The sequence below is a fragment of the Mchenga conophoros genome, linkage group LG19, assembly GCF_057382185.1.
Source record: "Mchenga conophoros isolate Kocher_MC1m ecotype Shallow Benthic linkage group LG19, M_conophoros_male_GT1.1, whole genome shotgun sequence".
Lineage (NCBI taxonomy): Eukaryota > Metazoa > Chordata > Actinopteri > Cichliformes > Cichlidae > Mchenga > Mchenga conophoros.
In genome coordinates, this window is record NC_140544.1 from 6,147,471 (window position 1) to 6,281,734 (window position 134,264).

General features: G+C 41.1%; 6 protein-coding genes across 17 annotated transcripts; 2 read left to right on the forward strand and 4 right to left on the reverse strand.

Moving 5' to 3' along the window:
- Positions 1-284: 284 nt before the first annotated feature.
- Positions 285-12,474, reverse strand: zfyve21 (zinc finger, FYVE domain containing 21). 3 transcript variants are annotated; one of them, XM_085257556.1, is made up of 9 exons: positions 12,359-12,466; positions 11,377-11,577; positions 9,618-9,668; positions 8,096-8,264; positions 7,542-7,617; positions 5,666-5,757; positions 5,405-5,458; positions 4,019-4,146; positions 285-3,019 (listed from the first exon to the last, which is right to left on the reverse strand). In XM_085257556.1, the coding sequence occupies exons 2-9, from the start codon at positions 11,500-11,502 to the stop codon at positions 2,984-2,986; spliced, it is 732 nt and encodes a 243-aa protein (XP_085113682.1). In that variant the 5' UTR covers positions 11,503-11,577; positions 12,359-12,466; the 3' UTR covers positions 285-2,983. The 3 variants fall into 3 exon arrangements, with proteins under 3 accessions (XP_085113682.1, XP_085113683.1, XP_085113684.1); XM_085257557.1 differs by lacking the exon at positions 5,405-5,458 and having other exon boundaries at positions 12,359-12,376; XM_085257558.1 differs by lacking the exons at positions 285-3,019; positions 4,019-4,146 and adding an exon at positions 4,156-5,303 and having other exon boundaries at positions 12,359-12,474.
- Positions 12,475-13,173: 699 nt separating this feature from the next.
- klc1a (kinesin light chain 1a) lies at positions 13,174-56,995 on the reverse strand. 6 transcript variants are annotated; one of them, XM_085257549.1, is made up of 17 exons: positions 49,850-49,997; positions 48,961-49,048; positions 48,144-48,411; positions 46,897-47,127; positions 46,476-46,554; positions 40,429-40,657; positions 39,576-39,663; positions 36,837-36,938; positions 32,682-32,855; positions 32,306-32,405; positions 31,992-32,044; positions 31,456-31,523; positions 31,127-31,235; positions 29,612-29,773; positions 21,116-21,249; positions 17,357-17,423; positions 13,174-16,435 (listed from the first exon to the last, which is right to left on the reverse strand). In XM_085257549.1, the coding sequence occupies exons 2-17, from the start codon at positions 48,987-48,989 to the stop codon at positions 16,370-16,372; spliced, it is 1,959 nt and encodes a 652-aa protein (XP_085113675.1). In that variant the 5' UTR covers positions 48,990-49,048; positions 49,850-49,997; the 3' UTR covers positions 13,174-16,369. The 6 variants fall into 6 exon arrangements, with proteins under 6 accessions (XP_085113675.1, XP_085113676.1, XP_085113677.1 ...); XM_085257550.1 differs by lacking the exons at positions 48,961-49,048; positions 49,850-49,997 and adding an exon at positions 56,507-56,995; XM_085257551.1 differs by lacking the exon at positions 48,961-49,048 and having other exon boundaries at positions 49,850-50,004.
- Positions 56,996-57,234: 239 nt separating this feature from the next.
- On the reverse strand, positions 57,235-63,814 carry coa8 (cytochrome c oxidase assembly factor 8). Of its 2 annotated transcripts, none has more exons than XM_085256329.1 (5): positions 63,511-63,814; positions 62,268-62,465; positions 59,722-59,785; positions 58,529-58,619; positions 57,235-58,095 (listed from the first exon to the last, which is right to left on the reverse strand). In XM_085256329.1, the coding sequence occupies exons 1-5, from the start codon at positions 63,637-63,639 to the stop codon at positions 57,975-57,977; spliced, it is 603 nt and encodes a 200-aa protein (XP_085112455.1). In that variant the 5' UTR covers positions 63,640-63,814; the 3' UTR covers positions 57,235-57,974. The 2 variants fall into 2 exon arrangements, with proteins under 2 accessions (XP_085112455.1, XP_085112454.1); XM_085256328.1 differs by having other exon boundaries at positions 63,505-63,812.
- bag5 (BCL2 associated athanogene 5) lies at positions 62,871-80,247 on the forward strand. Of its 3 annotated transcripts, none has more exons than XM_085256324.1 (3): positions 62,871-62,932; positions 70,188-71,084; positions 73,115-80,247. In XM_085256324.1, the coding sequence occupies exons 1-3, from the start codon at positions 62,877-62,879 to the stop codon at positions 73,653-73,655; spliced, it is 1,494 nt and encodes a 497-aa protein (XP_085112450.1). In that variant the 5' UTR covers positions 62,871-62,876; the 3' UTR covers positions 73,656-80,247. The 3 variants fall into 3 exon arrangements, with proteins under 3 accessions (XP_085112450.1, XP_085112453.1, XP_085112452.1); XM_085256327.1 differs by lacking the exon at positions 62,871-62,932 and adding an exon at positions 64,835-65,091; XM_085256326.1 differs by lacking the exon at positions 62,871-62,932 and adding an exon at positions 65,330-65,568.
- Positions 80,248-114,611: 34,364 nt separating this feature from the next.
- On the reverse strand, positions 114,612-129,815 carry trmt61a (tRNA methyltransferase 61A). The gene is made up of 4 exons (XM_085256578.1): positions 129,644-129,815; positions 127,956-128,299; positions 120,254-120,520; positions 114,612-115,289 (listed from the first exon to the last, which is right to left on the reverse strand). Exons 2-4 carry the CDS (start codon positions 128,281-128,283, stop codon positions 114,994-114,996), a joined length of 891 nt encoding a protein of 296 aa, XP_085112704.1. The 5' UTR covers positions 128,284-128,299; positions 129,644-129,815; the 3' UTR covers positions 114,612-114,993.
- On the forward strand, positions 128,986-133,918 carry ckba (creatine kinase, brain a). 2 transcript variants are annotated; one of them, XM_085256576.1, is made up of 8 exons: positions 128,986-129,144; positions 131,556-131,743; positions 131,861-132,015; positions 132,099-132,231; positions 132,703-132,874; positions 132,967-133,090; positions 133,186-133,375; positions 133,583-133,918. In XM_085256576.1, exons 1-8 carry the CDS (start codon positions 129,134-129,136, stop codon positions 133,759-133,761), a joined length of 1,152 nt encoding a protein of 383 aa, XP_085112702.1. In that variant the 5' UTR covers positions 128,986-129,133; the 3' UTR covers positions 133,762-133,918. The 2 variants fall into 2 exon arrangements, with proteins under 2 accessions (XP_085112702.1, XP_085112703.1); XM_085256577.1 differs by lacking the exons at positions 128,986-129,144; positions 131,556-131,743 and adding exons at positions 130,354-130,511; positions 130,884-131,085.
- Positions 133,919-134,264: the final 346 nt, after the last annotated feature.

A 134,264-nucleotide genomic window follows, 5' to 3' on the forward strand; every position in this document is an offset into this window, starting at 1 on the left:
TTATACACCTGTGGCCATGGAAGTGATTGGAACACCTGAATTCAATGTTTCAGATGGGTGAGCGAATACTTCTGGCAATGCAGCATTAACGGAGGAAAAATAATAATCCCAGTATCTACCTCCAGGGATTAAGCAGGTAAACCAAACGTATGAATTTTACGAAGATTGGAAACTATTTTGAATGTTGGGTCAATGTAGAATGATGGCCTTGAAATCTTCTACCAGGTCAGCATTTCTTCGCCTCATACAGGAATCCCATTTTCAAATAACAACAGCACAGCAGATTTAAAAACACTGGACTTTATTAAAAGAAAAATCCATCGAAGGGATGCAGTTTAGCATTTTGAGCAAAATAAAAGATTTGATAGGGAAAAAGTGGCCATAAAGTGCAGATACAAACACTGGCTGACTTGGTGATTTTAAATGTAGTGCGAACTTAAAATAAAATCATTACATTTTAAAAGAAAGAGCTGCACACTGAGCCAACGATACAAAAGTCTGTAGCTGTGCATCTGTTTTCAACTGATTAAACTTGAACCAATTAGTTTCAGTTCAGAGTTACTGAGATTTAAAAAAAATAAAATAAAATTAACACAGGAGTAAAAATAATATCCCATTAGTGTGCAACATGCGGTACTGGGGGGGAATGCATGACTAAAGATCATTTTTGTTGTAGACTGTGCAGTCATTAACACCCGTTTTCATCACCAGCAACTGTTGAATGGGAAAACTTTACACCCTGTCAATGTACAACAATACTTCAAAGCAGGAACACACAAATGTCTCAAACAAACACTTCACTATCGTCTCTTCGAAGAACATGAAACCAAATAACAGCAACATTAATTCTCAGGTGAGTATAAAAATAACCTTTGTCACAAAGGGGTGTGTGTTGGGGTGGAGAACATTTTTTTTCACTGCGATTTTCACAAGCGGTAAAGTGGGGGGGGGGGGGGGGGAGTCAGACATTTCACCAAATGTTAGCCCATTCTGTGCTCTATTAAACCATTAATTTCTTTCCTCAAGCTTGGGGAAAAAGGAAGACACGCAGATGCCTGTAAAACTGCACCAAACTGTACTACAACATTAACAGCTGACGAGCTGCTGTGCGTTTAACGGACACGTTAACTCAGATGTAGAATGAAGTACACAGTTTATTTAAAAAAAGAGAACCTAAAAGTTAATTTTACTGACTATTTCCAGGGTTTTCCTCCTGACAGGAAGTTCATTTATTTGCCATCCGGTATATACGCCGCCTACAGTATGACGACCTGTTATTATTATATGCTCAAAGTTTGACAGTAAGTATCTGCCGCTGTGCTGAAGACCATGACATACACCTGAAAATGTGACTTTGTGTCACAATGCTCACGCTTATTACTTAATAAATGTTTTTAAGACAATGATTTTTATACAGCTTCATCCAAAGTTCCCCAAACTACCCCCATTTTAAACTGTTTTAACAGTAAAAACTGGGCTTCTATGAACACTAAAGCCACATACTAAACAGCCTTTAGTTTCACCTTCTTTCAGTTTCTTCTTCTTTAAAAATAGAGTACTTTAGCATATAAATTTGTCTGCAAAGCAAATGAAAATTATAGTTTTCTTGTGCTCAACACTTTAACCATCATGTCTTTGATTAGAATAACTAAGTAACAACCTGCTAACTGAAAGACCCGTCAATTCAACATGGCTGATGGATAGCTGAGATCTGACATCCTGTTTGTTGGTCTGCACAATAATGACAAAAATAAAGATTAAAAAAATGTTTGGGGGCTTTAGAGTAATGGCAAAAAGGAATATACAAGTATTACAAAAACTAGAGTCATATGTTCAGCTTTAAAAATTATGCAAATACATACACAGCTTGTGCTAAAGTAGGAGTATTCAGCAATATATTTTGTACAAAACTTTAATGCATGAAACTATATTTAAAGCATTTATGTATTTGTGTGTATACTTCACTAGAATCAGTGAAAAGTTGAAGTTTTTAGACAAAAAGGCCTAAAGATGTACGACTGTGAATATTTGAAGCAGCTAATAACTGAAAAAGAAAATTTCACCTAAACTTTCAACATTTAAACGGAACTGTCACTGAAGGAAAAATCCACCATGTAATGTTACTTTCATATAAATTGGATGCAAGTCTGTGATGTTATTGGCATTTCAGGAACAACTGTGTTTGTTCACACCTTTTCTTATTATGAGATTACCAGAAATGCAGCACAGCTGAATCCTGAAGTGCCGGTAGCATCACAGAAAGCTGCTTTTCTGTCTGCGATAAAGGATTTCAGGGTGGATTTGTCCTTCAAACTACTTGTGATGACGCTCTGTGTGGAAGATCTGGCTACTGCGGACAGTTCAATGACCAAGTCCCTGCTTGGCTCTGTTAAGGTGACCTAGTAAACCTGCAAGGACACACTTCATCACTTCTCCTGTAGCAGCATAACAAAGTTATAATGTCACCATAATTCAACCATGGAAGATGGTTTATAAAAAAGGTGCGATGCCTCATTTTGTGACATGTTTAATGTTTTAAAAAATTTAATTAAAATCTAATGAATTCTATAAATAATTTTAAATTGGCAAAAAAGAACAAACCTTCTTCTTCTTGTTATATTTTTTGAGTCGAAACATTAATGCTGCATGCCCTGATTTATGAATTAAAACAAAAGAGGATTAAATGAAGTCAACGTCAAATAAATTCTTTTAAAAAAAAATTAAAGTTTAAAAATAGGTCCAAGCAGCGTACTTGTGGTAAACATTATGTACAAAGTACTGGTTATAGAGGTAATAAAAGTCATTTTTCATACAAACATTTGCAAAAATTACCATGAATGGAACTGGTATCAAGAACCAATGAGGAATCGGACAGATAAGCAGAAGAGGAAGTGGCGTTAATAATATCCAAAGGGTACCAAACCCGACCGAGATGGGTACAAAACACTTGGGTGTGTGCTGCCTGGAGCTTCGCTTCTGGTCCTCACTGGTCTCGAGCTTCGTACAGCAGTTTGGCTGCCTGTTGGAAAGAACAAGCAGAGAAAAAGTTAGTTTCATAGTTTTGGAAATAAAAACGCTCTTGATTTCTTATTGCTTTGTCTCAACAAGCACGCTACAGACCACATTCAGCTACAGTGCTGTGTGAGACTGATGGCTTTTTTAGCCAAAAAATAAAATAAAATGTAAAAACATGTAAAATAAATAAAAGTGCAAGCTCTGGCCTGATGGGGGCGCCACTGGACAGGTTATGATACTACATCCACCTTTCCAGACTTTGCTCCACAGCACTATAATCAGCCTGAGCTGTCCTTTGTTCTGCCTTTTGATCTGTTATTTAGCACGCCACCATGTTTTTATCAAATGTTTGCAATAAGGCTGACTGACCATATTAATGAGAAGCATTTCAATGACACCATGAAACAGAAAAACATCAAGAAAACATGAAGAGGTGCTTATTCAGAGCCATATTATTCTCTGCAACCCAAAAATGTAGAAAAATGTGTAACTAATTAAACTCATAGCTGAATATTAGATGCAGAAACTTCTCTGCATGACTGACAAACCAAAACATTCAGCTTACAGTAATACATTCAAAACTTCACTTCTGATAAGCTTACATTTGAGGCGATTATCTGTGGGACTACAACTTGATGCATGAATCAAAACTCTGTTTTGATTGTTTTACTTATTATTTAGATGGTAAATGGCCTGTATTTGTATAGCGCTTTACTAGTCCTTAAGGACCCCAAAGCGCGTTAGACATTCAGTCATCCACCCATTCACACACTGGTGATGGCAAGGACCAGTGTGTGAATAAAGGACATAAAGCAGTGTCTGTTGTAGGGAGGGACTCTTTTGTGTCCCTGACCTGATTTTATGCTAGCACAATTCTTTATTTCCAGCATAATAAATCATTTTCACTCCTCTCCAACCATTTTTAGGCACTTTAAGTGGGCTGGGCAACTGTTACCTATCTGCACTGCATGGACCGTCTTAGGTGTGCTGCTTATTTTTTTACCTTGTGCATTGCAGACAACCATAATGAAGCCACCTTCTTATCATCTGCTGCCTCCATGCGGAGCTGCTGGACATCCTGAGAGCCCATCGGCTTGTAATGGAGTAGCATTCCACTGGCTCTTGACCCTCCTACACACACACGCACGCACGCACGCACGCACGCACGCACACATATATATATATATTTAAAAAATGACTGAAAGACATCCTCTGTCTGTTAAGTAAACTGTATTCTTTGAGTCAAACAACAAAAAAAGCAACTTTAAAAGAGGTCATTTTAGTTTTTTTTCATGCAAACATCAAGTTGTACACATAGTCTGACACACAAATTAAGTCACTACATATCCCTTTTCCCCATGAAATCACAGTTCTACTGAGCCTTGGACCCTTTCAAATGAGATTTAACATATGTCAGAAACTAGAAGAGTGTAAACTCAGGACAGAAACAGACGACGGTTTTAAAACAATATAAGGCAAACACTAATGGAAATGCACGTGACGACACTGATGATGAAATGATTTCATGCTCCAGTCAGGAAACATGCAACAGTCGAGGTTCAGTGTCCCAAAAGCATCGAACTCATCTCTCTAATGGAAATCATGTTTATGAGCATTGTAGCATTCATCAACTCATTCAGCTGAGGGGATTTTTCTATTAATGAGTGAAAACTCAAATTCTCTGGGTGCTTTCATAGTATGTTTTGGGCTGCTGTGCACCTGTTCTGTTAAGAGCTGTTAGGACACCAAGTCAAGCTATACACTTCCTATACCTCACAGGCCTTTATCAATGCATTTTTACAGTCTTTCTAATTGGCTTGCACCTTCTGCTGAAACTTTGCCCACATGATTTGTCCTTGTAATACACTTGAATCCTGACATGCCCATTGACCATTTGATGGAGCATTATGCAAAAGTTTCTTTACCATGGAAACGATCCTGTGATCATTCGCCGCTCACCAGTGTGTGGATTTGTTTTGCAGCATGAAATCAACTCGGAAGCTTTTCCTGCCCAGTTTGTAAAGAAATGATAAAGAAATAGCCCACATGTATCCCTGAAAGACCTTCAGAGTGAACCGTCTGATTATTTTGGCGACTGATGAATGACTACTCATCAACTGAATTTCTGCCAAATGAATCGGTTAATCAGGCTGCTTAGGATATTAATCATGATCAGAGTAACAAACTGAAATGTTTGGCATTTCAGTTTCCTCTGAGATGCTTCGGGGACCCAGTGATAAAAAAAAGGAACCGCAGATGTATCAGACGCTCCATTTTCAGGCAGCTTCCTTGAAAAGAAAGAAAGCTGATGTGGGAAACATGCAGAAATGCAGCGACATCGATGAGGAACTGTTGACAGACGGACACTGTAAAGCAAATGAAAGCTAACCTTCAGAGATAAAGTGACTGTCCAGTAGACTGGTGTAAGTGTGAATGTCATTCTCTGAGCCCGGAGGAAGAAGCACCGGGCGGCCAAAGCAGCAGAGAAAAGAACGTTTGTTAGTTTAGAAAAAACAGAAATTTATCAGTTAGTGACAACATCTCGAGGAGGAAACGGGAGAAAGAAACAGAGAGAAAGGTGCTCAAAAAATTAAACACACACACGCATATATATGCTTACTTGTAACACAATTTTATTTCACACACTCACCTCCTGGACTTGTCCCATCTGTCAAAATCTGCATGCTGGAGATCCGAGACAGCTCAACCTCAAAGTGGCTTTCACCATCGAGGAACAGATATCTGACGTTCAGGTCAGAGACAGACAGCTTACCAAAAACTGGTGCAAATAAAACTGTTTGTTTTTTTTAATATTAATTATAAGTATTCTCGTTATTTTATGAGCTAATGTAAGATCTGAATCTATGCTATCCACTCTTTATAACAAAAACATTCAAATGCATTCCCCTTTCCCCCCCTCGAGGACAACTGTTAAAACTGAAGTACTTATTTGTTGTGTACAGATTAGAGATGGACCGATCCGATATTACGTATCGGTCCGATACTGACCTAAATTACTGGATCGGATATCGGAGAAAAATAAAAAATGTAATCCGATCCATTAAATATCACGAAAGCACCTCACAAAACTTGCAACACGCCGTAACTCGCCTCAGAACGTCGGAGCAGTATGCATCACGTGATAGAGCGGCTGTGGCATGCGGGACCTGTCGGTGGTCTGGATAGCATGTGGAGCTTCGCTAGCAACCTGGCATTTCATCTCCGACAAAGTTATCCCCGAGAGAAGTAAAGCAAGTGTGTAAGTCCATCTCTGAATGTTTGTAAAGCATTCCTGCGTTAAGCTTAACAAGCGACTGCCTCTCGCTCTCCGGCTGCTACTTCAATCATGAAACTGCTTAAATGATCAGCTGATCGGCTTTTCTGTCGCGAGTCTCTCTTGTTTGTTTTTGGCCCACTTTGCACCAGAAAGAGGAAACCAGCGGCTGAACAACAGCAGCACGTTTAAGCTTGATAAGCTGTTGTTACAATTTATTTAATATTACTTTCTACTCGAGGATCTTTTTCTTCGTAGCTGACGGCTGGTAACTGTGCAGGGGCGGATCTAGCAAAGTTTAGTCAGGGGGGCCGATAGGGCATTAACAGGGAAAAGGGGGCACAAAGACATACTTTTCTTTCTTATTCTCATTTAAAATGTCTAGCTTTTAATAAATAATTATTTGACACCCAAAGTTTTAATTTGATGTAAAATGAATAGAAGTCCATTACTGTATATAGTGACTATTAAGTCTAATATATACACCCTAGTAAGCTATAGTACTTTTTCCTTTGGGAAGGTACCATCTGTGCAGTCTGCAATTTTGTTGAAGAAAGATGTTGAATCTATTTAATATTTCTTGAAAAATAATTGATTTCTGTGCATTTTTTTTCACACTGCATCAAATTAAGGTTGATTACGTTGATTAAGCATCATGAGGTGGAGTGTGAGGGGTGGTTCCCTATTTTTTATTTATTTATTTTTGTTGTTGCTGGGAGTTGGAACCCTATTAGTTAGGTTGCTTAATATTTACGCTAAGTACTCTTTAAAATACCAGAATAGGGAGGATGGTGTAGGTCTAAGTTTATTAGATTGATCAGTATTGCTGAACTATGAAATATTTTTTTTGTATACAGGTATAACAGAATAGCTTTAGTGTAGTTGTTGTTTTAAACTTGAGTATGAACTTATACAAAATGCAGCAAGATATTTAAAAAACAGTTTTGTTGATTAAAAAACATTATATCGGATTCATATCGGTATCGGCAGATATCCAAATTTATGATATCGGTATCGGTATCGGACATAAAAAAGTGGTATCGTGCCATCTCTAGTACAGATGTTATTTATGTTTCCTAAGACTGCAGCGGACATATTTGATCCTGTTCAGCTGGCAGCCTAATTTGCAGACGGAGACATTTCATAGAAGGGAAAAAAACAACATGGCCAGATGTGACAGGTAGCTTTTTGTAATTCAGGTAAAGTAAATATTTGGTATGTCAAGTATGTGCGGACTTAAAGAAGAGCTAACCTGTGATTGTTGGAGAGGCGACACGTCATGGTTTCAGACTTCTCCGACGTTCCCAAAGTGACAACAAAGGTGCCTCCTGTTACGGCGGACATAAACACATTTCAGACACTAACAAAGGCATCACGAGAGTGGAGAGTGAAAACCTGAGGACTGTTTCCAAGTCAGTGGCTCATTTGTCAAACAGGAGGAGAAAACAAAGTATGGCAGTGTTTGCTGCTCGAGCTCTTCATCTTTATTTCTTTCTTTCCTTCATACTGAGCCTTTGATACAAACACACACAAACTCCAAACATGCAGCCGGCTGTTCCTCTACACTCCAGGCTGCTGATGGATTCTTGATAAGGAGCCACACTGTTGCTGTGTATTTATAGCTGCACACTGTCCCACAATCAACAGGATTACCAGGAAGGGACTGATAAGATTAATTCAGAAATTACTTTGATCATATTCCGGCTTTCTGCATGGAGTCAATGTGTCGAAGCATGATTACAGGAAAACAAAACCCAGGCAGACGCTCTGGATCTAAGCCTTTTTTTAAAGTATGAGAGTCCTCACCTCCCAGAAGCACTTTGAGCTGCTTGTCGTAAAACTCCATCTCTTTCTGGGAGACCAGGCTGCACTCGGCGCACTGCCGCACCGGATCAACAAAACACATGCGTTGCAGCGGCACTTTCTTACTGCAGCATTTATCACAGAAACACCGGCCGCACCGCCGGCAGTGGTGCTGTGGGAGACAACACAAGACAGTCTGATTGCCTGGCCAATTGTCAGGGTTAGGATGTCTGTGTTAGGCACTTCAGACGTTCTCAGGAAATCTCAAAACAATCTGGCTGAGATACAGCACCGTTTCCAACCAATCAGAACTCCTATTACACCCCCAACTGTGTGCCTGACTCACTCTCAGTCACAGTATGTCCTACAGCTTACAGTAGAGTATACAATTTAAACAAAACAAGTAGATATGATTTCATTTCTGATGAGGACACAGCACTTCTCCTACTTTTTTATATGGAAACAAAAGACATTATCTGCAAATTACTAAACATGATAATAGGGACAACTTCTTTTATGTAACGTTAAACAACTATGGAGGATATCCTTATACTCTAAAGTTTTTAGCATAAAATGTGTTTAATGGTTTCAAATAACAGTTTCTAAACAATATAGAAGAGTCCACTTTCCTTGTTTTATTCCAGTTTGACTGCAGTCGAACACATTCGCTCCTGTATTAATTTGTACGGTAACAGATCCCACTACTAATTAATAAAGTTTATTATAACATGTATAATGGATATTGTGCAGACTTTGGAGGTACAAAGTTGTTACGTCTATTTTTTTCTATTATCAGAGCAATTTCCAGTAAATTTCCACATCACTGATTTTGGTGAGTCATGAGTTACATTAGTTCCCAAATTTTTTGGCTTGCCTACATCGAATGTTGAGACCTCTGAGGCCTGGATAACAAATAAATAGAAGCCCTTGATTTCCTGGGGGATCCACCTCTGTGCTGGTGGGTTTCTGTTGCACTCTGATTGAGTAAGTGTGTCAGTTTTGGACAGAATGTGTTTTTTAATCAGAGACTTTGAGCTGATGAAGAAACACTTCTCAACAAGAGTACAAGAGACTGAGGCAAAGCAAAACCACATCTGCTTCACTGCACTTTTAAAGAATCGGGAAGCTTAAAAATATCAAAACTGTGCTAAAACCTCAAGATAACCAAGACCTAGAAACTGACTTCAGTCAGCAGTCTAGAGCTGGCTCTGATAATGGCAAAAGAGGCAAATATTGAAGACACTTGTAAGGGTGATTATTTTAACTCGACAGATGTAAAATGAAATGGTGGCAGGAGGCTTACAGCGTTATGTCGGTGGACACTGGCAGGAAATATCAACACACGGCTCTGACTAAATGATCCAAGAAGGAGTAACTCATCTAAGCATTCGCAACACAAACGAAAGCCTCGAATTTTTTAACAAAACATTTATACTAAACGCTGGTTTGTCCACCATATGTTTGTCCAGTCTGACAGGAAGTCGAGATTTTCTGCAGAGTTCGCATTGTCAGAAACAAAACAGACCTTTCTTTTGATGAAGTCGAACTTGGTGTCGCACTGCATACATCTGGGGCACTGAAAGACGGGAAGAGTGGAAAAAACAGGACGTTACACAACATGCTGAGCTGGACAGCTTTCAGTTAAAGTACTGCTTTAAAGTTTTGCACAAGTATCAGCAGCTAGCCAAGCCACAATAGATCTGCAGCTGTATGTGTAAATAATAACGGTATAAAAATAGTATGTGTCAATGGCTCTTGTGTCTTATGGTCATTACTGACAAGTGGTAACTGTTCATTAAACCATCAAACTTATGATTTATCACTGGCAGATCAGAAGATATGGGTTTGTAATTAGTGCCAGGCTTGTTTTTAATTCCTGCTCCTCTTATTAAAGAACTGAAGGCTGAGGTCAGCAAATAGTAAATGATTAACTTTGCCAGTCTGGTCAAAGTGTCCCTGTGTGCAGCCAGAGTTTACATTTTCACAGCCAGACAGTCTTTGTGTGTCCTGCTGTAGTTTTACTGCACTGTAAAACTACAGCCTTCGAGGCACGAAGGGCTAGCTCCTACTGCTGGTTAGCTAACCTACGTGCTGGTAGTCAAACACGCACACAACCAGAGGGGTCTCGTCACTGTGACGCGGACAAACGCTACAATTAAGTTTGCCGCTAGTTGTAGCTGTTAACTAGCTAACAAGCTCCGTTTGCTGCCAGGCTGGCCGTGACAGCCTGCAACGCCCAGTCCAGCGGCCAACTGCGATGTCCGGAGCGCCGTCAAGCTCGCCGCAGTCAGCAGGATGTAAGCCGGATGTAGAGCCGTTTCACTACAAAAAATAAAAGCCTATCACAGCGCACGACCGAAAGACTAGAGTTTGAATTTAGAGTCGAGCTGTAGTTTTTAGGTGTGATAGTATAACCCACCCAGTCACGACTTTTAAACCAAACAATTAACCAATGGCTGAGCAAAGAAACATTTAGAAATATTACAGCAACAGATAAGAAGATGTGTTGTTTTTAATAATTTAATAGACATATTTAGACCTACTGTTCTAAAAACTGACTTATTAAAGTTAACAACATTAAAGGATCGGATAGATGCATCTTAGATTATTATCATCAACTGTGCATTTATTATTTTTAAATATTTCTATTTTGAATCTGTCATTATACTGTTACTGTATTTTTCAAGATGGATAGGATCATCATATAGTGACCATCTGTACTGGATGTACTCAGAATAAATACGCAAATTAATCTGAAAAGCACTGATTGTATGAAATAACAATAAAAAACAAATTAAAAAGAAATATTTACTACGCCCACACGCTTTGATAAATATATCTGGTCCTTGAACTATCGTTCAAATAAAAGCAGCTATTTAAACACCATGTGATTATCACTGATAAGTTGAAACAGGGTCTTACATTTTAAAGGCCCAAACAATCACTATTCTAATGTAAAATGTAAATATTTGTTAATTTTGAATGTTTCCTTGTATTTTCCTTTTGAAAATAGTCCAGTGACTTTTGCTGTCAGGATTATAAAAACAAAAAACAGCGCACAAATTTTTTTTCTCAAGTTGTACTACAATGAATAAAATACAACATCATCAAAACTACAGCTAAAGCTACCACTAGACTCTTACTTTACAATTTTATTCCCACTAGTTTAACAGAGAGGTGATTTTATTTTGGAAACTACAACCGGAAAGCCTTAGTTAAGCTTCTCGTGTTTGCACGGCTGTGATCGCTTGTCGCTGTCAAACCAAATCCGACGCTTGTCTCACCTCTTTGTCCGGGACCCACTGCGGCTCGTCCAGCGAGAAAGGACTGCTAAAGGCGCCGTTTTCCGGAACCATGCGAAGGCCGCTGGGACTACGGATGAGTTTCTTCCCGTCAGGAACTGAAGACATTTTTCCTTCAGCGTGTGTTTCTCCTCTGTGTTCAGCGGAGTCTCCTTCGACCACAAAACTCTCATCTGGACACACCTTTCAGGATGATTGACAGGCTGTTTAGCGAATCAGAGCACAGATATGAGATCACGTGTTTCTCGGCAAAGTTGAGTGTTTTGGTTTCTGCAGCCCCTCCCATTAAAAATAAAGTAAACACATTAGCTGGTCATGGAAGAAGAAGTAAACATGCGGGGTTGTTAAAACTAGCACTAAATTTAGTACATGAAAGGTAGATAATGATTTGTGAAAAAAATTATAGATACGTATAGTTTACTTTGGACAACCATAATTTGAGCGGACATAAAAGACGATCTGGCAGATCTAAAAAGTAAAAAACACCAACAGGTTTCTGCATAACTTGGTGAGCTGTGCTGAACAACAGTACCCGTTCCCTCATCAGTTTCTGTTCTGTTACACATTATTACTCTCTAACGATACTGTAATTAAGATGATTACCAGCTTAGCAGAAGACTACAGGTAAGCTTTGGTTACAGGAGCATTTACTTACTTTATACAGAAGACACAGAGCACAGTAGTTTTTCAAATTAAACAACGACCTGGGCAGAGTTTACAGAGCTATTATGTGTGCTTAAAATAATTTCATGCTCCATTTAAAAACATGTGTTTTTAAGTCTTGTGATTTAGAAAAGGGACTACACTTTGGATGCACTTTGTTGTGGACTGGTGCAGGAAGATGGGGCTACATCCATTATATCACCGACATTATTTAGCTCACGATGTGTCAATGTACAAGCGATGTGCACACTTTCCTCCCTCAGTTTATGTTTCAGTAGTCTTAAAATATATTAGTCCTTACTTGTGTTTTCACAGCAGTCCTTTCTCTAGCAGTTGTCCGTTTTTCTCCCCAAACTCCCTGTTCTTGATCACAGTTTTCAGTTACTTCACTCTGGGCAAAGTCATCTACCTAAAACAAGCCGCCATGACTCTTCTACTGATTGGCTGCCCCTTGCAAATAGAAGGTTTGAACAGCAGGTGGGTGGGGCTCCTGTGCTCACAGCGAGATATCGCTCTTATACTACACCAAGCGAAGAGGGGGGGCTGGCCTCATTATATGAACCTTTTGCTTGATGTTTAATATTAGCATCCACTATTATAACTGTATGTTACCAAATAAGGTTTCAGTTTCCTATACTGACATTTTAATATGAACTCAAAGAAATGATCAAATGATGATATAAAATTTTAAGTTGCTTGAATTTAAAGTAATTTTGAAAATAAAACCACATCTTGCACAAAGCTTAATGCCCGACTTTTAACGAAAGTGACTTGATTGCACAACAAATTCCAGTGGGTTGATCTTTACTGTTTTAATTGAGCATAGCCAAAGTATAATAAAAAATCAGGTCGCATTTATTTTTAAATTGCTGAATTTAAAATGTTAAAATATTAAAATAAGTCAAATAATTTCAATAACTCCACATTCTGAGATTTTCACAATTATTGTATTTAGTTCAAGTTATTCTTGAACCTCTGTATTCAACATCTTTGCATTGTATCTGTGTACACTCCATTCAAAACGTTTTTCTTTGTGTTGCATATTTCATCAAAACCACTGAAGATTCATTTGGGAAATTGGAACAAATAATTAAAAAAAAAGGCAAATACAGTATAATGGTTTGAGACACCTTCATGTGAATGAATTCGTCAGGTGTCGATTTTTATTGAAGTTAAAGGTCTGATCTGTGAGATGTAAAGAGGGCTTCCCCCCCAACAAATTAGAGAAATGAAAACAGAACCATATTGCACAACCCTGCCAAAAAAAAAAAAGTAAGATTCAGGAAACACAACAGAGACAACGCACAATGCAGCAAATGCATGAGTCACACATCAGTACAATAATCAATGCAGCTTAAGATTTACAAATGTGCTAGGGTTGTTTGGAGATGGACGGTTAAACCTGATTATGGTTGATCTGTGGAGACTTCTCTATCATTAGTGCATTTATTAAACAGACCACTGTGGTCATTCCTAGGCTGATATGGAGGCTTTATTCTATTTTTTTGTGCTGTTTCATCTGTTTGAGCTTTTCTCATCAATCCTTTGTGTGCGCATCTTTGTATATATGTTACTGTAACGCCTTCGTCTAGATCACATTGTACTGAATTTTCAATGTGAAGTTCACTGCGTTTAATTTCATCTTAAATGTTAATGTTAAAAGCTGGCTCAGGATCTCTCACCAAATTTCTAATCTTCTAATCTAGTCTGTATAATCTTTGCTCGAATCTAATTTAAAGACTTTAAATTCAAAGACATGCACACAAAGGTCGTGCAGTTGGTAAGGCTGTTTAGGTGCGTTTAGACAAAATTCTAACATTTCAGAACAGGCTTCTGTGTTCCTGTGAAAATATACATCTATAATGTATCTATATGCCTGAGGCAGTATAAACAAAAGGACTCAGCTGCAGACTACCATTGCATGTGCACTCTAATAATTTTTGATTTTCATTATTTCTATAACTTCAATCTATATAGAAAATATATTTTGTAGCAGCGTACTTCTCCATAAATGGACATCATGTGCATTCATGTGTGTCTGAAATGAAAAGAAATGTAAATACACAGCCCAGCTCAAACAGAAGAAACTCTCCACACGAAATATCCCATCTCTGGGATTTCTTAAACAAGGCACCTCATCATCATTTAACCTGTTGTATGTTCTTTCAGTTCAAGCTTGCCACCAGTAAAGGACATTAAATATGTTAAATATTATGTAGCTTCCTTTTAAAGAAGTGAGCATGTACACATAGTTACCTTCATTTAACATAAAGTTATCAAAAGGGCAGTAAAAGGAAAAGTTTAATCTCGAGATGAACTCTTAGAACAATGACAAATCAACTCGTACATTTAGAAACAGAAATTGTTTAAATGTTTTTTAATGATAAGTCCTTTAGTATTCATACCAGGATTATGTTGGATATCTCTATATTTAACTGGAAATTTAAACCACTTCAAAAAATGTACATTAAAAATCGTTAAAAACTTTTCCACTTTTTGGTTCAACTTCACTCACATGGCAAAGTTTTGTCTCGTCATTGAAAGTCCTGCAAACATTTCTCGTCATTACTTAAAAAGTCTGGAGTGACATTAAGTTTGTAGTCAGTGTGGAAGTACAGCCTCAGTCCTGAGAGTGTGCGGGCCAGCCTTCGTGTGCTAGTCAATTCACGGATCCTGCTCTCAAGGCTTATTACAGAACGATATAAAAAGAAACAGCGCAAAGACAGAAACAAATAAAAACATAATTTACAAACCCCAAATCATGTAAACATGGAACTTCATACATCAAAAGCTAAATATTCAATCAATCAACACAGGACGGATCATTTTTAGGAAGAGGCAGCTGAAAGATCCCTGGACAGGTTTCCATGTTTTTGTGAACTACAGCTGCTGAGATTCATACACATCAGGAGATTTTCTCAACTAATCTACACCCTGTGCACAACTTCATTTGGAAATCTGCAGAACAAAGAGTGAAGAGTCTTAGGAAGTAGAACTGTTCTTATTGGCAGAGTTAGAATTCAGCACACAACCAAATATAAAGAAAATGGTGTCAAATCATCAACACTGGCCAAAAACTGTGATTCATGAGCTAAATCGTAGGTCTTTGTCGTTTTAATGATCGGTACCAGTGAAGACAAACATGGTTTCTTTAGCCATGTTTCAGCAGAGCAGCAAATTAATGAAGCATCTGAAAGCTTTTAGCAAAATAAAGTGAAATTCAGTGCAGCTTTATCTAAAAGATGAACATAGCGATAGTGATTTAAACGACTGGTTTGCTGACTATGGCTGTGAAGCCTCGGGTTCAGCATTCTGTCCTTCACAATCTTCTATTTTCCTTTTTCAAAACATACTTGGATGAAAAACGGCACACCTGGAAAATGATCAGATAAAGCTAGAGAGCTGGCTAGTGGTCACTTCAAAAGAGATGCTAGCAAAAACAGGCTCAAACAAAACAACTTTAAATAAGATTCAATTGTATCCACTTTTAAATCTTTTTGGGGTTTTTTTTTGCTATGCATAGGTTTAAAGCTTAGAAAGAGTGAACAGGTAACTTTTATATATATAGAAAACATGCACTCTTTGAAGCTGCATGCAGATAGAGATGATCTATAAAGACCAAAACACGCTTGTCTCTGCTGTGAAGCTGGGCTTTTCATAAAATGGGCGGTTATGGAGATTTACTTGATTTGGATGATGAATTGTGGGTTTTTGGTCCCTCACTGACCCTTTCCAGGTCCAGAGGTTGCAGTTTACTCCTACCATAGCAGCAAATTTAGCAGTAGCGATATTTAAATCACTGTTATAGTTATTGTTAGGGTATAGCTAAAGAATGACTGAGCTCCTCTCTGTCATTTAAGACTGCCTACTGGCTTCATCCACTGCAGTTTTTAGCCTCACATTAGAAGTGATTTTAAAATTAAAACTCCACTCTGCGCCTGCTTTTACCACCACTAGTATAGGAAAAACCAAAAAAAATTAAACTGTAATCTGAGAGAGTAGCCACTCACAACAGCACACACTTACATACAGTACATGCACATAGAATTAGACTGGAACAAGGAAACATACAGCAGCCCACCCCCTCCTGATATGTACTGATATAATTACATACCACAAATTACCATCTGAGATCATAAACCTTCAAGAGTGCAATGAAAGACTAAAATCTGTATAGTTAGCACATGATGGGATGATGCTGAAGTAGAATACGGGAGATGTCAAGCTTTCACAAACAGCTATTTACATCGAGGATGGTCAGAAGTTCAGTTCAGTTCTCTGTGACCTTTCACCTCCTCAGAGTGAAAAACCTTCAACGCGCCAGGTTAGTGTGGCTGGCACTCAGGTCACGGCTTTTTCTCAGACAATTATTTCGTTCCTAGAGGAAATTAAACAAGCAGAAATCAGATGGAGAACACAGGAAAGTGAATGTTTTCCATTATAGTTAGAGCAAAAAATTGGGTCCCGTACATTTTTTTTTTTTTTTTGATATAATCAAAAACTTTCAGAAATACATAAAGCTTTCAACAGATCATAAAACAACAAGAGTTATTATCTGAAATTATAATAGGGCAAGGCTGTACTTTCTTATGATACTAAGTAATTAAAAACACATTCCTTCTTACAATTGCAGTCTAAAGGAAATTATGGATACAATGTACCACTTTTTCACTGTTAAAATAAAGAATTGAAGTTGTAAAAACAATGTGTAAAAAAATAACAAACTTACTAAAAATTTGATTGAACATCAAACACTGTTAGTGAAACAGACAATGATGTTAGCCATGTCAGATTTATCACTATTTACAGTGAATGATAAGAGCCTTGGGGAGGGTTTGATAATAACAGTTTATAAAGACATGACAAATCAGAATATGAAATAAAAGACTTGAGTCAAAAAGTATCTGCCAATGGTTCTGATCATTTAAGAGACTGGTTTTTCCTACAACATAATAACATAAATCTGTGGTCACATCTTTGGATATTTGTTCATTTACTGTCATCTGTGGGCTTATTTTGTCTTGAAATAGTAATGCACAATTTCCAAATGAGGGAAGATTGATGAAATTTTAAAAAGTCAAATATGTATTAAAATTACTCCCTGGAAGACCGAAAGCAGATTAACCGAACCCAGATTAACTGTTTTCTAAAGAAAAAGCCTCCTTGAGATATTTCTTATCATTTCTAAGAATTTGTTTAGGGATCCAGCTGCAGTCCTTTGATTGCGGTTTTGCCCCTGGCCTGCAGCAGGACTAAAAACCCTCTGCAGATACTTTTGCACTCGTGTCTTGTTGCTTACTTGGTAGTGGTCATTCGCAGCCTTGTCCGCCACGTTAAGTATCCCCATAGAGCTGGCTCGCTTCATGCTGCACCCACATGCAGGGAGGTGGGGTTAAGGGTCAGAAGTGAGGGGGAGGGGGTGGAGATTCAGTTGTGAGGATTTGAGCTCAGTGTATGTGTTGGTTAATGACATTTGTAGTATTTTCACACTCTGATTAGTTTCACAGAAACGTTCATGTCACATGTATCGTGTTTTCTCTTCCCGTTCATGAATGTTAGAAGGCTGAGTGTAAAATCTGTTACCACTTTCTCCAAAGTTCACCTGAGTAATGTTACAGCTAATTTGCTGTTCATTTGTTACAGTAATAGTAATTAGTAACATTCTTAAATGTTATTGCATGCTTTATCGAAATATAACTTATTTATTAACTTTAATTTATGCTTCAACCTCAACTTAAAAATACATTATGAAGTTTGATGGCTGGATAAACTCTGCTGTCAGAGAAGTCTTTAAATCTGGCAACTGAAACTTAAATTCAATATTTCTTTATATGTGATCTACACCGTACAAATTCTTTAGACAGACTTCCCCTATAAGAAACTGGTAACATATTTTAAGGATATAGTCTAACAGTCTTTTAATTGATGAGTGGTGTAGACTGAAATTTACACTCAATAAAGTCCGTGCACACACACACACACACACACACAGAACCTGGTTTCAGTACAGTGACACTGCAGAAAAGAATCCATCCTGATGAGAAATGTAATAAGATCAGCACATGGTTGATCATAAAACAGTGAGATACTGGATCCATAAACTAGTTAATGGGAATTTATGGGAAATGGAAGGCGGGAAATAAAAAATGTAGTCAGCGCAGAAGCTTTTAAATAAGTAAAATTGCCAGAACACTAAAACAAGCTCAGACAAAGTGTGTGTAAAGTGTGGGTTGTTGTGTGTGCGTATGTGTGCCAGTGGGTGCTGAATGTATTTTGCCTATTATTTCTATGCAATATCCTTAACTCACCAGTATGAGCTCCTTCACTTTGTTGCCAGTCATACCAATTTCTCCCACCCCTTGTTTCCGGTCTTTATTTAAGCTGCCATTGTCAAAACTTCGTTTAGGTCAAAATACACAAAATGTGTTACTCTCAAGATCTTCTACACCTCTACAGTAGGACTGGCAGAGAGAAAACTTCACTTTTATGAGAAATATACTGGGAATGAACAGAATACTGGTCAAAGCATCTATGAAGCACTTGAGTTCTGATAACCTTCATTTTGTCTGAATACACTGATGATGTGCATTTAATGCTAATACATCTGTTTTCTGACTGTATGCTAGTGCTGGTTCTGAGCACAGCTGTACCTGCTTTGCCTGACTGACTGGAGCTCGCTGTGTTGCAGGGTGACGGTGCTGCAGAAACGCTCGGCTGTAAGTCTGTCTGAATTTGCAACACTTCTATGACAGATGTGTAACAGCTGGAATTGTGAGAACCAAAGCACAGCCATAACTACTGCTGCAGTGTAACATGTGTCATCTCAAGTCAGCAGTCATTGTATGTTTCAACAGATAGCTATACATCTAGTCTAGTCTAGCTTTCCTGCACTAGTATGGACAGAGCCCGAGGAGCAGCTGACCTTCATAAAGATATGACCAGCTGCAGGCATAACACATTATACTGTTTCTCAAGGTTTCCCTATGCAAGGTAGCAAGTCATAGCACAACAGAAAATACCCCACTGTGAACCTGCAGATACTCTCTCGATGAATATCATGAAATTGCAACATCCTCAGTTTTGTCTTTTGCTCCATTTTTTTGTACAAACTAAAAACTTGCAATTGTTTTTAAATAATTTAGTTAAACACTGTACAGCAGTTAGCATGGACATTTCTGCAGTGATTTACTGAGAACCTATCAGTCATAGTGATGATGGACATGACGGTTGTCATGTCCATCATCCTCATGAGCCACAGAGAAGAGCAGCACCAAAAGAAAAAAAAGGAAAAAAAGAGCACACAGATGAAGCATGCAAGTAGGCATTCGAATGGAAGGAAAAAACATTTATTCATAAATAAAATAAAATCAACATGGTACTCTACACAGGAAGAGCCATGCAGACAGGTTGCTTTTCAAAATAAAATTCAAAGAAAGTGAAGAAAATAAAATTCCAAAGCTACATGAAACTCAAACGTATTTCAGTTGAGAAAAAAAAGAAAACAATCCAGAGCCACAAAATGCAATAAATAGGTGTAACTATTAGTGGTTAAAACAAACAAACAAACAAACAAACAAACAAACAAACAAACAAACAAATCCCACCAGCATAACAAGCATAAAGGCAGTTCAAAAGCAGACATTAGTAGTTTCATTGCAAATGCTCTTTCACATGTCCTGTCATAGCATGTGAATGCCAGTATTATTTTCCCATTTCATCAGTTAGTTCCCTTTGGTTCTCTCGTTTAACAAAGTTCAGGTTTGGTCAGGACAACAGAGGTGTTCTAAAAGCATCATTCAGAGATTCAAATTCAGAAAGAAAAAGTGCAACTTTTATACTCTGTTATACATTCGACATTTAAATGTCTGAAGTTATTCATGTCATCACCTTGTTGTTCTGAATGCAGTAATAAAATATACGTAAACCCATTCTGACCTTCACCTCCAGTCGCTTTCAAATTCCACATAATTTTGAAGTTTCCTGTCACGTGAAGTAAACAGACCGTAAACTCCACTTTTCAGTGGGGGAGTAAATAAGCGGTGGTGGTTTTTGCAAGCTAGTGTTGAACTAAGTTGATGTTTGAAAGTAAAATCACTTCCTGACAGTGGAAGTCGTTCAGATGAAGAACTGTTTATGTGAAGGTTTAACAGAATACATTTTAACCCCAGCAGCAAGTACACATGTGAATAACTGTGGTCCACAGCCAGACTTTAGACTCCACTGTGCCAGACAACAGTCAGGTGTGTGTATTCCAACTCCTTCCGCCAAAAATGGAAGCCGTTGTTTACACCTGTGCAAGTACGCAAATATTCAGTTGTCATGAAGCCTGCGTGAGATGTCAGGCACAAATCACCAATGTAAATGTTTGGCTGGATTGTATTTGGACATGTGGCGAGTATAAAAACATGTATGTTGTTGTAACTATTTGTTGTAAATATTAGACCATTTTATGACATAAATTTTTTTCTTAACATATTAATACTTTTCCTGTATCTCTTAACGCAGAACATTAAAACTTTTTTTTTTATAAAAATACATTTTTCACAAGATATATTTTTTCCTCTTAATATTAAATTTTTTTTTTAAATACATACCTTTTCCGTAATTTGGATTTCTCCCCATGAAATAACACTTGTGTTTTAAAATTTTAAAAATATAAATCATACACTTACTATAATTCTGCATTTTCTTAAAATACTGTCTCTTTTTTATGTAATATTTCCTTACATAAAGGAAACAAAGCGCCTACTGTTGCCAATGACCAAACCATGAACTGTAAAGAAAAGGTTGAATGCATCGCAGTGCAAACAAATGCAATGGGAAAAAAAGCTGATGCGTATGTGCCAGAAAAAGCTCCTCCATCGCTCCATGTGCAAACACAGCTTTCCACCACTTCACCACCAGCAAAGTACAGTGAATCCCTTCTTTGTTTTTGGTTAGTACACCAACTGCCGTGCTGCATGATGGAGGGCCGGCTTGATCCTCCAGGCCTCCAGTGCAAAGGGTGAGTCAACCTGTAGCGGGGTGGGGCAGGTGTCTGGGTGGAGTTGATAGTTACCCGGGGTTTTTGGGCTCGCTGTCTCGGGACGAGCCGCCGCCTTTCAGCTTGCGAACGAGTTTCTCGCTGCTGCGGCGGATTGACGCTCGTAGTTTACTGAAGGATCCGCTCCTCTTCAGAGAGCCGGAGCCATCCTGGTGGGACACGTCACAGAGTCACTCATACACACCGCTATCCAACATATTTAGAAGAGTGCAGACACAGAATGTAGATTAGCATCAAACCAGCGTACACTCTCATTACTGCTTCAAACACATTTTCTGCTACTGTGCTTTAATCGAGAGAAGTCTGTGCATCTTACTACTGACATGACTTAATAATTAAAACTGTCCAAATCTAGGCTACACATACTCACACCCTATCTGCACACTGGTATATGCTAATATATTCACACAAACACTCAGTAGATCACTGTGTGATTAAAGGAGTCCAATAGAACAGCTCTGCTACATTTAGTTTTACACACCTTGTAATCATTAGTCTGTTTGTATTACAATTAGCATCTTGAGCTGCTGTACTGGACTGCATTTGCTTGTCTCGTGCAAAATTTCATGTGCTTACATGATGCAGTAAAGCAGCACACTCATTACAAACCAGCAGAGATGCTTAATGCGTCATGTGTGGCTTGTACTTCAAAAATAATGCTCCGTGCACTAAACAAGACTGTATTTATTTTGTTACACTGCATCTCATTCTGAGAGACTTCTACCCCTAAACTGTGGCACCATCAGCTGGTGTATTCTGTTATACATTATTCTCATCTTTTCAAATGTGAAAGGCTACACAGAGTGGCTCTGGAGAAGTCACACTGCATAATTTAGTGGCACCATTTTTAAGGTGTCAGCTATGGCTGTAGATGGCCCCAAAATCAAAAATGACATTACATGAAGAGATCTTTAGTGTGAGAAATATAACACCTCTGACATTTCATCTTCATTTAGTCCAGGGGTGGGCAAGTCCAGGCCTCGAGGGCCAGTGTCCTGCAGGTTTTAGATCTCACCTTGGGTCAACACACCTGAATCACATGATTAGTTTGTTACCAGGCCTCTGGAGAACTTCAGGACATGTTGAGGAGCTAATTTAGCCATTTAAATCAGCTGTTGGATCAAGGACACATCTAAAACCTGCAGGGACACCGGCCCTCGAGGCCTGGACTTGCCCACCCCTGATTTAGTCTCAGCACAGCTTTGATCTCTGACTGTTAAACTCGATGCACTTTATTGGACCTGCTAGTTTCTCACCTGCACCACTTCCTTTCAACATGTGTTGTTGAATAATAATAATGAATCAGAAGTTTGACTGAGGAATAGGGCAGCGTCTTGTGTGGGAGAGAGCGACTCAAAAGGCTATACATAGATTTTTAAAAAAAAACAAAACATAATTTCATATTTTTTCCAACTTGGATGCCTTAAATGTTTCCATTAACCATTGTCATCATATCCAGCAACATGGTAGGATCAGAGTGGTGAAGCCAAAACAGGTCAGTTACTTCCTAGTCCTGGCAGAACTCCATTTATTTTTGTAAAAATGTAGAAATAAATTACAATAATAATTGAAAAACTGATCCAAAATATGAATTAACTAGTTCCAATGATTTTTAATGTTTGCTTAAACTTTTGATCGGTTGGTTTTTTTTATTAAAGAAAAGTATGTCAAAGTTTAAAAGCTGTTACTGCCATGAGTTGTCAAAGTAGTCATGGAGAACCAATTCATACTCCAAATAAACTGAATTTTTCACATCAACGTGACTTTTACCTTTAAAAACTAGAGCACACCTAAAATATGGGGGAAAAAAGTTGATCTGTAACTAGCTAGAGAGACAGTTAAGCATCACCCAAACATACCTCAGAAATCAAATGAAGAATATAATATGCTATTGATTTCTGACATAAACCTACCCTCTGAGCTTCTGGGAGATTAAATTTAAATATGCATTTTTTCAGAATTGAGTTTTCAAATCTGCAGAACATCCATTATCTGATTTAAACAGTGACATAAAAGATTCAATTTACTGGACTGCGGATATGGTGATTGTTCTTCCTTCCACTGCTGCTGTATCTGAGCAGGACAGGTTTAGAGCTCACTCAGTTATGATGACACACACACGGAAAAGAGAAGGAACACACAAAGAGGCGACAGGCACAGGTTCAGGTGAGCAAAGAGTTTAAGTTTTATTAGAAGTTAAGAAAGATGCACAAACAGGACAGCACACGCAGAAGATTAGTAGCAGGAGGTGAGATCAGACTGAAAAGGAGACTAATTAAATTCCTAAACTTTCAGCAAATGCAACAATAATGCTTTTATACAGCAAATTCTCTGTAACCCCCCCCTCACACCAAACCCTGACAACTATATACACAGATATACAGAAGGTAAACAGAGAGAACACACAAGGTTTAGGCTCTGTATCAGCCAAAAGCTTCACTTTTTTCAAGACCCAACCTGACAAGTGGAAAACTTGAACTGTTGCAGCGTTTCTCCCCGAGACTTAACCATGTAAGCCCACTGCACATTAACTCCAATCACCTTTATGTGTCCTCTTATTGACATCACAACATGTTTTTGTCTGATATCAGTGCAAATGATGAGACAGCAGAGTGACACAGCAAAGACTAAACTCTAAACAGGAGCACAAACCTACAGAGCCACAATCAGCGGTGCTCCTGATCATGCTGACGAGTAAAGTCGATGTTTTTTACAGCGTGTTACGTGACTACAACATGAGACGTTTTCAGTTATCACTACGGATTCTAAAAGCTAATGTTGAATTAAATTGCGCGGATGATAAAAGAGAGATGAGAAGCTTCTAACCTCTACAGAGGGAGAGAGAGAGAGGAGGAAGGAGGCTTTAACATGGACCTCAAGCCTTCTCAGACCTTTTTTGTTGTTGTTTTTGGCTCATCTGACCACGACATCAACAAAATGTCATCACTTTTGCTCCTGTGAATGCCTTTGCCAGTATTGTAGTGCTGAAATGTTTTAATTTTTTTATGAAGTTTGAGGTTTAAATCAATCATTTGCACCTGGGTTGAACACAGGATGTCATGTTCACACAGCAGGAAGTTGTTGTTTTTCCTGTGTTTTTTAAACCACAATCTGTCATTTTTAGACCTCAAACACAGTTTACAATTTGTTGCACAGCGGCACTGCTACTGCTTTTTCCCCTGTTTTGCTGTTTAGTTTGGTTCACTGTTTAAGATAAAGATCCACTGGATACAAACACGCACATTCTTGTTGCATTTTGCAGTCATTCTGCGTGACCCTGGCCTTTAAAATCGATGGACCTGTTCAGCAACACTTCACTGATCTCTTTTTAATCACAAAGAAAAGTTCTGACCAAAATTTTGCTCCACTTTAAAACTAAATATAGCACATATTTGGTCATCTCTTTTGGTCATCCACTTTTTGCTTTGATTTTAATGACATGAAATTTTAATGATGAAACTTTAATTGATCTTGTGGTCAGATTTGTACCAAATAAGAAAGTTCATAATTTTAGTTAAAGAAGAGTTCAGTTCAGGAACTTTGTGTCAAACACCCCTCAAAGTTCCTCCAAAAACAAGTCTACAAGCAAAACGAAAGCACATTTTAAAGATAGGAGAGTGACAGAAAGAGAGGAAGCAGAGGAGCAGAGTTAAAGGACAAGGAGAAATATCAAGGTATGAAGCACAAGTTTACTGTTGCCATAAAGAAAAATCACCCCAGTCCTCTCCCACCCGCAGCAGATACACATTCTAGCGCAGTGCTTTAGCACAAGTAGAAAGCAGAGGGTTGGATTCGGACACACAAGCTGTCTCCGTATTTCTGCCAGAACCATTTTCACACAGTTCCTGTTCCCAAAAACAACTGAGATTGGGGTGTAAAAGCAACATTATCGCTGTGGTTGAACCCGGTGTGAAGAATCCCGCCACAGAAAAGAGCTGAAGGAAAACTGCAAAGCTGAAGGGGCTGAGGCGAGGTGAGGCGAGGCATCCGTCATGCAGAAGACAATTTTTAGAACCACTACAAGGCATCTGGAGTTACGCCTGCCGGTCAGACAGAGCAGATTGAAGAGAGAAAGACGCAAATGCAAACAGTAAAAGAGAGGGGAAAAGACAGTAAGATGAGATATGGATACAGAGGAGCAATTAAAGAAGGGTGAAGAAAGGAGGGAAGCATACAGGACAAAGACTGAGAGGTTAACAGACAAACCAGACACAGCGTCTCTCCACCCGCCAGTGCAACACATGGAAGACAGAGATCAATAAATGATTATACAACAAAACCCAACACTGTACTGGACAGCCAACACAGTATGGGTGGGCTTTAAGTTACAGTCATTACAGTGACATAATTTGATCAGAAGCAATTATTTTAATATTCTGATTTGGGAAAAGAGCTCAAAAAGCCTGTTAAAAACATCTTCAGGAGATCTGTGTCTCACATGAGCGTGATTGGTAACCACTAGTGTTTGCGTCACTAACCTCTGTGTTATAGAGATTCTCATAAAAGCAGCAATAAAAAAAATTTTATGTGCAGTTTTATTTTCACAACAATCCAACTTTACATGGGGAAATCCTGGGAAACCCTGGATGTTGTCTATTGCTCTAAGTAGCTATTTTCAAATGAAATCTGTTCTTTCCAAATCACAGGACTCACAGCAGGAGATAAAAATTAAGAGATAAATAATAATACTTCTGTATTTTCACAAATATGAGGTAGGATAAGATCATTTTAACAGAATAATGGTTGTGCAGTCGGGGGACTGAACTACAATAACACTTCTGTTCCAGCCTCCTCTAGTTTGTGGGAGAACAAAACCATCCAGACCGCATTATATTCCTTCTCCAAGGCCATCGGCCATTTTCCACAGCTTGTTCCAGATGGCCTCGGGTCTCGTCCACTCTCAGGCCCAAACCTCTAAAACTCAACAAACTAAACTAAATTAAGGCAGCAGACAGATAATGTCAGGGTGGACTCTTAAATGCCTGAATGCTCTGTGTGGTTATTAGGATGATTTATAATTTTACCATGAAATTACCTGTTTGTAAATGTAACTCACAACTGTGTAACCATTTGGTAGCGCCCCTGGCCTTTTCTTTTGGCAGCTATTTTGAAGAATTATGTAAATTAACTTTAATGTCAGCAGTCACATGGCATAAAAAAAAAAAACCTACATTTATAAAACAGGAATATTCACACGTCTGGTTTCAGGAGGTGAGCTGCAGAGGCCACACCACCAGGTTCAATTATATTTTTAATTTAAAAAAAAAATCGAATTATATGCGCTAAAGGCAGGCTGAAACATCGAGCTTGTGCGAGAATCTGAAGAAAAGAAAAAAAAGAAAGCAGAGAGGCCAAGCTTCAAACTTTCTAAGGTTTGTGTTTTGTGTGAATTTACACGAAGAAACAAACAAACAAACAAAAACACGGTTGTGGAATCATATCTCATGTATTCCAGAAGTATTATGAATGGACACCTAAACCTATCACAGCTGTGAGAGTGCAGGACAACTGGCAGGCTCTGCCACTAGGTGGAGCACTTACACAGCTCAATCAGGTGGAGAGAGACGCTGTGTCTGAGTCTGGAACATAGCTCATCAATACATATCAGTAAAGTTAAACCTTGTTAGGTGACCACAAAATAAACAGAGGGGTGCAGGTAAAGAGACATGTGAGAGTAGCCAGAAAGATCAACTTTTTTGTAACAGAACTAAATGTTTAGTTTTGTGTTTTTTATCTTCATCCCAGAAAATGAACTAAAATAGCTGGGAGCAGCAACACAAGTCAACCTAATGATAATCAGAATTGATCATTTATTCGGTCTGAACTCTCCCATCTTCTCTGGCAGCTAACAAGGAACAAATGGAAAAGAACAAAAGGCTGGGAAAGTCACACTTTACATTCTCTGGCAGCAGATCACCACACGTATGCAACGATCAGAAACATAAACAAGTACACACATGCAGATCACCAACATCAACAAAGAAGGAGTACAGTACAGAGCCCATGTTGAGTCGTCACAGACTCATTTGTATTAAGTGAGAAGAGAGAGGTTTTCACAGCTGCCTGTGGAGAGAGCTGAAGTGGAAGTGATGATTTGTTTGACAGGATGAAAAACAAAATGTACTCTGACAACTGCAGGGAAGCAGTGGAGGATAAACATCCCCAGACATATCTGTTTTTATCCATCTAATATTAGAAATATGAGCCAATTGCAACTGATAGTATACAAGTGCAATACAAAATTACAGAATTTTAAAGATTGATATTTTCAGTATGCTGCAGAATGATGTTGCTATTGTAGAGATTTGAAAAGAAGATAAGTGCATGCTAATAATACACAAATAGTGTATGAAAATAACTGGATACACCCAGTATTTCCAAAATAATACTTCTACTGGAATTTTGCATAGTGCTTTTGCAAATTCTAGTTCTTTATATATTTAAGTTCCATTTACTTTTGTAAATCCTCTCTAACTCGTAGGCTGTGGAATTGTGCTGGTGTAGAAGCTGTGAAAGCTCCCTCTTGGGATCAATAAAGTGTGTCTTCAAATCCAATTAAAGGCCGATAGTTGATTGACTGATTGATCGTTGTATTTATACTGACTTCATTTACTGTTTGATCAAAGAAGATTTAAGGACAAAACAAAAGCTCCTTGTCAGATTTTCCTTCCAGCTAAAGTTCTTTCCAGATGAGTCCGGCTCCTTTCCTGATATAAATAGGTCCAGAGATCTGCAGGCGATTGTCTGCTGTGTGCTAATAATCCATTGACAGGCTACAGTTTATAGGCACAGCTATGTGTCACACCATACCGCCTGCAAGGACTACAACTAGAGGTGCAATAGGAGATGCTGATTGGTTGTTCTGGGCTCTATGACTACTGTTGCTATGCGAGCAGGCCAGCTCTAAGCAACAGCAGGAGCAGCATTTTAGAAATAAGGTGGTGAGCAGCCTACAGCGACCCTATAACTACATATTCTGCCATTGCAGTGAGGACAGGCTGAGAAAATTCTGCATATTCTGAAATGTACCAGCTGATTGAGAACAGTCGGTCTGCAGCTGAGGCAGCGAGGTGGCATCAATGTGTGTGACCAGAGGGGTTTTTAAAGCTTTTTAGACATTAGTTGGAAAAGCTGTACAATAAAAGAGAGTTTAGTGAAAAATACTGTACTATACTAAACTATACAAAGAGCTACGACTCAATGACTGCCAACGACTTAAGCTCCAGCCAAGTGAATGCTCCAGCAGAGCATTTTTTCACTTGATCTCATTAATCAAAGTCAGGGTAACAGCGACGCACAAGCAGGAAGAAGAAGCGGGAGAGCAGAGTAACTGCGACTGTCAGTCAGGATTATCAGTGTAGCATTGTACAGTTTGATCCTTTTGAGCTAGTCGGACAAGATTTAAGTCCTCATTCAAACATTTTAGTCATAGATGAAGAAACAACCTCACTGTATCTTTCATGACCGAAGCCACTAAGGCTACGTTCACACTGCAGGCGAAAGCGCATCAAATCCGATTTTTTGACCCTATGTGCGATTATGGTGCGACAGTGTGAACGGCACAAATCCGATATTTTCAAATCCGATCTGGGTCACTTTCGAATGTGGTACTGAATCCGATACATATCCGATGTCTCAGAAAGCGACTGCTGTTTGAACGGTCAAGTCGCATTAAATCCGTCTTTTACGTCACTGACACAAGACAGACGCCAATTATCCGCGCCAGAGAAGACATCGCGAACGCTTCCTGGCCATCCGGTGAAACTGCTGGGAAGACAACGTTGGAGAAACGTTAACATTTTATTTGTACTGCATAACCTGCAGGTTCTGACAGAAATCTGCAACTATCCTTTGAAGCACCTCTCCTCTAAAACAGCAATAGCCTAAGGATCATTATTAGGTTATCTACATTATTATGTAAATAACAAAATAACTTAAAGCAAAAAATCGGGAAACATGAAGTCCGAAGTCTTTATATTAAGGCCATCAGTCAAACAATATAGTTTGTTCTGGGTCTAAACAGAGCGCGTTGTGTATGACGTCTTCTTTTGCGTATGCGGGCCACTTTGAGCGTTCACACTAGAGCGCGTTTGCTGTCACACTTTATTTGTAGTGTGAACGAGCAGACAAAAAAAAACGGATTTGATCAAAAAAATCGGAATTGAGCATTAAGACCTGCAGTGTGAACGTAGCCTAATTGAAGAGATAATCCCCTCACTGGCCTCCAGTGGCCCCTCATTCTCACTATAACTTTATAGGGAACCATCAGTTGGCTTGATTGACAGCAAATAAAATAATCCAATCCAAGCCAGCTCAATGTGACCAAACTTTAGCATTTACATTAACAACTGTGTTTATTATAGTTTCTGTGCTGAGGAAACTTTAACAAGTAAAATGACTTTGTGGATGACGTCAGTCCAGAAAGATAGAGGAGTTATTTCAAGTCGACATGTCTGTGTCCCTGGTTTGAGAACTCTCAGTAATGTGCCGAGGGCTGTGTACTGTACTTACCCCGTTCCATTCCACGCTCATACTCACTTCCTCGCCACCGTCTGGCCCGCTCTCATACTTCACCGTGTCAGAATTCAGGCTCTCGCGGCTTCGCTGCTTCTCTCGGGCCTCCGGCTCGCTCAGCACCTCAGCCACGCGCTGCTTGTGCACATTGTCCAGACCCTGATGTGTGCACACAACAATAAATAAATGCCAGTTCAACAAATCCAATTAAGCATAAGCTAAACCCATGTACTAGTCGGACCTCCAGCACAGCCTCACCTACACAGATACACTGTACAGCTGTCAGCAACAAGTGCTAATTCATCCAATCCAATTAATACTAAATCTATAGACTTCTACTGCCTGCTGCTCTAAACCCAGCACCTGGGATTTGCTGATTAGCAGTCAGAATAAACCTGGCAGAGGACAGAAAATGAAAAAAAAAAATCCAACTAATTATTGGTAAATTAGCTTGCTGACCACTAGAAATTCAGTTAAACCATTTTTGAAAAAGCACACTTTCAATATGGAGCTAGAGGAAAGCACCTACCTAAGAAGTCACTGCCCATTCTAAAATTTAAAAATATCACTTTTGACTATCTTTACTGCTGTTTTGATATTTACAGAAATCTTAAAGACTTTTTTAAACGTTCAGTTTGGTGGAAAAAACAATTTTGCAACCATGTGATTAAAAGAACATACATGTAAGCATCTAATATAGTGAAACTTGAACAGCAAACCCATGGTGCCAGTGCAGCTAAATTAGCTTTTCTGTTAGCTGGTGACTTCCAGTGCTACCTTGCGTAATTAAAGCTGGCCAACAATACGGTTACACCACAGTACAAAGTACTTTCTGTGACTCTGCCTGAGCGTTTAATTATTCAAGGAGGGAAAAACAAACACGGGACGTTACACTGCCAAACAATCATGCTGGCAGAGTCTGGTCGCTTATTTTATTTCTACTAAAACCTTCTCCACTTGTATTATCTAAATGCTGATTAAAGGTTACATTCATATCGGGATCGAATCTTTCCTCAAGCAAAAAATGACAACGCTCCAAATATATCAAAGGAAGTTTGTGGTGTTAAAACGAGGCCCCAAAGCAGATCCGACTAGTTATAATGGAATTATTGTAATAATTACCAAAATGTTATTTTAGTTTCTACAGCTGTAATTTCAGCAAGACAATGGGGAATTTTATCTTAATAACATGTGTGTCTGTTACTGAATAACTCAATGTTTACATGTTGATGGAAAACCTAATTCAGGATAAAAGCTGCAGGACTTAGACTCCATTAAGTCTCATAAGTAACACCATCAGGGGCAGCTAAAAACAACACCAAAGAAACCAAACTACGCTCCAGGATTCTGAGTGCATTGCATTTTTCCAATTTCACAGCAGCTCACACATTTTCTGCCTTTTAATGTGACGCAAATGCTCAACGGACCCGTTTCATCTGAGCACCGATAACAAGTCATCTGCTTCTATATCTACAGTCCTGTGTTGTTAGTCACATTATCCAGAGGCCACACCTGCTTTCTGGAACGCATCGCAGCTTCCTCCAGGGTCCCAGCTGCCTCTAGCTTGCCCTGCCGCCTGTAGAGGGCACCAAGGTTTTTCAGGGTGGTGGTAACCGTGGGGCTGAAACGACAACCGGTGGAAATTTAATGTCACAGAAAATCGTTTTGGCGAAAGACAATAAAACAACAAGAACAACACGACTGTCTTATAGATGGTTGGCCACAGCTGGTTTAATTGCTTACTACATTTTGTTATGTGTAAACATTTATATATATCATGTATCAGTTTGCTTCCTGTGCTGAGAGTATCACCCATATTTACTCCGTGGAAAAACACTGACCTGTCGACTTTACAGGCTTTGTACCAGCCTCCATACTCTCCAAATGGTGAACCGTCTTTCTGCTTCCCCTGTGAAACACCAATTTGGTTTAGATTTAAGAAATCTGCATATATGATATAATAAATCAGACATTTAAGGATGGAAACCAACCCGCTTACATTGTATGTAGTCAGTTTACATGGAGAAGTGTTAGCAGTGGGATTATAATTGGATCAGTACTTCTTCCCCAGAACATCTAAACCTATTAAACCATGAAATGAACTCTTAGATGGGAGAGTGAAGGACTCGGACCATCATCATCAGTTTTTACTGAGACTTAATATCCTAATCCAATCTTTGTAAAGTCAGTCTTTCTTATTTCATGTTAAATAAGGTAAAAGAATTCAGAGAAGTTTAATGCAGAAGTTTTTTTTTTAAAACTTGGTGTGTTTTGATCCTGTGCAATTATAAGGTTTTGTCTTTAACACTGAAACCCAAAATTAAGAAAGCACAACAGAAATTACAATTATACTTGTATATATGTTTCAGGCTCTCACCTTGCTTTGCTCCTCTCTCTCCTCAGCATGCATCCAGATTGGTTTGTTCTCATCTGCAAAGAAACATACACACAATCAGTCCTGACAAACTCAGATAAGCAGCTAGAGACACCTTTGAAAAGTCACTCTGACTCTGAAGTGCTGTTTTCTGTTTCTTTTCGGCTCCATCCTTCACTAAAATAACAGCAGCCTGAACATATTAACCTTTACTTCAAAGGAGAGACTTATAAAGTTGTTCATGCATGCAAGTTACTCTAAGTTTAAGCTACTATCTGCAATGTCTGAAATATAAAAAGTGTGTGAGCACTTTGTACCATCAACAGAGCCAAACTCCCGTTCATGAGCGCGGGTTAGGATTTCTTTATACAGGGTCTCTGCCTGCTTGAACTTGCCCTGCTTCAGGTAACAGGATGCCTGAAAAACACAAACAATAAGAACAACATGACACTGCGAATGAGCAAAGTCAGAGCTCGCTCTTCAGCAGTTAGCAGTAAGGTCCAGCAATGGGATGTCAGCAACACACAAGAAGCTTCACAGGACTGGGAGAAGCTGAATTAGTTTTTTCTTCTTCCTTTTTTTTTTTTTTTTTAAATAAAATAATTTAAAAAGAGTTGTCATTTTCATGCCACTTGTCATCTGCAGATATTGATTTTTATTCCGCAAATTGACAAATACTTCCATCCTTCTCACCAAGTTGTTCTTGGTCTTGGCCACGTTGGGGTCATCTGGGCCCAGTTTGGTCTGGTAGATCTCCAGGGCTCTCATGTAGTAGTACTCCACCTCCTCATACTTGCCCTGGTTCTGACACAGCAGGGCCAGGTTGTTTAGTTGCTTGGCCACATCTGGGTGGTCCTTGCCCAACACCTGGGACAAAAGAGGAAGAGATATGAACTTTAAACAACCCATTTCTGCCATGTGCTATTTGGTCAGTAACACTTAGCCAACATGAGAAATGCTGGTCAGACGGATTTAGCGCCTTCTACTGAGTTTCACTAGTGTAAACATTCAAATGTGCAACCTAGTTTAAATCCTCAGGTCCAATGTTGTAAATTTGGATTTCCAGGAAGACCAGAAGGGTGTTTGTCAATACGTTGGAAATGTTTGTTTCATCTCCTGCCAAGCTGCTTTGACTTGCTGCACTCTGTTTGTAGTGCGGCTGATTACACTACACGTATGTTTGGAGCAGTGTGCACAGAAGATGTCACATGTGTAAATTTGGTCTAGAGTACTGGGGATCAAGCCTGTAGCCTTTGCTACATACAGTACATGCCTCCGTAGGAATTTTGGCCTTTTGTGGATTAATAGGCTACTAACCTGCTTTAATAAATAAAAAAATAAATAAAGCTGTAAAACAAAACAAAAACAACACCCAAACCCCCCCCCCCCCCAAAAAAAACCCCACTTCTGGATTAAGAAACAGCCTTTAAGCACTGCAACCTCTTCCTGTGAGCTAAGAAGAGTAAAGGTCATTAGAGTAGAGTGCAGCAAGACTAAAAGACATGTATTGGGGCTAGATGCTAAATCACACACACACACACACACACACACACACACACACACACACACACACACACACACACACACACACACACACACACACACACACACACACACACACACTAATATTTTTTCTTATTATATGATTCTAACTGCCCAGTAAAGATGTAGCAATCATAGGTGGATGAAAGGAAAGAAAACAGAGAAGAAAATGAAAAGGATGTGCACGGGTGGAATCAGTGAACACACATGGGTGGCTGGTGTTGTTGGGAAAGGGATCTGATCAGTTAAAAAGAAACCACCCTGAGTGTCACGTTTATGGTTGTAAATGAAAACAAGTGAACAATTAGTTTGTTTTGATTTCTAGTTTCAGTTTACTGCTCGGTAAGTTTGTGTGAGGTCTTAGAACTGCAGGATGATCCCCCCCTCCCTCCCTCCCTCCCTCCCCGCTGGAGACCGACAGCGTCTTTGATCCACAGGATGGTGCAGAGCTGTGTGAGCGGAGATACCTACAGTATTCACTCAGGCCTGGCCTCAATCGCCTCCTCCTGCACCACATAACACATCTGAACGCTTTCCTGTAAACAGCATTAGCTAGAAAACAGATTGCCATCAGCACCACAAAACTGCTGAGGATCTGATCATGCCTACTGATGCCTTCAACCACCAAATGTTCTGCAAAAATTCTGTGGCTTATTGAAAGCTTTCAGGCAAAGTAAACACACTACATACATGTTCTGGTCGCCCTTTTCTAATTAAAAATTAGTTACTTAAACCTTGGAATTTGAACCTTAAAATTCTGGTTTGGTACTGAAAATGTCAGATATGAGGAAAAGAGGAAAGGCTGCAAGTTCTTGCAGGTAGCAGATCTGCTAAGTTATCTATAATTGCAGATATTCGAGTACTGGAGTAACTATAGCATAGACTAAATGTTTGAAAAAACACAATCAAGCAAAAAAGATTTCATCACTGTTTTCATTTTTGCAATCACCGTCTTTGTGTTTTGAAACCAGATGTGATGTATGCATGACTGAGAAACCAACACACTGCGTGCTCATGTGGTAGCAACTAGGTGATTACAAGGCAGACCCAGCCTAAAGCATATCCTCCTTTATACTTGTTGTTTTACCATAATGGGGACCAATTTTCAAAATGAATATAATGGTATATACACTAAAATTGAAACTAGTGATCAGCTTATAAACTTGTCAGGTAAAGTGTTTCCTTACTCACTTATGAAGGAGGCCAAGGACACTTTTCTCATAGACTAGAATTTTTTATGCAACCAGAGGATTCATACTGCTGACCATTACAAAGACAACATATTTAAGACACTTGTATACTGGCTTCACTTTACATAGCAGACCCTACATCCATTGTTTAAATGCAGTCTGTCATCTGCAAGTTTCTATTATCTTGAATCTTTTACAAGAATAACGCTGCTGGCATTCCACATTTTTGCTGTTGCCATGAACTCAAATAATTCTAAAGGCTAAAAGCAAGAAGTATTAACACTTTCTCAATACTTCACAAGGGAAACTTTAAGATGAGTCATATTTCCTTTTTCTCAACAACTTTCTTCAACAGATACAGATACTTTGCCCTGACAGATTAGTGAGGGCAAAGTGAAAAGGATATCACACACACACACACACACACACACACTTCCAGAGTTTCTACAAAAAGGCGGAATGACGAGAGGGGGAAAAAAACATCCTTCTGATTCAGCAGTTCTGCTGCAGTCACTTTGCAATGCCCTGGATGTGCAAAACCACTCCGGCTTAAGCAAGTGCATTATCATCTCAGTTTAAGAAGCATGAAGAAAAAAAAAAAAATTAAATGCCTCGGCTTAACCAAAGCTGATGTTGCATTCTCAAGGAGACGAAGGAGAAGTGGGTTTGTTCAAAGGCAAGAGCTGAGCATAAACAACAGAAAGTGTCTCCTGCGGCTCGTTTGTAAGTATCAAATTAATACAGGCAAAACAGTAGCGTTCGCTCAGGATAAAGAGCCTGCCCTGTGACGAAGGCTGAATACTGATAAAAAAAAATTTAAAAAAAAGAGGAGAAATTACATAAAGGAGGTTGACTACAGTTTATTTCTTATGCAAGCAGTGAGGAAAAAACAAAACAAAAAAAACAGACTTTATGACTTTATGAGTTTTATGTAGTTTTTGTAGATGTGTGATTGTGTGTGTGAATGGGTGAATGACTGAATGTAGTGTGAAGCGCTTTGGGGTCCTTAGGGACTAGAAAAGCGCTATACAAATGCAGGCCATTTACCATTTACCATGTACTTTCTAATATATATATATATATATATATATATATATATATATATATATTAAAACACTTTTTGGAAAGAACAAAGACTCACTGCTGCTTTTCTTTTTTTAATTCCAGATTTTGGCCAACTGCTGTTTTACTCTGAGGCCTCAGTCGTTGGTGATACCCCAACCTGAAATCTATTATATCACAACATATCAATTTTGTTTTTTTTTAATCCTTCTTAACAAGTATAGTTGACTTTTTTTTTTTTGGGGGGGGGGGGGGGGGGGGGGGGGGGGGAGACACACATGCCAACTCAAACAGCCGTAGCCGATCACTGTGTGCAAGGCCCGACTTCTGCCAGCTACAGCTGAACTACAAATTAGCTGTCCAAGAAGTTTATGTTCAGTTTTATATGAGTATAATCAAGTATTTATTGCACTCATCAAGCAAGTTATCTGTGTATGTTAAACACGGTTAAATGCAGCTTGCTAACCAAGCTTGCTAGTGTTAGCTAATAACATAAATGGTAAATGGCCTGTATTTGTATAGCGCTTTACTTAGTCCCTAAGGACCCCAAAGCGCTTTACACTACATTCAGTCATTCACCCATTCACACACACATTCACACACTTAGCACTTCACCATCTCATAAACATGGTCACCACCCCCAAATAAAACACAGTGGTATCTAAAAACTAATGATGAGGCCTCGAAATGTGTCACATAGTGTCCATAGTTTGTTAAATCCAACAATAAACACAAGTGACTGCCACTAGACATGAAAAGCTAATACTGTTGTTAATTATGTGCAAAACTTAAAATTTAGATATTCTAAACAAGTTAATCTGTTGCAGTTATAGTAAATATCTGCTGTGTTGAAATGAAAAGCTGAAGGGACAAGTGGTCAGTTGCTGAGGGCTGTCTGAATATTTTAATTCCTACTATTCATTCTGCTGCCTCCAAATGAAATATTCTGAGTGAAGTCTGAAGTGTTTCAGTACAGGGGCACAAAGTCTGTCTATAAGTGAAAGTACTCGCTAGTGCATCGACTCATCACAGTGTTTGATGACCTCGTACCCACCTTTTCTCTGATCTCCAGCGCTCTCTTGCACAGAGGCTCTGCTTCCTTGTACTTCCCTCTCTTCCCATACAGGACAGCCAGGTTATTGAGAGTTGCAGCAACCTGATAGGGACACAAACACATTTATTATCCCACAATGCTCTATTCTTCCTGGCCTCATAGACATGTTCACTCATTTGCACAATGTGTGGAACCGCAAGAGTCTACAACAGCAGAGTGGTGTCATTGGTCTGATGAGTGAGAAATTGACAAGGAATAAGAGGATGTGGGGAAACAGGAAGTGATTATGCCGGGCTGTAATTTGATCCAAATCAGCTGAGTGATGAATCTCCAACATGTGCACACAGGACGAGTGAGGGGAGACTGCAGAGGGGACCTGAGGTGAGCACTGATCTCTGATTCACACCAAGTTCTGGCAGCCATGTGAGCAGAGTGGGAGGAAACGAGAGGAAGGGCAGAGGGTTGAAGTGATGGGAGGAACGGGAGCTTATTCAGGAAGATGGGAGGAAGAGAGGGACAAAACTCCTACAGTTTGAGAACACTTTTTTCTGCTCTTTAAGACTTAATTTGTCCTCATGTCACAATCTCAAAAATGGTGAAAATATAAAAAAGAACATTTAGAGAACTTTTTTTTTTTAAAGCAAAGGAGCTACAGATTATATAGTCTGATCACAAACCTGTCGATGATTAACCTAAAGCCTTCAAATCTTACAGACAAATTCACAGTTTCACATCCATGTTTTTTAAATCTTGTGTTTGTATTAAGAGTCATAAAGTCAGACACATACTTACATAATTATTTTAATTATAATTAGATTCAGAAAGCATTACGACACACAGACTTGACGACTAAATTTAGCATTATATCCACAGAAAGCAGAACACTACTGCGATTCAGATCATAGTGCTCATGTCTCCTGAACATCCCTGTCAGACTCAGCCAGATCCATGTAGAGCCAAAGTAGCAGCGTCAACGGGAATCTCAGGGACTGGACACTTCAGTTGGTGGGGTTTTGACCTCAAAATCAAGGTGTTTGTGTCTCTTTACAGTCGAAACCACAACTCCGCCTTTTTCAATTACCTCAGCAGATTGTCGCCTTTCTTTTTAGTGGCAAACCAAGAGCCAGTTTTCATAGTCCAAGTCCACTTTGACCTATGTATGTGTGTCGGTACATGATTTACCCAGAAGTTCACGACTGATTAGGAAAGAGAACATGACCTCAACATATTGTTTGCCCGTCAGGCTAAAGTTAGAAGTGGCTTACAATACCGCACATTGAAAACAGAAAGAAGAGAAAAGAAATTCTATAAAAATGATATGATTAAGAGGAAGAAAAATCACTATACTTAATCACATATCAGGTAATGTGTCAGATTTCGTCTGGGTGATGGATCACTGGGGTGAAAAAAATAAATTAAAAAAAAAATCACTTTCTTCTTTGGAAAAAAGGGGAAGACGTGGAGAGGGCTAACCTCTGTTTCACACAGTGAAGAGAGACGAAGGTCCGAACAGTGGAGACACAGGCCTGCTGGGGTTAACCTGCTGCATGCGTACAGTCACGTTGACAGAGAGAGGTTAAAGAATCTGAGAACAGGCCGGGGTAAATTATTAATGACACCCACGCTGCTTGTCACAGCCTTGGACAAACACATGCTACGGTATCATTTTAAATGTATGAGGTAGGTTGCTATGCTTTTTGTGAGATATTTGTGTGATATGAAGTAAACAGATGTGCTCTACAATAAATAATATAAAGACTGTAATAAAGTGCACTGGGCCAACCATATTTTCTATGAACCAGAAAAACGGTCTGAAGCTCCACAGTATAGTAGTTAACATATTCACCTAACGCAAAAAAAATCTTGGTTTAAGACTGTGAGGATACACAGCTTCTTGGGTTTCATCAGGAAGGGCCTCCAGGATTTATGGCTGCATGTGCTGAAGGGAAACTCATCAACTGGCCCAGATCACATTAAAGTACTGCAATAGAATAAACTCTATAGTGCTGTTTATATATTTTCCCCCAAATGCAAGTAAAATGTCTGCAAAGTTACAAAACCTGAAATCCATAGGGAGTTTTTCTCTCCAACAGAAAGTAATGCTCCTGAACTGCCCACAGTCCTGTGACTCATCTGTCACAATGTAACATTTGCATAATTGTTCCAAGCACCTAGTCTGGCACATACTCAAAATTTTCAGAAGATAATTTTTATAGCTAGAGCTAAAGCAGCTTCTCTGAGCTAAGCTAAGTGCAAAGACGAGAGTATTCCTGAATTCTGAAGAACCAAAGACCTAGCAAATTTGTCTTGTTGTTGACAGCAACCACTTACTTGGTGGAGAACTTGATGGTCCTAAGCAGTTTCAGAAATGATAATGCCATTGCATGAAAGCACTGAGCTCTTTCTACAGCAGAGAATGCTACCCTGTGTGGTTTTCCAACCTGTTGGTCCAATTACCTTTCACTCATGGTGCTAAGCTCTCAAAGAAGGGAAATCAATACATCCAACTATACCTACAATACTGTTGATGTGGCCTGAATGTCTTAACAAATGACTATATTTGTCTTCATGTTTCACCACCGCTGACTGTAAGAACAACCTCCATTTGGAAATAATTCATGCTGTGAAACAGTGCAACACATCTATCCCCATTAATATCAACGGGATTACACCGAAACAACAAAGAAATACAGAGCACAACAGAAGACCTACATGCAATGTATCAACAAATACACTCACAGCTGGATGGTCCCTGCCAAGTGTCTTCTCCCTGATGGCCAGAGCGTCATTCAGCAGGTTGGCAGCCTCCTTATATTTGTTCTGATCCCTGAGAGACCAAAGCAGACAGAGTTAGACTGAAATACAGACACAGAGATGGGCAGAATAACAGACAAGCACACATGAACACAAACATAAACTATGCTGACAAGTTCAACTAATGGGCCACCATCTTCAGTGGTTCCCACAGCCAGTGCACAAGAGTACTGACAACAAGTCAACTCATTGTTTTAGGTAACTAAATCAAAAGCCCAAGCTGATTGTTCAGTGGCTTAGATTTATGTAAATGGAAAAACATGGCAACAATCCTGTGCGACATTTGTCCAGGTTTTAGGCGTCATTCCTTTGCTCCTGTCTAGTTGGGCTGGAAAATTAACTTCCGTTACTGTCCTATAAATCTTTGTCAGGCTACGTTTGGCTTGTTCTGACGAAAGCATCCAGCTCTGATTAAGAAGCCAGTCACACAACACTTAAAGAATCCCTGCCAAAGGTTTCAAGAGACATGTCACAGTGTTGTGAGGGTGACAAAGTGTGCTGTTATTATCTCAATGTTAAAATCTTAGCTTTTTATGATATCTTCCAAACACAAGAATTCATTAAAAGCTGTTTAAGTCTAAGAGGATTTTGGAGTTTATGAAACAATGCAGACTACAAACAAAACTTTTTTTGAGCATGAAATTCATTCATTATATAGACCACCTCGCTTCAGTTAGCAACATGATCTCTTTAAAAACAGGACATCACCGGCTTTCATTAGAAAAAGATAAATACATAAAAATGCATGTGCATATTATTAGATGTTGCAGGAGTTTACCTGTAAACAAGGGCTAAGATATTAAGCATTGTGGCCACATCTGGGTGGTCGTGTCCTGAAGTCTTTTCCAGGTCTTCCAGAGCCTGTTTGCAGAGAGGCACAGCCACCTCATACCTGCCCTGAGACGCATACTGGATCACCAGGTTGTGGAGGGTCCTCAGTCGAGCAGGAATCTCGTATCCTCCCTGCTGAGCAGCAGCTGCTGCAGCGCTGCTGTGGGCTGGCTGGACTACAGACAAAAAATACGAAAGTAAATGAATTATTAATTAGGAAAAACCCATCACTGCACTGTATAGAAAATGATTGTTAAGTACAACCTGGTATTTTGTATCTGACCTATTTAGAGTAATGTGATATACTGTACACGGGGCTGTGAAAAGGTATGGAAAAAAAAAAGTTGAAAACATTTTCCTCTTTCCTGATTTCTTATTATTTTACATATTTGTCACACTTTCATGTTTCAGATCAAACAACAAAAAAAATTGTCCCATCCTGTTAAATCATGAATGAATTATTTTTAACCCTGTTTTTCAGAAAGCTGAATCGAATTTCAGCAACCACACCGAGCCCTGATTACTGCCACACCTGTAATCACTTAACAGAACCTGTGTGACAAAGTTATCTCAAAAAGCAACACGTCACACCACAATCTAAAGAAATACCTGAGAAACAAAGTCACTGACATCTATCAGTTTGAAAAGTATTACAAAGCCCATATTCATCAATAAAACAAAAAAAGTCTGAGCAAAAAAGCCATCCATGGGAGAGTTCTGACTCCTGACCAAAAAAAAACACCACAAAGACTCGTCTCACATTAGCCAAAAAAAATATCCTGATGATCCCCAAGACTTGGGGAAAATATCCTGTGGGCTGACGAGACAAAAGGTGAACTTTTTGGAAGGTGCGAGTCCTGTTACATCTGGCATAAAACTAACATCAGTTTGCACCCAAGCTTAAGTGTTCTTTGGTTATGCAGCAGGACAATGATCCAAAACACACTAGCAAGTCCACCTCTAAAGGGCTATATATATTGATATTTATTATTCAAGTTGTGCTGATTCAGTAAAAGGATGTTACAGATGTTACAATCCCTGATAATGAATTGCTTCAAATGAAAAGAAACTCTATTCCAACCAGCTGAGCAGCAAAAGGCTTTGTGAGCTGTTTTGTAAAAATAAACAGTGTCGATCAGACCTCACCAGCCGCTAATAGACACTTCGGCTAGTCACAGAGAGACAGATAACCATTCTCGCATTCACGACCAATTTAGAGTCACCAATTAAACTAACCCCACTCACCCCATGTCTGTAGACTGTGGGAGGAAGCCGAAGTTCCCGGAGAGAACCCACACAGACACGTGGAGATCATGCAAATTCCACACAGAAGGCCAGATGGCAATTGTGTAATTTTGTGAAACTGCTTTTTCCAGTTCACAACATTACACAATTAGGCAAATTTGATATCCCATCACATGGAATAAAATAAATATTAATCATTCATAAATAGCAATACTGTAAACTGCAGTTCATTCATTTCATTAATATGGCTCAGATGGCTGAATCTTTATAACCTGAATGAGTCTGTGACTATGGATGACAGAAGAACAAAGGTTTATTAATAACAGGAGTTTAATAGAAGTTTTCTATAGGAGATGACGTGTGAAAAGAAAGCTGATAGGCTGGTTATGTGACAGTTTTCCTCTAAAATGAAAGAAGTATTTGAAACCAGTGGGTGTCTAAGATGATATAAAAGGGTCAATGCTGACTAGAGCAAACACAAACTGGCTGCCTTTTAACATATGTGCAACACAAACAAGCTTATTCACCCATAAACAATGTCCTCTTTTTCCCCATTACGCACAGCTCAAGTACCAGCTCCTGAGTGCTACATTTAACTGGGCCAGAAGGACATGACTGGAATGTCTCTTGTGATAAATAGTCTGTTTGTCTGTCTTTCTGTCTCTATATGCGAGTGTCTAAGAATGCATGAATGTGTGAGAGGTCAGGAAACCACTTGATGGGGTTTCTTATTAAAGGCAAGCAGTTCTGTATTTACTCTGAAGGAAAGCCAGTAAGGTTTTGAGTAGGAGCCGCCCACTGCAGTAATAACAATGACCACAGAGAAATGTCCGGGCACGAAGTGATTCCAGGTGTTCTGAAGTGCTGGCAAACCACAGCCTGCCTTTGCTGCTGTTCACAGGAAAGTAACGCAGTGACAGCAGAACAGAAACGGACAAAAAACAGCAGGTATGTAGTCAACTCACACACTACAAATAAACGCATCAAATCCTCAAAACTTAGAAACTGGAACCAGCCAACGTCTGAATAATGACCGAAAACACAACTTCATCATCAAAACACGACAAACCCTTGCTGGAAGAAGGAAGCAGAAGCGAGACTCCATCAATGTAAATGATTCTCAGCTACAAGTGAAGCGTGAGCAGTGAATTGTGTTACATGTGGACGTGTTACTGTTAGCCCAGTTTGTTGGTATTCTTTACCGATTCTGACTTTGATTTTAAGATTTATTATTCACATGATTTTTGTGCACTTCTGTAAATATGTGGATGATGCTTAGCGCTTTGATTGACAAGGCAGTCATTTTCCATGCTTGTTAAGAGTACTCCCACCCGATTTACATAACCCCTAGCACTGTGTTGGAGAGTACTTGTTACCAAAGGGGGGAAAAAAAGTCACTGTGTCGCACTATGAAAAGTGCAGGATGCTCTATTTTTGGAGCCGGACCTCTGCTTTGCATGATTCTAGTTAAAATCTGCCCCAAACATTCACAAATATGCTGGAATATGTTTCAGGCTGTGACACTCATTTAGTGTCAACGCTAAGTGAGTTAAATGTAAATATTAGCACAGAAAAACATTGCATAAGACCCTGAGTGGTTTAAAAAAGCAGGAATGTCATCACCATTGTCTTCTTCCTGCTGACAGCAATTTACCAAAACCCCACAAGCTTTTCAGGCAGTCTGAATCAGCTTGGAAAGGAAAGACATCTAATCTACTCCAGCACTAACCCAGTATCCACTGAGCTCATGCAGAGCCTCAGGCAGCTCAGTTTCATACAGAGAGAGGATTAATGCCAGTGCAAAAGGCATTCGATGAAGCACTGCGTCTCTGCGAGTTCAGTTCTGTCTCAGTCCTTTACCAGCTCACACCTGAAAGACTCTGGTTACTTCTTAAGAGTATTGTCTAGTCTTCATTTGATTCGATACAGTATGGGAGGTCATTTCTTTTCTGTAGCAGTTAAAGCTGCTGCTTCTCTAAGCTCCAGTCTTCTGCACATCTGGCACTTCATTTTCTCTTCATTTTAAATGTATATACATTGTCATCAAATGTAGCTACCTGACAGTATTTACTGTAAGCACTGATGTGGGCAGAAGCAGGAATTTGTGTATGTGTGGGTGTGTATACACAACATTTATGTGTTGACATGTGAATGGGTGCAGGTGTACTGCAATAACTGCATGCTCCTTGACCAACTCAATATAGACCCTTTACAGTGTCATTTGTATCTCACCATCTCCAAAGAGAAACACATTATTTAATAATTATGGAGTATTGATCTCAACATACATTTTTATTAAGCTTTATGATGCATAAAGTCTGTCTGGTATTACCCTTGTCCTTGTTCTCCAACCAATTTCTCGCTCACAGCTACATGCCATTAAACTCTCCTGTCTCATCATAATTCATTTAGTGGTGCTCACAGCAAGTGCTCTATCACCACCCTCCCAAGGGCAATACGCAAAACCACAATAATGAAGTGAGCGATCCATGTAAAGGAAATGCTTTTACTGTAAAAGATTTCATTAAATTAAATAGAATATGAATGCAGCGTAAATATCTGTAGTCTAGCTTAATCGGTGGATTACAGCAGTTACACAGCACAAGAGGCAAACCGTTTACAGCCCAGTCTGTCAGCAAATTAGACTGGCTGATAAACTGATACCACACGGGATGAGGCAAATGGGGCAATAAAGGGGAAAAAAATGGAAAATAAAACCTTTGGGAGCAAAAAACAAATGTTTTTCATTAATCTTAAAACTGTCCCTGAAGTGGGGTCTCTTTAACCAGTGTTTTGGAAACTGTGCATTCATCAAATGCATTTTTTGGAGATCATCTCATTAATATTAATAAAAAAATTTGAGTCAGTACAGCAATTTAGACAATATGACATGTAGGGATAGGAGTGGAGAACCAGTTCCTGTCAGTCTAATTTCTTGGAATTGTCACTCTCGTTTATCGGTTCCATTTGCACCCACACTAGCTGATTTCAGTTCATGTGCAGGAGGAGGAAAATACTGGCTCTGAATCCAGGACAGAAACAGCTGCATAATGCTGCTAACATAACTTCGGCTCTTTGCAAGCATCTGCAGAGGCAGCATGCTAACACTAAGCTTGCCAAGAAGCCAGAGTGATGCTGAAGCTGAGTGAATGCCGACCTCAGCCCAGGTAACAAAGTGATGAGCAATCAGGCTGTATCCTCCAATTCCACCTGTTCATGTTTCTACAGTAGAATCACAGTGGCGATAATTTTAAAGTCGTTTTGAAGTCATCTTTACTTTGTGTTGTTGGCTTTGTCTTCTACTGAGAGAGGCTTTGTGTAATGCTAAGTATTCTGTGTGTCATTATTAGGATAGAGATTTGTGTTGGTGTGTTGGCTACAGGTTTATATTTTTAAAGGGTAATTACTAAAAGATCCCTTTCAGGTCATTTTACAGAAGAACATGAAAGTGACATAATGAGTAGTACAACAAATTTCTTTCTCCCAGGAGTAATTAAGTAATGTAGTGCATCACTTTTAAGAAAAGTGTTCTTTGTGAAAATTACTTCTTTGAGTAACGAGAACATCCACAAACTTCAGAGTCACTAAATTCTTATCAATTCCCATTCCTATTTTTTTTTTAACTACCTCTTGACATTTATTTAGTCCAAATAATTAATCTGGAAAATAACTATCCATCCATCTTCTGCTTATCCAGTTCAGGGTTGCTGAAGCCTATCACTAGCCCCGGACAGAGAGCAGAGCTAACACAGACAATGACTTTCACCTCACATTCACACTTATGACCCATTTAGAATTACCAGTTAAAATTGCCAACACAATCATCCCAGTAACTACTTATCTTTGGACTGTGGGCGGAAGCCGGAGTACCTAGAGACATCCTACACAGACACAGGGACAACATGCAAACTCCACATGAAAGGCTCTGGCCAGATAATGGATTCAAACCACTGCTGTCTTATTGCTCTGAGGCAACATTGCTAAGCACTGCGCCACCAAACTCCCCTGGAAATTGACTATAATAATGTAATATAAGATACATAACATGTTACCAAATAATGGATGAGAAGTTCTTATGGGTTCCTCTTTTTACCATGATATAACAAACATTTACATTTTAAGTCCTTTCTTGATATCCAGAGCCACAACTTCACTGGCTCAACTAGGTCCTGACTAATGGGGCTTTACAGCCATAAAGCTTTGTGGTCTTACATCATGAGCTACTGAAAAGACCAGCCCATCTAACAGTGAGCAAAAGGCTGGTAACAAACAATGGCAGCAATAAAAAACTGGCGCATACATGTTTGAAAGAGAGTGGTACTAGGACACACAAACATGCTCACCACCAGAACTTGTCATCATGTATTACACAATTTATCTGACTCTGGAAACATCCACTGATTCAGCTTCAGTAAATTACAAGACAGCTGCTGATGCAAAGCTCTGTTCCCATGGCGATCTTAATTTTACAGCGGTAAAACTGTAGAGTCTATCAGGGATTAAAAAACTAAAACTACATGTCACAGCATTCAGATGCCACTTTTTAATATGGTGGAAACAGTAGTTTACTTACAGCTCTCACAGCTCTCTCTTTCTATAGTTGCAAAAGTATTTAGGAGTTAATAAAGAGTGTGCCACTGAAATCTACATCCCAAGCCCAAAAACTATATTTCATATTTGGGTCCAAGGACAAGAAATTGAGTGAAAGTCTCTCAAAGCAGAAAGAGGATGAAGAAGTACAGCACTTACTGCCTGGGGCTTGATCATCCTGATCATCTGGGAAGAGATCATCCAAAGTCTCTTTGGTAGAGTCTGAATCCTTTTCTTCCTGAAAGGGGAGAGAGGAAGAGAGCAAGCAGGATGATCAGTGAAGGGAGAGAGGACCAAAAGCAAAAAGGAGGAGATATTGCTCATGAAATAGCTGAATGTTTCTAAATGACGAGAGAAACACTGCCAATCTATTAGCAGATAGAGTCATTTTGTAGTTTGGGTCTAGATCACACATACTTAAAACGTGTGAGATGGTGTATACTGACATCTTTTGATTGTATCTGCTTTTGATAAGGTGCTTGGGGGGAAAACCCCCCAAAATATTGGTTCCAATGATAAGATGGTCACGCATATTTTAGATAAAAGCATCGCAACACATTCTTAAGCCCTGAGCACTCACAGAGGGGGACAAGTCCTCGTCGTACTTCTTCAGCTGGTTCATAAACTCCAAGTGCTTCTTTTCCTCCTCCAGCTGAGCCACGCTCTGCTCGCTCTTCTGCAGTTTCTGCTGTGTCCCGGCCAGCTCGTCCCTTAGCCACTGGTTCTCCTGGCAGAGTCGCCGTACCTGTACCCTCAGCTTCTGCTTCTCAGACTCAACTGAGCTCAGGTGGTTTGAAAGCGCCATCATCACCTGCAAAGAGGTGGCGGTTATGTTGCAATGTCTGCAATCATACAGACCCTTTTGTATTTACAGTTGGGTTTATCCTCTCATAACAACATTTACACTAATATATGTAGTAGAAGGTTGTCTACTAAAACAATTCCACCAAAGCCACGTGGATGGTAGATAGTAAAGCTATCTAAGGGTAAGTGTGCACTTGCCATCACAACTACATGTGTGTCCACTAATGTTAGAGTGAGGCACTTTGGGTAAAAGCATACAGTCTAAGGTGAAAGGCTCGGAGGGCTGTAATTAGATGAGGGGTGTTTGAGCAGGAAAATTACACTTTACCACAACTCCAAGCAAAAATGCTGGAGGTAGAAAATTCAGTCTGTGGGGTGTGTGCACGGTGTATTGTATATTTATTAGACAAAGCTTGCTGGGAGATGGCGATGAAAGGCTAAAGCATCAACAATGAATCAGCGCTGACTCATTCACTGCTTGTGAAATGAAATGTGAAGTGAAATGACGAGAGCAAATATTCTGCATAATTTCAAGGCTTTAAAGCTTCTATGTGTTCTTTTCCCCAATCGACCAAACAAAAAGTAGAATTACAAGCTAGAGAGAAACACTCCCGTGTCAAGAGAATTCTAATGATCTAATCCACTATGGACTTGAATATATTTTTACCTTTTACTGTGTCTATTGCAAGGAAAGATGGTGTTCAGTAAAGGCAAGATTCTTGCTGTTTTCACTGAACTTGTGATATTAATTATCCAGGTGAAAACCACCTGCTGTCCTCTGCTGTCCTTTCTACACAGTAGAAAGTAGAAAGAAGAGAACCTACTATCCTTAAACTTAAAAAGGGAAGATTTAAATGTGTAACCACTCACAAACAGCTTGCCTTCTTATTATGTTTTGTTAAAAGACATGTAGATTAAATTGCTTGTTGCCTGAATCTCCTGCCCAGACCAACCTAAATGAATAACAGAACAGTCTAACATCCATAGTGATATTAACCAATCACTGAAGCTCTACACACATACTTGAGCCTCGCTGAGCCCAAGTTCCAGCATCTCCAGGGACTTGCGGATCATGTGCGATTTTTCCTCCACGAGAACGCCCTCCTCATCCTGCTTCAGGCAGCGCAACGTGCCCAGAAGGCCCTCCAGGATGGAGTGGTGCTCTTGCTTCAGGGCCTCCAATCCTTGAATCACCTGCTTGGTCCGGGAAATGATCTCATCCTGGGACAGCTTCTCCCCAGGATCCTCCTCCTCCTTCACACACACCATGGTGGACATGTCCTCACGCATCCTGCAGAGAAAGCGAATAAATTAACATAACAGGAAAAAAGGTTGCATTAAAATATTTTGTCTTGGAAGTCCTCATAACACAAGATTCCTTACAGGCTCTAATGAGGGAGGGAAAGGAATTTTCTACGGACACTAAAAACAGCGTGTTGTCATGTAAAGATGGTATCCACTTGTCTTATGACTGTCACAGATGTTTAACATGGTAAAAAACTAACAGCAGACCATGAAAACAGGATTCAGCAGAAATGTGACATAGTGGTTAAAGGACAAACAGGTAACCTTTTTCTTCAAAGTCACAATCCTCTGACCTTTTCTTGTCTCATGGCCAAATAAACAGCCTTTCATGACGATGACTCATCTCATAAAATCAATTATGCTGCAAGTGAGAAATGGCTCTGGTTTATGAAAAGGTCAGACAATGTGTTTCTGACTGGACGGCTACTGGGACAGGGGTGTAGGAAGCTCACTTTGAGGGAATTGGTAGGAAAAGTCTGTGCTTCTTCAGCTCTACACACAAAGGTGCCTTGAAAAGAGGCCCTGACTGAAGCACCTGTTTTGAAAAGCTCGTGAGAGCAGCATCAGCAGAGGTTTGTAGTAGAAGACGGAGCATGATTGAAGATTACCACTTGTAAAGTGTTCTAAAAACAAAACAAAAAACAAACAAACTTAAGAATCACCATTTAAGATTGTTTAATAAAAAGCGGGTCTTAGGTTCAGCTGTCATTAAAAGTTTAAACCAAACCAAAGAAGTTAAATGTTGTGCCTGTTTGACAGTAAAACCCGGATCTGAGGTTTGTGGTCTGTGAGTGGTTTACAGATAACAGATTAGAGGGGACAGACAGGAAAACTCAGAGGAACTTGTAGACATTTTCTGCTGCACAACAAACTCACTTTGACCACTTTAAACAAATGTTGGCCGTCACATTTTCTTTTATGATCGTCATCTATTAACTGCACTCGTATCTAGTCAGCTGACAATCTACTATGATCCAAGTTCAGAAAAATCTACTATAAAATGTAAACAACTATTATTCCCAGAAGCTGCAAAATACAGTCATACAGACCCCAGACTCATTCATGAGTCGCCCATAACAATAGTGCTGCTATTGTCTCTCTCAACACACTATGCACTCCTTCCTGACTTTATCTGCTATATATTCATCTCACACACACACACAGACACACACACATATATAAGAGGATTATGACTGAGCGCTTTGGCAGCAGTTGTAGCGAGCTGCCTAATAAATCTCTGCAAGCACACACGACTGAAACGGCACGGTCTCAGCTGAATAATTACAGAAACACTGAATAAAGTTACATTTTAAAGTATGTTCCATTGAAAAATACAGAAAGAAAACCCGTGGGTGTGAATGAGCCAACATTGGTCTTATCTTTGACGGTGCAGTGACACAGTGAGTTGAACCGACCGAGCCTACCTCAGTAGAAAAGCCGCTATGACGTCAAAGGGAGACTGCAGACTTGCCCTGAGCAGATTTCACATTTTACTTAAAGAAGAGGAAACAACGAGGTAAAAAATACGTTGAGACGAGACAGACCGAGGAAGGGCAGCAGCTCTGATCGCTCCATGTGACTCAGCAACCGGCCCTGCAGCCTATCAGCTGAGCAGGAAGCAGGAAGCTGCTTGCAGAAGGAGGTGGAAAAGAGCAGCTCCAGGCAAAAAGAACGGTGAAGTATGGGTTGCATTTGAAATTATCTTGGCAAATACAGGAAAAGCTTTCAAATGCGTTATTAGCAAGATCCATAAAAAGCCAGACTTTCAGGGATTTTTCTTGTACTGAAAACTGTATTACTATTAGTTACAAAAAAAAACTGTATTTCAGAGAAAATGAAACAGAAAAAGCTCTTTCAACTGAATTAAATCTTTTTAAAGAAGGAAAAAAGTAAGAAATGTACAGAAAGGATTTACTGAAATTTCGACTACTGTTTTAGGCACAAGAAGAACTCTGAATATTCAAACTTGAGCTTTGGGAAGTTAAATGGGCATTTCTCATTTTTTATTCTCTTAACCCTTTATCGAAAACCGGGCCACTGCTTATATGTCAGTCATTTTATCAGAAAAAAAAATTCCCAGAACCTTCAATCCATTCATTTTCTGCAACTTCTGAGTCACAGAGGCGGCACTCTAAACCAAGAGTGCCCTGACCTCCCACCCTGCATACAGAGGAGTCTGGATAGACATAATCTCTCCACCACTTCCTCCCAGTTTGACACAGCACAAAAGCCTCACCTAAAAGCCATTTAGGTGTTCCAATTAGATGTGCAAACCACCTTAACTGGTTCCTTTCAGAGAAGACAAGCAGCTCTATTCTGAACCACTCCCAAATGACCGAGATCCTCACCAGATCTATAAAAGTGAGCTTGAATGACCTTAAGAATTAACTCGTTTTGCACCATTTTTAATCCACAAATTCCTCCTTTCAGCTGTTTGGAAAGTGGCCTCAGATTTCATCCCAGCCAATTCACCCTCAGCTGCAAAACACCCTGATGCTCAATGAGGTCAATGGGATCACATCATCTGGAAAAAGCACAGACATGACCCGGAGACCACCAAAATCAGTGACAAAAGCCCAGCCCTGGGCAAAGTCTGAAACCCACTTCGACACTAGCTAATAACCTGCAATGTAAACCAAGGTCTCACTATGGTTGCGCCAAAGCAACCTGCAACAACAGACCAATAATTCCCAAACTACTTCCCAGCTTTCTCCAACTCCACAAAATACATTTAAGGTAAAATATTTACATGGCTTTTTCCCCTAGTCAAATATACAGTGGGGCAAAAAAGTATTTAGTCAGCCACCGATTGTGCAAGTTCCCCCACCTAAAATGATGACAGAGGTCAGTAATTTGCACCAGAGGTACACTTCAACTGTGAGAGACAGAATGTGAAAAAAAAAAAAAATCCATGAATCCACATGGTAGGATTTGTAAAGAATTTATTCGTAAATCAGGGTGGAAAATAAGTATTTGGTCAATAACAAAAATACAACTCAATACTTTGTAACATAACCTTTGTTGGCAATAACAGAGGTCAAACGTTTACTATAGGTCTTTACCAGGTTTGCACACACAGTAGCTGGTATTTTGGCCCATTCCTCCATGCAGATCTTCTCGAGAGCAGTGATGTTTTGGGGCTGTCGCCGAGCAACACGGACTTTCAACTCACGCCACAGATTTTCTATGGGGTTGAGGTCTGGAGACTGGCTAGGCCACTCCAGGACTTTCAAATGCTTCTTACGGAGCCACTCCTTTGTTGCCCGGGCGGTGTGTTTTGGATCATTGTCATGTTGGAAGACCCAGCCTCGTTTCATCTTCAAAGTTCTCACTGATGGAAGGAGGTTTTGGCTCAAAATCTCACGATACATGGCCCCATTCATTCTGTCCTTAACACGGATCAGTCGTCCTGTCCCCTTGGCAGAAAAACAGCCCCATAGCATGATGTTTCCACCCCCATGCTTCACAGTAGGTATGGTGTTCTTGGGATGCAACTCAGTATTCTTCTTCCTCCAAACACGACGAGTTGAGTTTATACCACAAAGTTCTACTTTGGTTTCATCTGACCACATGACATTCTCCCAATCCTCTGCTGTATCATCCATGTGCTCTCTGGCAAACTTCAGACGGGCCTGGACATGCACTGGCTTCAGCAGCGGAACACGTCTGGCACTGCGGGATTTGATTCCCTGCCGTTGTAGTGTGTTACTGATGGTGACCTTTGTTACTTTGGTCCCAGCTCTCTGCAGGTCATTCACCAGGTCCCCCCGTGTGGTTCTGGGATCTTTGCTCACCGTTCTCATGATCATTTTGACCCCACGGGATGAGATCTTGCGTGGAGCCCCAGATCGAGGGAGATTATCAGTGGTCTTGTATGTCTTCCATTTTCTGATGATTGCTCCCACAGTTGATTTTTTCACACCAAGCTGCTTGCCTATTGTAGATTCACTCTTCCCAGTCTGGTGCAGGTCTACAATACTTTTCCTGGTGTCCTTCGAAAGCTCTTTGGTCTTGGCCATGGCGGAGTTTGGAGTCTGACTGTTTGAGGCTGTGGACAGGTGTCTTTTATACAGATGATGAGTTCAAACAGGTGCCATTCATACAGGTAACGAGTGGGGGACAGAAAAGCTTCTTACAGAAGACGTTACAGGTCTGTGAGAGCCAGAGATTTTCCTTGTTCGAGGTGACCAAATACTTATTTTCCACCCTGATTTACGAATAAATTCTTTACAAATCCTACCATGTGGATTCATGGATTTTTTTTTCACATTCTGTCAGTTGAAGTGTACCTCTGGTGCAAATTACTGACCTCTGTCATCATTTTAAGTGGGGGAACTTGCACAATCGGTGGCTGACTAAATACTTTTTTGCCCCACTGTATTTAGGTGCCATCATATTTGAAAAATCTAAGAAACTAATCTTCACATTTAATCTTTGCATAAATAGCAGAAACCCAAACCACAAAGAACTACAGAGGCGACCGTTACCACTACAGGCCATGTAATACAGAAGTGAGAGTGACAGCATAAGCATTGTTTTCCTGTTCAGATCCAACAGTCTTTTATCTCTGGGATTAGATCAGTCTCCACACATAAAGCACCACAGGAGGAAGGCAGGGAAAACTATTTTCAAAGTCAACTTTTGAAATGTAAATAGCTTGCTTGAAGCGCAGCACCCGGAGACGCTGCAGTTCTTTATGTAAGCATGCTAAGGCGGTTATCTGAGGTGATGGGGATGCTGAAGACAAACGTGGTGGCAGTGGATAGAGGGGGAAAAAAATGAGGAAGGAGTTATGGTTGGGACCGATGGAGAAGTGAAATAGAAAGTAAGTGTAGGTTTTTATGCATGAGGATGGAGCCGGCGGCAGAAAAGCAGCACTCGAAGAACAGTCTTAGTCAGCAAAGTGTGGGCACAGCTGCTTTATTTAATAAAAAAAGAAGAACAAAGAGCCTCTAAAAGTTTCTTTTACTGAACTATTTTACTGAAGCTTTGTTTGTTTGACTGCTCAACCCACAATTTAAATAATACAGCATTTCTTCTACTTGTTCCCTGTAAATAAAGGAGAGAAAAAACAAAACAACATTTACTGTTTAGAACCTCGTACCAGTCTGTCTGGTACAAATAGCTCAAAGAACTGGATAGGGTAGTTAATAACAGCAGCTCAATACTTTTCCCTGGCTGAAGACAAAGGAAAGCACAACACACCACAAATCTGTCCCACCCAGTCTGAATACATTTACTAGCTCTGAGTATAAGCACTCATTTACAGCCGAATGCCAAGTAGTCTCGTCTTTATTCCCGTCTTACTTCTATCTATCTTTTCGCTGTTAAGCTTTTTTATTTCCCCACCAGCTCTAATTGTTTGGAGAACAGGTAGTGCTTATCTGCCTGCTGTGGACAAAAAACAAAACACCCACGATAATCACTGTAAAGTCAGGATTCAACTTTTGACAAAGCAAAAACAATAAGCTAATGGGCACCCTTCATCCAAATCGATGACTCTTTTCACATTAAAATAGACGCATCAATTAAAGCTTCTGTAACAATAGTCTGTTGTATATATTGTGCTGTATCCCTGTGTTTTATGTGGCCTCAATTCTACAAAACATCACTAGCTATTAGCTAAGTGTGAATCTTAGCTCATTTGGTTAGTTTCAGAGACCAAAAAAGGGTTTAAGAAATCGGAAAGTCACAACATGACATTGTACCGGTGAGAAACAGGAAATGACCTGTGTGACTGGTGTTAACAATGAACAAATTTAGTCCTGGGTGCAGATTAGGACAACAAAGAGAGTGTGGTGTTCTAAATGAACCCAACAGAAAACCTTGCTGTCTAAAAAAACAAAACAAATCATCGTGTGAATTCACTTGCTGCAGTCTTAACGTGTTAAACTGTGTCATCACCATTTCTTACTTCTGATAAGAACTCCAGTGACAAGAGCGCCAAATTACTTTTGCATGTGCAAGCTCTGAGCAAGAGATAAAATGTATCATTCAAATAAGTGAAGCAGTTTAAGATGCTGTGATCCAAAGAGCCGGCAGTGGTACCGCTTCTTACTCCAGCAACCCAAAGGATTAATGATTCAGAAAGACACTCGCTGATTTTATTATATGACTTTCTGCAGACTCTCCGTGGATTAAAGTTTTAAATTCTAAGTCTGTAATATTTGAGGTCAGCTGAGTTTAGAATGGGAAACTTCCTCCCAGGCTTCTCAATAAACCTGTCAGTGTTGATATGCGAACATCTCCTTGACATAAATCTTAAAAGATTAAAAGATTAGGAAGTTTAAAATTAGGAATTTTAGGACCACTTAGAGAAAAATCAAAGACTATCCAATTCAGTGAGATTGCTGCTAATAAAATGCTAAAACCTTCTTAATAATTATCTGGCCGTCATGATGTTATTTACCATAGCCCATAAGCTAACTTCATATCAAAGGCCTGTGAGGAATATCACTCACTTTTCACTACAGTATATTAGGTGAATTAGTGCTCTTGGTTTTCTGTTCTTTTCTTGCAGCAAAAGGTTGCAACCTTAACATGGTGCTACCCAGTGTTATCCTACTAGAGTCACTAATGTTTCACAAAAACAGACAGCCCCTGGTCTTAAAATAGATGAAAAAAAGGAAGTGCCAGTTTCATAGAGGTTGGTTTAAGGAAATGACAGTCACTTTTACTAACAAATAAAGATCTTTAGATCCACTGAAACCCTACTTGATTAAGACAGACAGAGAGAGAGAGAGAGAGAGAGAGAGAGAGAGAGAGAGAGATGTGTGGGCACCATTCATAAAATTGATGTTGTGCAAAGAAAGGAAAAAAAGCTTGAAAAAAATATCCATTATGGTTTGCATTTATGTAAAATATTGGCCATAGATCATTATTGATGCCAAAAAACAAAAAAGAAAGAAAAACAAGTATTGCTTGTGTAGTAATTCAGCTATTAATGCACAATTTACACCACAGTAAGCAACAGTAGATGTGAATGCAGGTGTGTAAGATTTTAGTGAGGTCATGTTATTTGTATGCTCATTCACATCTCGTTTTGTGCTAATAACCAGTCAATTCTTCTATTAGTTCATCAACAGAAAACCACCTGATTTCTGGCTGGGGGGATTTTAAGACCTCACCATTAACCAGCTCTGGGAACCTGGAAATAATAACAAAGTTGTACTCATTGCTGTGCTCATCTGCAGAAGTGAAGTAAAACCTGCAGCCATTAAAATCAAATCTGCTGCAGCCACACAAAACTGTCATTGCTACCCAGCAGCACTCAACCCACTCATCTGGGCCGACAACAAGCTGCCTCAGGTGTAGCAAAGGGGGTGTTTAGCCCTTAGGGAGGGGCCCTGCAGGTTGTCATGAGTGCACCTTTGGGTGTATTAAACGTTAAACATGGCAGGGCAGAGAAGAATGCTTGTGTATTTCCGTGCAGACTGAAAATGTGTAACTATATACCCCCAAACTGCCCCAAATCTCAAAATATCCATAGATGCTTCTCAGTCTTTTTGGTTTCCCAGCTGTGGGTACCACAGTGAGATCCACTGTCCCCCTAAAGCTGTCTGCGCAACACAGGCAGCTTTCACAGCTCTGACTCCCCTCTGAATATCAATGAAAGGATACAGCTAACTATCACATGACAAATGGTCATCATCAAGATTTAATCCCACCGCAGTAGCCGACAGAAGCTCGTTTCCACAGGCTGACAGGCGTGTTTTAGTCGGGTCCGTGTCGCTGTAAGTTTGTGCTGCTTTGTCCGAGCTATATAGCGTACAAATGATTAAACCTGAAGAACCAGTTAAACCATACTTTCTTGTAACACAGACCAAACCTCGGGGCCAACTCCGACCTAGCCCTCTAAATGAGTTAATGTGCTTGCGATGTCTAATTCCTGCAACTAACGTAAACACCGACCACAGAACAAGCAGACAATTCCATAAAAAATGGTTACAAAGACTACATAACGTTAGTAGTATACATACCTATGTTTTGGTAAATGACACTTTAAGAAACGCGTGATAAGAGAAGCAAGTGGCTTATTAGCTATTAACAGCATTCCAAGTAATACACGGAGCCATTCTTACCGTTCTCTGGGACATCCGTTGCCAATGTAGCTCGACTTCAATGTTCCTCTTCCCCTTTTAAATCACGTCTTTTCTAAATGGGATTTTTTCTTTTGGCCGACAGCCCGTGTAGAGTGTAAAAGAAGCGTAAGAAATATACTAAGTTAAAAAAAACAATTTTCACACTGTCTTTGTCTGCTAGGATGTGTTTTGCCTTCTGACGCCGGGCTTCACTGCATCAACCTCGTTAATGTTGACCAGCTAGCTACATAGCTAATCACCTAGCTATCTGTCAAAACAGCGATTTCAGTCAGCCGTTCAAGAGAAGCGAGTATTTTCCGCTGCTTCCATGACAGGAACTGCTCTGTCAAACTAGCCTGACAAGGGCTTCATGGGGCGGAATAAAAAGTTCATTAGTCCCCCATGGAGATGACAGCTCCTCAGTGCTGTAGCTGGCTGAATGACTAACCGCACAGTACGCGAAAATGGCGTTACCCGGCACCCCCCTGCTCCTCTGGCAGCACTGATGTCATCCAGGCCAGATTAAAGGGAAAGCTGTGGTGCGAGTTCAGGCTCCATATTTATTACCGGAAAAACAAGAAGCACAAAGTGCATGGTGCACAATACTCCAATATATCTACTTAAATAAAAGTAGCCTATGCCTATAATGGTAAAATTGTTAAATTGGAGGTTCATTAGATATTTTATGGTAGAGGTTAGAGGTAGGCGGATCGATCCAAATATTTGAATTGTGTCGAATAATTATTTTATTTATTTGGAAATAAAAAGAAAAACATCAAACATGTACTATGAAATGTTTGTCCCTTTTTGTGTTAACTGTCACTAGTTTTTTGTAGCCTACAATACAGTTAACCCAAAGTGCTTTAGAGACAGACACATTTACATTCCAGGTCTCAAAAATATTTAGACCAAATGATTCATCTGGAAAATAACTGTCCATCCATCTTCTGTTAAGGGGTTGCAGGAGGCTGGAGCCTTTCCCAGCTAACATAGGGCTAAAGGCGGGGTACACCCTGGACAGGTCGTGGTCTGTCCCAGGTCTTATAAAGAGAGACAGACAGATAACCATTTACACTCACATTCTTTAATTTCTTGTATTTATCGTAGGTGGTCAGCACCGATCTCACTGAGAGGATATCACAGGTTGTCTTTGTTTTGACACAAACTGGGTGTAACAGCTGCTTTATAATGTATCTATAACCCCTGCACCAAGAAAAAAAACAAAAACCCTCTTGACCAAAGAGACCATGACATAACAATCCATACTTTAAACTATTAAAACATGATGAAAACTATTAATTAAAAAGAAATACCTCACATGTTTTGCTTTGCTTTATTTTTTCCAGAATAATTTACAGTCATTTGCAGAGTCTGAATAAACATGAAGCAGTAACAGAAGTGACAAAAATATAGCCAAGGCATTTGATATTTTGACAGGAGGGTGGGGGTGTGTGTATTTTCTTTGCTATCAGCTGGTAGGAGTGCCGTTTTTCTTGCTGCTCTGTCTTTCCGTAACTGTCCTCCACATACTGTTTAGGGTGACTCGAGCCAAGAGCAAGGTGATGGTAAAGTTACGTCTGTACCATTCCCTGGATACACAAAAAACAGAATGTTTCACTTTGCACAGTGTAATAAATATGCTGATATAAAGATTCAAACGGGCAAATGCACAATAACACCCGAAGGAAGAAAAGGGGAACATTTGTGCTTTGATGGAGTTTAAATTGAAACGACAATAAATATAACAATCAAAAGTCAGAGATTAAATCCCACACATGCTGCTGAGGTGATGTGTGTGGGCGGAAAGCTTTGCCAACATGAAGACAAGTCAGCCACTTTGCATTGCTAATTCACACAAAACTTCTTCATAGCCTGTGAGGTTTGTTGTTCTTTGCCGATCAGTTAATGCAGTGCAGTTAAAGCTCACAGCTGCTGCAGAGGGACATTGAACAACCCAACCACCCACCCACCCACTCACTTACTCACCCACCCAGTAGCATCATGGGAGACAAAACAACTCACTTGTTGTAATTTGCATGTCGTACTCTGTTTTTGTCCAGGAAGCTTTTGTAAAACGTGGCCATCTCTTCGCTGTTCAGGGACCGCCGTCGTCCTGAGGGAAGACACAGCAGACTGCGTTATATTCTCATTAGGATACATCTCCCCTGCAATTCACCAGCTGTTAGAAAAACAAACTGCTGTTTACTGTGCCTCCTGAGGGGTAGGTTACGAAGCAAGTTCGACAAAGCCAGGGTTTCTTTGTGTTGGCTGACTTGACCAAAAAAACCTCAGTCAGCGATAGTAGGCATCACACCAGTGGTTATTAACTCTCTCTGGTAACCCCGGTTTTCTGTGCTCACATAAAAAGGGCTGTCTGATGTGTTTTTTGACACTTCAGACGGCACCGGATGGGTCAACTGAGCACCACTTACTCCAATCAGACATTATCACATGAATGGGGGATAGAGGTCTATTAACAATGTTAAATAAATGCAGTAAAATGCAACCCTGGTGCTGCAAGTATGAGTAATGCTGCAGAAAATTGTTAATTTAGTGTTTTGATCATCACAAGAGCTGAAAGCTTAGCTTCAATGTTTATCTCTGATGTCACAGCCACACATCGGTGCTCTCGCTGTGTTCAGCTCTGACAATTCACCCACAGCCTAACGAAGGAGACGTGGGATTACTTTAGTTTACTAATGATAAACTGCAACTCTAGCATTGATTTTTTTAAGGCTTGGTAGCCAATGAAAAAAAAAAAAAAAAACCAACAAAAAACTAAACATTTTCTGCATCGTCATCCAAATATGAATATTTGGAAAGTCCAGTGATAATATGATGTAGTTTGAATTATCTGTAACCTCACAGCTGAGCTTCATTCTGCAGTCTTAAGCTCTACAGACTGCAAATATTTGTATTCATTTAGCAGAGACTCAATATTGTGTTTGTAAGACACTGTAACTAAAAGAATTTGTGAAAACTTTAAATCGAAACTCTAAAAATAAACTGGTACAAACCAGGGATGTGGTCAGCATAAGTTACCATGGTGATCTAGCCAGGTATAAAGGCGGCCCCTTCACTTACATCAAGGTCGACTTACATCACTCACCCAGTAATCTTGTTTCATAGTACACCCATCTGAGCTGGTTAAATACTGTCTAAGTGCAAACCCAACCAACAATGTGAAATATTCAGAAAAGGCTGCATGTCCTCACCGTCCTGATCACGCAGAGTCAAGCCTTTTGCCTTCAGCTGTGAAATGATAAAAGCTTCTTTTTCCTGCAGACAGTGTAAAACAAACAAACCTTTTAAGATTTAACTGTAACTTTAAATTAGGTCAGTCTTAAAGTTAATTAAAAGGTCGTTAAATCAGATTTGGACTGGGGTCCACATAAAACCTACAGTCAATTATTCCTCACTGTAACCTCTTACATAGCTGGGCCCTAACAGAACACATTTGTTATGCAATGCTGCCCTCTACTGGTGAAATGATTTTACACACATACGAGCTCAGCACACAGAGATTAATTACATCCACTGCTATTACAGTCTCCATTAATAATGATGGAAATTACAGCAGGATTCTAATGCAAGTAGGAAGTTGGCAGGGAAGATAATGCGGTTAGTGGACTTCATCGTGTTTAATTTAATTTCCATTTTATTTTTAAGAAAAGTGAACTAACAAGCCGACAGGGATCGCTCACCTGGTTTGGTTTTGTAACAGCTACAGATGAATTTTCTTCTAATATCAATTTGATTCATTGGATTTAAGCGGCAGTACGGCATGGCTGCATATGAAATAAATAGCAGCAGTAGCAGGACAATATGAATCATCATGGGGCGATCGTGGCTCAAGAGTTGGCAGTTCGTCTTGTAATCGGAAGGTTGCCGGTTCGAGCAGTCCGACAGTCTCGGCCGTTGTGTCCTCGGGCAAGACACTTGACCCGTTGCCTACTGGTGATGGTCAGAGGGCCTGCCAGCGCCAGTGTTCGGCAGCCTCGCCTCTGTCAGTGCGCCCTAGGGCAGCTGTGGCAACAATGTAGCTTGCCATCACCAGTGTGTGAATGTGTGTGTGAATGGGTGAATGACTGAATGTAGTGTAAAGCGCTTTGGGGTCCTTAGGAACTAAGTAAAGCGCTATACAAATACAGGCCAACAATTACCATCATAAATATATATTACCGTATTTCCCGGACTACAAAGCGCACCTGAATATTAGCCGCACAAGCTAAAATCAGGGGAAAATCCTGTTTTGTACATACATTAGCCGCACCTGACCAAAAGCCGCAGGTGTTTCAATGTTGACTCATCATATGTAAGAGAATATGCACAAAGCGAATTGTCAGGAAAGAGATGGCTGTTTGGAGACACACCCCTTTTATTAATATTTTGAAAAACAAGTTATGGGTACATATTTGCACATGTGCTGTGCTTCATAAATGAGTAACAAATGTAGTACATAACAATAACCTACAGCACACCAGAAAAATAGATTCGGACTACCTTTTAGGCTCAGGTGCAGTGACACGGCTTTAACAAGAAGAAAAGTCAGTCATTCACCACCATCTTTCTCTTCTTCCTGCGCACTAAAACCACCAAAGTCCTCTTCTCCAGTGTCGGAAACGAACAGGCTCAGGATGGCTTCGTCATCCACTCTCAGCTTCTTTCCTTCGTTGTCACTTTCAAAACCAAAGATAATCCTCATTGTCAGTGTCAGAGTCGAACACCCTCTGAAGGGCCGTGGCGGTGTCCTCCTCTTCATCATGCAGCAGTCCAGCCCTTCGAAATCCGTTGGTGATCGTGGATGTTTTCACACTTTTCCACGCTGTCAGAATCCACTGGTGGTGTTGAGCATAACTTGCTTTTCGCAAGTTTATCGCCGCTGGTCATCCACGACTCCCGCTGAACGCATAGCGCTACTTTGAAGTTTGTTTTTCGCGCTACTTGTACGGCACTATGTTGCCTGGCGGATGGACATGTGACCAACATACCACTCTTGAACCCCGATCCTTCCGCCAGGCAACGTAGTGCCGTACAACAGCAGAACAAACAAAACAAATCGTCTTACGATATCACAAAAATCATGGACAATCCATAGAAAAGCCGCACCTGACTAAAAGCCGCAGGGTTCAAAGCTTGTGCAAAAAGTAGCGGCTTATAGCCCGACAATTACGGTAACTGTAATAAATTGGAAGACATCATCTTTATGCTCTCAGGACAATATCACAAACAATTTAGGAATTTTAATTTAGGAGTAACTTTCAGTTTCTCTGCAAAGACTAAAGACTCCACTTCCTCTGTGATTAAAGGTTTTCTTGGAGCACATCAACTTCCCACTCTTATTCATACTCTGAAATCACCTGCCCCACAATGAACCAACAACCGCTTCTATGCCTGCTCTCAGGAGGGATGTCGACTCACTTGAGTGTTTTGTTTTTGGGATTTGGGAATATTCTGTCTCCCTTCATTAAAATGAAGCTACCATAAAACGCGAGAAAACGTATAAATAAAGCAGGGGATCGAACAATTAATTCCCCCATGGTATCTTTGTTAGTTTCCATCTCAACAGTTAAAAGCAGCACTATGCGTGCTTCTCTCTCTACACTGTGCTCCCTATTTTTAGACAATACCCCCCTTACCCTCCATAGGGACTGGCTTTTCACCCCACCTACAAATGAGACTTCCAAAAACTAGACAAACTAGTTTTCAGAGGCCAGTCCCTGACCCCAGAGAAACACTTTTTAAAAAGTATTTCAGTAACCTTGCTGAAGGTGATGTTCTGCTTGGCCCAGAAATTGTGGTTCCAGTCCTCTGTGTCCTGCCTCAGGTTTCTCAGCCGTTTCTCCAGCTCTGTTTCATTCTCCGGGATGTGGTAAATAATTGGCCGTATGTTGGAGAGCGAGTTTGGTGGACCGACCCAGTCATGTGTGGAGCTGGGTTCTGGTCTATATGTAGATCTCTATGTAAAAAAAGAAGACACTACAGTAACGATGGGTTCAGACAACACAGTATCAGCACAAAAATAACTTAACGGGAAAGATACAGGGTGCTAACACAAAAGTTGAGCGTAGAATTGCAGGTGACAACAGTCAGAAGGCTGAAGATGTCCCAAATTTCACCTATGCAAACCCCATATGACAACGATGAGCTCATCAGACACAAATACCATGTAGTTTGAACTCCACATGCAAAGTTAGCATCACCAACACAGCCACATCTGTACTAATGAAAAATGCAGATATCATCTGGAACTCAGGTTTAAAGACAGTCTGCTAAAGACTGACACTCCACACAGCAGATGCACATCACGTGGCTTTAAATGGGCAGTGACCTCCACCAGACAGCTTATCATTACCGAGCAGACTTCAAGATGGAAAGAGCAGCGAGGAATAAAAAACGCTCCAGGGCCAAGAGACGAAAAGAGAGGTAAAACAATCCAAATGCAAAACACTGGGTCAGCAAATTCAGTCTGATTACTGACAGGCATATCAATGCACGCTTATATGTAAAGTAGATGTATTTACATTTTTAAAGAAATACTGTATTATTAAACAGTCATTAAACATCTGCAGTTACAAACTCCAACAAATGCATGTGATTTTGAAAGGGTAAAAAAAAGTGAAATCTAAGAAGATGTATTGCTGGACACTTTAGGTCTTAAAATATAACTTTAAACCATAATATTTTAAATTGTTCTCAATTATTTTCCTACAAATACTTATACTACAACTGTATCATTAAAACAGACGTTGTAACACCGATTTAACCCTAATAAAGTCTAAAGCACTGCAATATATTTTTGTCAATAACACTTTATTTCCTGCAACGTTTAAAATTTATTTTTAAAAAACAGTTTATTTCGTACACACGTCTTTAATGTGGGCATAAAAAAATGGCGCCACACGTGATCGTCAACAACAACAACCCAGCCGTCTATAGCTAACAAATGGCAGCCCTTTAAACGGTGTATAAATGTAATAAATTGTCATTATACAAACATTTACTGGCTTGTCCTTCTGGGTTGTCTGTTTGGAGCTGCAGAGTCGACTGCTACCTGCAGATAAGCGGAGACTGGAAGGACAGAAGCTCCTCCATGTCGACCGTCTCGCAGCTGCAGCTGTCCTGGCGGCCATTTTTGCAAGCCGACTCTAAAAAAGCGACTTAAATAAAACAAATCACGCCAAAAACCACTAAACAGCACAAGACTGAGCTCGAGGACACAACCAAACTTTCACTGAGCTCGTGCCCTTCTCTGTACAACTGCCTGCCATTTGGTCACGTGAGCCCAACAAGGAGCATGGATGCGCTCGGCAATCTCACCGGTAAATCCCGGATTCACTTAAAAAACGACAACAGAAAAAAGGTTTCTTGTCAGTTTAGGATATTCTTTAAATGTAAGACTACAGAAAGAGCCAAAACAGAAAGTAATGTGGGGAATAAATATATGTCTATGTTATCTATTTGTTTATTTATTTAAGCTTAAGTCACATTTTTTCCTTATTAAAAAATAAATGAATTGAAAAAAACGGCTGTAGGGGTAAAAGAAAAAAAAAGAGGTCAACCAGATTAGATGTTAGGAATATACATATGTAGTCACTATGAAGCAAAAATCCCCACTATATTTATTTTTCCTTTGCTGCAGCCCTTCCTATGTATTGTATTATTATCATCATCATCATCATCATCATCATCATCATCATCATCATTATTATTATTATTATTATTATTATTATTATTTTGTATACTACTTCTAATACTATATTTCTAATACTATATTTATATACTATATTTCTTCTAATAACTATATTTCAGTGGTAAATGTTGCATTTTGTACAGCAGAGTCAGGTTGAGAGGGGAGCTGAGCTAAGGATAACAGGCTGAGGAGGAGGAGGAGGTTTGTCTGGATCCTGCTTGGAGCAGACGAAGTTGAGCAGGGCTCAACGTAGCTTGATAAATATCATTATTGTCGAATTAAACTTGAAAACCACATGGATTATCTGTGTAGGTTTCGCTATTAGTACTTTTACTCTCACAAAGTATCTAAATGCCTATTTCGTTCTGTTATTGAATTGTTGGAGATGCTAGATTGTTAGTTAGTTGTTTTTTTTTACTACACAATAAATAATGCTCGTCAAACTTTTTTGTTAACTAAGTTAAATAGACTAAAGTAAAAGTTAAACAGTAGCAAAGTCAGGGTTTATCTTAGCACCGTTAAACGACGCGGAGTCATGACCAAATGAAGCGCGCCTATTGTTGGTCGACCAAAATTTGCACAAGGTTAAAAATAGTAAAGCTGTTTATCCGAATATTAACAGGATTATGCGATTTATTTTACATCCGCATATACGTGTCGTGCGGTAACTAAACATCGACTTGTATTTCTTATTTGTTAACATCAATAAAACAGTGATGTAATGGCGTCTCTTCAATATTAGCGAGGAAACACAAACTCCGTGTTAGTTCATATCCTCACGAACTGTAAAGTAAGTACTCGAAGGTAGCTAGGTAGGCTAATGTTTAGCTTTAGTCACAGGAGGTGCGCACTTTTCCGCAACAGTTCCGATGGCTGTACGCTGGCTATGCAGGTAAGAGCGAAACTGTTAAAGAGAGGTGGCGGTGTTGATGTATTTACGCTGAAAAGCCAGAGTTATTTGGCTGAGGTGGGGCTGTGTCAGGTGATCATCAGTAGCTAGCTTAACACACTAACAATGGCATTCACAGGGGAGTGTCTGCTGTAAACCGGTTTTTGTAATGGCTGTTTCCATTTAAGCGTTTCATGAGTCCTTGGTAGCATATTTATTTTTAAATTAAGTTGTTTTAAAGGGCAGCGGAGGAAGGAATCTGGTGGTAGAGGCTGTGGGAGGGGCGACAGCAGCCCGACCGCAGTCAGTCAGTCACAGTCAGTCGCTGGATACTGAAGCTGACCGCAGGAGCATCGAGATCTCCCGGATTTCGGCTTTATCCCTTTGGATGCATCTTTCCTGCACGAGCCGCCCAGCATTTGGCTGATGGAAACAGACATCCGTGAAAATGTGCGCGAATGTGTTCGGGGTTTTGAAAAGGTGAGAGGAATGCTGCTCTGTGTGTGTGTGTGTGTGTGTGTGTGTGTGTGTGTGTGTGTATATCTATCTGTCTGTGTATGTGTGCGTGTGTGCACGAGAGAGAAAGGATGCAGCTGACAGCATCTGGAGATGCTTTGAGCCGTTTTGTCGAGATCTGGAGGTGTGGTATCTGTGCTTCTTGTAGCGCAGCTCCGGCAACATGGGCTCTCAGAGGTAGATGCGTTCGCACGCAGGCGGCAGGACGGGATTTTCTGCGGTGACATAATGCGCAAAGCCGTGCAGAAGGACCGGCAAGCATGCAGGCAGCCGGGGATGGAGCTCGAAGCCTTTATCTGGGAGATAAGCAGGAGGTGTTGCATGCGTGTCACCTGCAGCTCGGTCACCCTTCATGCAGCGAGACTCATGGGAATGGAGGACTGATTCCCTCCCACGAGGGAGGCAAACCTGCCCTTAGCTTTGAAACCACCACATCAGCCTTGTCTGTCTTGGCTCAGACAAGGCAGGCTGTGGATTTTGCTGAGATTATCCTAATAAATACTCAGATTTGTAAGCTCTGGCCCGACATGTGCTCATCCACTCTTGTGGAAATGCCCATCCCCTCGCCCTGTTATGTAAAAGTACTTTAGGCAACATTGATACATAATCCTATCTATTGCTAATAAGCCTAATTGATGCTTTGGATAACAAAACATCATACTGGCGGCTACTGTATTTACATGTAATAATCATGCTGGCAGAGCTTTCCTTTCATGTCTGTGTGCTCTGGTGTTTAGCATAACACCGAGACCTGGCTTGGACAGTCTCGGTTGTTGTGTCATTGGGCAAGACACTTGACCCATTGCCTACTGGTGGTGGTCAGAGGGCCCGGTGGCGCCAGTGTCCGGCAGCTTCGCCTCTGTCAGTGCGCCCCAGGTGAATGGGTGGATGACTGGATGTGTAAAGCGCTTTGGGGTCCTTAGGGACTAGTAAATACAAATACAGGCCATTTACCATAACATCATAGCAGGGGGGTTAAATGGGGGATCGTCTATAGCAGAAAGCAATTTTTGAACAGTTCAGTTTGTCCTTAAAAAAAAGAAAAAAAAACCCCAAAGAAAACTGAGAGACACAAATGCCTATAAGGTGAAACAAAACTGCTACAAAGAGATGACATTTGGTACAGAGTGGCTAGAAAGACTCCAAGATTTCACAAATAAATGCAAAACATCTGCAGAGATATGAAGATGCTATAAAGAGACACAGATCCAAAATCCTGAACAGGGCTGAAATCAAACAGTTCATGCCTGTGATGGATTTGTACATAGCCGCTGTCAAGGCTTTGCTTTTGTGTACTCCATTACTTGCAGGACCCCCGGGAACTGATCGATGACGTGCAGATGATCTGAAATGACGACAACTACTGAGATGCACAGAATGACTTTTAAGGGCCACAAAATGACAGTAGAGCAACTCAAAATTATTGCAAGAGAAAGCAAGAGTATAAAAATACACAACTACCAGAAAAAGAAAGGAAAAGGAACCACAGAACACGCTAAATGAGCAAAAGAACAAGCAAAACTGTGTGGATGTGCACACAGGTGTTGCAGATTGACTCAGAAGGTCTAAAATAGACACATTCATGGGATAAAAAGTACAAAATGACCTTAAAGACGTGCACACGTGCACAACTGCAACAAGACAGTAAAATGATTACAGAAAGAAGAGGCAGCAAAGAGGGCTGAAACACGTCATCATCTGTTGCTCTTTCTGTCTTTAATGTGGCTGCTTTTTTCACGTAATTTCACCTTTTCAATTTTGTGTTGTCATCAGATACGCAACCAAACCACAAATGATCTATTTAGAGGGACGAAAAGCCGCAGATCTTCACATTGGAGTTTGGCAAAGCTTCTTTTTTTTTTTTAAACGCAAAAGATGATTTAATCTTTTCAGCCCTCACGAGAGCCGTGTTATTAATCCTAAACTAAAAGGCAGATGCTTCTAAATGGCATTTTTCTAAATGTCTAACTGGGAATATATTCCAGAGCTCAAGGCACCTGTGACACATTTAATGAGGCCGTCTGACCGAATCTTCCTGTGTGGAGATTCATTCTGGAGGCGCTATGAACCGTTTCAAATTTTTTGGGTGTTGGTCAGCTGCGTTTATTTTCTGCTCGGTATTAAAAAGCTCGATGGGCAGTCGCACTGGAAAGGAATCTGGATCCCGTCTTTTAACGCGGATTAGAGCTTTATCACGATCACGTCAGGCAATATATCTCATAGAAACGCGCTGCAGTGCTCCCAGTGGTTGTCATGTGGGTGTTTGTCTTGTCGAGACTAAATGTAGGTTAACCTCATTTGTTTTCTTGCAGTTGTAAGGGCAGAATTTTGTGTGAGTATATTATGTGGGAAGTTGTTCTTGTCTATAGCTGCGCTGTCATTGGCCTGAACAGGGATTGTGCTTCTTAACATAAAGAAGTCTTTGATTAAATATAGGGGATTTTGGATGATGTCATCAGTTTGGGGTTTTTTTTATTGTCATGTCCTGGCAAAATAAGGTTACTACTGAACGTTAAAGATGTATAGACACAGTCTTTGAGCTCTTTAACACGATGTCTTTGCTCGTTCAGGAGAGCAACCTTGATGTTCATTTGATTTATATTTGGCCAGCCTCCCTTTCTGGATCATCCTCTCAGGCCCTTCTGGTCTGTTTATGTTGGCTGATGTTTTTAGATTGCTCTCCCGTTCTGACCGCTTGTGTTGTTTGCTCTGAGTTTTCCTCCAGTGAGGAAACAGGAACTTCTAAAATGACCTGACTTTCATGTGAAGGATCATTGCTGGTGCTGAGAGCTGGGGCTCTGGTTACAGTAGAAGAGGCCATATTCTCCAATCCTGAGGGGTCTGAGGGATGAAATGACCAACACTGTGGTCAGGCCCTCGTGCAGTCGTCTGCAGGTTTAGAGCAGAGTTTCTTGGACAAACCGAAACTCGTCACTTCGCTCATCACTTGCCATACTTCGACGCCTCTGTCCACTTTTTAAAAAAAAATGAAAGTGGAGTTGAAGCATTGCTGTTTAGAGAAACTGTAGGAACTCCAGCGTGCATCGTAGAGGCACAAATGCAAGGGGACATGATAAAATTTCCACAGAGCAGTGTAAAAATGGCCAGCGGTCTGAACATGTGGATGAATATGATCAGAAAAATGTAAATTGTAAGCTTTATTCATTTGTTTTCTATTTTTATGGGCCTATTTCTGGAACCTTTTGGTTATAAGTTGCCTTCTACTGAGACCCTTTCTGTTGAGGCTTCAGTGGATGACTCAGTTGAATGGCCAGATGTCAGGTCCTGTTTCAGGTCTTTGCTTGATTTTTTTTTTTTTTTCCTGTTTCTTGAGGATTTGAGTTTCAGATGCTGCTGATAATTTTTTAGGCCTGCGACTTCATCGTTGTCCTCCAGTTGTCTCCATTTTGGCTTATAGCCCTTTAAAAATCACCATGTCAGTGCAAAAATACTATTTTATGTTTGTCAAACTGTGTTGTCTGTAACATTTTTATAGACTCAAGAAAAAAACAGGACCGATGTGTTTTTGTGACAGGCTGCTAAAAACAAAGTGTTTAAAGATACTATTTAAAATGGGCTCTTTGCCACGATTTCTATTATGTGTAGGCACATCACTGGTTCATTCTTTGGGTTAGATGCCTTTTGTATGCTTGAGTGATTCATAGATCAGTATTAAGGAGCTTAAACATTCCTCTGAAAATGGTCAGGTACAAGGACTCCACTGAAAATGAGTAAACAAAAAGCCAATTTCCAAAGAAAAACTTTGAAAGACCATCAGAAAGCCTGAAGAACTGTTACTCAAGAACGCTTTTTTAAAATGACAAGAAAGTCTGGCACCTTGGAAGCAAAATATAAAAAAATGAGGGGTGTGCAAAGACGTTTGCACAGTAATGTATCTAAAAAACCAATCGCCACACAGTACTATTTTTTTTAAAACTCATTTAGTTTAATGAATCCTTTCAAATGTGTTTTTATGGCATCGTGTCAGACGACATCGGCTGTGAAAAATCTTCAGAGAGTTACAGTTTGACTGAAACGCTGCAAGAAATTAGGAACAAATGGAGTGTTTTTTGCAAACTGGTCCTGCAGGCTCAGTTTTCACAGTGAAGTTTTACAAAAATGAGGCAGCACATTGTCAGGATTGCTGATGCTAAACATAGTGTCATCCCGTTTAATGACTTTTGCCACCAGGCGGAATTTTCTGACATATAAACAGAAATGTGTCTGCAAATTTGCCAAGCAACAATAAATCCTTTTTTGTTTTTGTGAGCCAGTGGGAGTTAGTCTCCAGTGATTCATAACAGCCTTCCTGGCTGTGTCAGAAGGTCAATCCTACTGCAGGCGTGTGCTTGTTTCCATAGAGCAAAACTCAAATGCTACATTATTTACATGCTAATTAGTGTGACAACAGGACCAGTGGCATTTATGCTACGTTGTTCTAAATTCTTCTTGATTTCTTCAAGATTTCAGCCTCTGGATGTGGTTACAGAGTTTGTGTTGGCTTGTTGATACGGTCTGCTGAGGCTCTGTTTGTTCCAGTTGCTCATTGTTCTGACTTCCCTTTCCTGCTTCATTTTTTTCAGCCTGTTTGGGAAGCCCTTTGATGGCGGGAAGAGGATGGACCATGGTGGTCCACAGCAGCAGCAACAACATCCAATGGAGCAGCAGCAGCCGGCATATCATCCGCAGCACCCTGCCATGATGCGGCTGTACGAGATACAGAAGGAGGTGGCGTCTCTGGGGCCGCAGGTGTGCACCTTCAGCGGCCTTCAGAACGATCGGGACTACAAGCGTCTGGAGCGAGAGCTGACCCGCCTGCTGCTGGATGTGGACCAGGTGGACACAGAGGGCAAGCCGGAGCTGCAGGGAGCGCGAAAAAGAGCGGCTCAGGAGGTGGAGGGACTCCTGCGTTATCTAGAAGAGAACGCCACCCATCCTTCCCGGCTGGCCATCGAACAGCTAAGCTACGAGGCGCGGCAGCTGGTGGACGAGCGCGTCGTGGCTCCGCAGCGAGCAGGCGGGGTGACAGAGATCAACGACGAGTTGGTGGACGCTCTGCAGCAGCTCGTGCTGAGGCTCACTCAGGTCAAGACCGAAGGGAGGGTGCCGCTCCGCAAAGCACGCTACCGGGCGCTAACGCGCCTCTGCGCTGTACAGGATGTGATCGAAGGGCGCACGCAGCAGCAGACCCTCTCCCTGCCGCTGTCGGGAGACACCCACGAGGCCGTGAACTGCATCAACCAGGTGATGGTAAAGGTGAGCGTGGCCCGCAGCCAGCTGGTGGCGCTGCTGATGGGTCTGAGCGGGAGGGACAGCTGTGCCCACCTGTCACGCATCCTGACAGAGATGCAGGTGGAGCTGGACGCTCTGGATGTTTCGGGGAACGCGGTGATCAGAAATTACAGGAAACAGGTGGTGGAGGAGATAAACGGGCTGCTGAAACATCTGGACCTGGAGGGGGAAGGAGACGACACACGCAGGTAGGCGTCACTCATAAAGGATGAAGCTGCAGATGAGTGCTGCACCGAATTGATTATTTTTAATTGATCGTTCATTGATGAATTGATGACAAACTGAACAAATATTGCTCCAATAAAGTCACATTTTACCCATCCAAGATCCATGGGTGGGTACGTGTTCAGGAAATTATATGTAAAAGACTTTTGAACATGAGCTACATGGTTTTCATTCAGTTAGTTTTTTTGTTTTCATAAATACAGTGGGGCAAAAAAGTATTTAGTCAGCCACCGATTGTGCAAGTTCCCCCACCTAAAATGATGACAGAGGTCAGTAATTTGCACCAGAGGTACACTTCAACTGTGAGAGACAGAATGTGGAAAAAAAAAATCCATGAATCCACATGGTAGGATTTGTAAAGAATTTATTCATAAATCAGGGTGGAAAATAAGTATTTGGTCAATAACAAAAATACAACTCAATACTTTGTAACATAACCTTTGTTGGCAATAACAGAGGTCAAACGTTTACTATAGGTCTTTACCAGGTTTGCACACACAGTAGCTGGTATTTTGGCCCATTCCTCCATGCAGATCTTCTCGAGAGCAGTGATGTTTTGGGGCTGTCGCCGAGCAACACGGACTTTCAACTCCCGCCACAGATTTTCTATGGGGTTGAGGTCTGGAGACTGGCTAGGCCACTCCAGGACTTTCAAATGCTTCTTACGGAGCCACTCCTTTGTTGCCCGGGCGGTGTGTTTTGGATCATTGTCATGTTGGAAGACCCAGCCTCGTTTCATCTTCAAAATTCTCACTGATGGAAGGAGGTTTTGGCTCAAAATCTCACGATACATGGCCCCATTCATTCTGTCCTTAACACGGATCAGTCGTCCTGTCCCCTTGGCAGAAAAACAGCCCCATAGCATGATGTTTCCACCCCCATGCTTCACAGTAGGTATGGTGTTCTTGGGATGCAACTCAGTATTCTTCTTCCTCCAAACACGACGAGTTGAGTTTATACCAAAAAGTTCTACTTTGGTTTCATCTGACCACATGACATTCTCCCAATCCTCTGCTGTATCATCCATGTGCTCTCTGGCAAACTTCAGACGGGCCTGGACATGCACTGGCTTCAGCAGCGGAACACGTCTGGCACTGCGGGATTTGATTCCCTGCCGTTGTAGTGTGTTACTGATGGTGACCTTTGTTACTTTGGTCCCAGCTCTCTGCAGGTCATTCACCAGGTCCCCCCGTGTGGTTCTGGGATCTTTGCTCAACGTTCTCATGATCATTTTGACCCCACGGGATGAGATCTTGCGTGGAGCCCCAGATCGAGGGAGATTATCAGTGGTCTTGTATGTCTTCCATTTTCTGATGATTGCTCCCACAGTTGATTTTTTCACACCAAGCTGCTTGCCTATTGTAGATTCACTCTTCCCAGTCTGGTGCAGGTCTACAATACTTTTCCTGGTGTCCTTCGAAAGCTCTTTGGTCTTGGCCATGGCGGAGTTTGGAGTCTGACTGTTTGAGGCTGTGGACAGGTGTCTTTTATACAGATGATGAGTTCAAACAGGTGCCATTCATACAGGTAACGAGTGGGGGACAGAAAAGCTTCTTACAGAAGACGTTACAGGTCTGTGAGAGCCAGAGATTTTCCTTGTTTGAGGTGACCAAATACTTATTTTCCACCCTGATTTACGAATAAATTCTTTACAAATCCTACCATGTGAATTCATGGATTTTTTTTTTCACATTCTGTCTCTCACAGTTGAAGTGTACCTCTGGTGCAAATTACTGACCTCTGTCATCATTTTAAGTGGGGGAACTTGCACAATCGGTGGCTGACTAAATACTTTTTTGCCCCACTGTAGATCTTGTACTTTAACACTGGTTTTCAGTGTTTGTTTACCAAAGAAGAAGCTAATTTTGTGGTTGTAGCTTCTAAAACGATGCCTACTCACAGTTACAATATCAAGATTGATTGACTCTCCGGCAAGTCATTCATTCTGCAGATTTGATCATGAGAAGCACTGACTCTGCCCCCACCCTCACAGGTATGACTTGGCGCAGAACAACTCCATCCGAGAGATCGAGGGCGTGCGAGCTCACATCTCGCACCTGCGAGAGGGCGTCCTACGACACTGTGTGATGGGTGACCTCAGCTTCAGACCCAAAGCTGAGCTGCAGGGTCTTCTCACCCAACTGGACCAGGTGGACACGGCGAAGAACCCGTGCATAAGAGAAGCCCGTCGCCGTGCTGTGGTGGAAGTCCAGGCGGTCATCACGTTCCTGGACCTACGCGAGGCTCTAGCACGCCGCCAGCCAGGCCCCAATGAGCACCCATCACATCGAGCTGTGTGGCAAGTCCTGGGGAGCCTGTCAGAGCTCCAGGCTCAGGTCCTGGGCTTCGACGGCAAGCGGGTCGACAAGAGCTACATGATCTTGGAGGAGCTGCTTACCAAACAGCTGCTGGCGCTGGACGCCGTTGACCCGCAAGGCGACGAGACAACCAAGGTGGCACGCAAGCAGGCGGTGAAGTTTGCCCAGAACATTCTCAACTACCTGGACATGAAGACAGATGAGTGGGAGTATTAATTAATTCCAAAACACGATGGGATGCTGCAGGAACAAAAGGAGCTGATAATGTGTGTAAAATAAAAAAAATAAGGAAATAAACTGGTACATTATCATTCCACGGGCTGTAAATATGAGTTCAGATCCCTAGAATGCACTGCAGCAGCGCTTTTTCTTTCATCACTTCGTGGTTGTCATGGCCGACCCTGCAGATAAACACAGAACTACTTTTGTGAAACACTTTGAAAATTCTCTTTGTGCTATTTGGAGATATCTTTTAAAATCTCCCATGTATGTGTGTACCTGTGTGTGCGTGTGAGTGTATGCGCGCAAATTGTTATTTGTTGTCTTTGCATTTGGCGTGTGGCTGTCGAAGCCAAAGCACTAAATAATGCCTGTAAAAGTGGTCACATCCTCTAGACTGCACTTGATGTTGATAAATTATCCCAGTGTGATGGATTGCTTAGCAGTGGTTTCCCTGATTAATCAGAGTGTCAGTTGCTAATGGAGACAGCCGATGCACGTGTTGAATACCGTGACCTAATTAGGAAAAGTTGTCTATGGCTACCCTAAGAGCTGGGCTTGGTCCAGAGAGTGATACCTGCTGATATAGGGTGAGAAAAGACACCCCACCCCCCCTTCCTTTTTAAAAAAAAAAAAAAAAAAAAAAATTAAGGTAGTTGAATTTGGTCGATTCCTTTTTTTTTTTGTTTGTTTGTTTCACTCAGAAATTGTAATCACGAAAAGTGAACAGCAGTGTCTATTTAATCTGAGGTGATGTGCTTTTGAAGGTGAAACGTGACAAATGTTCACAAGCCAGAGAGTGTGCGTTTAAACAGATGTAATTAGAGAGGGAACGGTGAGAGTTTACACCGTCCATGTTAAGTGACTCTCCACCCCTGTGTGACCTCGTTGATCCCTCAGCATGTGTTTCAAGTCTCTGGCAGCTCCCCGAAAACACAAAATCGGACGGCAAACAAAACGTCAGTGTTGATGCGGTATCCCCTCGGCTGTGAATGAAGAGATGAAAGTTACTCCTCCACCTCCTCGCCGCTTGCGTAGCTGTTCATCTGTAACGGGTTTCGCGTTTGCTCTGATTCCTGTATGATCGTTTCAGGCTATTAATGAATCAGGGCTAAATCCAGAGATAGAGGGGCAGAGGAGAAATTTTGTCACCGCTGCTGCTGTTTGAGTTGTTTTCTGTTTGTTTGTTTCTACCTACTGCTCTCTCCGGATGGAGGAGAGACTGTGAGAGGTCCCTGGGGAGAGGAGGAAGAAAGGGAGGAGGGCGAGCAAAGATATCCACTGGATTAACACATCAAGGCTGTGAAGCGCACAGGGCCGACAGTCGGGTACTGTTAGGTAGAGGATTGACGGTGATGGCAGTCGACAGAGCCTTCTAGAAACTTCTCTAAGCTGCTTCTGCTGCAGACAGCAGGAGGGAGGGAAAGGACTAGTAGAGAAGTCTGTGTGCCTTGATTTTGACCCTTCCTTATGACCCGGTTTATGTAAAAGCAGCCTTGTAGTGCAGCAGCTGATTAAAGAGCTAAAGAGCAAGCTCTTTTTATTTTCTTTCTTTTTTTTAAATATAAAAGTGCACAATGAGGAAACTAAAGCGCCGAATGTGTTTATGGAGAGCACCTTGGTCATTATAACCATCAGAAATATGCACTAGTTGTCAGAAACGCTTTTTAAGCATTCAGCATGTATTCCTGAAAATGCTCCGGCCAGTCATTTGTAGTAACACAGCGATGACGCTCCTTTTTTACCAGGCAAAGCGACATGAGTCATGGTTTCACGCTGCAAAACAGCCACGCTTCTGGAGCAGCTCTCGTGCTCTGACAGCACTTAGGCGACATTAGCAGGAAAATCAACAGAGAAAAACCGAACGACCGGTCTCACCTTCCTGCTTAACCCCCTTCATCAGCTGACGAGGAGACGATGGTGGAGGTGTTCCTGAGCGGGAGGAAAAGGCAGCTAATGAAAGAATCGCTCCTCAGCTCGTAGCAAGCGTTTTTAGGCATACGTCGTGATCTTTGACAGCAGAAATCCACAACTTGCTTGCTGCTACTTCGCTATTTCTCTTCACAATGTGTGTGCGTGTGTGTGCGCATCAGTCAGTGTAAAATTCTGATAATTTAGGTGGTCCTCTGCCTTACCGTGACACCTGAGGTGGAAGACGCATCTGCCAGCTCATTAAAAATACCTCAGCAGAGAGCAGAGAAAGAGGAAGTCTTTTTGAAGTTTATCCGATTGGTGGTTGAATAAGACTAAAGCCGTCTCCAGAATTTCTTGGCTCACAAGACTTCTCGTCAACTGAGAGTCTCTGATCTCTGTGTGATTGTGTTTGAACACACACACACTAAGAGGTCAGATGTTTCCCCTGCAACAAGTTGCTCACAGTGATTAAAGTCTTTAGGGCGTTGTTGTTCATCCCAGCTGCAGGAAATGTGGTCCAGCATGTTTCGGGGAAGCTTCACCAGCCCTTCTAACTCTTTGAAGCTACTACTGGAAGCAGTTTTCTGGCACAAAGCCTGCAGCTCGGCCTCCTGGGTAGTGAGCTGACTCATGCGGGGGGAAATTAGCTTAAACAGTGTTCATTAAACGTAGCCAGTCTGCCTGGCTGTTGTTGCAACAGATGCTTTCTCACGGCGAACCTTATGCTCTCTCAGACCAAACCGACCCAGACACACCTTATGCTCACGTTTTTTTTTTGTACGCAGTAACACACAGATGTATGTCTGTTCCTCGCAGGACACTGCATCAGTGTATTATACACGTTTCTTTGAATAGTTTATCCAAAGTTTTACGCTGTTAACAGAAGTATTTAAATCATTCCTGTCTCATTGTCTCAGAGTGTTTGGAAGCCATACACGTTTATATAGTGGTCCTGAAGTCCAGGATTTTGTTGCGATGGATGTTGTTCCCCGGCTCCAAATATCGCTCTCACACTTCTAAAACTGCTTTTTTTTTGTATATGTACAATGGCTCTACTAGATTTAGGTATTACAAATTGATCATTGTGAAATTAGTTGTCGCATTAAAGTCGAGGTGCCTGCGCCTCAGCGTTTTTGTTTACACGAACAAAAGGAGAAAATCCATTTTATAGGTTTAAAAGATTGATGAGGAACCAAATATGTACAAGGGTTCACGTGTTTTAGGCTATCGTGATGTTGCATGAGTGTGAATGTTTTGTTGAGGTTACATGGCAGGGCTTTGAAGGATAAAGCTGGAGAGATTTTTATTTACATTTTTTCTTGATTGTCAACAAAACCAATAATGTTGTGCATCTTGGTGGCCCTCAGCTCCGCTTTAGTTGGTTCATAATCGGATACATTTAACGAGGCTCATTAAATGTATCTAATTTCCTCAAAAACACATGGGCATTGTAGTTTTTTACCAAACAATTAGAAGGTTCATGTGTGGGGACTAGTTTATGCAGTGGATGTTGTGGCTGTTTGTATGTTTTTTTTTTCCATCTAAGAGTGCATGTGGGAAAATACAAAATACACAGTGTCTTTGTCTGAGATCATAAAAATTACACATTTACTGGGATAGTTTATATATTTTTTTTCATATGATTTGTTGACAAAAACACAGAATATGAAGGAATTCTTACTTTAAAACAGAGACATATTCTTGCTAATATCAAAACCAGCACCATAAAGCCTGTTTTGCTTTTGTGCAAATACATTGCTACGTTTCATGAATTGCTTGTTGGATTGTTAAAAAGTGAAATGGGTCATGCTTTAGTTATAATTAGAATGTATTTACAAGCAGAGGCAGAGTGTAGTTTGCTATTAACATGGTATTTATATGCAAAAGCATTTAAATATACATAGAAGTTGTTGACCAATGCTTAAAAATACATTACATGCTGCTGCTAAAAGCTAAATAGTGCTACGCCGATTATTTGTGCGTCATTCCTTTTGTCATGTTTAACTGGGAATCTTTCACATTTCAGTAGTATATGTTCCGACACGCTACTCGGCTTGTAGGATGTCACTTCCTGAGAGCCACGTTGCCATGGTAACCCAACCTCATCTGAGTTAAGCCGAGCACAAATAAATTTATCCTTGGCAAACTGAAAACTTTTTAAATTTAAACACTTAAATTGAAGCACTTTTGATATCAGGTCTCAGTGCGTTGCATAATAGGACATTTATGCCCGGTGTGGAGTCCTGCGACACATCCTCTAATGTTCCCTCAGAAACATGCAACTAGTGTATTTCAGTACATTCGTTGGTTTCGGCACGCTAAAAAACGACTTCAGTATGTAAATTTGGATGCGATTCTAATCGTGCTTTTTGTAAGTTGTTTTTCGTTCCCAAGTTCAAAACAGAAAGTGACTTTTGACTTGTAATTTGGATGACCAGCTAGCTACAGACTTTTCTGTGTAAACCTTTACAAGAAGTTAAAGGTATAATGTCGAACGTCACTATGAGCTCATTTTATATTTTGAAAATTGAAGTTTTGTACTGGATCACTGCAATGATGCTACAGAAATAATGAAATGTTACAAATTCCACATCATGTCTGTTGCACATGTAATTCTAAGAAAAATACCGGATCAAAATCAGGGAGGGAAGTGTGTATTAAGATATTTTAATTAAAACTAGTTCCTTTTTCCATTACATAAATGTGGCTTAAAAGCAAAGCCTAATTTCAACATGTAAACTGTGAATGCAAAAGGTGAACTTTTGCATTAAAGCTTCCTGGTCAGACAGATCATGTCAAAATCTTGTTTCCAGTCTTTTCTTTTTTACGTGACTTGTAAAATCTAAATTACAAAGTATTATTTTTTGCAATTAATATATAAACAGCACTTTTTTTAATGTTATTATTTGGGATCTTTAGTTGAATATAGAAAATATGAATGAGACATGGACTGCTTGAATTAAATGAATTTGAACCAGGGCTCTGTTATGTTTCACCCCAACACACTGCTGGACTGCTAAAAGCAGCTCAGGGTCATCCAGAGCATCTGAACTTGGAGTCCATTAGACAGGAGTTTAAAAGATTCAGCTCCAGTGGGTATTCAGAGGCAGTCCCTTTACAGGACAGTGCATTTACACCAAACAGCAAACGGGCTGACTTACTCACAGATGCAAGTTTGCAAGGTTTGAATTTCCTAAGGTGAATGTAGTCATGTTCTGTATTTCATAGTACTAAAGTTTGTTTTACTAAGGACATATCAAGTGGAAATGGGTAATGTTTAATAAGATGGGATCGGAAACATAAAAAAGCATCAGCCAAAAATGTTTTCATTATGTTACAGCTTTTAAGGTCAGCAGAAATTTACACCAGCAAGTTTGAGACTTAAGGCAACTACATTTCACTGAAACCTGTAACCAAACATACTGATTTATTTATTTTTTGATCAATACAAGTCAGCTACAAGTCAATAATCGATCATTTTAACTTGATGCCACAAAAGGACACCAGCTAAAATCAGCGTTTACACTTTCAGATTAAAGAAACGAGAAGGGATGGGTAACCTTTAATCCACTAATGTGATGGTGTTCTGTCATTCTGACGTTATATTAATGTGCTCCCAGTGGCAGAGACACCTTCCTCCCCAGTGTGTAGAGATACTGCTGCGGTGGTGGGAGTGCATCTCCTTCTGCAGGGCCGTTTGAGTGGCCCATTCCTGCCATCCTCCTTTGCCTCTTTAAACCTTGTGCTTGCATTCCTCCCGGTCCTGCCTGTGCTTTTTCATGTTGACCAAAAGCCTGTGCAAGTCATCAGTGTGCTGATGCCTCTGTTTTGTTTAGTTTCAGTGGTTGTAATCATGTGAGTGCCCATCTGTAGATTACACTGAGATTAAAGGGGAGGATGTGCTTGTCTGAAATGGGCTTTCGTGACTTTTAAAGGTGCTGATGGAGGTTATACCTTTGGACTGAACCTGTAAATTATTAGGCTCTAATTTAAAATACTTACAGAGCCCACTCTTCAGATAAAAGTCAGGTAAATGTGTATTAAATAACCAAAAAAAGTAGTCCTCCATCAAGGCTCATGTCCCATCCACATCAAAATTTAATAGATTCTTCCTTTACACATTCCTCTCCATCTCCTGACCTTCGCCTTCTACTCTACTAAAAGCATCACTGAAAAAAAACAGAAACAATTTTAGCTGTTGAGCAGATTGACATTTTGATGGTAAACATGAAGCTTCACAAGCAGCAGTACATAGCAGGCTGATGAATCTTCGGCTGATCGTTTAAGTGAAATGTGAAAACGACAGAATCCCACCGAAAGTAAAAACAAGGTTCCTTCCTGAGCTTTTGCAAAACTTATATTTAAGGACAGTTATTATTAAAAGTTCATCAGTCATGTGTGTTCATTACTGCTTTGCCTTTCTTATGACAGGAATGTGTTTAAGTGGTGAAAATGGGACTGCGTTTTGTTCATTTTTTCCAAATGTGTGTCTCATGAAGTCGCCTTTAACTGCATTGATTGTGACAGGCTTCTGATGTCTCTCCTCCAAAATGCGCTTGTACAAAAAGCACACTGACTGGAAAAAAACAACAAAAACCCCATTGTGTGAATGCTCCATGGATGGTTGTGTTCCAAGTTTGTATTCCCACTGCAAAAATAAAGACAGTGTGTCTTGTTTAGTGTTCTGTTCGTGTTTTTTTCCCCCCTCCTAGCATCTGGCAGCTTCCTTTAAGGCGATTGCAAACTTTTAAAATGCTTACTCAGGGTTATTTTAAGAATACATACAGTATTGCCAAGGGAGACTGGATAAAAAGACACCTCACGCAATGAAAACTCACTCCCTGCTGTCAATGTGCATTAAATTTTTAGCTTCCGTACAGAGCCGGTTGTTAGATTCGGTGCCTTCTCATGAGGGAACAGGACAGGACACGTGGCAGATGCAGGGATGTTATTGCAGTGTGTGCAAAAATGAACTCTGATTCTCAAAGTTTACAGTTTAAACTTCATTATCCTTCTATAGTTTAAAAAAGCGAGAAAATACACAGTGAGCAAGTGATGTGCTTGTTGGATAGCCAGACTGCTTGTAGCTGATAGGAATGCACCAGCGACTCAAATGACCACTTGTTACAAACTGGGTATGAAGAAGAGCATCAAAAAACACAAAAAAAACTGGAAGCAGATGGGCTACAGCAGCAGAAGACCACACCGGGTGTCACTCCTGTCAGCTAAGCACAAAAGAGGCTCCAGTCCAATGTTATAATAATCTAGTGGCTGGTGAGTCTTATAGTAATGCTGCAGGGATTTAAAAAATAAGCTTCAAATTCTCTGCTTGTAAATTGCATTGCACTTTTAAGTAGATATTACCCCAAAGAACAAATATGGAAATTTGCAGCTGAAAATGCACATACCAGTCTAGTTATACATATTAGGTTCTCAACTGATCCTTCAATTCAAACTATCATTAAATCAGTCTTTCAGAGAAAGACTGGAGCCACATTAGTCACATGTTTTTGGTCACCAGGTAAGATAAATTATAAGAGTTAGTTATTTACTGTTGCTCTCTTTTTGGTCTCCATCAGCTCCTGGAGAAATATCTATCCTTTTAGCAGCTACGTTCTCCACTATCATTAGCAGATTTCTAGCTTTTTGCTCTTGGGTGTTTTTAAATTTTTGCGAGTTAGCCAAAAGATGTTTAACAATTAGCTGGTTACACATTATAAAGCTCTGTAACACTGCAAGGTTAACATAATACTTATCACCATGAGTGACACCTTATGCAGGTCACAGGGCGGCCCTTAGCAGCTGGAATCACAGTGAGATGGACCAAGGCAACAAAAAGTATTTATTTAGTATACAGCTTCTTACAAACAATCCACTTCCCAGCTAATGACAACTGGCAGCCTTAAATACCTTCAGCTGTCACAGACTAAACCATTATTCCATTCACAGGTAAGTTCTTAAATCCATACCTTCCGCCATAGTATACAACACATCAACTTGAATAAATAAATATATAAATATATTTCACATTAATAAATATTTTACACTTTAATCTTACACCAAACCCATTATTATAAAAACCCCAAAACCCAAGCACAAAATATTCCCCACACTCCCTTAAACCATGGTCTCTCCCGGAAGCTTTAAATGGTGTCTGGACCGCTGGGGAAGCATTTGCCCAAACACCTTGAAGAGGACACAGGAAAGAAAGGTGAATGCTCACATCTTACAATCCCTTCTTTGCACCCCTTTAATTCTAGACCTGCACACACACATTTGCATTAGTTGTCCTTACTGGTAAACCTTATAAATATTCCCCAATAAATATTCAATAAATAATTAAACTTCTGTGCAAATCCATGCTTAAAGTGCGATGCTAAATAAAGTGCTTGATAAGGTGCTTTTAATAAAGTGGAAAGGTGCTCTTAAAGTGCTATACAGATTATAATATAAAACGTAGTAAGGGAGTCCTCTTCCTTACAGTCAGGTTATTTTCATACATTTGATACATTATTATAATAAAAACTATGGATAAAGGGGACTTTAAGACACTCAAACACTATTCAGTGTTCAGGCTTATTATTATTGTGCTGTTTTCAGCAGTTCACAGAAGGTCATTACACTTTCCCTCATTTTCTTTTCCATTTACTCTCACAGTAGGAGGAGGATGCTGAGATTAAATAATGAAGAAATAATGAGGTCAACTCATGCACAAAAAGTCACTATAATCAAAAAAGCTTTTTGAAACGCAGTTCAAGGAGAGGTCTTTTGGTACAGTTGAACATGACTTATTGTAATATAGAAGTGAACGAATCTAATCTATTTATTAAACTCCTATGATCCATCATGGCAGATCCGAATCCCAGCGGTGATAGGAATTAGGACAGAGTCTAGATGTTGGTGGGGGCCTGGATGGGTCTGAGTGACCATGGTGAGGTGGGTTACATGAAAAGTCTGAAAGACATAATGACAGAAGAGCACTAAGAATTAAACTGGATGCTGAAGTTGGGCAAGAATAGAGTAGTGTTGTCAATATTTAGTCTGTCAGCGTGGGAAAGTGGAAGTCATGTATAGACCAGAGTAGCAGATGTACACCCAGGAAGCAGGCAGACAAATTCCAACCTTCCTTACTGGACTTGTGCATAAGCTTTGTTATATGGAAGCAAGTTTACTATTTACAAACTCTTCTTTCAGACAGAAGATGAACAGATGGTCTGCACCCAAAGCCCAGTATAACATAAGTAAGCATAATTTTGAACTGTGACTCATGCAAAGCAACCCTAGCAGAGTTAAAGAACAAAATTATGGACCTAAAAATAAGCGGCCTTATTGAACCAACATAGTGGCCGCTTTAGAGATTTCTAGCAGTTTTCAAGTGATGATGAAATTGGGGCGATGACAAGACCACAAGCACGTTTTCTAGTCTCCCCAGAGGCAGCCTGGCGGACAAAAAGACTCCCCATGTGGGGGATCAGTTGACCTTTCACACTGAGTCACTCCCAGCTCAAGCTCACGTCCGCCCTCAATCAGCAGCCAATAGAGACTGAGTGACTCTGAGGTTGGCTGCATTTACATTGGATTTAGCAGTTGTTTTCACTCACAAGAAGATTCATCCCTAACCCTAAACTGCCCGCTGAAGGGATATATACAGCTGTAGATTGGTTTCAGTCTCCTTTAATTTTGTTAAAGTCAGATTTGCATAGCTAAAACTGATGGACATGACCAAAATGTGAGCAAATGGACTCAGCAGTTTGTTTGTTTTTTGACACAACTACAGTTAACACCAAAAATATGATGTGAACTTACTAAACATAGCTTTGAAAATATGTGGCTATTTCTTAAATGTTTATAACTGCAGTTTTTAGTTTGCCCTTCTTAATATATTTAAGAATTCAGTGGCATCAGGCAGTTCTGAATCAAACTTGATAAACTACAACTATAATTTTTAAAGCACAAAGCCTTTGAGTCACTGACAGTTACTGTTGTGCATTTTGGAGTATGTTAAATGCAATTATAGGACAAATGTAACAGCTAGCTGCATGGCTAATTGTACTAAGAGACCATTTGAGGAATTTGTTCTCAGTTTTGGTTAGTATTTGGTATATTAAAACTATACAGTCTACAGATGCAGCTCAGCTAACCTAGTTTGCTTTTTCACCTTACAACTTAGTACTCCACCATTTGTGTAATTACCATCACAACCATTAACTATCACAACTATGGATAGTTTTCGTTTCACAAAAATGATACTGGGGGAATTTAATTATATTTCCATTTGAATATTAGAGTTGGGGGTGTGAGTTTTAACTAGGGTTGCCAACCGTCCCTTAAAATACGGAATCGTCCCGTATTTAGAAACAAAAGTACACGTCCCGTATTGAGCTAATAAGGGACGCACTTTGTCCCGTAATATAGTGAGAATCAAAAGTAGTCTATAAATGTTAATGGAATTAACGCTTTGTTTGAAAACATAATTCCCAGCCCCTCTCCTGCTTTGTGACCAATGAGCTGACAGCACACTTATGACAATTCGAGTATGACAATTCAGATTATCTCATTGGTCGAGGAAAGGTCGCTTACAGAGAAAATACCGGAAGACAACAGATGACCACAACAACAAGCATGGCCAACAGGGAAACAAACGCCGACACTGCGGTGCAAGTCTCGGATGACAGTACACCTAAAGCTGGGCAGACACTGTGCGATTTTCAAACTGCACGATTGACGTGTTTGCGCGTGCGCAGTGTGAGCGGCTGCGGTGACACCCTCACAAGGGATTGATGATCGGGAGCTTGTCGTGAGGTGTTAATCGCTTCTCGTTACCCCACGTATACTACACGACGCACGATGAAGGCCAAAATCGGTCTGATCACCAAATCCGTCGCACGACTCAGAAATCGTCTCAAAATGGGCCAAAAATCGCACAGTGTGAGCCCAGCATTAGAGCAGCAATGTTTGTTCGCTCAGAGAAAGAAAAATAGGCTGCAAAAGCACAGGGAGGAATGGGAAAAGGAAAACACCTGGCTGGAAAAAGTTAATATGGGCATGTGCAGTGAATATCAGCGCTATGTGGCCAGAAGTGTGATAATATAACTTATTTTGTGTAATAAACATCTGTAAGGATAGATGATTACAACAAATAGATGACTAATACATAAAAGTAATACATAGATGAATAATGATGATGAGTTATGATGCGTAATCATGGGAACAAGTGGGTTTACAAACAGGAGCAGCTGATTAGCATTAGAAAAGCTGAAATAATACCTCAACTGAAGCCAATTGTACTAAATGCACTATATGTGCACAGTTACAAGAATATTTTTCTTTCTATTGTTTTCTATTAATTTATATAATTTTAAGTTAAGCAGGACATGGGCCCATCCTCCCGCAGGCCCACCACCCGCAGGAGGCGCCATAGGGGTCGGGTGCATTGTGAGCCGGGTGGCGGCCAGGAGCGGAGGCCCTGGCGGACCGACCCCCGGCTGCCAAGACTGGCAATAGGGACATGGAATGTCACCTCTCTGGTGGGGAAGGAGCCTGAGTTGGTGCGTGAGGTTGAGAGGTACCGGCTAGATATAGTTGGGCTCACCTCTACGCATTGTCTGGGCTCTGGAACCAGTCTCCTGGAGAGGGGCTGGACTCTGTCTCAGTCTGGAGTTGCCCCTGGTGAGAGGCGGCGGGCTGGGGTGGGTATTCTTATATCCCCTCGGCTTGCTGCCGGTACGTTGGGGTTTTTCCCGGTGGACGAGAGGGTTTGTTCCCTGCGCCTTAGGGTCGGGGAACGGGTCCTGACTGTCATCTGCGCTTATGCGCCGAGTGGCAGTTCGGAGTACCCAGCCTTCTTAGAGTCCCTGGGGGGGGTGCTGGAAGGTGCTCCACCTGGAGACTCTGTTGTCCTGCTGGGAGACTTCAATGCTCACGTGGGTAACGACAGCGAGACCTGGAGGGGCGTGATTGGGAGGAACGGCCTCCCTGATCTGAACCCGAGCGGTGCTTTGTTATTGGACTTCTGTGCTAATCACAGTTTGGCCATAACGAACACCCTGTTCGAACATAAGAGTGTCCATAAGTGCACGTGGCACCAGGATGCTCTAGGCCGTAGGTCGATGATCGATTTTGTAATCGTATCACCAGACCTGCGACCATATGTTCTGGACACTCGGGTAAAGAGAGGGGTTGAGCTGTCAACTGATCACCACCTGGTGGTGAGTTGGATCAGGTGGCGGGGGAGGACGCTGGACAGACCTGGTGCACCTAAACGCGTAGTGAGGGTGTGCTGGGAACGTCTAGCAGAGGCCCCAGTCCGCGAGATCTTCAACGCACACCTCCGGCAGAGCTTCAACAGCATTCCGAGGGAGACTGGGGACATTGAGTCCGAATGGACCATGTTCAGCGTCTCCATTGCCGAAGCTGCTGCATTGAGCTGCGGCCGCAAGGTGGTTGGTGCCTGCCGTGGTGGTAATCCCCGAACCAAATGGTGGACACCAGAGGTGAAGGGAGCCACCAGGCTGAAGAAGGAGGCCTATCGGGCTTGGTTAGCCTGTGGGACTCCGGAGGCAGCCGACAGGTATCGACAGGCCAAGCGGAATGCGGCCCGGGCAGTGGCTGAAGCAAAAACTCGGGTGTGGGAGGAGTTCGGAGAGGCCATGGAAAAAGACTTTCGGACTGCCTCGAAGAGATTCTGGCAAACCGTCAGGCGTCTCAGGAGGGGAAAGCGGTGCTCTACCTGCACTGTGTATAGTGCTGGCGGAGCGCTGTTGACGTCGACTGAGAAAATTGTCGGGCGGTGGAAGGAATACTTCGAGGACCTCCTTAATCCCACTGACACGTCTTCCGGGGAGGAAGCAGAGTCTGGGGATGAGGGGTGTGACCCACCGATTTCCGGGGGCGAGGTCACTGAGGCAGTTAAACAACTCCTTGGTGGCAGAGCCCCTGGTGTCGATGAGGTCCGCCCCGAGTTCCTGAAGGCTCTGGACGTTGTAGGGCTGTCTTGGTTGACACGTCTCTGCAATGTTGCGTGGAGATCAGGGGCAGTACCTGTGGACTGGCAGACCGGGGTGGTGGTCCCCATCTTCAAGAAGGGGGACCGGAGGGTGTGTTCCAACTACAGGGGGATCACACTCCTCAGCCTCCCCGGGAAAGTCTATGCCAGGGTGCTGGAGAGGAGGGTTCGTCCGCTAGTCGAACCTCGGATACAGGAGGAACAATGCGGTTTTCGTCCTGGTCGCGGAACACTGGACCAGCTCTTTGTCCTCTCGAGGATACTTGAGGGTGCATGGGAGTTTGCCCAACCAGTCTACATGTGTTTTGTGGACCTGGAGAAGGCATTCGACCGTGTCCCTCGGGGCGTCCTGTGGGAGGTGTTGCGCGAGTATGGGGTGTCTGGCCCATTGCTACGGGCCATTCAATCCCTATACAACCGTTGCAAGAGCTTGGTTCGCATTGCCGGCAATAAGTCGGACTCGTTCCCGGTGGGTGATGGGCTCCGCCAAGGCTGCCCTTTGTCTCCGGTTCTGTTCATAATTTTTATGGACAGGATTTCTAGGCGCAGCCAAGTGGCGGAGGGCTTTCGCTTTGGTGGCCTCAGAATCTCATCTCTGATTTTTGCGGATGATGTGGTTCTGTTGGCTTCATCGGGTGAGGGCCTCCAGCTCGCACTGGAGCGGTTCGCAGCCGAGTGTAACGCAGCGGGAATGAGGATCAGCACCTCCAAATCTGAGGCCATGGTTCTCAGCCGGAAAAGGGTGGAGTGCCCACTCCGGGTCGGGGATGAGTTCCTGCCCCAAGTGGAGGAGTTCAAGTATCTCGGGGTCTTGTTCGCGAGTGATGGGAGAAGGGAGCTGGAGATCGACAGACGGATTGGGGCTGCGGCTGCAGTAATGCGGACGCTGCACCGGTCAGTCGTGGTGAAGAGGGAGCTGAGTGTAAAAGCGAAGCTCTCAATTTACCGGTCGATCTACGTCCCTACCCTCACCTATGGCCACGAGCTGTGGGTAGTGACCGAAAGAACGAGATCGCGGATACAAGCGGCGGAAATGAGCTTCCTCCGAAGGGTGGCTGGCCTCTCCCTTAGAGATAGGGTGAGAAGTTCGGCCATCCGGGAGGAGCTTAGAGTAGAGCAGCTGCTGCTCCACATCGAAAGGAGCCAGCTGAGGTGGTTCGGGCATCTGGCAAGGATGCCCCCTGGGCGCCTCCTGGGCGAGGTGTTCCAGGCATGTCCCACCGGGAGGAGGCCCCCAGGACACGCTGGAGAGATTATATCTCTCGGCTGGCCTGGGAACGCCTTGGTATTCCCCCGGACAAGCTGGAGGAGGTGGCTGGGGAGAGGGAGGTCTGGACCTCTTTGCTTAGGCTGCTACCCCCGCGACCCGACCTCGGATAAGCGGATGAAGATGGATGGATGGAAGTTAAGCAGGACAGAGTTCTTTTAAAGGAAGATTTACTTATATTCTCAAAAGTTAAGCATGACAGGCTTCTGTTTAAGAAGGAGACCTGTTTTACTGTGTTAATGTTGTCATTTTGAGCTAAAAATAAATGGCTAAATGATCATTTGTTTCCCATGTGTTCATATCACAAAGAATATGCATCTGCTTAAATCAACTTCAAGTCAAATGGTTAAAAAAATAATTTCACACACAAAAAAAGAGCTACCACACTGGGAAGCATAGCTGGACTGGCCATCGGGCATACCGGGCATTTGCCCGGTGGGCCGCTGGCGATTTTTTGTTTTTATGGGCCGATGGATTTTTTTGTTTTGTTTTGTTTTGTTTTTTTTAGGAAGGGTATATATAATGAAAGGTGTTGGATTGGCCAATTGGTCATGATCGACTCTGGGCTGGACCAATTACAGCCGAGGAGGCTGGATGCACCCTCCCCCTTGTTTAGCAATCACGTGATTTTCGCGCATTGCATGCCGGGAACTCGTGGCAAAACAATCCAAGTACCGCATCAAATGCAAACATTTGCAGCACCGCAAAACGTTCATTCTCCGGTTCCAATACCTTCTTTTTTTTCTTTGCCGCACAAAAAAGGAATGTACAAAACAAAAGGAGAACAATGCCGGTCCGTACAAAGACAGACTCGACGAAAAGACAAAGAAAAGATACGAGGAAAAAATCAAAGGAGTGAAAGAGTGGACAAAAGACGTCAGCGTGCTGCCCAACTTTCACCACGCTCAGATTTATAATTATACGCTTCTTGGAGTGAGTGCATACACTCATGAAGTTTAGTAACTTCAGGTCACTGCAACAAGCCCAGGTACAGTTTACCGACGGATGGGTGCAGGACCTTGAAACGCACCGTGTAGAACGAAAGACTATTGTACATATCATAAGTTTACCAGTCTCACAAATCGTCGTCATAAATACACATTCATTAACAGTTTATTAATAGGACCTTTGAGCTCAACGGTAATTAATTAGTAGTGGAAATAATTTCTGGTAGTGTAACAGTGTTTATGTGGTATTATTCCACTTGCCACAAATATCAGTGTAATGGGGAAACAGCGCCCCCCCTCTCGGTGTGGCTGGCTGCAGTAATCGCTGCCAGTCTGTCGTAGCCATACGAGAGGTGAGTTGTATTGTTCCGCACACAATATAGCTAAGTAGTACAGACACATAAAACATGTTTGATTAGCTGAAGAGCACCGAGTGTAATAAGTGCTTAGTGGACACATGTCCAACACCAGTTTTATGTACTTTTCATTTGTTTATTAATGTGTGAAACTGTATGCTAAAGCGGAATGCTAATGAGATGTTCTGCCGTAGTGTGCTGTGCGGAGTGGTGTGTGGCGAGCCTGTGCACTGATAATACACCGTTGTTTCCATTCAGGTACATCATTTGTTGTTGCTGTTATTTTATTGTATATTAGAAATTGTAATATTGCTGCAGTAATCGCTGCCAGTCTGCCGTAGCCATACGAGAGTGTGCTGTGCGGAGTGGTGTATGGCGAGCCTGTGCACTGATAATACACCGTTGTTTCCATTCAGGAAATAAAGTGGCAACGATCGATCAGAGACTCCTTGTCTTTTTAAAAACACTACACAACGCAGAGTCGAGGAGTCTGTTTGGGCCGAACTGTTGCAGCGGGATGAAGCAGAAACCGGTTACAGTAGCATTACAGAAATGTAGCAGTGACAATAATATTGTATGTTGTAATCGCAATGGACAATTAGTGATACAAAACAACTGTTTTATCTTGTGAATAAAAGTATATGGTTTTGTCAGTGTACCATGGTTATAACAGAAGCGAAACGCAATATTGTGTCAGGACAATTCACTATTTATGCACAATAAACAAAGGAGCATAGCGCGACAATTTCTGTTCAGCGCCAGACTTGCTTGTAATCTATATCACCAATTATGTTAAGAAAAATGACGCATTAACTACTACAAAACTCTGACCTTTGTGGGAATGCTTGGATCAGACTAACATGTGAGCTGGAGTGTTCTGAGATGTTATATTTGGTATATCCAGACCAGAGATGGGCAGTAACGCGTTATTTGTAACGCGTTACTGTAATCCGATTACTTTTTTCAAGTAACGAGTAAAGTAAGGGATTACTATTGCAAAAACGGTAATTAGATTACCTTTACTTTCCCGTAGGAACGCTGCGTTACTGCGTTACTAAAACCGTGAATCTTTTGCGAGAATGTCTCAAGACAGTGACGTAAGCCAGTGCTCCGTTAGTGACAACAGCTGTGTGCAGATCAACAGTGGATCACATATCGAGTGCAGAGAGAGTATGAGCGTGCAGCGTTTAAAGCGTGGAAGTACTGACCTTACTTTGAGTTTGATTCCATAAAAAGTGACAAAAACATTAGTGTCCGCTGTGCGTGGGAAGAAAACTTCTTTTTACAGCGAAAAAAACCCTAAACTTCCAAGCAGGCACCGAGTAGCTACGATGTAATGGGAAACTCACAGAACTGCCATATCCTTCCACTGACCGCAGCACACCTGCACCAGGGTAAACCTCCGCCTACCCAACTCCTGCTTTACAGGTGAAAATAGAGCAACAGGACCGCTGAGTCTTTGACTTTATTTATTTTCTGCTGTGTTTTACTTGCATCTATTTGAAAGACTGAGTGTAAACACACAAAATATTTTATTTTATGTGCTGGAATGTGCAGAAAATAGGTTTAAATGTTAAACTAATTTCTTCCAGTCAGAGAATGTTGCATATAATTAAATTTTTGCTTGATGCATAAAGTTAAAAGATTAAAACTAATAAAACAAGTTAAAAAGAGACTTTTCCATTTGATTACATTTTGTATGATGGATTATGTAGAAAAAGTAGAATTGGGCTGAAAGCTCTATCGCTTTATCACCTCTTCAGGTTGTAAATCGTGTTTTTAAAAAGTAACTAAGTAATTAATTACTTTTGAAAATAAGTAATCAGTAAAGTAACGGGATTACTTTTTGGGGGAGGTAATCAGTAATTAGTTACTGATTACTTTTTTCAAGTAACTTGACCAACACTGATCCAGACCATCGTCGGCTCTTACTTCGGAAACATGGCTTAAAAATTTTCACTTCAACGACGTAATCCGATAAAAAAAACGATCTCTTTACCCATCGGCTTCCCGTGGCTGTCATGCGACATGCAGTTAATAATACAACAGCTTCTTGCCATTTTTTGGGTTTCTTTTTATCGCTGTGTAACTGAGTTCAATTGAAAGCCTGCGTGCGCTAGTACCTCTTGCCACAAGTTCCCAGAATCCTTTGCGGTTTTATCCCTGAATGACGTCACATTTCAATCTTTATCCTGGTGGGCCGGTCTCTAGTCAAAATGCCCGGGCCGATTTTTTGTCCCAGTCCAGCCTTGCCAACAAGACTGTACATCACTGTCACAACAGCATTTGTTTTCATTCAAAGTCTTTATGGCTTTAATACCTGGTGGGTCGGTCTGTAGTAAAAATGCCCAATTTTTTTGTCCCAGTCCAGCCCTGCAGGTTAATACTGGCAGTGTCACCATGCCAGCTGACTGTATGTCATCATCAGCCAGTGTTGTTCTTTATCAATATTACCAAAGTTTACCATAAGGCAGCATAGAAAGTATTTATTTGCTTTCAGGTTTTATTCAAATGTTAGTCTTTTCATTTGTTTCCCCACTTTTTTCCTGTTTCAAAATCAAACACCAGTTTGTGAGAAGATTATCTTCTTTTTTTAACAGGCAGATAAAGTTTTGCATTGGCTAATTTGTCAATTGTTTGTTACAAATGTTCATATTTTAATATTCAAAAATGTTTTTGCCCAAAACATATGTGCACTATATGTCAGTAAAAATACTATGCAAATATTGCTGTCCTTGAATGCTGAGTAAACACTGACAAAACACTGATTGTATCTCTTGTACTTTATCAACGCAGTATCTAAAAACTTTGCACCGTAGTGGTTAAAATCTCATTCTAATAAGAGTTAAAAGTGCATTTGGTTATTAGGTTTATAGGATTATTGAATTATGGTTAAGGGTTGGTAGAATTTTTTTTTTAAACATTATCTGCCAATTAAATCTGCCACCCTTCTCCAAATCTGTGCCCCTACCTGGCCCCCCCAACAAAGATTTTCTAGACACGCCACTGCCCTGCTCTGCAGTTACTGATAACTGAAATTGTAGCCTGTGACATTCAGCTTTTTTCAACACAAACTCCCTACAGTGCTATTTAGTTACTACACAAAGGTCTCGCTTGTATAAAAATTTTAAGGCGTAGACATAATTACACCTTTTACTCTTAAACAAGGGCTCAGTCATCTCGGCGTATTTCATAGATGTTAAACGATGCTGTTTAAATCACCCTGAAATAATTAATACAGCACTGAACTGCTGTTTATAAAGCCTGAGTGGCCTTTAAGGATCATTACAGCCTTGGGAGTGTTGCTGTGGTGATTCAAGCTGCTGATGCAGTGAAGCATTTTGAGTGTTTATCACCCCCGTGCTAGAGATTATGCAATCAGCACAGCCTGACAGAGCCACAGCATCTCACTGCCTACTGTCATCAGCACTGCGTGTGACTGCAGCCTCGCCCAACTCAGGCCATAACGCTGCCTTCACAGCCGAGTGTGTGGCGTCCTCTAGTGGTCAGAAAGTGGGATCGGCACAAGCCACAAAACTCCCAGAAAGACGCACCAGATTGACATGAAATGACCAAAAAGTGACACACACAGACACCCAAAGACCTGAAAATTACACCGAGATGTAAAAAACAAAAACAAAAATCACAAATAAAACAATTGCAAATGAGAAAGTAACCACAAAGAGATACAAATGAACCATTAAGACGTTCAAATTGGCGACAAAGTGAGACAAAATCCAACAAACTGACCACAATAATATGAACAATTATTGTTTAAAAAACCCCACAGAGCTGAATACGTTTCTGTTGCGATTGCTCTGTTCATTTGACTGTACTGGTCATTATGATGAGTGACAGTGAAGATATATGTTGTTTATTTTAATATAAAATATCCCTTTGTCAAGCTTTTGAACACACAAACACCTAGTGTCATTATAGTGTCATGAATCAATATGAGTTTGAATTGTGTCATTTTGTGTTGCATCTGGCATTCTTGTCCAATGTATTGCTATTGTAAATGCAGAGTTGGAGAGAGGACTTGTTGAGAGAAATGTCCTTCATACACGACTGCTTGACAGCTGATTTATGCTTCTCTTTATGAGCATGATTTAAAATCTTTGTTGTTTAAATGTTTTTAAATACATCTAACTGTGCACAGATCAGGGAAATCAACAATTTTTAGCAAGCGTGATAATATGATTTTGGATTTTGCTTCCAAAAACCAAACAAGCTCTGTTTTTATCCTCTGTATTTGTAAATCCCTGTGTAGGACGTCTTATTGTGTGGGCCCATTGTGACATAATCTGTACATGTAATGGAAATTATGTTTCTACATATGCTCTGTTCCTTTCAGAAAGCCATAGCCTAGCTGTCTAACAATGCTCTGCATGTACTCGTGTCCGCAGTGGTCACAGCCTTTGCTACCCAGCACCACAAAAAACTGCATAAAATTTGCACACAATTATTGAAGCAATAACAATTGACACCTCATCACAGATTATTCCCACAGTATGGACATGAACTGTGATCTGTTCATTGAAACAGTCATTCCCCCCCTTGGTTTTCTTCTTAAACATAAGATAACCTAAGTATTTGTGCTTTTGGACCTATTGAGGAGTCCTGACCCTGACTTAAGCAGCACTGCCTCGTGCAACAAAATAAGCTCTATTATTATCTTTTTGTTTGCAGGAAAATTGCAGGTTTCCCCAGAGGAAGATGTATTACACCGTGACACACTGACAAGCTGCTCTGCCCAAAATAAACTTCAGGGTGAGATCAGGCCTTGGATTTGAGTAAATTATAGGTTTTTGTTCTTAATACAACACATTCATGTTGACATGGGTGAATCTTGAGAGCTGTATATGGGCTAACCTTTAGGATGAACCTTGTAGGTTGTAGTGTTTGTTGTATATGACAGTTTAGGCTGGAAAAGATGCCCACCAGACCTTTCGTGCAGCCACCTTCAGCTGCTGCTTATTTATGGGTCTCTCTGCATTCAGTTTTGTCTTCAGTGACTGAGATCAGGTGACTCGTTCATTGTAGATTCCCATTTCTTTGCTGTGAGAAACTCTCTGGTAGTTTTGCAGTATGCTTTGGGTCATTATCCATTTTCAATGTAAGCGCTGTGCGATCAGTTTTGCATCATGTGGCTGAATCTAAGCAGAGAGAGTGGCCACTTGCGCTGCCATTTCATTATATTGAGAGTTCTAGCGAACTAACTTGAAAATTAATCTTATCTTCAGGATGGTGATGATCACCATGTTAGTTTTTGCAATCTGTAGTTTCCTTATTTGGACATGAAGTTGCTGTGCTCACTTATTGGCTAAATAAAAGCTATATGGATGAAAGCATAGACACATATATGTGCTAATTTCTGTTAAGTAACAAACTAACATTTAAACCACCGCTTAATTGGATAAGTTGTACCACACAGCAAGCTATAATGACTGTCAGCTAGCTGCACAAAAAAAGAAAAAGAGGCAAAACAAGCATGAAAACTATGAGAAGGTCTAGTTTGGTGATTCCAGTTAGCGAAAAATGGTGCTAACAGATAGCGATTAGCTACAGCTGCCTGTGTTAGCACACCTGTTAGTTAAAACTAGGGTTGCCAACTCCCTGAAAAATAAATAAGGGACACCTCGTGGCCAGGGCCGGGCAACCCAGTTGTCTTCACCCTTCCCAGCAAGGCTGGACTGGGACAAAAAATCGGCCCGGGCATTTTGACTAGAGACCGGCCCACCAGGATAAAGATTGAAATGTGACGTCATTCAGGGATAAAACCGCAAAGGATTCTGGGAACTTGTGGCAAGAGGTACTAGCGCACGCAGGCTTTCAATTGAACTCAGTTACACAGCGATAAAAAGAAACCCAAAAAATGGCAAGAAGCTGTTGTATTATTAACTGCATGTCGCATGACAGCCACGGGAAGCCGATGGGTAAAGAGATCGTTTTTTTTATCGGATTACGTCGTTGAAGTGAAAATTTTTAAGCCATGTTTCCGAAGTAAGAGCCGACGATGGTCTGGATCAGTGTTGGTCAAGTTACTTGAAAAAAGTAATCAGTAACTAATTACTGATTACCTCCCCCAAAAAGTAATCCCGTTACTTTACTGATTACTTATTTTCAAAAGTAATTAATTACTTAGTTACTTTTTAAAAACACGATTTACAACCTGAAGAGGTGATAAAGCGATAGAGCTTTCAGCCCAATTCTACTTTTTCTACATAATCCATCATACAAAATGTAATCAAATGGAAAAGTCTCTTTTTAACTTGTTTTATTAGTTTTAATCTTTTAACTTTATGCATCAAGCAAAAATTTAATTATATGCAACATTCTCTGACTGGAAGAAATTAGTTTAACATTTAAACCTATTTTCTGCACATTCCAGCACATAAAATAAAATATTTTGTGTGTTTACACTCAGTCTTTCAAATAGATGCAAGTAAAACACAGCAGAAAATAAATAAAGTCAAAGACTCAGCGGTCCTGTTGCTCTATTTTCACCTGTAAAGCAGGAGTTGGGTAGGCGGAGGTTTACCCTGGTGCAGGTGTGCTGCGGTCAGTGGAAGGATATGGCAGTTCTGTGAGTTTCCCATTACATCGTAGCTACTCGGTGCCTGCTTGGAAGTTTAGGGTTTTTTTCGCTGTAAAAAGAAGTTTTCTTCCCACGCACAGCGGACACTAATGTTTTTGTCACTTTTTATGGAATCAAACTCAAAGTAAGGTCAGTACTTCCACGCTTTAAACGCTGCACGCTCATACTCTCTCTGCACTCGATATGTGATCCACTGTTGATCTGCACACAGCTGTTGTCACTAACGGAGCACTGGCTTACGTCACTGTCTTGAGACATTCTCGCAAAAGATTCACGGTTTTAGTAACGCAGTAACGCAGCGTTCCTACGGGAAAGTAAAGGTAATCTAATTACCGTTTTTGCAATAGTAATCCCTTACTTTACTCGTTACTTGAAAAAAGTAATCGGATTACAGTAACGCGTTACAAATAACGCGTTACTGCCCATCTCTGGTCTGGATATACCAAATATAACATCTCAGAACACTCCAGCTCACATGTTAGTCTGATCCAAGCATTCCCACAAAGGTCAGAGTTTTGTAGTAGTTAATGCGTCATTTTTCTTAACATAATTGGTGATATAGATTACAAGCAAGTCTGGCGCTGAACAGAAATTGTCGCGCTATGCTCCTTTGTTTATTGTGCATAAATAGTGAATTGTCCTGACACAATATTGCGTTTCGCTTCTGTTATAACCATGGTACACTGACAAAACCATATACTTTTATTCACAAGATAAAACAGTTGTTTTGTATCACTAATTGTCCATTGCGATTACAACATACAATATTATTGTCACTGCTACATTTCTGTAATGCTACTGTAACCGGTTTCTGCTTCATCCCGCTGCAACAGTTCGGCCCAAACAGACTCCTCGACTCTGCGTTGTGTAGTGTTTTTAAAAAGACAAGGAGTCTCTGATCGATCGTTGCCACTTTATTTCCTGAATGGAAACAACGGTGTATTATCAGTGCACAGGCTCGCCATACACCACTCCGCACAGCACACTCTCGTATGGCTACGGCAGACTGGCAGCGATTACTGCAGCAATATTACAATTTCTAATATACAATAAAATAACAGCAACAACAAATGATGTACCTGAATGGAAACAACGGTGTATTATCAGTGCACAGGCTCGCCACACACCACTCCGCACAGCACACTACGGCAGAACATCTCATTAGCATTCCGCTTTAGCATACAGTTTCACACATTAATAAACAAATGAAAAGTACATAAAACTGGTGTTGGACATGTGTCCACTAAGCACTTATTACACTCGGTGCTCTTCAGCTAATCAAACATGTTTTATGTGTCTGTACTACTTAGCTATATTGTGTGCGGAACAATACAACTCACCTCTCGTATGGCTACGACAGACTGGCAGCGATTACTGCAGCCAGCCACACCGAGAGGGGGGGCGCTGTTTCCCCATTACACTGATATTTGTGGCAAGTGGAATAATACCACATAAACACTGTTACACTACCAGAAATTATTTCCACTACTAATTAATTACCGTTGAGCTCAAAGGTCCTATTAATAAACTGTTAATGAATGTGTATTTATGACGACGATTTGTGAGACTGGTAAACTTATGATATGTACAATAGTCTTTCGTTCTACACGGTGCGTTTCAAGGTCCTGCACCCATCCGTCGGTAAACTGTACCTGGGCTTGTTGCAGTGACCTGAAGTTACTAAACTTCATGAGTGTATGCACTCACTCCAAGAAGCGTATAATTATAAATCTGAGCGTGGTGAAAGTTGGGCAGCACGCTGACGTCTTTTGTCCACTCTTTCACTCCTTTGATTTTTTCCTCGTATCTTTTCTTTGTCTTTTCGTCGAGTCTGTCTTTGTACGGACCGGCATTGTTCTCCTTTTGTTTTGTACATTCCTTTTTTGTGCGGCAAAGAAAAAAAAGAAGGTATTGGAACCGGAGAATGAACGTTTTGCGGTGCTGCAAATGTTTGCATTTGATGCGGTACTTGGATTGTTTTGCCACGAGTTCCCGGCATGCAATGCGCGAAAATCACGTGATTGCTAAACAAGGGGGAGGGTGCATCCAGCCTCCTCGGCTGTAATTGGTCCAGCCCAGAGTCGATCATGACCAATTGGCCAATCCAACACCTTTCATTATATATACCCTTCCTAAAAAAAACAAAACAAAACAAAACAAAAAAATCCATCGGCCCATAAAAACAAAAAATCGCCAGCGGCCCACCGGGCAAATGCCCGGTATGCCCGATGGCCAGTCCAGCTATGCTTGTTGGTATATGTATGATTTCTATACATTTTACGTCAGATAAAAACTTTGGTTGTAAGATTTAGATAATTATTTAATAAAAACTAGGTATTTTAAATGAGAATAAGAAAGAAAAGTATTTCTTTGTGCCCACCTTTCCCTGTTAATGCCCTACCTGCCCCCTGGCAAAACTTTGCTAGACCCGCCCCTGCACAGTTACCAGCTGTCAGCTACATAAAAAAGGATCCTGGTGTTATTTATCTCTCAGAAACAGTTGATAACTTCAACTCATTCATGTCACCTAAAAGGTAAACCTGTTTCTCCATCACAGCTCTGATGATTCAGTAAGGACATCTCCTGGTTTCATCTTCATGTTTCCCTCTCACCACATATCCAAACCGACATCATGACCAGCAGCTTTACAGCTGTGGCTCCAGCAAACATCAGCTGATACTAGAAATTAATATTAAATAAATTCTAACAACAGCCGACCAAGCTTAAACGTGCTGCTGTTGTTTAGCGCAATATCTGCTGGTTTCCTCTTTCTGGCGCAAAGTGGGCGATGAACAAACAAGAGAGAAAAGCCGATCAGCTGATCATTGATCAGTTTCATGATTGAAGTAGCAACAGGAGAGGCAGGGGAGAGAATGAGAGAAGAGGCAGCTGTGCAGCGTAACGACAGAATAACTCCAGCTTTGTGTCTTTTTTCCATTCTAGCTGAAGTCCGGGACAAACTGCGTCTCTTCTCAGCTCAATACGAAACGCGTAATATTTTCTCTGAATGAGGGACCATTCCATTTTTTTAAGGAGCCGTTGGCAACTCTACTAACCTTATGAATAAAATAAAGTTCACTATCAGTAACCTCATAGCACCCACCCAGCTGTATAAAAACTCCGTCAAGCTGGCTAGAACGCAGTACGAGTTATTGCAACTGACAGTAAAAAGTCAGCAACATGAAAATAAACTCCACCTAAACTTGGTTTATATCTGACCCAGACAGACTGCAGGTCATAACTTCTTACCTGAAGTTCAGTTCACCTGACACTCGGACTGGCGGCTGCTTCGGGTCTCTCCTCCTGCCTCCCCTTCCCTCATCCACCTGCTGCCTCTGTGGAAGCCCCGTCATAGCCACCACCAAACAACGGAGTTATTTCTACACATCGACCTGCATCTGGCCAATCCACCACCTCTCATTGTTCATGCCATTACAAAAAAAATAAAAAATAAGTCAAATAAGCCCGATGGCCAGTCCAGCTATGTTAACCTGCAACCAAATTTGCAGCTCCATACAGCAATGTTACGACTTAGATTATATCTTATAACTCATAACTCTTATGTTAGCTCCCCTCTGTAGCATACTGTCTGAAATATTCGACGTCACCGTGAAAACATAATCGGACATTTGATATTTGATTGAATTTTATTGTTTTGCCTTTGGGGTGGCACCTGGGGTGGCCAGTCTGGTTTGGGGGGTGGCCTGTGCCCCCCCAGGCCACCCCGCTGGACACGCCATTGGAGCAGGGCTGAAATAACAGTTCAGTGTAGTTAATTATACAGTAGTGTGGCTCACTGCAGTAATACATGTGTGCTGATTTCTATATCTTTGGTCACTCGTGGCTGGTGGAAATAAACAAATCCAATGTTAATATGAAAACGCAGTATACACATTTAATCATCTAAGCACGTGGCAGCAGCATTTAGTCATGTAGACATGGTCAAGACGACCTGCTGAAGTTCAAACTGAGCATTAGATGGGAGAAGAAAGATGATTTAAGTGACTTTTAAGGTGGCATTGGTTGTTGGAGCCAGACAGGCTGGTCTGAGTGTTTTGGAAGCTGCAGGTCTTTGGGGACTTTTCCTCACAATCATCTGTAGAGTTTGCAGAGGATGGGCTGAAATGCCTTGTTGATGCCAGAGCTCAGAGGAGAATTGCTTGAAGACTGCTTCAACCTGGTAGGAGGCATCAGTAACTCAAATAACCACTCAAATAACCTGGTTATGCAGAAGAGCATCTCTGAAGTTGGAACACATAAAACCATGTTGTTTCCAGCATCACTCACAACAAATACCTTAAACTTAGTTTGAAGTTTGAAATACTTTTCCTTTTGTCCACGCGTATACGGTGTTTCAGGTCACTGAAAGCAGACCTTGGACAAAGAAAATTAAGATCTTACACTTTTGTCTCCTGCATTGGTGTTTGTAGACCTCTGATTGGCCAGCATTTCTTTATTAGGGTGGTATTGCCACTTGCTTCACTGACATGACTTGATGGTGTTTGATGTGAATTTAGATGTTTTTGAACACAAAAGCAGATTTGAAAAACACACCTCTGTATACGTGGATTCAGTTTTAGCTTTACAGCTATGCTGATATCAGCCTAGTTCCCCCATAACAAAAAATGCAACTGAGAGCATCCAGAGGAGGAAGCATAAATAAAAGTAGAGATAAGGGCAGGTCCGTGTGTTTTCTGTAGAGTGAAGAGTAGATCAAGAAAACAAAGTCCAAAACAGATGAAACCAAAAACAGGGTGAGTCAGAAAAAGCCTACACACAAGAAGCCTGAGAAATGTAAGCCATCCAGAAGATGGTGAAGAGCCTGATGATGAACACTAGATTCCTATTAATAAACTGAGCGGCTGCGTGCTTTTTTCCATATTAAAACAGTCCAACTTTGAACAAGGAGGGAGGCGGGGAGCTGCAGAGAGCTGCAGAGAGCGCCTGTGGGGGTAAAATGGAGATGAAAACAGAGACACAGCAATGAAGGAGGACAGCATGGAGAGTTATGTCATGCAGTATGCAGCAGGGTTCCTGGTGCCGTCAGCTGTGCAGCGGCGCAGAAACAGAGTAGGAGTGTTATGTAATACTCCCAGAGCCTCTTTATGGGCGAAAGAAGCCCAGATTAATTAGCGTAAAATATGATAACACTCGGTGGAGAGGGTTAAAATAAAATGGTTTGTAATCTGTTGGCCCTGTGTGGCAGATGCACGAATTACCAGCAGCTGGAGACAGAATAAAATTACCGCTAAATATTTAGTCTAACACTGGTGACTACACAGTGATCCTAAAGGTTTTTGAAGATCTGCAGGGTTTAACGATAAGGCATGATAATCCATCTACAAAACATAGAGAAAACCTGCATTTGTTTTGTTATTTTGGTGCACGCAGCTGAAGCATCTCAGTTAAAAGCACAGCGCTGTGAGAAATTAATTGCTGGAGTTTTCAGTGTAATCACCTGATGTGATAAAGCTCGGGTTAATGTCACCCTTTTTCCAACACTTTGATAACAGCAAATACCTGACCACAGGATGACCAATAAGGTTTATTCTGCATTTAGTGCCAATTACAAAACGTTCTGTGGCAATACAATGAAGTGTGCTGGTAATCTTTATACCTGCTGAACATCAGTATGGTAACATTTATTCTTCAGTTCTTCAGTGGTGTAATAAAAAAATGACTGAAATCTAACTGTTTGCATATCCTTACAGTTTATATACTAAATTCTGCTCTCCTAACCACAGCAGGGCAGAACATGCTGTTCAGTGTTGTGGATTGAGAGCACACTGTATGTTTGAACCTGCAAAAATAGCTGCACACAGTGTCCATCATTGAAAAAAAGGCCTCATGTTTTCCGTTGTTATCACTTCATGGTATTCTTATCAGGCATCTCAGTTTTCACTTGGACTTACCTGCTTTGTCTAACGACACAAGTTACCACTCAAAAAAAGCAACTCAAAGCTTCAAAGCGCTTGTTAATATTTTTATTTTAAGTGTGTGACAAGGAAGGATGAAGCATCTGTTGATGACTGAAAAAACACTGAAGGAACAAGTCTGTTTTAGTCATCAAAGATGATTAAATGTTTGCAACATTAACAAATCCAGCTGGCATGAAGAAACGGCACCTCATTATTGCAAATTAATTAAATCATTAAAAACACAATCTAATCTAGCATGAAAATAAATAACTATTATAAACCACCATTCTCTTAATAGGTACGTTACTCACTTTAACTATGTTAAATGTCAACTTTTCTCCCCACACCAACTAAGTTATTTAGATCATTAACCCACTGAAGGCTAAGATGTCATCTGTGACAACCCCAAACCTAACCTAACTCTAACCTGGGTATTCATAATACGTCATTTTTAATAATTCATAGGACGAATAGTTAAAAGTGACCGTGTTTGCACTCGGGGGTGTCCTGTCAACAGTGGGACATACTGCAGCCTTCACTGCAATATCACACGTGACCACTGGGATAAACTGTTACCAAAGTGAAGTGGCATTAAATGATCTTCAAATATGTGGCTATGGTCTGCAGAGCCTCTGACGGTGTCGGAGGAGAAATGGAAAAAACATTACAGCTTCGTCTCCTCAACAGACTGGAAATACTGGCTCAAGTCCGAAGCCCATCTGCCTCCTGCAGGGCTGGTTATGTGTTTCTGTTGGAAACCTCATCAGATAAACACTCAGCTCCGGTTCAGGACAACAGCTGGGACTCTTTTTTTTTTCTTCCTCTGATTCGTCCCTTGGTTAGCATAATTTATGTTCGGTCACGGTTTGGTTCTTTATATGTAAAAGCTCAATGATTACATCTCTGTGGCTGTAATGCTGGCACCTGACAGGACAGTGATGCGAAAAGGGCCACATTTGGCTAGTTGCCACAGCAACAGCAGGAATTACTCACTCACTCCAGCGCAGCTGCCCCGTATTTGGCTCGCGGTTATTATTGTGTGTCTCCACTCCCACGTATTACATCTGCAAGCCAATCTGAGCCAGATCTGCAATTCAAGGAAGAGGCACTGGCGGTGTCCGAAATTGCAGCGCGATGGGGATTTGCAGGAAGGCCGAGAATCAGTGTCATAAATATCCGTTTTAGAGACCATTGCGGGTATTGAGCTGTGCCATTACCAAGATAAAAACAGACGTGGCTATTTACCCCAAGCCCCATCAAGAATACACAACCTTTCTCTTCTGCAGAGCATTGATTGCACTAAAAAAATCTGTCCTTGTGTGCAAAAAGGCCCTTTCACAGCATTTTCCATGTTTTTTCACATGCACAGATAAAAATAGCATAAGTGGGTTTGAGAGATGCTATGTTTTATGCAGATGCATGAGCTCTAATGTAAAGTGCTGTTTGATGTGATGGAGAGCCGGGAAAGCAGTCCCCACCTAGAGATCTTCAAGGTACTGTTAACGGCATGAAGCAGGCACGCCTCGATCCAAGCTGCAGGGGGCAGCCGATCATTGTGCCACATCCCCTCACCTTTAACAGGACTTCTGCATTTGGCATTCTAGCACACACTGTTCCCTTACATCCAGCACTGACATTAATGCTTTATCGTTTCATAAGATGCTGCAGGGGAGACTTGCCTTTTGCAGCTGGAGCTGTTTGTTCTGTATTTAAATACTGTCAGTGAGCTGAGAATGGAAAAGGAGGAAGTAAAACTAAAATACACCATCATCGTTTTGGCTAATGATTGCTGGGAATATGTATCAGGTGACCTACAATATCAATAAAACCGATTTTATAACACTGTAGAAAAAACAGGACAAAGCTTCTACACAGCTTCTGTCATCAGGTGTGGGATTGTCTTGTGACTGAAATGTGATATTAAAGCTCTTCCAGCGAACGTTTTTGTGGGTACACAAACTCACACACTGTGAGACGAGGCTGAAATAAACGGCTTTAAAGGGAGGTCTCGTTAAAATAAGGCTGATGTTTTTCCTCTGAGGAGAAAAAAGAATCAATAAAGGGAAGAGTGGTAGGCAGGGCCAGAGCGCAGGGTTGGCAGGGCAGCAACGACTAAATGGGCATGGCACGTGACTGGATTAAGCGTACATGTGTATTGAGGTCAAACAGCGCATAAATAGGGTGTGCCTGAGGAAGCAAAGGCAAAGGAGAAGGAAAGATTTTTTGCTAAGAGGGAAATGCATATCTTAAACAATTTCTAATTAGAGATTTATGGGAGAATGTCATTTTCCCAGAAATCAATGTTCTTCTTTGCAAAGCCAAACCTGGCCAAGTAATCAAACAAAATGCTAACTAGATGGCAGCAAAGTAGCAAGACATGACGTCATGGAGGACTTGCTGTACAGCCAAACTGCACTACTGCCCCATTCATTATATTCAATTCCATCCAATTTTATTTATATAGCACTAAATTACAGCAGCAGTCGCCTTGAGGCGCTTTATATTATACACTACAATATTGCAGAGAAAACCCCAACAATAAAACAACCCGCTATAAGCAAGCACTTGGTGACAGTGGAAAGGAAAAACTCCAGGAAGAAATATTCAGCAGAACCAGGCTCAAGGAGGGGGAGTATTTGCTGGGGGGTGAGGGGAGAGGGGGATGCATCACACTGACAGTCAATAGGAAAAAAAATAATCAGCATTAAAGCAACAAATACATTCATGCAAAAGAAGCCAACAGGAACCTGACAAATATGTACCAAGAAACTATCAAAAAGGATTGTAAATAAGACATTAATTTGTGATCAGCTTTCATGTCTATGGTCTGTATGAGGCTGACTGTGTGTGTGTGTGGGGGGGGGGGGGTTACATTAAGAAGCATTAAGCACACAATAGGGATTGTTGTGAGGCTGAGAATCCAGTTAATCCCACAAACTACAGAACACTATCATGTTTACTGACCACTAAACAAAAGTCCTCAAGTCAAGGACATAAAGTTTCATTTAGCCCTCTGTTGTCTTTGTTCACACTGCACAATGCAAACTAATGATGGCCTTTATGCATCTCCTCTTTTTGTTGTTGCTGTCTCAAAATCAAGCTTGATGTGTGTTTTTCTTACAGAACACTTTATATGACATGCACATTGTCCCCAACAGGGCCACGTAGCCAGGAGGAGATGAATCTGCAGGTAGTAGCATGAATAAAAGGGCGAAACCTATACATATTAGATCAGTAAATTATAATTCACATGCAGCAAGTGCTGACTAATCAGGTTGTTGTGTAGTACTAATGAATCAGCTTTACCTGGTCAGACTTCTGGATTTAATGGCACATTTACTGGTAATCATCTTTAAAGGACACTCCCACTAAAAGCTCCATCTATTAACTGCATCAGTATTGATTCATAATTGAACCTTGTGGAGCTGAGGTGGGTATAAACATCTAGATGTAATGTTTCATGGTTTTACTGCTTAGCTTCTGCAGTACTGCCTTTTTGCCACTCTCCACTCTGTGATGCTAGGTCTGTAAAAAACTTGTCATTCTGTGTGTGACAAAGCACCACTGTCGACCTATGCAATCACAAAACAAGATCTTTGGTGATGGTGTTATTTTTAGCCATGGTAGCCCAACTTTATTTCAGACTCAAATGTATCAACAAGTTCATCATAGACAGTGTTGTTTTATAGACAGTCTCAAACACGGGTGTAGCTTCAGAGAAAACTGTGGCCAGTGCGGACATGCCTGATACCCGCATCAGGCAGTAGGAAAACAGCCTTCAGATGTGACGCTGTAAACAGTTTCCTGCTGAGTTTATGGGCTTATTGATTCAATTTTGATTAATTTTACATAAAAAATCAGGACTATTTTGAAAATTTTGGATTATCTGTGGTATGAAATCAAAGGTATACTGGCTAATGACTTGTCAATTGCAAGTTGTAAGCCAGTGAGTGCTCAGTTTCAGTCAGGCCTGTCCCTCCTTGTCGTATCTGGATTTTTTTTCTGTTATTGTACTTTTTTATTTATTGCAATTAATGCACAAGTTTCTATTGTTAGCCGGCTGTCAGCTGTCTCTGCATTCATTTCCCCAGTAGAGCACTCATCCCTATGTTTCCATTTTCTGAGAGAAGCACAGTGGTTTGCAGCATCCCATGACACAGTGACTCATAGACAGCACGTACTCATAGACACGGAAAATATAGATCTGACAGTAAGTCTGAAACGGGTTGGATCCTGGAATACTGTAGTTCAGATTCACAGTTCACTGCAAAGGAATGAAGTTGGATGTTTTTACTGCTATTTTTAAACTCCAACAGTTGGAGTAGGGATTTTCTTTTATTCTCTGAAACAGGGCTGACTGGTTTTCTATCAAACATAATTCCCTTATAAGCCTTATAAATACAATCATGGTGCCCTACCTGGGAACTAAAGCAGAAAGGTAGATTACTCTGCACATCGCTGTCTCATGTTCTCTATAGATATACTCCACAAGAGTGCTTATCTAGCAGCCTGATCTTTGAACCTGTCTGTTCCTCCATAATGGTTTGTTGTAACTAGAAGAAACACAACTGGGACCGCTCTCTCAGGAATCTTGAGTCAGGTAGCTAACCCAGCTAATTAGCATCAAGCACCTCTCTGATCTTCAGCACATTTCGTTTCAAATGTGCAGAAATCCGTCCTTTGATTTCTGATACAATCTAGATGATTTGTATTATCTACAAAGTCATGTTTTTTACAAAAAATTTTAATAAAAAATAAGTAAAATTATCTAAACTATACAGTAATTTTTATAAATATCCATCCATCAATTTGCTACTATTTATCCTTATTTATAAAAATAGTCCCCAATTTTTTAGAGGCTCAAAATTAATTGTACACAAGACTAATAAGCAGTTTGGTGAAATGAAACTGGGATAAACTTGAACCAGTAAAGAGAAGGAGAGAAACAGCGAAACAGCTCACGATCCCAAACATACCACATCATCCGTCAGTGGAGGCGATGTTATGGCATGGGCTTGTATGGCTGCCAGTGGAACAGAGTCTCTGGTGTTTATTGATGATCTGACCCGCTGATACAGCAGAACTGTGAGTGGACTGGGCCGCACTGTCTGCTCACATTCAGCCAAATGAAACTGACCAGACAGTCTTTTACAGTGCAAATGGATAACGACCCAAAGCATACTGCAAACCAACCCAACAGTTTCTCAAGGCAAAATAGGATTCCAGCTGATCTCAACCCAACACGACATGCTTTTCTGCTAATACATACAAAACAAATGAATGCAGACAGAGCCAACTTAATGTTTGTTTTTGGGGTGCAGTTAGCCCAGCTGTTATATTTTTGATATTACAGTGTAAGTACACAGGCAATTAAAAATTTAATTTATATTTTATATTACCAGAACCACAATATTGTGTAACCCTTACACATTATACACTCAGCTTTATAAAGCATTTTATCATCTTTAGACGAATTCTCTATTTTACTATATACAATCTTGATTGACTTGGTGTCTGGCAGCACCACATGACTAGCACAAATGGCAGCAAGGACATGGAAACATTTAACATGTAAAAGAGACCAAACAAGAAATTTTCAAGGTTCATGACATTTTAAAGCTGCCAGTATCCTGTTAATAGAGCTGCTTTACATCAAGGTTGAATGTCCAGTTATTACGAGCACTCTACAAGCCTTTCACCCTTTAAAACTGTGATCCTGTTTCCTTATCACAAGGTTGAGCTCAGTCAGACTAACCTGCGACTGTCAGCGAGAGAAGTCCAGCAGTGCAGACTGGAACTGGGCCAACATGCAGGGCACTCTGTCCCTTTTCCCCGTTTATCACCCGTTTATCACCCTTAACTTCTTCAATGACAAAGCCTTTACAAGGGTGATGTCAGCAGCGGCCAATCAAGCGATGCTGTTAAAACCTTTACATGTTCGTGATAAAATGCAAGTTAGTTCATTTGGTAATGCTGTAAAACTGCCAGCAGCTTAAGTTCATTTTTCTTTTAATTCGACTTTTGTTAATTTATTTTATTTTAGTGATATTTGCATTATTGTTTTAACGTACAATTTACAATCACCTTGCCAGGCTCGACTCCTCACAGTCACCTCTGCAGAGGTAATTAAAGATAAGAGGCTGCGTTCATGCACCATATCTGCTCTTGTATGAACTCTGTTTCCAGGCACAGGGCAAGCCTCATATTTACACTCGGCATAGATAAGATACTGACTGACGCAGTACTTTTCCAACGGCTCCTACCTGATTATAAAAAAAATTGTCATCCTGCTGCAATACAGATCCTTCTCCACAAAGAAATGTTTGAAGGTGGCGCATGTGTCTAAAGAAAGCAGTGCTGCTTGACCTTAGTCAAGGACGCAGAGGTCCAAGTAGCAAACTATACACTGTGTTTGGTGTAGGAATCATGTGGGTTTCTTTTTTTTAACAGAAAATAACATAAATACTCATCATATTTATGTTATTTTGATTATTTCATAGTGCAATATCTTGCGTTTTAAAGGACCTATATAACTGAGTTCACAAGCGTGCTATTAAAATGAATGAGACATTTTTAATCTCCTGCCGTGTGAATCCTCTCAGAGCTCCATGCAGAGTTTCTGCAGGACACAGGAGCCCCTCTCAGGGCCACAGACACTGTAACAAAGACTCAGCTGATGATGGCTCGGTGACGTCAGCACGAGCCAGAACAAAGCCTCGCCTCCGACCTAACACACTGCCTACAAGGCACGCCGAGTCATCTGCAGGTGTGGATTCTCCCTGTGAGCACTTTTAGATTTCAGGACAGGAAATGTTCCAGAGGTCGCACAACTGCTGATTATCCGGAGAGACAACAACAAATTCAGGCAGAGAATTAGAGTTTAAATATGTCACACCGCATGTATTCTAGGTTACTGTTTTCCCAGGCCCATAATGGGCCCAGTGTGTCCACTGATGAGTGCCCAGTTTCTCCGTTGGATCATTGCCAACAGTTCTGTAATTAAATGGAGACGAGTAAAGTTGCAGGCAAATGCTGATTAACCCTCCATTGTTGTCACACTTTGAGGGCGACCCCAAACCTTTAACGGTTGGCTGCGGTCCAGACTGCTGCGGTAATGCTGGTGGAGGGTCACAGCAAGATGGGTGGTGTTGAATTTTAATGAGCGTGGTTCCCAGGGAAGGGGGGAAAAAGCTGTCCCAGCGGAAGGTCGAAAAGCAGCGACGCTATCCTCTAAATCCCATTTTATCTCTATCTCTGGAACTAGTATTCCCTGCTAGATGTCATGTGAGGAGTCACATGACATCTAGATAGCATATGATAGGATACAGTGATAATTAAAGTGAGTTTTAAAAAAGTCAAAACGAGAGAGGTTCTACTGCTTTTCTCTGTTTCAGTCTTTTAAATAAAAGCACCCAGTGCTTTAAATAAATACAGGTAAAATTTGTGAAGGCTCAACTTTTTCTACTCCTGGTCCAACTGCCTTCAGATCACTAACAATCTCCTGTGTAGTTTGGGACTTTGATATTCTGTCTTCATGACACCATAAAAATTAAGAGATTTCTTCATTTCTTTGTAAGAGCAAACTTGCAAAATCAGCGGGGCATCAAATAATTTTTATAGTTTTGGTACTTTTCTGCAATGCCTCCGGCTGAAGAAGCATCGTAGATAAAGTGAGCCGGGCCTTGGGGTTTATGTTCAGTGTGAGCTCCACATGGTAGCCGGTCAGCTGACAGAGAGAGTAGATCGGCTGCAGGTTCATGTTGCGGAGAGGCCAAATAAAACATGTAGTACAAGCAAACACATCGCTGGTTTCACAATTCAGTATCTGCAGCTTTCAATGCTGACTCTACCTCTACTAGACAACCTCCAAAAAGCTCCAGGAGACGGTTTTGAAAACAAAAGACAAACACCATTTGCATCCCTACAGTTAGTGTTGTGGCTCCACTTTATGGAAAAACCAATAAATCATTCATTATATGCACATGGTGCAGCTGTGATATTCTGCCTTTTTTTGCATTTCTATAACAACGCTGTGTTATAAATAAGTTACCAGATTATGCAACTGAATAATTTCATGCCAATTTATTGCCGTGTTTATAAATAAACAGCGACTAAAACTGATCAATTGTTATGTAGGAAATGACTGGAACAAGCTCTGCATCAATATTTCATACAGTAATTAGATCACAGAGGAGGCCGGGATGGAAACATTTGTCCCTCGCTGACCGTCACTGTGTGAGAAAATGGGTCACAGACCTTTATCACTGCTGCATGACACAATCAAGGGCTCAGTGTGCTGTTTTTTTTATAATGCACCACAATAAATAGGAAGTATTACCCCGAGTGACCGGATGAAAAACAAACGAGAAAGAGAGCAAAAATACGAGCTGCACAAGATATATAATGAGATATGGCCGGGACAATGCTGATTTAATCGGAATCTGCACCAGGGGACAATTTGGGCGAGTCAACACAAGCAGCAGGATTCGTCCTCTGAAGATCATGAATGATTTTTTTCAGTAGCTAAATCACCAAATGTTAAAATGCTTCTTGCCATTTCTTTAAGTAGTCTTCAGGAATAGTTCTCCAGGCTTCTCGAGGCAGTCAAAGCTCTTCTTTGCTGGCTGTCTTTTGTTCTGTTCTCTGTGAGGATAATCACACTGCTTCAAATATTGTTCAGGTTCAGGCTCTGGGGAGGCCGATCTTCAGCCCCTGCTGTGCTTTACAGACGGCTGTGGACACTCACTGTTGTATCTCCGCGGTCAGGTGAGACCGAGACGACAGGTCACGACAACTCGAACAGAAACTCTCACATTTTTCTAATTTGGATTTATCACTAAAACCTGTTTCCACTGATTTCATGAGTTAATAATTAAATAAATATAAGTAGTAGGTCCAAAACAGGTTTCTATGCAGCTACACAAATTATGTTTTTTTAAAAATATACAAAAAATCTAAAATTTTAAATATTGTAACTTTAAAATCTTGCTTTATAAACACATTTGAGTACATTTTTCTCCATTAATGCAAACTCCTCTACAGTAGATTCCACTTGATCCTGTGTTTTTGTGTGTATAAAAGCTCACAAGTCTGCAGATCATGTTCTAGTGCATCTTTGTGCAGTCCCTCCTGGCAGGACTGCAGCTCTGCTGACCTCTGACCTTTAGCACCTGAATTATCTGCTACTAATTTCATTACTGGAAACCGATCCATTATCTTTTCATCTTTCTGAAATAAATCTTGAAACACATCTACCGTAGAAACGGCTCAGACATCGACAAATGCAGTTATTGATCAGATTAAATCCATTTGTGCTGCTGTTTTGACAGCAGCCTTTGTGTAAGAGGTTTATTTGCACCAATGAGCGACAGCACAGCTTTACTCTTTTCAGCCTCTAATCTAATCATCGCTACTTTTGTCCACTCCCTCTCGTTCTGTTTTAGTCCCACCAGGATTAAAGGGTTAAAAGAAAAGAACAGAGGCTTCTTCAGAGCAAATACACTCAAATACAAGCAGTTTAGTGTTGACATACAAGTAAAACATCATAACAAATATATCAGACTGTATTTGTATATAGAAATACAGTCTGATGTTGAAGTTCTGTAGGTGGTGAAGAAGTACTTCACCACCTACATGGGGATGGAGTGAAGTTTCAGAAAAAAAGCATCAGTTCTTTATTTTTGATTTATTCTGTCAGTTATACAGCAGCTTTCTAAAAATCAAGTCTATACTTACGTTTAATTTTTACATTAATCTTACACAAAAAACAGCTTTAAATTTTACCTAATGAGAATCATGAAATGAGATGAGCAATTAAGTCATTGCTCGTCTCATTTGTCCTTTAATTTAACAAAAACCTGTTTAAAGTAAACAAAATCTCAGTTATTTTAGTCTTGAAAATGCAAACCCTGACTTGGCTTCCTTGGCCATCGTTATCCTGCCTAATCAGAGGCCTGAAACGCCCTCTCGTCTCACTCTGATCGTGATGCGTGACGCCTCGTCTCGTGCAGCTTCCCCCGCTCTCTGGCAGCAAGGATTCGGGCCTGGATATTTGCCGGCTCAGGAGGGCAGAAGACAAGCTGATTATCGGGCGGATTTCCAGCAGCTCAGAGCTGCTATTCCCGGTCTCAGCTGAGAATTAGACCCTCTGGAGCAGCTGCTGCTGCTGGTCTGCAGCTGGGTCGATCGGCTGAATATTGAGGCATCATTTCAGCTTCGATTACATGAGCCAGTGCTCTGAAAGCTGAGTAAAAAACCCCAATTTTTTCCCCATTTGAGAACAAAATTAAGCACATACCCAAAATAATTAATAAGTATTTTATAAAATGTTTTAGCTTTAAACGGGAAAAACATTTTCACAATATTATGGATGTAAAGAAGAAGGCTAATGTCGTGGTTTTCAACTGGTCCTATTTCCATAAGAACAGCTCTGAAAAGAAAAGTTTAGCACAGTTCATTCATTAATATGATGGTTTAAATGTATAGAAATCATAAAAGTATGCTGACTTTGGTAAACAGAGGCTTCACCCTTGCTGCTACAAACACATACATCATCTTTTGAGACAAATTTTCAACTCTGAAAGCCAAAAAAATCTCAAGAGTTTGGAATACAGTGATGTGCAAGAAAGCCTCAAGTATACATTAGTATCAAGAAACATACAAATACGATATCAGAATTTCACCGACCAACACTAGGACGTTTAATCAAGTCAATCTTTGCCAGACAATTCACCTGAAAACGCACAAGAACGAGTCATGTCCAGTTCAGTGAGTCCAGCTGTCCTTGGAGAAACACGCCTAAGAACCCGAACTTATAAAAGAAAATAAAGTGGTGACTTAGAAAGATTCACCCCTGTGCACCTGAGAATGAAACTCTCTTTTTGGCATCTTAGATACCAACTGTTTGCAAGGACTTGGGAACAAATGTTCGATCTTGAATTTGCATCTAAAGACAGAAAACTGAGAAATAGTAAGTTAAAAAAAAGACAACACTGCACCATCAGCACCAAGCAGCTTCCCTTCTCAGACTCCATCACATTTTACAGAATGAATCAGCTTCTAACACCCACCTTCTCAGCAGGCAGCATTACTCACTTCCTCTACCTTCACACTCCCATCTGATGTGGCATGTAAACCTTATATCACCAAGTGCAATGCCAGGCGTCAGATGCAGCGGTATAAAGCAGGCAACCTGTACGGGAAATCTTAATACTCGACCTTAAAAAGACTTTTGATAATTCGATGCTCCGGCCTTGTGGGAAGAGTTTGAAGAAAGCCCTTTCCTGTGCCAGCATGATTGTGTCCTCGTGTACAAAGCAAGGTCCATAAAAGCGTGGGTGGATGAGTTTGGTGTGGAAGAACTTGACTGGCCCACAAAGAGCCCCGACCTCAACCTCATTGAACACCTCTGGGATGAACTAGAATGGAGATTGTGAGCCAGGCCCTGTTATCCAATATCAGTGTCTGACCTGATTCTGGATGAATGGTAAACTCCCCACAGACGTACTCCAAAATCTTGTAGAAAGCCTTCCCAGAAGAGTGGAAGCTATTTTAACTGCAAATGGGAAAGGAACCTGTATAAATGCCAATGAATTTAGAACAGGATGTCATAAAAGGACTGATAGGTGTAATGTGCAGGGGGCCACATGCTGTTGTCTATATAGTGGTACCTTAACTTATCAAACTATAACATCCAGTGCTTTTAATAAAGCACAAGTTTATAGGCCAAGTTTATACTGTTAACATTCTGTCACACCAACTTTTTGAATCACTGATTACAAAATGAAGTGGCTTTCGATTTCAAGAATGATCATCAAGATCTACACCACCAATTCTGGCACATAGAAAACATAAACGACTGAAGTTTTTACTAAACCGTTTTCAGAAAAGGATTAGGTAATTTGAATTTGATGGCAGCAATGTCCCAAAAAAGTTGGATAGGGACATGTTTACCACTGTGTAAAGTCCCCAGAAATGTTTTCCACATTTTAATGAGCTGAGTCATTTCCTGATCATCTTCACATATGGCTTATTCTTTGCATGACGAAGCTTTAACCTGCACTTGTGGATAGCACAGTGAACCGTGACAGAATCATGACTGCTTTTACTTCAGTGCCGCCGGGCCTGCAGGGCATTCACTGGTTTTTGGCCCCAAGCCTTGCACACAGAGATTTCCCCAGAGTCTCTGAATCCGTAAATATTGTGTACTGTACTGCAGATAATGACATATTGAAACTGTTTAAGATTTTATGCTGACAAACTTCATTCTGCTGTGGTTCCACAAAATGTAGATGCACTTTTTGGAATATTGGTGAACCTCTGCCTCCAAGGTGCTCTTTTCATACTAATCATATTACTGACCTGTTTCTCTAACCGTTTCCTTTTAGTATCCCTTAGTTGTCCAGGTTTTTGTTGCCCCATCCCAATTTAAAGATGAGTTGCTGTCTAATTCAAAATGAGCTAGTATTTTTCAGGAAAAGGTAAAATGTTTAGTTCACATTTTAGCATTCTAACGTTTTTGTAAGTGGGGCTGTACCTTCTGCACAGAGCATTTGTTTGGAGACACTATTCGGCTAATGCTTTGCAAAAAAAACAAAAAGCCCTTTATGAGATGATAAATGAGAACACCCAGAGCTCAAATTAAATACAGCAGTAATGATTTCCTGCTACACCGGATCTCTCCTTTCAAACAGGGGAGGGGGAAACCTCAATGGATGCATTTGACGGAGCAATCACTCAGGGTGTTTATGACAGGTGGAGGTGTCTGTGTGGAGGAAGGACTGCAGACAGATTTTTTTCCTTGTATAGGAGACTTAACAAACAGATGGAATCTGCAGTTTAACAGGAACATACACGGTTTATGTTTGAAATGTAACAAATGTGTGGTTTCATGCTGTTAAATCAAACTTCAAAGCTTCTGTGCTTCAAAACAGAAATATGACACAAATATTGTCCCACAATCATTGTATTTATTGAAAATAATAAAGCTCCTTCTTCCCCAACAAATAAAAGCAGAGGTTATCTGTAACTCTTATGAAAGGGAGAGCCAAATAATCAGCTATAATCTCAGAATTATAAATCTTAATCTTCTCAAATGAAATTGCTCTTCAATTCATTTTCAGTCCTGCTTGATGAAAGCATCGAACCGGTGCCAACTGACGAAGCACAAAATTATGTAACGCGCAAAACTGTAAATCCTCCCGGCGCTGCAGTACCAGGCAGGGACGGGAGGAGCCTGGTGCTCCTGCTGGATTACCCGAGCCTTAGGAATGACACCAGAGTGAGGTGGATTATAAACTCTGTTCCAGAGAAATCCCTCTCACTCCAAGCTTTAGGTTCTTGGTTTGGTAGCAAAAGTAAGGTACCCCGTGTGGCCGGGCATTTCTCTGGGCAGCGTGGTGGTCTTCAGTGAGATGGAGGCGTGGTTCGGAGGAGCAGCGGGAGTCGCCTCCTCTGTGGTTTCGGGATCAGGGCCGAAATCTGGCAGCGGTAGAGAGACAGTTCGGACATCGTACTCTCTCAGCAGCACCTCCGTGGTGCTGATGTCTTCGAAGCCCTGATCCTGCAACGCCTCGCATGTTTTCTGAACTTGCTCTATGCATGGAGAGAAGGAGCACAGCCGACCACCTGCAGGAGACGCAGAACAGAAAACAAACCACAAGTAAACACGAAGCTCCCAAAAAAGTATCAAGACCATGTGTGACCACAATCGTTTAAGCGCCCTTTGTTGTCAACTTATCCCAGTATTGGTCAGCTCATGTTATTTAGAGAGGTAATGCAACATAATCGCTGCTTTGAAAATAATCATGACATCACTTCCTGTCTAGCTTCTAAAACACTACTTTCAGTAACCAACTGCAGTCTCCTGTGCAGCTGAACAAGTGCGTCTGCTACCGTATCTTGTTTTTCCCGATATATATAAAACTCAAAGCTCTCTTCTACGGTCCTGTCAGAATTCCTGCTCTTGAAAGATATCCAGTGTTCATGACCATTAAATTGAGCCCGAAAACCTTATTTTGTCAATGTCACGGCCAAACAAGGTTTGTATTTGTCTTTAAAAAGACAAAAACCAATATTTCAAAGCAGGGTGTGAGTTCTAGTTTTTGGCACGTGTAATCAGCTGTAACGTTATCATCAGGACAGCGGAAAGCATTCTTGTTACCGTCACCAGATTCAGGTTTGCGTCTCAAAAAGTGTTGCAGTAACAGGAATGAGCTGTCGTCGCCTCAGTGTCCTGGTACAAAGTCTGTTTTTTATCCATATTTTCAATAGTCTGAAGTAAGATCTTTGACCTGTTACTGTGCAAACTGAACAATAATTACCGTCAGACTGCCAGGTTGTATTGACTCCCAACCCTTCTGTTTAATGTCAGTACGAGACATCTCTGCACATCTTAATCTGTTTAATCTGAGTTTATCTGCTAATCATTACACAGTATCATCTTTAGAGTTATTTTCATCACTCTTTCTCAAAGCATCCAAGTATAGAAAGTGTTCCACGTTTATAGTCTGAAAACAATTCTCCTCAAAAACATCCCTGAATGAAGATTCATAACATAAACCAGATTTGTAGACCTGATATGGACCGAGAAGACATTGAAGTATCACCCCTGGGATCCCTACGATACTACACCTTCTATTAATAATTTGTTTCTTTCCAAACACCCTGTAGCACTTTCCAGGCATATTTCCTTCCTAACAAAGCAGTCCTGTGACCTGCTGAGTCCAGACTGCAGCTTGCGGCTCATCAGGGGATAAGCCGGTGCTTTAATGAACACAGATCACCTACTGGCCACGGCCTTTCGTCTCCAAATGAATCCTTGCTGTGATCGCAGCGTGAGGCTGGAGCGACCAGCCAAGAAAACTCTCACTGGCTGTCCTGAAGCCCAAAGAATGTGACTCTGAGCGATGCAGCTGCATTGGTCAGGGGTTAGGGTTAACAAATTTAAACATCTTAGAGTGAAAATCTTAAGTGCCTTAATAGGGGTTTAATATGGAGAATATAAACTTTTCTAAAACCAACACCAACTAATGTTTCAAAATATGAATATGGTGACACCAAGACAAGCAAGTGAAACACACTCAGTCTAAATCTGTGGATTCTCTGTTTGGATGTCTCTGATTGAGCTGCTTATGTAATCAAAAGGCTGCCGTGTGGCTCTCTGTCATCTGTAACCTGTCGTTGTTCAGTCACATTCTACTCATAGACCTGCTCTTGCACCACATTATACAGCATTTATTGTAGCACAGAAAGAACAGGCAGGTCCACCACCACATACACTACTAGCAGAGTACCTGCTCTGGTTACAAACCTAAAGTCTGACCTGATGGTTGCACTGAATGCAGATGTCACAACAAAAAAAAGAGCAAAAGAATAAGATGTTTACATTTTCGTCTTTGATTACTGGCTTGTTGTTTCATGCTACAGATACAGGAGTGACCCTACGCTGTGTCCCTAAATATAACTTGTAGCCCAGAAGATTACAGCCGTCCTCTGCAGCTCTTACTTGCCACTGTTGCCGGTTTTTAAAAATCACTTAACACCCAGAAGTGGAAAAAATACTGCATTTTGACTCATGTGGCACGGCTGACAATAAAAGGATCACATCTGCAGTCCATTGTGTCTGTAAACACTGAAGGAGACGGCGGGATTATTGAGATACTGGTCGTTCCTTTGGCCAACAGAACCAGCGGTCTCCCTCGAGACAGCATTAAACACATTCAACACATTCAACAGCGGTCTCCTGGAAACCACGGTGAATACACAGGGAGGGGCTGGGTTGATGATTATACAAGGGTGTTTCAAATGGTTATTAGGGGCCCCGAATATCAGCCGCACAAATGGCTTTAATATATGCACGAAACTCTGATTCCTAGTTGTAAAGTTTAAGGTTCTTGAGTGTCTGAGACCATGGGACATGTTTGCTTTATACTTGCATAATACCACCCATAAGTCTGCGAGGGGGAGCTCTGATAGGATTCAGGATCCTTCTCAGGGAACAGCCGAACACAGGGCCGGGCTGCTTGCCAAAACATTAGGAGAATTACAACTTTGAGAGAGAAAGAGAAATATTTCCCTGCCCCTTGTCTCACACTCTGTTGACTAAAGAAAACGCGCTCTCAGCTATTTTATTCCTCCAGTCTCTGCAGTTCTCAGGCAGGTTCTGAAGATGGAGAATTTCTTTTCAACAGAATAAGATGTATGAGTTTTTAATCATGACAGAAGCTGTAGATGATAATCCCACCAGAACCCTGGTGTTTTAATTGATTATGATATGGCCTCAGCAGAAAGCACGTCTCTTTCACTTCATGTGGGAGCCTGAGAGTGTGTAAACCCCACTCCTGGGGACTGCATCCCTATCACCAAGCACACAACACCCCATTCTACTTCTATCTTTGTTAGTTTGTTTACTATTACATCTTTTTGTGTTTAGCTGGAACATATTGGGGCATTGATGTTCTGGGGAAAACCCAGTTTGAACAGTGGGCAGTAAACCAAACCTTTCCTCGTGGAGCCTCATCAAGCAGCTCTCGGCCTGCAGCATAACCCTGTATGGTCATGGGACTGCTTCTGCAACAAGGCTGCACTCTATTTATCTCTATCTTTGTGTGTGTGTGTGCGCGCGCATGCACGTATATGCATGCAAGGGCCAACAGCTCATGGATGGAATATGTAGCTGTGGCACCATAAAAGGGAGTCAAAGAGGTGGTGGGAGAGTTTCAGGGCAGCATCCTCGTCCCCTCTGCATTCCTGCTCATACTCGGCTTACTTTGTAAAATCATTCATGAACTCTGGCTTTAAGATTCATAAAATACTAATCTTCTGCATATTAACTCTGACTTGGATTGAGATGTTAAATTAAATGTGACTGTGAAAGAAAACTTCAGTGCTTGTCGTGGCAGAATAAATATTGACACCAACTCCAGTTTGTGTTTTCAATGCACAGATGAAATTTAAACCCAGGATGTAGCAGCTAAGCTAAGCAAGTGTTCACCTACACAAGTGTATTCCAGTATTTTGGCCAAGGTGACTTTCTCAGGGCAACTATGTAGAGCTCAGCAGATTCTCATTACAGAGGACAGAGCCATGGTTTTTGGCTTAAAGTGTTTTACAGTAAACAAAATATGAACTCTCATGTCCACAAAAGCAGATCTTTGTTTATATAATTTCTGTGGCAGTATTTGTGCACATTAACAATAAAGCAAAGAATATACTTTCTCACTGTGTTACTCATCTAGTGTTGGGCTGTGCTAATGGATTATTTTGAGAGTGGCCGGTGACCACGATGGAAAGTTTTTCCTGTTCGGACCAGGGCCGACCCATCAGATGTAACGGATTCTGTGTTGACCTGCCGCATCCTGACGTGAACCTCTACAAATGTAACCATCAGGTCGTGATGCTGATCACAACAGCTGTGACTCTGCATGGAAGCAAAAGGCCATGCAAACCAAAATAACCACGACAGACTGAACTAAACAAGCATCTTTCTTCTTCTTCTGAAATAAAAGGTAATCTATTGTGGGGTTTAACTGCATCTTCACCTGGAGGGCGGTAGAGTTCTACAGTAACAGTATAGCCTACTGTCATTTCCTCATTTTCAGAGCCAATTCATGCATGAACCCCACTGATTCTGAAACAGATAAATAGGACACATGGTAGGAATGTGGCCAATGTGTTCTCAGATTAATGTGAAACTTCTCAAATAACCCCCACCCCTTTAAAAATAAATAAATTAAATAGTCATTGGGCTAAAGGTGCAGATCTTGTGAGCTCTACACAGCTCATGCAGTCTGAATTTATCGCTAACCACTGGTCCCCCCAGTGAACTGCCAACATGCCCGGGCATGCTGCAGATCCTGGTTGTCAACGACGCCTACGTGCTTTGTAGCTCACTAGCAGAGTTTGGATTGTGCTCCTGTTACTATGAAATACCACAAGGGCAAGGTTAATGAGAGCCGAAGAGCAGGATCGATGGTTGTTCTGGGAGTGCAGAGTGTGGCGACACGGCCGGGGGGAGATAAACTCATGGACTGGTATTTTAAAATGTGCCCGTTCACAGTCATGTTCCTGAAACACCAGGACGAGTCACGCCAAAGTCATCATCAGGTGGTGCTGATTATTTGTCTGACAACACACACTAAGTACACGTACACACAAAGCAAAGTACTTAACTATCAGGATCCAGATTCTCTTTCCTAATTTCTGCATATAGTTAGATCGCAGTCAGACTTAGTGGAAAAATATTTCTTACACATTTATGTGAAGAACAGGTAAACATGAGCTGCAGCACAGCTCGCAGTTTGGAGGAATCTGTATCTCCAGCTGGAATTGATCCCAAAACCTTTTACTTTTCCACCTGTAATCTTTCTGTGTGCTATCTGGGAAGACCTCTGTCTCCTGCTGATGCCCGGTTACAGAAACACAACAGGTCAAAAATAGAGCATGAGCCTACAGTCAGCCATGATGCAAACCATCATTGCTCGACCTTGCAATTTGTAGACTGAGCTAGCTGAAACACCCTGACTTGATAGTCATCTTGCTACACGCTCATTAGAGCTCTCCCCCTCCCTCACATGCACACTCACTCTTACCGTGCTTCTTCATAGCAACTTTGGCGTGTCCCACTGCATCCCAGGGTCTGGGGATGTCAAGGAAGACTGCATCTGCCACCCCTGTCACTCCAAAGCCATCCTTGCACACATCCTGGTTCCTGACGGTGACCAGATGATCCACGCGATGCTCCTTAAACTCCTCGGCCACCTTCTCTGCGCGCTGCTGGTGGAACTCCACTGTGTGGAGGTGACCTGTTGGGGCAATGGTGCGCAGGATGGCGTGGGAGAGGGAACCACTACCTGTACCTAGAAAACCACAGACAACAAGGGTCACGTAGTGAAACACAGAACATCTGAGAAGAACGCTTTAGTCTACACGAAACGGCCATTTCAAAATAAAAGTCAGCAAGCACAAACTAAATAACCAAGAAAGATTCAGACTTAAGGTATTATCAAACCTCATCTCTGTGTGTGGACAAAGCACTGCTAAAGAACTGGTCTTGGACAACACTTCACATTATGTTGCATGTATAGCAATCTCACTGACTTCCCTTAAATGACCAGTCTAGATACAGATACAAATTTTCGGGTTAAGTATTCTACGGAACAACGCAATCTCACAAAACCTCAAAATGAGGTGCTGTTGTATTTTAGAATAGACAGTAAACGCTGTCCTCAGTCAGTAGAGCCAGATCACAGATCCGACTACAACACACACCCACATTTTCACACTGCTCTGCTGTCTACTCTGGACGATAAGTGGACGCTACATTTCCGAGCAGGCCTTTTTCACCCTGAAGCAGCCCCGTGCTGTGCCCTAAACAAAGCCCACTAATTTACAGCTTGTGAACAAATGACACAAGTGATTGTGATTTTACAGGGAAAGTTGGGGGGGTGGAAGGGAGGACACCACTCTTCATGTGACTTGTTCGGGCAAGGAGTGTCGGGAACACAGCCAGAGGCCAGCAGATCCCCTCCTCCTTCTTCTCTCGACATTACATCACCACGGCCTTTGTTATTGTGGTGACAAAGAAGGCAGTGTTTAATACACGGCAGCGCTTTGACTTGCTCAAAGCTCAAACTGCTGGATTGGATGGTCTGTGCCTGCAAACACAGAACATTGAAAAACTGGAATGGCTGCAGCAGGAAACACTGGACCACATTAGAAGCTGGGGATACTTTAATAACGAGCCCTGTACAGGGCTGACAGAGCACGTCGTTTAGAAATGTTTTCGACTTACATTGCCTCATTTACAGAAAATGAAAACTTAGTCATTGTTTCTGTAGAAAGACTGAACTGGAAATTCTGAGTCACTGCACTAAATTAAGGTTAGACTTTGGTCAAAGGGGGGAAAAAAAAAAAGCACACACTGATATAATGACTACAGTATCAAGAACATTACTGATGGAAACCTTGCAGATGCTAAAACAATGAGAAATCTAGGTGGTGATATGATGCACCGCACTGTAACACTGCAGAGAATTTTGGTAAGACACTTGTTTATAAACCAGAGTTTACAGTGGAGGCTCAGACAGTACCTAAATGCTACTTGCATACTCAGACCATCAGCCAATGACTAAAAGTCTCTGGACCTCAGGCGTCATGCCAGGATAGTGACATGCTCAGTTTCCATTATAGTTACCCTGATTAAAAGGGAAGAATGATAGCAAAGTCTGGCATACACACATACTAACGGGAACTTTCGAAATTTTAAATTAAACCCAGAAAATGAGTTTTTAATTACAAACTGGCATTACCGTTCATCATCAGTGCAGCGTCTGAGTGCAAAGTCTGGAAAATCTGGAAAAGGACCACAATTGATAACAAGTGTCTCTCTAAATGGAGACAAATTAAAACACTGAGAATGAGAGAGTGCTGGTACTGCAGAGATGAGGACTGCTCCACTTAACATCCGAGTGCACTTATTTCTCACTTTAGGACTTAATACGATAGTGACTATGGAATACTGGTTTCAGTATGAGCCAAAAACTGAAAAAGGGAAACTCGATTATGATGTGATACCACACTAAAACAGGACAAACATCTAAAAACAGGACATATAGAAGCAGCTGGTTTTACACAGAACAACAGAAAAAAATAGGCATCATTGAAATGATGATGATCAAATTTTAGCAACAACAAGACGAAAAAAAAGGTGTAAGCAGTGCGACGCATTTACAGGAGACATATGCTGTGAAAACTGTGAGATACCCTTCCAATGTGAGGCTTTCACGCCCATTCTGAGTAATGACGTTACAACAAAGAGTCATGTTCTGACTAAGTGTTGGGACACGAACAGTTGACCTTTACTATAAGTCGAGAAAGTGCATTTCAATGATTTTAAAAAGCCTCTATCAACATTTCTAATTTGCACACAGTGTTACACTGATTTTAGTGGTTACAATGTTTATTGTTGCATTTCAGGTTTATCATGCTAAACCTGCTCTTTAGTACTAAGGGTGTAGTGTTTGAAACTGACATTCCTCCCAAAAACCCCAAAAGGAAATTCATCAGACTTCCTTTTCTGAATGTTTTTTCAAAGTTTTAGACAAGTTGAGTTATTTCCCTGCGGTTCATGAGCAGCACTGCTAACGAGACAAAAAGGATCATGGGTATTCTATGATGTATTAAAAATAAATCAAACTAAAAACACTAGATACTTATAGCAATTAATATTAAATTAGTATTCACAACCTTTGCTCAGTGCAGCAGCAATAACAACCACAAGTCTTTTTGAGTATGACGCAAAACTTTTGGCAAACTTTCTTTTTAGGTTTCCTCCATTCTTCTTAAACATCATCAGGTTGGAAGGGGGCTGTTGGTGCACAGCCATTTTCAGAACTCCCCAGAGATGTTCAATCAGGTTCAAGCCTCGCTACCGGCAGCGTCACTCAAGGACGTTCAAAGAGTGGTCCCAAAGCCACTCCTTTCTAATCTTGGCTGATTGCTTAGGGTCATTTTCCTGTTGGAAGATAAACCTTCAGCCCAGTTCAGAGTCCAGCGCACTCTGGGGCAGCTCATCTGGAGCAAAGATGTCTCTGTACAAAACAGCATGATGGTTCACTACAGGGATGATATTGGCCAGGTGATGAGCATGACACTTTTTTTCCTTTGCATTCAGACCAAAGAGTTTTATTTTTGTTTTAGACAGACCAGAGATTTTTTTATTTTTCATGGTCTCAGAGTCCTGCAGGTGCCTTTGGCAAACTCTTTGTGGGCTGTCATGTGCCTTTTACTGAGGAGTTGCTTTCATCTAACCCTTCTACCATACAGGCCTGATTGGTTATCCTTCTGCTCTCCACAGAGTAACACTGGAGCTCTGTCAATGTAGCCATTGGGTTCTTGGTCTTCTCACTTACTAAGGCTGCTCTACCACGATTGCTCAGATTGGCCAGGTGGCCAGCTGTAGGAGGGGTCCTAATGGTTCGAAACGTCTTCCATTTACTAATGATGGAGGCCAATGTGCTGCCTTTCTTTTTCCTTAGATCTGTCCCTTGATACAATCCTGTCTCTGAGGTTTACAGAGAATTCCTTGGATTTCATGGCTTGGTTTGTGCTTAAATTTTATTTATACAATACCAACTCACAACAACAGATGCGTCAAGGCAATTTATATGGTAAGGTAAAAACCCTACAATAATACAGACAAAACAAAAAACCCTCCAATGCAGATTTATCGATTTTTGTTTTTCATTTTTAATAAATGTCACTTTGTCAATATGGGGTATTTGTTTGAGGAGGAGTTTTGAAGGTAAAATGAAATTAATCTATTTGGATTAAGGCTGACAAATTGTGGGACAAGTAAAACGCTGTAAATACTTTCCAGATGCTCTGTACTACATCAAACATGTAGCTCTTGTCCTCGTTAGGACGTGGGAGACTGTCACATGGTGCGTGTCGCTTTTAAATTTTCGGAATCTTAAACCTTAGTGTTTTAGATTCAGACATGTTTTACAACACAACATGTAAGAATCAACCACATCCATCTTTTCTCCACTGGGGAAAACAAACAAAAAATACCTACATGACTGTACATGCTACCAACTGAGAGCTTTGCTTCAATGCATGAGTTTAAGAAATGAATCATATCAATGTTTCTAATCTCCTCCCACAACAAGGCGTCAAGTCAGCTGGTAGCCACTGTACAAGAGGAAGTAGTGATAAAGCCAGAGTGGGGGAGGGGGCTGAGAATGGGAATACAACTGACCTGAACTGAAGGTCATTCGTGCTTACTGTTCCTCATCTTGTTCCTACATCGAGTACAACATGGTTACTGGCCAGATGAAATGCAAAACCCTGACAGAGGTCACATAATTTAACTTCCCAGCAATTTAGAAAGTGAAAGCAACAGCAAAATGTCATCTGATCATTAACTTGTGATGTGTGAATGACCCTCAATTCCAAATGTTTTAGTTAAGCTGCTTGAGAGCCAGCTGTAAGAGGATGTTGTGGCTAATGTTGAGAGTGATCATTACAAAGGAGTAAAGTTTAAAAATGGCCAGCTTCCATTGGTCCCTTTGAGTCGTCTTATACAAGATATAAGCGCACAAATGTAGCTTAAAACTGAATCAGACTTTCAAGTAGCTAAAGAGAACCCAGTTATACAACGGAAAGGTATTTATTGTACTTTCAGATTTAATTATTGAGGTAAATGATCTGATAATACACATCTGTAACGAAGATAATATAAACATCAACGATTAGCAGTAAACTGAAAGGTAAAATCAGAGCTGGATATTTTCAGTGAAAGGGATAAGTGAATGCCCTGTTGTAAAGAAAATGTATCTTTTAAAGACTTATCCTCAAAAAATATTTTTGATGACGCATTTCTGAGGTCCTCTGGAAAAATGCTGTTTATGCGGCCTGGAAAAATCATCTAGAAATACTTTCCACTCCACAGTCAGACACACTGTTACCAACCAACAAAAGCACTGTATAAGCAAGGTGTCAGATCCACTCTGGGATTTCTTAAACGTTAACTTCTAAACAACAAATGTTGTTCTGCTAAAGAATGGGCAAACATGAATAAATATTGTGCTTTGCAAAGGCCAAGTTGAGTCTTGGGATTAATCCAACAGAAATGGTTTGGAAGGACATGAAGGGAGCAACCACCAGCATCCCAGTTTAGTGTATTCTGGGCGCTACAACTGAGCATCGGGCTAAAATTTCAGGCTAACGTCAAGGTGCAGAGCTAACTGGCACTTATTGCTAACATTTAGGGCCAGAAAGTGGCATGTAAGTGCAATCCCCAAACAGCCCTCATAGGTGTGGTTAGATTTATGGGTGATTTACAGAGGTTTTGCGGTTTTCTAAAGACATGGGCAGTCGATTAATTTCAATATCAAGAGCAAAAAATAAGACATGCTTTTTTTGGCGTCACTGCAATTAACTGAAAATAAATTGCATGTTGCAAACATTTATTTGAAGCGCTTGACTTAAATATTCTGAAACCTATATTTAGGAAATTTAACAAAAAGAATGCATATGCAACAGGGTTTCCACGTCTTACACACGATCATGTCACTGTGCTCTCTTTATAAATACTAAAAAAAGGAGTAAAGGCTTCGGCTCACACTTGCCCAAGCGCTAAATGTTATCCTGACTTGATGTTCCACCTTCTGACATGTACGGTGTTACCCTTAGCAAATATTTGACAACTTCATTTGCTCTGGACCTGATTGATGACGCCTGATAAAGCTGTGAAGAAAATGAAGCCAGCAGGAAATCATTACCTACAAACCTTGGAGACCAACTTGCCTTCAAGGTGACTCCTCTACAGGAATAAATGCTCCTTCAGCAGGTTTAGCATGTCAGCACAAGAACAGCAAAATTATCACATCCAATCTCTGCTTGTTTACACAGCTCACTGGCAAAAAGTCTCCACAGCACATACTCGCTGTTGTTGTTGACTGTAAGGCTGAAATTTGTGAGTCACCACTGAAATGCTGATTTGTACCTCATTGACAAAAATGATGCTCAAGCGCCCCAAATAAAAAACTATAATCATTCAGGAGTTTACTTAACCATGTGTTTTATCTGCTATTCTAACTTTATTTGTTTAATAATTAAAGGGAAGACTTTTGTTGTATTCTATCTTGGCATGATGAAGCACTGCACCACACGCACACATCTTCTCCTACCCTCCTTTCTGCTTTCAGACTAAGATAAAGTGCAATCCATAGCCAAACACAATAACACACTCTGGGTGATTGCAATTAGACAAATGGAAATGATGGCCAAGCAGTGATCGGAGGAATCCCCGAGGACAAAAAAAATGGGAATGACACTAAAACTGCAGGTTACATAATGTCTGAATGTTCAGAGACACATCTGTAACAATCCCATAATGTTCAATACGAACAGCTGAGTTTCATTACGTGACAACATCTGGCTAGAACTCCAAGGTGTAAACAGGGTGATTCAAATGAGGCGATACTTAAAAGCTGCAACAGAAAAGATTTGAGGGCAAACTAAATTAAAAAATGCAGGACGTAACAAATCAAACTTTGCCACTTTAAGAGTAAAAAAACATTTGTTATAAATCCTCAGGTGAGACATTCTAAAAAGAGGATTTACAGCTTACCTGAACAATGTAACATTTTAATATTTAAGAGTTTCTTGGAGCTTAATTTAACATTTTCTAATGACTTCCACAACAAGCAAAGCTGCACAGGTCACTTACTTTAAAAAAATAAAAATTCAGCTGATGAATGTTGGATCTTACTAATGGATGACATCTCTACATCCATTTCATGAATGTCTGACAGAAGACACGTGCGTTACCCCACTCCAGCTACAGGTTGGATAATAAGCATGTGCTTGACAAGTCAACCTTGTAAACATGTAAAACCTGTCTGTACAGCAAATTACTGCGAGGATTCAGTCGTCTGTTTGCTAAATACTAGGAAGAAAATATTAGTACCCAAGTCATCTGATTGCCTAACATGAGGTGTGGTAAGATTAGATGCTACTACACTAACAGGAGAGACATGCAGAGCTCAAAGAGGGACTACTAAAGTTCTCAATAAATCTGTTTACAAATAAACAAAACAAACAAACAAAAAAAAGAATCAATGCTAAATCTGTCAGCAAAACTAGGGAATCATGTTACTAAAAAACCCACACAGAACAAGTGGAGCTTCAAAGAACAGCTGATTAGTCCCTTGTGAATGCAGAATAATATTTTGGAGTGACATGCACATCCCAAATCATAGGTTAAGGGTTGAACATAGGTTGACTTGCTAACAAAATCATGACAGAAAACAGCTGAATATTTGATGACAGAGACTGGTGCAGCATCAGCAGCATCCACCTTTAAGACTTGACTTTATGCTCAAGCAGGAGCACTGATACCTTTTTAGTCAGCAGTGACCCTATAAAAAGCCACACAGACCCTAAAGAGGGATGATGGTCATAATCTACCCAATATAACTGAGCTGACAGCTGCAGTGAACAGACCTGTGAGTGAGCTTCAGCTTGATAATCGCTTGCTAATTCAAATAGACCAGTTTGTCCCAGCATCAATAAAACACCCAGTATACATAAAGTTTGTTTTAAAACAGATTAAAATAGCAATCCAATAACATAGTGCACTGAAACCTTTCACATCAATTGAGATCACATTTCTTTATGATTTTCTATGTTTTTGGAATATATTGTTAAAGCAAACACACACACTGATAACCCTTCCTTTCTAGAACGGTTTCCATCCACGAGACATCACCATGATGCCACCCTCACCTGACTCGCACACGATGGAGCCTGGCTTCAGCTCCAGCATCATGGTAATGAAGGCGATGTCTGTGGTGTAGAGGATTTGTGTGCGGTGCGGCAGGGCAACTGTCCACAGCTCCGGCGTTGGGTGGAGCACATGGAACCATCCTTTGCTGCAGGTCACCTTTGACCCGTAACGCTGACCAATCAGGTCTGTGGAGTGGCGAATGACTCCATAGCGTGTCTGCGTTTGGGCACCCTGCTGCACCTTGACAGGCATCACATTGTTGTGGCTCAGGTAAATGATGGCAACATCCCCATCTTGAATGAAGTCCGAGTACTCCACAAAACTCATCGTGAGCACGGCCACTCTGGAAAAAGAAGACGGGCCTACTTAAAGGGCATTTTTTCTTTTTACTATTTTAATTACACTGATGTAGTTGGTTGATCACTAATTTGACATATTTCACTCAACTTACAACTTTAAAATCAGGATAAGCCAGGGGTGGGCAATTCCAGGCCACGAGGGCCGGTGTTCTGCAGGTTTTAGATCTCACCTTGGGTCAACACACCTGAATCACATGATTAGTTTGTTACCGGGCCTCTGGAGAACTTCAGGACATGTTAGGGAGCTAATTTAGCCATTTAAATCTGCTGTGTTGGTTCAAGGAAACATCTAAAACCTGCAGGGACACCGGCCCTCGAGGCCTGGAGTTGCCCACCACTGGGACAAGCCATCACTGTGAAGGGATTTTTTTTTTATAACAATTTCTTTTTACCTACAATCTACAGTTCAATTTAGTTTGCAAGCATCTCATGAGGGGAAAGGATGTATAAACTAATATGTTTTACCAAATCTTAATATCTTCCCATTTTGACATTGTAGATTCTGGTTGATCGTTTTGCAAACAATATCTTTTTAACTTTGTTTTCAATTGTATTTTCATTTTTGCACATTACAAACAAGCGGAAAAGGTAGTCTGCTGCTGATGCAGGCTCCTTGTTGCCTTGGTAACAACTGTGCCACTGTCACACGTTAATTGACGGAGCTGCTCGTGAATTGTCACGCGCACTGAACGTTGCTTATTAAATCCAGTATCGTTCAACCTCAGGACCAACGACTGTTTTAGTTCATCTGAACGGCGGATCTACTTTAACCAGCTTCTCCTTCAAGTGAAAAAAGGACAAATTTATATCGGAGAAACATGGAGAAGATGTCAGTGAGATGACTTTACAGTTATATTTCTATTTGTTTGTTAGTTTTAAAGACAACTTTTTTTTTCCTCTGGTATTGAAGTCAAGCAAACTGTGATGGCTTTGCCTATTAGGGGCAGTAGATCGTGTTATATTACCTCTTCGCTTAAATTTAATTTCTGTTTATAGTAAAATAAAGAAAAACAAGTCAATAGAGAATACGTTTTGTGTAAATGATGCTAACGTTAGTTACCTGAGCAAACTAACGTTCATGTTTGGGTCGCATTTACTGTAAATGTTTTTGCGTGTTTGACTGGTTTTGTGTTTAAAGTGGCAAAAATTGTAACTCCACAAAACCGGCAAAAGGCCACAGTGCAAAACGTCTGAAAACATAAGTCAACTTACGAAGTTTTCGTTTCAACGTTTACATGCTAACGTTAGCGATGCTAGCACCTGTTAGAACACCGGCTAACGGCTATTAGCGGGGGAAAAAAAGCAGCCGTTGGAAGCTCTCCACCTACCTCCTTCAGAAGTAGTGTTCTTTGACTGCTGGACAAAACAAGCAAAAAATAGACTTAAGAGGACCAATTCTGTTCTTAATGCGGCTCTATGTTCAGCAGTGACATCCATTCATTCCTCACTCACACATGTGGCGTTGTTTTCAGAGGAAGTTGAATCGATGAAACCGGAAGATAACCCGGTGTACAAAGCAGCAACAATCAGTAAAAACCTCTTTTGCCGAAAACCTGCAGATTCATATGTTTATTTTGTGCAGTTGGTTTGCGAATTTGCAAATTTCGCCTTTGGCAAATATTTTTTTTTACCATCTGTACGATTATTTCCTGAACATTAAATAGGATAATTGTAAAAAAAAATAATAATAATACAACAACAACAACAACAACAAAAACAGTTATCACCAGTAAGTTAAACTAGTGGATGTAAGATTGTAGTTTTACCGTAGTAGGAGAAAAAAGAAATATATGCTACTATGTATTCGTTTGCACTTTAAGTTGCATTCTGTTTTTTAAAGGTGCTGATAATTTGTCTAAAACTAGAAACCAGAAAGCTGAACGTGTAATAAGTAATTTAATGCACTGCTGCAAAAATGCAATAAAGACCACAAAAAACAGAAATGGGAGTGAAATACCAGCGAACAAAAGGAATCCTCGCTGGAGCGCGTCCAATTGAATGAATGGACTACAAATACTGACCAATGGGAGCGGAGGATCGTCTGCTATAAATCACCATCTCAAGTCTTTAGTCCGGTTGGAGAGCTGCTGGGACGCTGCTGGTGGCTTGTGAGCTCCTCGGTCAGGAAAAATAGGGATCTTTGTATCAAGCCCTGGTGGCAGTAGTAATAGTAATAATCCGCAAATTCTACAACAGGTAAGATTTTCGCTCAGTTTAATTTAGAATTAGGTCGCACCGGCAAAATCTCTTTAGCTTTTACAATGAAATTAAAGGCGCTTTTTACTACAGGAACTAATGTTAACATTTGAGTAGTTTTTTAAGGTGATTAAAAAAAAAAAAAAAGAAATACGATCAATTATGCTTAACAAAACTGATGTGGTGCATGTGTTGTCACCTGCTAAACGCGCTGCACAGCGGGATGAATCGTTTATCTGCTAACCCCCCCCCCCCGAAACTAACACCCATTTGTATGTGCATGTCAGCTGTAGACTCAGTCCTGACTCTATCGGTATTTTGCGGTTTGTTTGGGGTTTTTTTCACCGTCTCTCCCTTCCGTCCTCCGACCAGGGATCAGCCATGCCTTTCGGTAACACGCACAACCAGACGAAGATGAAATACTCCTCCGAGCAGGAGTACCCGGACCTCAGCAAACACAACAATCATATGGCCAAGGTTCTGACTCCTGCTATGTATGAGCGGCTGAGGAGCAAACAAACACCCAGTGGATTTACTCTGGATGATGTCATTCAGACTGGGGTTGATAACCCAGGTATTTATTTAAAAAAAAATAAAAAATCCCAAGCAGCTTTTCAGCCAAACTACCATCTGTTCGGTCTGATCCACTGCCTGTAATGGTCTCAGCGGTGCTTTGTGTCCCTGTTTGTGTGAGGGGGAGGCTTTTTGCACTGTGACCTTGTTAAGGGGATAAAGTCAACCAATTTTTACAAACATATGGAGTACTGATTCTATTCGAACCTGCCACTCTCCTCTAAATGGGTTTCCATTTTCAGGCCAGTATTGCACAACTTAAAAGCAAAGTGTAAAGATTACCAGAGTTACATAATGTATGCAGCTGATAGTCCCTGCTGCTTTCAGTTTATTATGTGCGATATTCTCTACTGTATTGAAGACTACAACACAAATGAAGTTGATGTTATAACCCTTCAGGTTGGGATGACCTGGTAGCTGTAAACTGTATGGCAGGTAACTCTCCTCACCCTGTAGACTGTTTCTGTTTAGCTCTGACAAAATGGTCAAGCTGACCCTGAAGAGGCTGTCAGCTGAGGATGAGTACCCAGATCTCAGTCAGCACAACAACTACATGGCCAAGGTTTTAACCCAGGACATGTACAAGAAACTGAGAGAGAGGGCTACACCCAGCGGCTTCACCATAGATGGTGTCATTCAGACAGGGGTTGACAATCCTGGTACAGTAACAGTCCCAGTCTGAGCCCTGACGACACAGAGCACATTTAATTTGTGAGGATGTTTGTTTGTATATTGCTGTCCGCGGTCTCTTGTGACCCTGTTGGCTTCACGTGCAGGCCACCCCTTCATTATGACTGTGGGCTGTGTTGCTGGGGATGAGGAGACATACGAAGTCTTCAAAGACCTGTTGGACCCTGTGATCGAGGACCGACATGGAGGATACAAACCCACAGACAAGCACAAGACTGACCTCAACTCAGGCAACCTGAAGGTACCGCAGCTCTGCCATCGCTTAACAAAGCCGAATTTAACTCTGGAATCTCAGCCAAGCCTAATGTGACTCTGCTCTCTAAGGGTGGTGATGATCTCGATCCCAACTACGTGCTCAGCTCCAGGGTCCGAACAGGCCGCAGCATCCGCGGCTTCAGTCTGCCACCACACTGCAGCAGAGGAGAGAGACGCGCTGTGGAAAAGCTTTCCATTGAAGGTAAGGAGGCCTCTGTACTGAAAGAAGATGGTTAGTGACAGTGATTGTACTCTGCTGCAAATCACTAAGCTGATTTACACAGATGGAGACGGCCTGCCGCCAGATGATTGTTATATAAAAGCAACACAACTCTATGCCCTGAAACCAGTGATTCACGTTGCTCATGCTTGTGGACTCGTTTGTGAGGCAGTAGATGCCCCCTAGTGTTTGTTAAAATGCAGCACAGAAACAAAGGTGGATTAGACTCTTATGACAAATTTATTCTGATGCTAAAAACACTAGTAAATCTTTTTATCTTAATTTGATTTTCCAAAGCTCAGTGTGGAATTGGATCATTTCAGCATTTTTTTTTTCCCCCCAAACTGTTCATCACAGACCGGAACTGCAGCCTAAGAGTAATTTGTCCACAAATGTCATAGTGGATTTTTCATGTCTCAGATCTGTCATAAATCACGGCTCTTGTCCCTGCAGCTCTGGCCTCTCTGTCTGGAGATCTGAAGGGGAAATATTATGCCCTGAAGAACATGACTGACGCAGAGCAGCAGCAGCTCATTGATGACCACTTCCTGTTTGACAAGCCAGTGTCTCCTCTGCTGCTGGCCTCAGGGATGGCCCGCGACTGGCCCGATGCCAGAGGCATCTGGTAATGTCTAGTCTTTAATGCAGTTTGTCTGCCAGGAATATGTAAATCTCTCCACTGGTATTTTGACTTAAAATTGTATTTCCTGTCTACAGGCACAATGATAACAAGACCTTCCTGGTGTGGGTGAATGAAGAGGACCACTTGCGTGTGATCTCGATGCAGAAAGGAGGCAACATGAAGGAAGTGTTTACCCGCTTCTGTACCGGGCTCACAAAGGTTGCTAGAAAAGCCTTAAGTTTCTAATCACTGATCTTTAGCAGAGTTTCTGTTCACATTAGCAAGACTCTAAGAGCATATTCTTATCTGTGCAGATTGAGAGCCTGTTCAAGGAGAGGAGCCATGAATTCATGTGGAATGAGCACCTGGGTTACGTCCTCACCTGCCCGTCTAACCTGGGCACTGGCCTGCGTGCAGGTGTACATGTGAAGCTGCCAAACTTGAGCAAAAATACCAAGTTTGAGGAAGTTCTCAAGAAGCTGAGGCTCCAGAAACGTGGAACTGGTGAGCTTTATTATTTTAGTTCCTACTGCTGGAACTGGTTTGAGTGTTCTCCAAATTTAAAACTACATTGAGCACATTTTCATATTTCACGACTAGTTGCATTTTCCTGAGCAGTACATGACAAAGCCTTGTTTAGAAATGCTCCAAATGTCAGTTTCTGTGAGGTGTGTTGAGTTGCATTTAAAAACCCTTTTGCTTTACCATCAGGTGGAGTGGACACTGCTGCTGTGGGTGGTGTCTTTGACATTTCCAATGCGGACAGGCTGGGCTTCTCTGAGGTGGAGCTGGTGCAGATGGTGGTTGACGGAGTCAAACTGCTGGTGGACATGGAAAAGAGGCTAGAGAAAGGACAGTCCATCGATGACCTGATGCCCGCCCAGAAGTAAATCCCTCCCAAACTCCCATTCTCCTCCATTCCTCACCCACAGTCTACTCTGGTTGACTCAATCCTTGAATGCACTCTATTACAGCTGGGATTTGTATTTAAGTTGAAACTGTTCCTGTAAGTTCTGACATCAAATAAACTGTTCTGTTCAAAGCAAAGCCTGCTTGTAATTCATTGCAGTGAAACTGATGAAATATTTGGAATATTTAATACTAGTCCTGGTAGCTGTGGAAAGGCCTGTAGCTAATTTAAGGCAAATGCAGATAAATGCCACATTTTAAGGGGAGCTGCTGATCTCTTTACATCAGTCTGAACTACGACGAGAGCCACCACCACATTCATTTTAAATGCTGCACAAGATGAGGGGAAAAAAATAAAAATCAATGCAGTGGAAGATTAGGTGCCCGAAGCATCCAAGTGACTCTGGTTGCACTTTTACTCCCTACAAAATGAACTTAAGACATTAAACAAGCTGCAAATTTCCTTAAATGCATTTCCTAATAA

Bases quoted from the DNA above. Each gene is read 5' to 3' on its own strand.
- zfyve21 (XM_085257556.1), bottom strand. From the start codon at position 11,502: ATGTCTTCAGTTCCTGACGGGAAGAAACTCATCCGTAGTCCCAGCGGC. The intron at 9,669-11,376 runs GTGAGACAAGCG...CCCGTCTTTCAG, and splicing joins AGTGGGTCCCGGACAAAGAG to TGCCCCAGATGTATGCAGTG. The intron at 4,147-5,404 runs GTTAGCTTTCAT...GTGTGTGTGTAG, and splicing joins CAGTCACTTTATCTCTGAAG to GAGGGTCAAGAGCCAGTGGA.
- klc1a (XM_085257549.1), bottom strand. From the start codon at position 48,989: ATGCTGCTCTCACGAGCTTTTCAAAACAG. The intron at 32,856-36,836 runs GTGGGTACGAGG...CTTTTGTCCCAG, and splicing joins CGCTGGAGATCAGAGAAAAG to GTGTTGGGCAAGGACCACCC. The intron at 32,406-32,681 runs GTGAGAAGGATG...TGTGTTTTTCAG, and splicing joins CCAAGACCAAGAACAACTTG to GCATCCTGTTACCTGAAGCA.
- bag5 (XM_085256324.1), top strand. From the start codon at position 62,877: ATGGAAAGAGCAGCGAGGAATAAAAAACGCTCCAGGGCCAAGAGACGA. The intron at 62,933-70,187 runs GTAAAACAATCC...CATTTTTTTCAG, and splicing joins GCCAAGAGACGAAAAGAGAG to CCTGTTTGGGAAGCCCTTTG. The intron at 71,085-73,114 runs GTAGGCGTCACT...CCACCCTCACAG, and splicing joins GAAGGAGACGACACACGCAG to GTATGACTTGGCGCAGAACA.
- coa8 (XM_085256328.1), bottom strand. From the start codon at position 63,639: ATGGCCGCCAGGACAGCTGCAGCTGCGAGACGGTCGACATGGAGGAGC. The intron at 62,466-63,504 runs GTTTGTATAATG...TTTTTTACATAG, and splicing joins AGAAGGACAAGCCAGTAAAT to AGATCTACATATAGACCAGA. The intron at 58,620-59,721 runs GTGAGGACATGC...GTCTTCCCTCAG, and splicing joins GACTCTGCGTGATCAGGACG to GACGACGGCGGTCCCTGAAC.
- trmt61a (XM_085256578.1), bottom strand. From the start codon at position 128,283: ATGAGTTTTGTGGAGTACTCGGACTTCATTCAAGATGGGGATGTTGCC. The intron at 120,521-127,955 runs GTGAGGGTGGCA...GTGGTTTTCTAG, and splicing joins CTCCATCGTGTGCGAGTCAG to GTACAGGTAGTGGTTCCCTC. The intron at 115,290-120,253 runs GTAAGAGTGAGT...CGTCTCCTGCAG, and splicing joins AGTTGCTATGAAGAAGCACG to GTGGTCGGCTGTGCTCCTTC.
- ckba (XM_085256576.1), top strand. The intron at 132,875-132,966 runs GTAATGTCTAGT...TCCTGTCTACAG, and splicing joins CCCGATGCCAGAGGCATCTG to GCACAATGATAACAAGACCT. The intron at 133,091-133,185 runs GTTGCTAGAAAA...TTATCTGTGCAG, and splicing joins TCTGTACCGGGCTCACAAAG to ATTGAGAGCCTGTTCAAGGA.